This window comes from Impatiens glandulifera, chromosome 8 (genome assembly GCF_907164915.1).
Source record: "Impatiens glandulifera chromosome 8, dImpGla2.1, whole genome shotgun sequence".
Taxonomy (NCBI): domain Eukaryota; kingdom Viridiplantae; phylum Streptophyta; class Magnoliopsida; order Ericales; family Balsaminaceae; genus Impatiens; species Impatiens glandulifera.
Genome location: NC_061869.1, coordinates 8,016,074 through 8,137,969, shown reverse-complemented (window position 1 = coordinate 8,137,969; position 121,896 = coordinate 8,016,074). Strand labels below are relative to the sequence as shown.

The 121,896-nt window shown below is 28.5% G+C and overlaps 12 protein-coding genes and 1 pseudogene across 14 annotated transcripts; 11 read left to right on the top strand and 2 right to left on the bottom strand.

Moving 5' to 3' along the window:
- The first annotated feature begins 343 nt into the window (after window positions 1-343).
- On the top strand, window positions 344-17,982 carry LOC124911255 (stem-specific protein TSJT1). The gene is made up of 6 exons (XM_047451712.1): window positions 344-364; window positions 16,701-16,918; window positions 16,998-17,238; window positions 17,311-17,431; window positions 17,516-17,625; window positions 17,714-17,982. Exons 2-6 carry the CDS (start codon window positions 16,716-16,718, stop codon window positions 17,750-17,752), a joined length of 714 nt encoding a protein of 237 aa, XP_047307668.1. The 5' UTR covers window positions 344-364; window positions 16,701-16,715; the 3' UTR covers window positions 17,753-17,982.
- A 1,430-nt stretch (window positions 17,983-19,412) lies between these two features.
- LOC124911847 (3-dehydrosphinganine reductase TSC10A-like) lies at window positions 19,413-20,862 on the top strand. 2 transcript variants are annotated; one of them, XR_007096625.1, is made up of 5 exons: window positions 19,413-19,968; window positions 20,044-20,191; window positions 20,268-20,565; window positions 20,643-20,710; window positions 20,845-20,862. XR_007096625.1 is itself a non-coding variant. In XM_047452377.1 (4 exons), coding segments are annotated over exons 1-4 (984 nt in total). In that variant the 5' UTR covers window positions 19,413-19,431; the 3' UTR covers window positions 20,644-20,820. The 2 variants fall into 2 exon arrangements, 1 of the variants encoding a protein (XP_047308333.1); XM_047452377.1 differs by lacking the exon at window positions 20,845-20,862 and having other exon boundaries at window positions 20,643-20,820.
- Window positions 20,863-20,955: 93 nt separating this feature from the next.
- Window positions 20,956-22,606, bottom strand: LOC124911848 (mavicyanin-like). Its single transcript, XM_047452378.1, has 2 exons — window positions 22,338-22,606; window positions 20,956-21,410 (listed from the first exon to the last, which is right to left on the bottom strand). Exons 1-2 carry the CDS (start codon window positions 22,534-22,536, stop codon window positions 21,055-21,057), a joined length of 555 nt encoding a protein of 184 aa, XP_047308334.1. The 5' UTR covers window positions 22,537-22,606; the 3' UTR covers window positions 20,956-21,054.
- Window positions 22,607-27,620: 5,014 nt separating this feature from the next.
- On the top strand, window positions 27,621-31,098 carry LOC124912516 (SEC14 cytosolic factor-like). The gene is made up of 7 exons (XM_047453154.1): window positions 27,621-27,815; window positions 28,015-28,132; window positions 28,544-28,632; window positions 28,724-28,758; window positions 28,864-28,952; window positions 30,197-30,330; window positions 30,414-31,098. The coding sequence occupies exons 1-7, from the start codon at window positions 27,711-27,713 to the stop codon at window positions 30,993-30,995; spliced, it is 1,152 nt and encodes a 383-aa protein (XP_047309110.1). The 5' UTR covers window positions 27,621-27,710; the 3' UTR covers window positions 30,996-31,098.
- An 11,614-nt stretch (window positions 31,099-42,712) lies between these two features.
- Window positions 42,713-46,156, top strand: LOC124912194 (probable serine/threonine-protein kinase WNK9). The gene is made up of 6 exons (XM_047452758.1): window positions 42,713-42,903; window positions 42,979-43,016; window positions 43,093-43,320; window positions 43,397-43,617; window positions 44,930-45,087; window positions 45,176-46,156. Exons 1-6 carry the CDS (start codon window positions 42,853-42,855, stop codon window positions 46,043-46,045), a joined length of 1,566 nt encoding a protein of 521 aa, XP_047308714.1. The 5' UTR covers window positions 42,713-42,852; the 3' UTR covers window positions 46,046-46,156.
- A 1,904-nt stretch (window positions 46,157-48,060) lies between these two features.
- Window positions 48,061-50,741, top strand: LOC124911258 (imidazoleglycerol-phosphate dehydratase 1, chloroplastic). Its single transcript, XM_047451715.1, has 7 exons — window positions 48,061-48,214; window positions 48,310-48,414; window positions 48,478-48,570; window positions 48,743-48,817; window positions 50,133-50,195; window positions 50,333-50,442; window positions 50,519-50,741. Exons 1-7 carry the CDS (start codon window positions 48,206-48,208, stop codon window positions 50,544-50,546), a joined length of 483 nt encoding a protein of 160 aa, XP_047307671.1. The 5' UTR covers window positions 48,061-48,205; the 3' UTR covers window positions 50,547-50,741.
- A 4,219-nt stretch (window positions 50,742-54,960) lies between these two features.
- Window positions 54,961-57,998, top strand: LOC124911257 (cysteine synthase). The gene is made up of 11 exons (XM_047451714.1): window positions 54,961-55,054; window positions 55,124-55,183; window positions 55,250-55,359; window positions 55,444-55,501; window positions 55,586-55,849; window positions 55,948-56,085; window positions 56,161-56,212; window positions 57,021-57,100; window positions 57,398-57,457; window positions 57,544-57,624; window positions 57,712-57,998. The coding sequence occupies exons 2-11, from the start codon at window positions 55,142-55,144 to the stop codon at window positions 57,802-57,804; spliced, it is 978 nt and encodes a 325-aa protein (XP_047307670.1). The 5' UTR covers window positions 54,961-55,054; window positions 55,124-55,141; the 3' UTR covers window positions 57,805-57,998.
- A 10,116-nt stretch (window positions 57,999-68,114) lies between these two features.
- Window positions 68,115-69,664, top strand: LOC124911423 (heat stress transcription factor A-5). The gene is made up of 2 exons (XM_047451904.1): window positions 68,115-68,421; window positions 68,544-69,664. The coding sequence occupies exons 1-2, from the start codon at window positions 68,185-68,187 to the stop codon at window positions 69,480-69,482; spliced, it is 1,176 nt and encodes a 391-aa protein (XP_047307860.1). The 5' UTR covers window positions 68,115-68,184; the 3' UTR covers window positions 69,483-69,664.
- A 1,832-nt stretch (window positions 69,665-71,496) lies between these two features.
- On the top strand, window positions 71,497-73,861 carry LOC124911531 (pentatricopeptide repeat-containing protein At2g33680). Of its 2 annotated transcripts, XM_047452031.1 has the most exons (2): window positions 71,497-71,599; window positions 71,710-73,859. In XM_047452031.1, exon 2 carries the CDS (start codon window positions 71,940-71,942, stop codon window positions 73,785-73,787), a length of 1,848 nt encoding a protein of 615 aa, XP_047307987.1. In that variant the 5' UTR covers window positions 71,497-71,599; window positions 71,710-71,939; the 3' UTR covers window positions 73,788-73,859. The 2 variants fall into 2 exon arrangements, with proteins under 2 accessions (XP_047307987.1, XP_047307986.1); XM_047452030.1 differs by having other exon boundaries at window positions 71,506-73,861.
- Window positions 73,862-77,761: 3,900 nt separating this feature from the next.
- Window positions 77,762-86,473, top strand: LOC124911508 (glutathione reductase, chloroplastic-like). Its single transcript, XM_047452004.1, has 17 exons — window positions 77,762-77,881; window positions 78,247-78,397; window positions 78,919-78,983; window positions 79,490-79,559; window positions 80,962-81,033; window positions 82,177-82,380; window positions 82,489-82,562; window positions 82,651-82,734; window positions 83,332-83,419; window positions 83,528-83,609; window positions 84,304-84,377; window positions 84,614-84,721; window positions 84,856-84,920; window positions 85,048-85,161; window positions 85,306-85,405; window positions 85,723-85,776; window positions 86,197-86,473. The coding sequence occupies exons 2-17, from the start codon at window positions 78,257-78,259 to the stop codon at window positions 86,272-86,274; spliced, it is 1,473 nt and encodes a 490-aa protein (XP_047307960.1). The 5' UTR covers window positions 77,762-77,881; window positions 78,247-78,256; the 3' UTR covers window positions 86,275-86,473.
- A 180-nt stretch (window positions 86,474-86,653) lies between these two features.
- Window positions 86,654-86,772, top strand: LOC124913454 (annotated as a pseudogene).
- An 11,148-nt stretch (window positions 86,773-97,920) lies between these two features.
- Window positions 97,921-99,201, top strand: LOC124912868. The gene has a single exon (XM_047453507.1). It carries the CDS (start codon window positions 97,921-97,923, stop codon window positions 99,199-99,201), a length of 1,281 nt encoding a protein of 426 aa, XP_047309463.1.
- Window positions 99,202-100,052: 851 nt separating this feature from the next.
- On the bottom strand, window positions 100,053-100,658 carry LOC124912867 (glutathione S-transferase T3-like). The gene is made up of 2 exons (XM_047453506.1): window positions 100,221-100,658; window positions 100,053-100,124 (listed from the first exon to the last, which is right to left on the bottom strand). Exons 1-2 carry the CDS (start codon window positions 100,656-100,658, stop codon window positions 100,053-100,055), a joined length of 510 nt encoding a protein of 169 aa, XP_047309462.1.
- Window positions 100,659-121,896: the final 21,238 nt, after the last annotated feature.

Below are 121,896 nucleotides of genomic sequence, written 5' to 3'. Positions count from 1 at the left end.
ATTATATTAATCTCCCTATAACGAATGCAACATACCAGCACTAACAGAGTCGATTCTAGGGTAAGACAACCTATTCATCCACTTATAATCCCTCAATCTTAGGGACCCAAATTTTTTATATAAAATAAATATCTTAGCAATGTTTAAAACTCGTTAATTTTGAAAACTCGTTAATAGTAATTTATGTATTTTTTTATGTATCAAATTATTATATTAACCACTTTATAACGAATGAAACCATACGAGCACTAACACGGTCGACTCTATAGCCGCCCTTCAAATCTTAAGCCTAAAAAATTTATGATAAAAAATAATTTAATAAGGTTTAAATCTAAGACCTCGTATAAAATATTATATTAATTAACCAACTAAAACTAACTACTTGAGATAAATATAATACAAGATTATTAATCTTTACATCTAACCATAAAAAAATAAAAAAAATAAAAATCTTCTCATAGGGCCAAACTTCAGTGTTTTTCAGGTTCAGATCACTAATACAATGAATTTCATCAAAATTCTACAGTTAAACATGTTTGGTGTAAGTAATTATATGATGAATGATCTTTTGTTATGTATTCTTTATTTTTCTAAATAATCTTTTAATTTGAACCAAACAAATTAAATAAGAAAGCAAGTAAGGGAAAATAGATTAGAAATTCACATTATTAATTAATTGAAGGATTATGCACCTTGATTTACTTCTTTTTTACCATCTAATATATTAGTTAGCTTATTGATTTTTAAATTTATTGAAAATTAGGTTAATTATATATAAAGCTCGTCAAGAAACCATTTTTATTTTTAGACAAAAACAATATTATTTAATTAATGGAAGAGATATATTTGATTAGCTTGTTTAATTTTTTTGTTATACAATTTATTTTTTTTGTTGGGTAAGTTATTTGAATTTTTAATTAGTTAAATTATTATAATATTTTTATAATTTAAAATATAAATTTTATAAAATTAAAAAATATATATAATTTAATTAATAAATTTAATGATTTAATAGTTGAAAAGATGATAGTTAAATTAAAAACAAGTATTTAAAAAAAAAACTCACATCACATCTAAGACAGGTTGAATTTGAGTTATTTAAATAACTCAATTCATAAAACACAATATCTCTCGTTATATTACTCAATTCATTATTAACTATAATATCTAATATTTTAAATTACTATTTTTATTTAATAATTATATATTAATAATTTTTAAACATTTTACCTAAAATAAATCTCCAAATTTCTCAGAATCATTATCATTCCTTCTTAAATAACAAGATATTATTGGAAAATCTCAATCTGAACAAGACTATAAAGGTACATAAGATAAGATTGTTTGTACACGATCTTATTTCCAAACCCTATTTGTCAATAGGTAATTTAAACTTTATCTATCGATAGGTCAAGACATCATTTGTATATGATTCCATTAGAAACTTTATACGTCGATAGGTACGAGAAATCGTTCGTACATGATTCCGTTGTAAGTCTTGTTTGTTGACAAGCATAAATATCATTTGTAGATGATTCGTTAACAATCTTGTTTGTCTACAAGGACCTGAGATCATACGTACATGATCCAGTTAAAACCCTATCTATAGATAAGTCGAGACATCGTTTATATACGATTCCGTTTAAAACTCTATTTGTTGATAGACGCGTCAATCGTTCGTACATGATTCCGTTTAAAACCCTAATTATCGATAGGTCAAAACATTGTTTGTATATGATTCCACCAAAAACCCTACTTGTCAATAGATATATGAGATCGTTCACGATCCCGTTTCCAATCCCTAGTTATTAATAGGTATCAAAAGCCTATTTGTTCATAGGTGCGTCAATCGTTCGTACACGATTTCGTCTGAAACCTTATATATTGATAGGTCGAGACATCGTTTATATACGATTCCGTTTAAAACCCTATTTTTGTTGATAAGTGGGTCAATCGTTCGTACATGATTCTGTCTAAAAATCCTATTTGTCGCTAGGTCGAGACATAGTTTATATACGATACATATATAACTCTATTTGTTGATAGTTTCGTCAATCGTTCGTACACGATTCTATCTAAAAACCCTATTTTTCGATAGGTCGATACATCATTTATATACGATTCTATCTAAAACACTATATATTGATAGGTAGGTCAATCGTTCGTACATGATTCCATCTAAAAACCCTATTTATCGCTAGGTCGAGACATCGTTTATATACGATTCCGTTTAAAACCCTATTTATTGATAGGTGCGTCAATCGTTCGTACACGATTTTGTTTGCAAACCTTATCTATCGAGAAGTCGAGACATCATTTGTATATGATTCCATCAGAAACCCTACTTGTCGATAGGTACGAGAAATCGTTCGTACACGATTCTGTTGTAACCCTTGTTTGTTGACAAACATATAGATCATTTGTAGATGATCCGTTAAAAATCGTGTATGTCGACAAGGACCTAAGATCATACGTACATGATCTAGTCAAAACCCTATTTATTGATAGGTCGAGACATTGTTTATATACAATTATGTTTTAAAACCCTATCTGTTGATAGGTCAAGACATTGTTTGTATGCAATTCTACAAAAAAAACATATATGTCGATAGGTCGAGAAATTGTTTGTATACAATTATGCTAGAAACCCTATTTATCGATATATCGAGACAGCGAGACATCGTTTGTACACGATTCTTCCAAAATTCTATCTATTTATAGGTAAAAAAACGTTCATATGCAATTTTGTTCACAAACCCTATCCCCGGTAGATATTCTTCAATCAAAACACTATAAAATACAAAACCCTGTCTCTCGATTATTTATAGATGATCTATTAACAATCTTGTCTATCGACATGATCCCGAGATCGTTCATACATGATCCAATCCACCAAACCCTATCACTCGAATATGTATTCAAACCCATATCTCTTTATAGGTGCTCAAAACAAAACTCTAACTCTCGATAGGTATCTAGCCTTGTTTGTTAACAAGCATATGTATCATTTGTACATCACTCGTTAACAATCTTGTATGTCGACAAGAACAAGAGATCATATGTATATGATCCATACGAAAACCCTATCACTCGAATAGGTATCTCAAAAACCCTATCGCTTGATAGGTATCTCAAGACATTATCTCTCGATAAGTATTCCAATAAAAATTCTATTTTTCAATAGGTATTCTTCTCCTTCTAATTCACAAACACGAAAATTTATATGTTGATAGTACCACGATCTTTTATACATGATCGTCTTCAACTTCACTATGAGTGACCATTGTGGCAAGTTTGTTAGCTCCCGCGATAAATCTATATGTTGATAGTACCCTGATCATTTGTATATGATCTCTCAACGCATTACTTGTTAGTAAGCACCATAAGTAAGCTTATTAACTCTCACCAAGACTTATTTGTTGATAGTCTTACGATCATACACATATGATCACTTTAAGACGATACTTGTTAGTAACTCACGTGAAAGTTGGCAAAACTTTCATGTTCCCTTGCATGTCTCATTACATTAAACCATTATCTATTTGTTAATGACTATTTTGAATAATTTGTTAATATTTATGCTAGATATAAATTGATATTTCAATACCTATGATTATCTCTATCCTCTGGTTGTACGAGTACTATGGTAAGATCTGTAAAACAGGATTCTAAGAATTATTCTTGTTGGGATAATACCAAGGAAAGATCCCTAAAACAACGCTTGGAAGCACCTCGACGAAATGAGATACACAACATCACTAGGTCACTCCAACATCAACACGCTACCATAAATAGAAATTGGACAAGATAACTTAGTGTTAGATGTCATACTTGAATCAGTATTTTTAAAACTAGTTTGTTGTATTCAAACTCTATTCGAGAGGGCACTCTATAAGCACTAAAAATCTACATACCCGATTTATAAAATTAAAATAATTATTTTGATTATTTTTAAATAAATAAAATTAAAATAATTAACCCAGGGCCAAAGCCTAATCAAAACAATTAATTAGATTATTTAATGTGATAATTAAAATCGAATTAATTAAGAATAATGGCCAAATAAAACAAATAAAATTATTTGGGATTGGGAGTTGCTTAGTGGGACAATTTTTCTCACTCTCAGCTGAAGAGACAGATGATCCAATGTTGTATTCATTTTATCTTAAAATAATTTTAGAAAATTAAAGAATTAAAAATAATAATTTAGGATGAAATGAGACTCTGAAAATTATTTATTTAACCCAAAAAAACAAATTGGTAAAATATTTGTTATATTTATTTTAATATTTTGTGTATTTAAAAAAAAAAATTATTAGTAAATCCAAAAGGGTGAAAGAAAAATCAATTTCAAACAAACCCTTAAGGTTTTAAAAATAAAAATTAATCTGCAATCGGATGTAGCCAAAATTCTGTGAAATGACTACAACCGAACCACGACCATTAGATGAGCATTGAATTTTCATCCAACTTCCATCAGCAGCCTACATAGTCTTGCTGTAACGAAGGGAGCGCGTGCCCACGCCGCACATGATCAACTAATGATCCGTTAGTTAAAATGTAGGGAATACCGAAATGTGACGGAACCGTGACAAAATTCCAAGTCGCCAATAAACCGCTCAACATCCGCATTCTTGCCCGTAACAACGTTGTTTCAACCCCTATTGTCTTCTTCCTCGCGGTCGTCAAAGGATAAAAACAAGTTCCATATTTGATTTCTCAATAATGGAACTTTGCATACGGTCTACCTTTTCGGCTTATTCAAAAGGTGAAATGATCACCCTACTTTGGTGATTATTTCCCCTACATCTATAGGCATGAATCATGTCTATTCCGACAAGCTGGATGAAGAACAGTCAAAATACCATAAATGAATTTTGGCTGATTCAGTTCACTTGAAGCCCTCAACCGATTCTTAACAATTCCAAAGCTAAGAGGTTCACTCTCAAGCTTCAAATCAAGACTTGAATAAAATTGGCCATTAAAGCTTCAAATTTCGGATTTTTCGAAATCTTTGCATAAGGCCTTAAAACTTGGATCTGAGCATCCAAATCAAGACTTAAATAAAATTAGCTATTAAAGCTTCAAATTTCGGATTTTTCGAAATCTTTGCATAAGGCCTTAAAACTTGGATCTGAGCATCCCCAAATCTTCCCTAAGGTCGAAAGAGTATTCTTCAATCTTTGGTATGTTTCCAATCACTCTTTAATTCATACTTCTAGTTGAATTTGAAATTTTTATATATCAGTTTTCATAAGCTTGTATGATGTCATGTTGTTGGATTTTTTGATTGGAAATCGATCTTATGATCATTTATGAGCTTTCTATCAGAGAAAAGATCGATCAATTATCTCAAACAAAAAATCCAAATTTGAATTTTAAGAAATTAAAAAACGGGTCATCTGTTCTTGGGTTAATTCTCAAGAATAACAGCTTAAAATGTATCCCACCATGTTTCTAATAATGTTGGACAACTATTTAGATCATGTTTGATCAAAATCAAAATTTTCAGAAAATTTTGAGTTGTTGAATTGGTCCAAATGAACATTTAGTGTTCATGTTTTAGTATCAATCAAGTATATAAAGTATAAGTAAGTTATTGATAAACTCCTTACACTTCAAAACAGCTTTAAAACCAAAAACCTCATTTTTGGTCATAAACTGTTTTGAATGAATTGATCATCGCCCAGGTCGATTCATACATTAGTATTTTGTGAAGTAACCCAGGCCCTTGGATCAAATAATCCAAGCCTCCATCAAAATTGCAAAACTTGCAATTTTGATGTTTTTGAGGACCGAGAGGTCCCATCGATGTTCTTCATCGAGGACCGAGAGGTACAACCGATGTTCTTCATCTAGGACCGATAGGTCTGATCGAGGAATTTTACATCCGATCGAGAAGTCAGACCTAGGACCGAGAACTCCCGAACCCGGGACCAATGACTTCCACCAAGGACCGAGGCATCCGATCGAGATTTCTAACAAAGGATAGAGAGGCCTTAACACCCCAACCAAGGGATTCTTACACCCCGACCGAGGATCCCGAACCCAAACCAAGGGGTCTCTAATAATTTCAAGTTTATGTGTGGGTTAACCCACGATCCGACTCAAATATTCATTTATTATCACATATATATTCAAATTAACCACAACTCTCGACCCGATAAACCAAACGAATTCAAATTAAGAAATTATTATTATTATTATATATAGATTAATTTGTTAAAAAGTTGAGTTTATATTGTTAAGAATGTCTCACGTTCATCAAATTTTGTGTTGAATTTTAAAATATAAAGTCTTATTAGCTTAATTGGTTAAAGAGTTATACTTATTTTGTTAGGAGGTTGCAAGTTCAAAATATACATACAATAATTTTAATTTTATTTTTAACTGTTTCAAGTTTATAGGCGAGTCAATTCACGGTCCGACCCAAGTATCTATTTACTCTCACAAATATATCCAAATTAACCACAATTCTCGACCAAATAAACCAAGCAAATTCAAATTAAGCATTATATATATATATAAAGATTTTTTTGGAAAAAATAGTGACAATAAATAATATATTAAACTTAATATATTGAAAGATTCACTCATACATCACTAAATATATGAAAAAAAAACATATCAATCATTAAAAAGGTGAGAACATATATTAGAATAAGAAAATTACAATATTACAATTTTTAATGTTACATCGATGTTTTTTTGTTTAACGAGCTCGAACACAACATCTCTAGGAGGCTTGAGATATCCACTTATTATACGGATAAGCTTGAATGGTCGATTACATTTATGGTAACAGTTGTACTTGTTTCTGAATTATGTCTGTTAATTCTGCATTCACAATAAATAAATGGTCAAATTATTTAACATAAAATAATTTATTTAATTTTAAAAAATGACTACTATGCATACTTCATTCATCAAACCAACTTGGTTGTTGGTTTATTATTGATTCAATATCAACATTCAAATAATTAGAATAACTTAATTTTATTTATTTACCTTGTTTTTTTATTTTAAAACTACCTCATGTTTCTCCCCCCTTCGGAGTGTTTTCAATGAAAATCAAACTTGAGACCTGGTTATAGACAAAATTATAGACAAAATGATAAATAATAATTTCACTCAGAATTATGTCCAATTTGACCCATAATTCATAGTTCAGAATCAAAGACCTAAAAATTTGATGATAGCGCATTGTGAGGAATGTGAAAATGTATGGAGTTAAGAGGTTCTCTTTGTCAAAATCGAACGTTTTTTACGCCATCGGATGAAAAAGAACTTTCTTATCGAGGAGCAATCAACAAAAAAAATTAATATGTATAAAAAACTCAAGATTTATTGGCGATACTAAATCGATATAAGAAGGAAGCACTTAGAAACGATATTATTGAATTAAGAAATGAAATGGAGGCGCAATGACTCTTTTGTTAGGGTTTCTTAATTTGGGCAAAGAAGTTCTTTATTTATAGATGAATATATGAAATGGAGGCCCAATGGCTTAGGGTTTCTTAATTTGGGAAAATATATTTATTTACATTTAGAGATATATGTAATAAATTATTTAGATTACATAATAATGGGAATATTATTCAAATATATTTTTTACTATTTAATGTTTAATATTAAAATATTATAAAATGAAAACAATATATGCAATACACAGACTCACATTATTACAAAACCTTTGAAACATTAATTTAATCATTCAGATTTATAATTTTTTTTTAAATTCTGAACTGTAAAATTAATTTTTTAAAGATTTAAATAAAAAAAATAATGTTTATGAGTTTATTGCATAAAATTGACAGTTAATTTATGACTAATTTTATATCAATTCATTATCGAATTAATTATTTAAAATATGAGACAACTAAATAAAATTAATTTAAATCTTAAAAATATAATTTTATCAAAATAAATACAATAAATTATAAAAATTAGAATGAAGATTGTGATAAGATAATCTCTGAAAATAAACAGATAAATGAAATAAAAACAAATGTGAAAAAAAAGGTTAAAGTAAGGAAGTGATAAGAAAATATTTAAAAATAAACAAATATTTAATATAAAAGCAAGATTGATGATTATCATATAGTAAAGTAAAGAAAATCTTATAATTTTTAATTTATTGGTAGATTTGAAAAATCTTATAATTTTTAATTTATTGGTAGATTATCTTGTTCTTTTGGGTAGGATTTATTTAAATAAATTCTCAAAAATTCATTATTATCAATTACATAATTTAATTTATTAATTAAAATAATAATTTTTTTAATTATATAATAACATCCTTTAAATCTTTTTTATAAAAAAAATCACATTTAAAAAATCTCTAACAATCAAATTTAAATATAGGTTTGGGTAGGATTTTATCATTTATAAGTTTTATAAGTTTTTTTAAGGGGTTGTTATTTGCCTACTAAAATAACAATTGATATTCAATTATTTCAAAATAGATAATATATAATATCAAATTTAAATTTAAATTATAATAATTAATAATTAAAATTTTATTAAAAATATATATAATAAATTAAAATTTTAGAATAATTATAATAAGATAAGCGATTTTATCTACAATATAGTGTTTATTTGTATAAATAGCTCCCAAGTGTGATTAAGAGATATATTAATCCATTTTTCTAGCCTAGCGCCAATAAGATATGGATATCCGCAACCTACGTGAAATGTTCTAGGTTCGAACCCGTCAGACGATAAATTATGTGTCTGATTAAATGATTAAATGTGTTTGCGAGCTATGTGTTTAATCCCCTTGTGGCCACATTTTTATCCATTGTTCTAGCCTAGCGGCAACATGATATGGATATCCCCAGTCTCCTTGCGAGGTCCTGGGTTTGAGTCCGTCAAACGATAAGTACTACGCCTAATTAAGTGTGTTTGGGGCTATGTACTTAAATCCCTTGTAGCCACATTTTTAATATCCCCTTTTCTAGCATAGCGGCAAAAAGAAGTTGATATCACCAGCCTCTTTGAGAGATCTTAGGTTTGAGCACGTCAGACAACAAATTATGCGCCTAGTTAAATGTTTAAGTGTGTCTTTGTTGGTTATGTGCTTTTAACCACTTGTGGCCACATTTTATAGAGGTTTGTTAAAGAATAATTATTTAAAAGGAAAAAGTTCACTTAGACGTATGTACTTGTACAACTAGCTCACTTAGACGTATGTACTTGTACAACTAGCTCATTTAGACGTATATACTAATAAAAGGTCATTTAAACGTATGTACTATAAAAAAAATTGGCTCATTTAGCCTTTTTGACTAACTATATTTAATTTTTATTTTTAAATTTATATATTTATTTATTAAATATTAATATATTTTCTCTCCTTCTTTTTCATTAATTAAAATAGATAATTTATTTTATTCTTAATTTTTTTATTATTTTCTCTTTTTTTTTTATCAATTTTTATTTTTCATAATTTTAAATTTTTATTTTTGAAAAAAAATTAGCAACTTATTAATGAATTTTATATTTTACTGTAATATTTTTTTTGAAAGATTTATTTCTTATTATTTTAATATAAACAAAAATGAAATTAATAATTTTTTATTTAATTTTTATTTGTAAGAAAAATATTTTGTCTATTTGATTATTACTCTTTTGGTGTTGGTTGGATGACTTGCTATTATTATCCAATTCTTGATTATTAATTTATTTATTTTTGTGCTGTGTTGAAGGATTTTTATTTTTGAAATGATAAGTAGTTGTTATATCAATTTATTAAGACCAAACAATTATTAAAATAATTAATAATCAATATTATTCAAAGAAAAAAAATATAAAAAAATATAAAATTAAAATAATTAATGATGAACGCTCATTTATTTATATATATATATATATATAAATAATTAATAATAAATACTCATATAAAAATAATAATAAATTTATGAAAAAAATAAAAATGAAAAATTCATTAATTAATGAAAAAGAAGGAGAGAGAAAATATATTAATATTTAATTAATAAATATATAAATTAAAAAATAAAAATTAACTACGGTTTACTAAAAGAGACTAAATGAGTCACTTTTTGATAGTACGTATGTTTAAATGACATTTTATTAATATATACGTCTAAGTGAGTTAGTTGTACGAGTAAATATGTTTAAGTGAGCTTTTTTTTCTATTTAAAATCTAATCCACTTCCTTCGTCTTATTACTATTTTTATTTATTAAAATATAAAAGTACCATTTATTTTAAAATTATTCAAACACCTGTACTTAAAATGAATATTCTTCCAAGAATTAAAGTGTTTTAAATAATTTTAAAATTTAAAATTTTATTTTCTTATAATAAAAAAATAAATTAGAAATATATAATATTTTAATATTAAAAAAAATTAATTTAATTTAATTAGTTAAAGATTCAAAAATGTTTTCCAAGAGCATCGGAAGTGAGCAATAACATATATATCGCCTATTTGGGGTTGTCTTCTCCCCAAATTTTCTGCTCCTCGTGTTCTCTCTCACAGAGAGGGATAAAAGTGTAATTATTATTAATTATATTTTAAATGACTGTTACAAAGAGGGTAGAGGATACGTGGGAACAAATGATCCAATTCCCTATATCGCCTTACTAGTGGTTGCTACGAAGCTTGTGAGTCATTTAAATTAAATCAAAAAGCCTAAGATAGCTCTAACTTTGTATGATTCTAACTTTGTTTGATTGATGTTATATTATTTCTATAAAGTTATCATCACATAATCATTAAAATCACAACATCAAGGTAGCCCAGTGGTAAGAGTTAGCTTAAGAGACCAAAATATAACGAGTTCGATTACATTTGTAAACGTTTTAAGTTTAAGTGGGGACCATGATTAGGATAGTGTTATACTAATTTTCCTTTAATTAAAAAAAATATAATCATTTAAATCAGAATACTTAAGATAATTTTTTTTATAACTTTAAAACTAATTATATATTTATAAGCTCTTTCAAACCATCTAATATTATGTCTAGTATTTTTTTTTCCTCAACCAATTTGTTTATTTATACCTTCATCATATAAAATTATTTTAAAATAACTTTTTATTTAGGAGGGATCCATAAATTTTAGTTAGTAGGCTGGAATAATATTTGGGAAGAATTTAAAAAAAAATAATTAATAAAATAAGTGGATAAAATGACCGAACTCATACATCGATCCACCCCTGTTTGATTTATTATTACATAACTCCGTATCAAACAGGCCCATGTAATTAAATTTATTTATTTTTGTAAAATAAAAATAGGCAAGGTTAAAAATTAGTTGAAAAGAAATTGAATTAAATAGGTCCATTTATCTTTTTTTTAAGTCAATTTATCTTTTTTTTTCCCACTAAATATTATGTGTAAATCGGTATGATACATTATAATTTTTTATACTTATCGTATAATCCACCTAACGTTTCAGTATAGAAAAAATATATTGTTACCATACTATTATTTCAGTATATCAAAATTTTGGTATAATATAAATAATATACCAATCATACATAATATCCGAACTCGGTACAGGATAAATATTATATTGTTTATAAAAAAGAATATTAAAGTTTAATTATATTTTAATTTAATTTTTAAAAAATAGATTTTTATAAATAAATTAACATCAAATAATTTAAAAAATTATATAAATTTATTAAGGTTAAAGAGAAAAATATATACTTTTATATTTGAGTTTCAAATATGTTTTAAAAAAAGTAGATAAAATTATTGAAATTGGTTGATTCATTACTAACACTTAAAATAACTTTGTAATTCTAAATTTTAAAATAAAAATAAAAATTTAATTATTTGTAAGTATTATATATTCTTTTAATTTATAAATATTATTTTGGTATATATCGAATTCGAAAATCACGTACATTTATCGTACTGATATAACATTTATTCCAAGATTAGCTAAAATCCCTAATACTATAATTTATTATTTTTTTGGTACAATATTTTCGATATACTAAAAATGTAGATAATTTTCTTACTCTACTAAATACAAACAAAAATAACGAATAACTTAAAATTTATCGACATAATTAAATAATTAGTGAATAAATCAAAACTAATACTAAAATAACAAAGGTAAATTTGATTTAGTTAATACCGTTCAACTTATTCTTAAATATGTCTGTTAATATTCATGTTATATTTAACTTATTCTTCGACTTATTCTATTTGAGAATAGAAATAAAAAGAAATTTGCAATTAAATATAAAATGTGTATAATTATAATTTATTTTTTTCAAATTAATCGCTTATATTTCAATTTATAAACTTAGCATTACACCGACCAAAAAAAACACAGATTTTGAATATATCATGAAATGAAATCATTATAATATAGCTAACAAGTATGAATTAATGGGGGCCTATCCAGAAAAAAATAAATAGAAAAGGACTACACGGTAGGTAGCATGAGGGCGACCTTATAAGAGACGTCCTCCACTAAAATAAGTTAAATTTGAAATAATAAAAAATTGAATTTGAATATACCATGGGCCAATAGTCATACTATGGGCGTCATATTCATCCACTTGCCAACTTTATCTTTATCTTAATTTTTATTTAATATTTTTAAGTCATCCCATCATCCTTAGTCATAGGCATGGGTCACTTAAAATAATATCCATTTTCAATTATTGTCTGTATGTATGTATGTATCTGGACAATTATTTTATTTGTTCAAAATAAATATATATGTATCTCAAATAGTCCAACCTCAATTTTATAAATTAAACTTAACTTAAAAGAAAGATTAGTACTAAAATTGATATTACAAGTTTTAATTTCCTTTTTCAAAAGTATTATCATACATGCTTGCAAAATAACCCAACATTGAAAATAAATCAAAACAAACATATCTTTAATAATAATAAAAAAAAGAGAAACACTATTTTACATCTAACTTAAATTAATTAAAATCCTATTTATAAAAAATTGAAAGAATTGATTTCTTCGGATTTGTCTACCAATCAAATGTAAAATTTCTTTATTTTATTATTTTCTGAATATTATTATATTTTTATTGAAAGTTTGCTATCCCTCTTAATTTAAAATATTTTAGTAAATTTTGTGTATAGAGAGAAAATTATACTTGTATGAAGAGGTGAAATGGTTACAATGATCAAATTTGTATATCTTGTTTGTCCATTTTTTTTTTTTTTTTTGTAGAACAAGTAAGATTGTCGAAAAAAAAACTCAATAACTATTCAAATAAATGACGGTAAAAAATCACACAATTTTAAAAATAAACATTAAAAATCACTATAAAATAAACATTAAAAATCACTATAAAATATAACATCCTAATTTCACTAGAAACTATCTTTTTAGTGAAAAGTAATCGTTGTCAATTTCTAATAATTATAGTAATAACTTTCGAATACATCTCAATTTTTTTTGTTAGATTATCTAGTTAGAAATAAATCGTCGAACATTTAAATAATTGTAATTGTATGATGTATATAATTCATAATACTATTATTTTGACGTTTTCTGAGATTCATTCTAGTAAATCGGTGAAATCGGTCGGGGAGGTAAACATTTTTTTGGAGACCTACGAGCTCGATAACCTATTAGATATATAACGTGTGTATTATTCTTATTCATGTATTGTTGTTATAAGTTATTCTCATTTTTAATATATACATATCATTTTAAAAAATAACAACTTAAAAAAAAATAAAAAAAATAATAATTCGCTATTTTTCCGAGAGAAGATAATATTTATAGAATAAGACATTCATTATACATTGTGATCGTCACTAAAATTAGTATATTAAATTTGGCCACACATTTCATTTCATATAAAGTATAACCCTTATAATTAATAATCCATTTAGACATTATGATCCCTTGGAATGAGGATGATATAAATTTCAATGATCAATAATAATGCTTATAAGAACTTAATTATAAAAGCAACCCATTAACTATTTAATAAATTATTGAGAGATGACATGTTTAATTTATAATAGAAGAAAAGATGGAGTTGATCATGTGACAAAGATCCTTTTTCGAGATGGCCAAATACTTGATCCAATCTTATTTTATTATTATTATTATATTTTAAATAAATAATACATAGTTTGCTTGGTATATTTTTATATGTATGAGACATCATTTATATAATATGATTTAGATCATTTTCTTAATACAAAGTAATTTTATATCAATGTTTCAAAAATCAAGACATGTTTATGTAACATTTTGTTGTATCTATTTGATTGTTTTAGCTCATTATAATTTTTTTTTTCTCTATACATGTATTTGATCGACACGTCACAACCTTTGACATGTCATGATAACGTAGATTGTTAGAATTATTTAAGTAAACAAATATAATGTTTAGGTAATTTTTTTTTTAGAAAATGACTATGTAATTAAATGGTATAAGGTCCCTTTCATGGCCTATTTTTCTTTCTATTGGCTGAGCTAATTATTAAGGCTTAATGATCAAGTTGATTTCTTATAAATTTAATTAATGGAATCTTAGCAACATTATGATGTTTCATTATAATAACATCTCAACCTTAATATGTTACATCAAAGTCCACATCTTCCATTATTAAATGAAGTATTGGTTAGTGTGAAATACAATATTATCTTGAAACTTATTTATTTTCTTTATAATAAATGTTCACATCATCTATTATTGGTATTTCAGTTATACCAATCTAAATATCTAACTAATAAATTTAATGCTTTATTCACATTTTTTTTATAGAGTTTAATATTTTAAGTAATTTAATTTAATTTAAATAAGTCAAAAACATATCATCTAATAAACAAATGAAATTTTCACCCTAATCTCATAAACAAAAAATATTTAATATATACATCCATGTTTTCTATCTAAATTTCAGTGAAAGGCTGAGCAGATTCTTCCCAATCAAAATAACATCAATAAATCATTAACAATGATATCGTCCCAAGTCACATATGATACAAGAGATTAATTTTTTTAATATTATTAATTTATTATAAATAATGATAATGGTTTAAACACAACAAAATTAAAAAATATTATACAAAATTAAAATTCATAAAAATTAGAAGATTAACAAAGCCTTCTATAAATCTTTAAGTCTCTAAAATATCTCAAATTGTTGTTAATTATTTTCCATAATCAATTCATAATTCAAATATTGACATATTATAAAGATCGATAATAAGTATTGTTTGGAAAAAATTTAGGAGTCAAAGATCTCTTTCTTTTGAGGGAGTGTTATTCATGGTGAAATTTTTATGCATGATATGTGCATACAAAAATATTGTATTATGGTTAATCGTATGTGTCACGGAAATGTTGAATCGACAACTCAATTACTTTTGGATTGTCAGGGGTGACTAATATTTGGAGTGCGGATTATTATTGAGATTCATATTGGGTGACTATGATTTTGGAGTATTTTATGAAGTATTATTGAATTTATTGGATGATATTATTTGATAGACTATCTTGTTGAAGAGAAATAGTTAAACTTTCATTTATCGTAGTTGTCTGATGTGTATCGATCATTTATAATGCTATTATTACGACGTTTTCTCAGATTCGTTCCGGTAAGTTATTAAAATCTGTCGAATAATTAATCGTTATTCTCGAGTATTTACAATGCCGTTAACTCAATGAATACCTTTTTTATATTTTATATGCACGAAACTTAAAAAAAAAAAAACAAATAATATTCTTAGTTATCTAAAAACAATTATCATGATTATCATTATCACTATACAACATTTTTTTAATAATAAAAAAATCAAGCAAAATTAACAATGGGAAGAATACCAATTTTACACACCAAGTTGTAAGAAGGTGTCAAATTTACTTATTAAGTATCAAAATTCCATTTATATGTATGAACTTGTCAAAAAGTGTCAAATATATTTAAAATAACAGAAATGTTAAACGGTGTTAAAATTTTTGTCACATGTAATATTCACCTATTTTTTATTTTTTTAAATTGACATTATTTTAATTATTTTTCCATTTAAACAAAACTTATTTTTACTTTCTCTCTCATCCCTCCACAACTCTCCATTTTTTTCTAATTTTTCTCTCTTTGATTAACTCAAGTTCTTTTGGATTTGTACCTTCTTCTAACCTCCAAATGCTCCATAACTGAACTTTAAATAGTCATCATCGTTGGTGTAAGTTTTTGTTGGCCGATTCTTAAATCATAGACGTTGTGGCCAAAATCTTCATTAGTCGAACCCTAAATCATTGTCGCCATTAGCGGACAATGTCGAATCAAGGTAATACAATTAATAATAAAATTACTCATAGATGAAGAAATGAAGAGAGAAATATTTAAAGAAAATGGTAAGTTGTGAGGGTAAAGAAAGATAAAATAAATAAGAAAAGATTTTAATGTTTTGTTTGAATAAAAAATAATTAAAATAATGTCAATTTAAAAAAATAAAAAATATGTGGATATTACATGTGGCAAAAATTTTAACACCGTTTAATATTTCTGTTATTTTAAATATATTTGACACTTTTTGACAAGTTCATACATATAAATGAAATTTTGATACTTAATAAGTAAATTTGACACCTTCTTACAACTTGGTGTGTAAAATTGGCCCAATTAACAATATGACATCATCATTCTGCTATAAATGGCAAACCAGGCCACCATCAAAGGAATCCCATGTCCCTTCTATCCATATTCTATATCTAGAGAGGCGATCAATCGAATCATGTTGGGTGTATTCAGCAGCTCCGTCGTATCTCCGCCGGAAGAACTGGTCGTCGCCGGCAGCCGAACACCGTCGCCAAAGATCAGAGCAGAAGCACTCGTCAAACGTTTCCTCAACGGTAACCCATCTGCAGTTTCAATCAATGTCGGCGATGATGTTCAATTAGCCTATACCCATCACAAAGAATCCCCTTTACGACCAAGGTAAGTAATTACATAATTACATAATCACAAATCAAATTAATCAATCATATAATCAATCAATCAATCAAACAAATTACAGGACATTCAGTGTAAAAGAAGAGATCTTTTGCTTATTTGAAGGAGGATTAGATAATCTAGGAAGTTTAAAACAAGAATATGGACTTGGAAAATCAGCAAACGAAGCTATTTTAGTAATTGAAGCTTATAAAGCTCTTCGAGATAGAGCACCATATCCACCTAGTCACGTCGTCGGTCACTTTTCCGGCGACTTTGCGTTCATCGTCTTTGATAAATCAACCTCCACTCTGTTTGTCGCCACCGTAAGTTCATTCATTCATTCATTAATAATTCAATTGAAAGACAAAAACACCATATTGATATAAACTCAACAGGATCAATTTGGAAAAGTTCCACTTTATTGGGGAATAACTGCCGACGGATGTGTTGCTTTTGCCGATGATGCTGAATTGCTTAAAGGGGGTTGTGGGAAATCTCTTGCTTCTTTCCCTCAAGGTGATTTGATCTGATTTGATCTTGAATAAGTTGATTTGATTAGATTTGATTTGAATGATCTGATATCTGTTGATGAAATTGAAGGGTGTTTTTACTCGACGGCTCATGGAGAGTTGAAGTGTTATGAGAATCCTAAGAACAAGATTACGGCTGTTTATGGATCGGAGGAGGAAGTATGGGGGGCGAAATTTATGGTAATTGGATCATCATCATCATCATCACAGATTATATAGTAATGAAATTAAAGAATAATATTGATCTGGGTTGGATTTGATTTCTCAGGTGGAGGGAGCAACTGTTATTGCAGGAACAGAGTTCTAGGGTAGTTCTAGAGAGAGAGAATAAAGTGTTGTGTAAATAAGCTTGCTTGCTTTCTTTCTTTATTTCTCATGTAATCAAATCCATAACCTTTTCATCTTGTCTTTTAGTTTTGTGTTTGAGTTTTTCAAATAATCCACTTGAAGATTATCCAGATTCGGGATTGTATATTAAGAAAGTATAGTTCTTGTGCTTGCTATACCACTTAAAAGTATCTGATTTTTGCTGTCCTAGACCTAAATAATTTTATTTGAAACAATAAAAAGAATAGTGATGGGTTAAGATTCCAAAGAAAAGATATTTAGTGTGAAATGTGAGAAATATTCTTAAATTAATTAAAGATAAAGAAGAAGAATATCATATTTGAGAATTGACAACATTGAAAGAGAGAACATTTAACATTTAAAAATCATTTAGTAGATAATCAATAACTCTTAAAGATCTTAGAGCATAGCAGACGAACCAAAATAGGTTTGAATCTAGAAAAAAAATTGGAAAATAATCCTGAAGAGAGATTATTATATTTGAGAGTTTTTATGGCAAAAAGAGATTATCAAAATAATCACTGAAAAAGAGAAAGAAGTTTTAATAGAATATAAAAAGTTTTTGTATAAATGTTAAAGAAAAACGTTCTTCTTTAGTTAAGATTTGTGAGTTAACTCACAAATAATTTGACCCGATAACCAATTTATTTACTCCCACGTATCTAAATTCGCAATAACGCTCAACCTATCAAATTAAAATTAAATGTTATTATTTATTAGAGATTTAATTATGTTAGGAAAGATTATACTATGGTCTACTCTAGGCCCTAAGGTGGGTTGCTTAATAGGCATACCTTAAGGTCTTGTTTAAGGAAAGAGTTTATTTTTTTAACTGAATTTTATCTTAATAATCATTTTTTTTCTAAAAAATTAAGAAAAAATTGGTTTTTAAAATTTGAAGACTAATTTACCATTTGACTTTAGAGGATATAGTGTAGATGAGAGAATGATAGTTTAGAGAAAAGATAAAATTAGAAGGTAGTTTTGATATTTAAATGATAAAATTATTTGATTTGATGGTTGATAAAATATTTGAGTTTTAGGATAAAAACTGAGTTTTATTTCAAAAACTCTTTCATCACTGATAAAATAAATTAGGTGTCTAAGAGAATAAAGATCACCATATTTATTTGTTCTTAAAATGATTTAAGTTATAAAATGATTCGAGCTCTCTATTTATATATATAACATTATTTTGTTTTTTTGATGTATAACTTTTATTTGTGATCTTATAAACATTGAGTAAAAAATGGACCACAAAATATATTTTGTTAATTCAATTGTAATAATAGTTTAAGTTATAAAAGTCTTTTAGAAATATTTAATTATTAAGTAGAGTGTGAGATTAATGAATCAAGATGGTGGAATATTAAACAAATTAAAGATCCTTGTAACATGCTTTTGAATAAAAAAAAAATCTAATTAATTATATAAAATCGATGACAAACTTTTACTTATATATAATATTTTAAAGATTGATGTATTGCTTAAACATTTTGTAATTCATTGAAGAATCCTTTCATCAATTTAAAAATTATAGAAGATATCCGAGAACTAATACGACGTCGTTATAACAGTCTTCCCTACAAATTCAATAAATTCAAGAACTCGTCTTCAAAAAAGACAACACTTTTATCAATGGTGGACTCAAATCTGGCCTTCATCTCCTTAATCCTTCTATTTCCCATATCAATCTTCATCTTTCTCTTCATAATCATCCGTCCTCGTGGAATCAAGATTCCGATCAAGGGTCGTCACGTATTCATCACCGGTGGATCCAGCGGCATCGGCCTGTCTCTAGCTCACCGTGCAGCGGCAGAAGGCGCCGCTCGTGTATCGATCCTAGCTCGAAGTAAATCGAAGCTGGAAGATGCAAGAAATGAAATCCAACTTGCCACAGGAATCGACGTTACTGTTTACAGTGTCGACGTTCGCGATTTCGATGCTGTGAAGAAGGCGATTGAAGATGCGGGTCCGATCGATGTGCTGGTTTGCAATCAAGGGTTTGCAAAGCCGGAAGAGTTTGAGAATCAGGAAATGCAGGATATTAAGTTCATGATTGATGTTAATCTTATGGGAACAATTCATTTGATTAAAGCTGCATTACCTGGAATGAAGAATAGAAAAGATGGAATTCCAGCTTCAATTTCAATTACATCATCACAAGTTGGGCAGGTATCTCAAAATCTTTCAATTCGGTATTTGACAATTGATTTTGTTTATCTATTGAATTCATGTATGATCAATTAGGTTGGAATATATGGTTATGCTGGTTATGCAGCTAGTAAATTCGGGTTAAGGGGTTTTGCAGAATCATTACAGCAAGAGATTATAATGGATAATATTCATGTTTCACTTATATTTCCTCCTGATACTGAAACACCAGGCTTCATTGAAGGTTTGTCATGAATCTATAAATGTATGGAAATAAGTTTGTTCTTGAACATCCTTGGTTGATATTATGATTATTACAGAGAATAAAACGAAGCCAGAGCTGACTAGTATTCTATCATCTTCTTCGGGTGGGATGAATGCTGATGAAGTTGCAAAGAAAGCTTTAGATGGGATCAAATCCGGAAGTTTTGTTGTATCTTGTAACTTTGAAGGATTTCTATTAGCTTTGGCTACTGCTGGTTTATCCCCTCAAAGATCGAGTTTAATTGCATTTGTTGAGGTTTTTTCAGCAAGCATATTGAGGATAGTAGCATTGTGTTTTCAATGGAATTGGTATAGTTCTATTGAGAAATGGCAGAAAACTCAGAAGAAGCAATAGTAAGCAGAAAAATTTGTTTATTTGATCTTATGTTTTGCCCGAACTGAAATCTTATGATGTTTTTTATTTCTTCCAGAAATCGAAGTTGAAACCATGTTTCGCGTGTAGCAATGGACACGACTAACCTCTGATGTTATAATAATGGTTCTTTGAATGTGCTTAGTTTGAATTACAGCTGATCCTAAACTTTGTTGTCTATTCCTTTGAAGAAAATAATGACAATAGTTTTTCAATGGTTTCCTCTTTTGTCTGGATTGTGATTTTTTGTTTTGTTTTAGGAAATTTCTGTTTTGGCCTTAATCTTGATGGCAATCAATTGGAGGTACCCTTACAACTAACTTAATTGAATCTCAAAAGAATGTTAGTTTGAATGACATGATATAATATGATGACCAACAAATATAACAAGGACTAATAAGAGTGAAATGGTTATGTTCTTTACAAATATGAAAATAGCATACATTAGAGCCTAACAAAACAATCTAATATCAATAGAAATAGAGAAAAGCAAAGGAAAGGAGACCAATTCTAAGAACCATTTCTTCAAAACCGCTAAGCATATGGTTCGCGCCACTGGGAGTTGGTGTGGTGGTTAAGGGAGGAGGGGCAAGAGAGGGTGTTTTGGGAAGAGGAGAATTGTTATGAAGCACATTGATATCGACTTTCTGGCCGGACTGGCAGTGGCCGGGAACTCCACAGAGGAAGAAGTGGTGGCTGTGAGAGGCGATGGAGATGGAGTCGTTGCCCGAGGTATGAGTGGCGATGGGATGGGTTGTGTTGCAAGAACGGTAATGGCGATGGGTTACTTGCATCACTTTGTGAAATTGAGGATTGTATTCGAAACCTGTTTTTTTTATAAAATACCAATATTTGATGCATTAAGAATATTGAATGATACATAAATAATAATAGAAGAAACATGATCATTTATACCAAATCTATCTAAGACACATTTTCTAGTATATTTTTATGCTTCCAAGTAGTTTGAGACCTTGAGTTATTTTTATTATTTGTTAGGATCAATTTTCTATTGCATCAATTAATTATTATTATTACTTTTATTTTTGCATCAATGTGTTTGAACTAATAATGAAAATGATTAATGCTACTTATTAAGAATTAAGGGTGAATTAAGAATTGATTTGAATCAAAGCATTCATGTTAGTTAATTAGTTATGTAAAAATCTACTAGCTTTAACGTTAAAACAAAACAAAGAGACAAAAAAGAAAAAAAGGTGTATGTCTTTTTGTCCATAGTGGAAGTGGGTGTGAGTGGTCTGCATCCCCAACAAAAAGCAACACCCATAAAAATTTCAAAAAACCCAACATCACACAAGCTTTGAAAAACCTTCAACGGTTAGATCTTAATTTTATTTTTTTGAGAACTTTGGTTCCGGAACTCATTCGGAGTGCGACTAATACCTAAACACCTAGCCCACAAATCTACTCAACTAATTTAAATGATATGGTCGAACCCGGGACAATCAGAGAGGCCAGGGAAACGAGGATATTCACCTCTTTTTACCTCTTACTAATTACATTTGTTTTTTTATTTATTGAGAATCGAATTTGTTTGTGACCATTAATCTTTAAAACACTATTTTGAAATTAGTAATTACCAACCCATAATGCCTTATACACTATTATAAATCTAAACTTTTTGAATGACATGATTTTGTTTATAAGATATTAAAAACAAAGAACCTAATATACCCTAGATCAAGATCTTCATGTTTCAAACAAAACTATGTTTAAAGAAGAGAATGCTTACGGATGATGTCACCGACTTGAAAGGTTTTGGTGGCAGCCCAAAGCTTGTAATCAACATTGCCGATGGTCGTCCAGCCGGCGGAATCCCCTACTCTATACACGACGGCGGCGCCGGTTATTATCGCCGGTGCCGGAAAAGCAAAAAGTAAGACCAAGCATAACCTAAGAGCCGAGGTTCTGTATTCAACACTAAATGCCATGCTGAAAACGATATTATTATCCCACTCCCTCTCTCTCTATGCGAATCTTTGTCTTTTTTTTATATAGAATTTGGGGAAAAGAGAATGATGGGTTTGCTCCACATATGTCTCTTTAAATAGCAATAGAATCATCAAGAAAGTATGATTTTACAAAAATTATCATAATCACATTTAAAAGTGTTACAAATGCATTTTGTTTGGTCTTTTTGTCACTCTAATGGGAACAACAATATTACTAGAGTTTTTGTGAAGGATTGATAGTTGTAGAAAAGTTTTTACCTGCATATTTGAGTTACCATTATGAATATTGTATGGTGTAGTAGAAAAAACTGTCTAACATTTCATGATCATAGTTGTTCGGTATATATTATTAATAATATTATTATTATTACGATGGTGTCTGAGATTTGTTCGAAAAGTCCGTGGAGGTTGGTCGGTGAATTAATTATTTTTTTCTTGTATTATATTTTTTTTATTATGTTATATTGTGTTGTTACGTGCTTAAATTATTTTTATATTTTTTTATCCTATATTATTTAAAAGACTACCTACTTTCTAAAATTTTGTTGGAAGAAGTTAAGAAAAATATTTATAATTAAATTATGTTTCTAAATTTTAAATAAATTTATGAATACATTTTATTAATTTATAAAAAAAAACATTGAAAAAGATGGCTCATGTTTAAAAAAGAGCCTTTGTACCAAAAAAGGGTAGAAAAGAAATGATTTAACATCATTTTGGTTGTAGTAAAGTTGATGAGAACTTGATTGAAAGATTAGGAGATTATTTGATCTATGTGAATAAGTTGGAGGGTGTATTTAGTATTTGTTGAGGAGAGGAAAGCGTTTGTTTAAATAGTAGTTAAAGAATGCTTTTAAGGTGAGCATTGTTTAATCTAATTAATTAAGTTGTCTTTTAACATTTGGATTAAATAATAACAATTATTTATTCATGGTTAAATTAATTATCTTGGTTATAATTAATTGTTTCTATTAAAAAACAGTTATGTGATTTCCACCATCAAGATTATAATATTTTTTGTAAAAATGTCAGTTAAAATATAGAACGATAAATGAATCCAGTGGTGTTTTCATATATTAAAAGAGTAAAATCTATATTATTTGGATCCATTTACTAGTGGTGTTTTCATATTATGAGAAGCCCATCAACGAAATACCCATTAAGTGAGAGAGCCTGAAGCCCATAAGTATAACCATTAAGAGAAAAGGCACAAATCATCCCCAAAGATCCAGTCGAATTTATTATTATTATTTGTTTACTTTTAAAATGATGGGTTCGCTTATTATTTGGAATAGTCACAAATAACGCAGAACTTACCATCTGATAAACTCAAAACAAAGACTCCAGAACTTGTTATCATCATTAGTTTAGAAGAGATTAAATCGAATATAGTGGAGACATTTGTTTCTTCAATTAAAATGAATGTATTGAGATTTGAGTGTGAAAAGAAAAATAAATTTTAAAATTTTATATTAGAAAAAAGACAAATTTATATTTATAAACTAAAAATTATTATTTGAAATATAACTTTTTATATTCTCATTTACTTGTTATTATTTTTAAATTAATTTTATATTTAAAAATAAATATTTTATAAAATTGTTAAAATATAAAAAAAAAACTTTTAAGATATCAACCAACTCTCTATTCTAATAATTTACAAAGAACCAAAGAATTTAAGTTTTTTTTGACTAATTTTTTTTTTTTTTTTTTGATAAAACTTAAAATTAAGATAATGAAATTTAAGTACTTAATGATCTAATATTTAAGTCATTAAGAGATAAAAAATTAAATTAATAAATAGGAACATCTGAAATTTAAGTATTCAATATTTGAGTTGGTTTATAATATCTAAAACTAATATTTGAACAAATATCTCTAGACTATTATACCCTTATATTATTATATATTATTCATATTAGTTAATAAACTTAATATAATATATTGAAGTATATAATTTAATATATTAAATAAAAAAGAATTAAAATAAATATTATATTTTATTAACTAGTATATATTAAATTATAATTTGTTAATATATATATATAATAATAATAATAATAATAAAAAAGAGGACTAACAAATATATGTATATAAGAGATAATAAAAAATATATATTTATCCAGAATAAGAAGGAAGTTTTTTAAATTGGAAAATTTATACAACTTTATTTATATATATATATATATATATATATATATATATATATATATATATATATATATATATATATATTTCTCTTATTTTTTATTTTATAATTAGTTTAGATATAATCATATTTTTATTTAATAATGTTTGAAAATATAATTTCATACAAAATAATTAAATGAATTATGATAAAGAAAATAAAAAAATTAAAAAAAAATGGAAAAATAATACAAATTTATAATATATAACAGTAATTTTATTAAATTTAAATTTAAAAGGATATATTGATATTTAATGATTTGATTTTTGAGTAGTATGTTAAACTTTTTTTCTCTTTTAAAATAAGTTTCATATTTGAATTTATTTGTTTTCAGTTTATAGTAATAATTGATTATAAATATATGTTATCAAATGATATTAAATAAATATTTAATATATTTAATTAAGTGATAAGTCATTAACCTTAGTGTAAATTTTTTTTTTTTTTTTTTTTTAAGCAATAACAACCACTATAAAGCATTAGCCATAAATAAGCAATTTGATTCCATTTATACTCTATTTTATACGACAATCCACTAAAATGTTACAATTTAATTCAAAATAAATATTTTTTTAATTAAGGAAATTTAGTATTACACATTTACACCACACATAACTCCGCTTTAACTCAAAACGTTTATAGTTAAAATTAAAATCGTGATATTTTTTAGTCTTTTAAATCGATTTTTATCACTTGTTGGGTTAATTTAAAATAAATATAATTTAAAAATAAAAAGTATTTTTGATTGGATCTTTCAAAATAACAATGAAAATATTTTTGTAGTAAACACTTTATGAGTAAAAAAATAAATATTATTTTTTCTTCTTTTAGAAAAGGTAAGGATGTGATTTATTTCATATAGTTGATGGGACAATAAACATATATAAAAGATTGTTTTTCTTGAAATTTTGTAAGTTGGACCATATCTCTTTTTTGAGTTATATAAAATAAGTTGGACCATGTCTAAGTTATCACAATTGTATTATTTTCAAAAAAATAAGTTTTGAACATAAATGTTACACTATTGATGTATAGTTAAGTTTTTATCTTGTATAGTGTTGTATTATTGTTTTGCCTTAACTATGGGTAAAACTTATTTGGGCATAGATTATTAATGTGTTTTGGGATACAAAAGAAAAGAAAAGAAAATAAAGAAAACATGAAACAAGGTCACTAGTACTATGCATTATCATTTGATGTGTCGAATAATGTATAGTTGATAGTACTACATCATTACCGTATTCACCTTTCAGAAACAAGACAATATCCTCGTCAATCCAATTGCATACTGTTTCTCTAACTTCTTTTTTAGTTTTTTTAATCATGTCAAGAAAAACAATAATAAATACCAAGAAAAATGCTAAAAAAAAAAAAAAAATTAAATGTTAAAATAATAATAATGATGACGATGGAGAAGACAATCTATATAGCAATGAGTGGATTTACATTTTTGAAAAAAAAATATCATCAAATTATTATTTTTATTTTGTATATGAAATACAAACATAAAACTAAATAAATACTGTCTAAAGAAATTCAGTCGCTTTCAAAATAAAATAAATATTTAAACATTGCAATAAGCTTTACAATAATTTTTAGAAAATAAATTTATTAATTTGAAATTATTTAAAAAGTTATAGAATTGAGTAATAAAAAATAAATATTTAAAATACATTTGATACAATATATATTTATTTTTTATTAATGTTCAGGATAAAAAAAACACAAATATAATTCATACTTAATCTCTTATTAAATAAAGGAGAAACTTAGGTATCCTTAAACGATTCAAACTAAACTATTCGGATCTAAACTTATTATCCTTACATTATCATTACAAGTCTCTTTTTTATATATAATAAATAACACCTAATTAAAATACATCATGAATCTATCATATCTAAAGAGACTAATTGTTTATATTTTATTTTATACTAAAATGTGTTAAGTTAAAGTGGGGTACGACTACAAATGAGTCACGAGACTTCGCATGTCGATTATTTAAAATTCGACTTCAATTTGACTTTTATCAAGTTCGAGTCGAGCTTAAGCTGACTCGTTTAATATTTGAATCGAACTCATATAATACTTTCTTGATGACTTGTCGAGTTTTTTCGAGTTTAATAATAAATATTTTTTATTTTTTTTATATTAAAATTTAAAATAAATATTTTTCTTTTAAAATATTTAAAAATTTAATTTTAGTTTAAGTTTTTCGAGTCGAACCGAACTTGTAATTAATAGTTGAGTCGAGCTCGAGCTCGAATCTATAAACTTGTTTGAGTTCGAGTTCGAGTCGAACTTGTAGGTAAATAGTCAAGTAAAGTTCAAACTCAAATTTGTAAACTCATTCGAGTAGAACTTGTAGGTAAATAGTCGAGTCGAGTAAGCGACTTGACACATTTGTATTATATTTATATAATTCTTTTAAGTTAGTGGATGATTACAAAATGAAAATGTATTTATCCAAATATATGAATTGATTAAAGTAAATATTATAATTTAAAAAACAAACATTTTAAAAAACAAAAAAATTATTTATATTCAAACGGAATAATCATTATGAATAAAAAGTAATATATATATATATATATATATATATATATATATATATATATATATATATATATTTAAAAAAATATACCATAGATGTAATATTTGACCACAACGTCTCTTTCAAATCTAATTGTCCATATTATTTGGATTTTCTTATACACACTTTATTGAATTCTAATTAAATCATCATTGACTTCAACATTTCATTTTCAATTTAAAATTAATGTCAAATTTGACTCTAAGAAAACTAATTAATTAATAAATTATGCAAACAAACAAAACCTAACGATAGCTTCCGTGAAGCCTAATAAATTGTAGTTGTAACTGTTTTTACCGTCCTGGATCACTTTTTCATCTCTCTTTCCCCTAAGCGGTTTCTCCATTTTCACTGTTCTTGTTCTTCATAGCTATGGCGAAGAAGAAGGAAGAGATCATCTCCAAATCGGAATTGAAAGACAGAGCTAAAGCAGTTCTTCAGCTTCTATGGAAGCAAACTCCTCTTTCCATCAAACAGGTAGAATTTCGAATTCCGATGATCTGTTCGTTTTCAAATTACGATTATCTGTAGAGCTAGCTAGCTTCGAGATCTCATAGTTTCTTCTCTTACAGATTGAGATTGTTTAGTAGTACAGAATCTACAGATTACAATTCGTTATCGATCTGTAAGACTGTAATCTCGTAACGTATAATGTTTTTGTATTAAATTGTTTCAGGAGAAGTTCTGTGACTATCCGTGTTTGGAGAGATTTCTGAAATCGAAAGGATATAATGTGAAGAAAGCGGCTAAGCAACTCAGAGCTTGTCTTTCATGGCGAGAGAATTTCGGCATTGGTCAGTACTACTACACTTCTTCTTCTTCTCCTCTTCTTATCGAATTAAGTGCATTGTTCGAATTTCTTCAACTTTTTAACGTGAATTTCTCGATCGATCGATCGATTGATCGATGATTACTCTTTTTAGGTTTTTCATTATTTGGAGTTAAAGTGTAAAAGAGAGATTCGTCTGTCAATTTCCAATGATTAACAACTCACTCAACCTTCTTCTTTACAACAACATTCATCATTTGGAAAAAAAAAACTTTTAACTGTTCTTATTTATTTATTCAATATTACAAACTATTTTGCAATAAGAACACTGTTAGTATCATTTTTGTAGTATTATAACATTAGATCATATGTAACTGTATAAATAAAGTACTCTTGTACAATAATAATTTGAAGGAATAAGCTTATACTATTGCAGATCATTTAATGGCGGACGAGTTTTCGTCGGAGCTCGTGGATGGTGTCGCATATGTTGCTGGTAATGATCAAGATTCTAGACCGGTCATGGTAATAATTATAACATTTTTCACGAAGAATTAACAAGAAAAATCATCTATAATTTTCGAGTTAACATTCGTTTTCTATTTTACCCGCGCAGGTATTCCGGTTCAAACAATTCCATTCACAAAAAATGTGAGTAAATTTGTATCATAAATTTGTTATATACCACATTGTTTTGTTTAAATGATTGCTGATTTGAATGGGTTTTTTCTTTTTTTGACTATTCATTATTTTTAGGTTTATTAGGCTGCTGGTATTCACTTTAGAAGTTGCCATCCAAAGCATGTCCAAAGGTGTTGAGCAATTTGTTCTACTTTTTGATGCAAGTAAGTTCACTTTTTCTTTTTTTTATTATCACAATTGGTGTTCAAAGTGGAAAATTATAATATAGTTTTTTTTTTACCTTTTAAAGGGTAAAGAAAAAACATAACATTACAAAATGTTAAAACCTTTACATAAGTTAACTAGCTTAACAAATAATTGATATATGATTTCTAAAGTTACTCATTGATCTTGATAAATGGTAATTAATTATTAGATAGGCTAGAAAGAAACAACTCAAATAATCTTAACTTTAAATATTATAATAATTTAAATATAAACTAGCTAGTAGCTTGTAGTGTGTTACAACATTGAAAAAAGATAACATAATAACTAACTATATTATTGTGACTTAAAACAGCTTGTTTGTTTGTTTTAAATAATTCTTTTTATGTTTAAATAAATTGATTTGTTCTTTGTTGAAAACATATATCACTACAAAAAGTATATTATTTTTTAGATTTTCTAGTCGGCAAAATAAAATAATTTAATTTAATCAAATATTATTTTATTTTTTATTTTGTCAATTAGATGTTTAACTCATTAATAATTTTTTTTTTTAAATACCCTCTATTTTTTTAAAAAAATATTATTTTATCATTTATTTACAATTGATATGAGACAAGATAATTCTAATAATGAGCCCAAAATGAAACATATGGGTATAGGTAATAATTGAGTAGCTACTAGCTAGCTAGGTGTAGAAGCTAGATCCTATCTAAGGCTAACAATAATATTATAATATAATAGAAGCTAACAAAATAGGCAAAGTTGTAATAAATGCACCACATTCTCTTGAATATGAATATGCTGGCCCATCTCTCCTTTCCTCTTTTTAGGATCTAAAAGATAACCTGTCTCTATCTATCTATCTCTTGCGTCCAAAATATGAATCACAAACTAAAAAAAAAAAGAAGGAAAATTTGAATTGTAAAAGTGATTTGGGTGGGGGGTTTAATCTCCATGAGATGAGATGAGATGCATATGGATTGGGAAATAAGGTGTCAGATAGTGCTCGGTGTGCCATGGAGAAGTCGTGGTCATGGCGGCGCTAAGTGGTGGGTGGGTGGGTGGGGGGACTTGCAGTTGTAAAAGTGGTCATAGATTACAGATATAGACTCTCCTTGTATGGCATGCTATATATGGTTTGGTTTTGCTATACCATTCAAAATAAAGCTCTTCTTTTGATAGATTTGTTTTTTTACTTTTGAATTGTAATTAAATAACATTGGTTGGTTGGTGTTGGCAGGCTTTTACAAATCAGGGTCCGGTTTTATGAATGTATTGGTTACAGGGTTAAAGACAATAGGGGACTATTATCCTGGTCGTCTACATAAGACCTTTCTCATTGACCCACCCTCTTTCTTCTCTTTTCTTTGGAAGGTATTTATATATACATTTTATATTAATTTAATTTGTTATCTTGAATTATTACTAAAACTGTTCATTTATTTACTTACTTACAGGGTGTAAGACCCTTTGTCGATTCAACCTCAACTACTACATTGGTATCCTCACTTGATTACGAAGAAGAAGAAGAATATGATCATCATAATAACCGATTAGAACCAACGTCGGCCAAGATTGGTTCATCCTCTCGTTTCTCTTTCACCGTATCTCATCACTTCGATTCCCTTCTCAAACCATGGTACCTAACTTTAACCGACTCCAACGACAACACTACTCCCAAACTCATCTCCCCTCTAAACGCCCGATCACTTTCCTTTTCCTCACCCGCCGCCTCCGCCACAACAAGGTCTCGTCAAATCGGAAAGAATAATCAATCAATTAGGGTTTATCCGAGGACACCAAACCCTAGAACAACTTCGTCGTTTTTTCAATCTCCGGCGGTGTTTTTCCGAGGAGGAGGAGGAGGGGAGTGTGTGGATAAGTGTAGGGAATCATTCGTTCCTTATACGAACTTGTACCGGAGACCGTACGATGAGATGATTTATAGATCCATGATGAAACCGCCTTTGGGTGGGCTTATCTCTATCATCCCTCCACATCTTAGGCGTCGCCACGTGTCATTGTCGCAACGGTTTTGATGTCGAATCTAGCTAGCTTGTTTGTACTAGCTACTAGACTAGTAGTTTGCTAGTCGTTTTCGTTTAAAGTTTTATTAGGCTAATATTGTTATTAAACGAAACCCCTATCTTGATATTAGTTTTGGACCCCCTTTGTTGTTGGGCTATTGATATGCGTGCCAAATTCTATTGGATATTTCTTTATTGGTTTTTGGTTCAAGACCCCTTCGGCCTTTGAATCAAACATTATATTTTTCTCTTTACAAAAAGAAATAATTTTTTATTTTATTTCTGAGAAATAGTTAAATCATATCTTCATCAAATAAATCTTCAATTCTCTTTTAAATTTAAACCAAAATAAATGGGACAAAATATTATATGAGCTGTTTAGTTTTTTTATACATTTTTTTCATTAATATAGAATATGATCTATAAATTAAAAAATAATAAATAAAAGTTTTATAACACTGAAGTAAAAAAGTACATATTATAATCATTATTAAATATATATATATATATATTATATAAAATCTTATACAAAATAAATTAATATAGAGTTCTCAATAAATATATATATATAAATAAAAAAATCTAATGTTAACGAGTTCGGAGATTCTTAATAATATCAAACCGTCTCCACCGGTTTTACAAAAGATACTTCCCCGTAAACACATCGGTTAACCGTAATTACTGAGCGTCTTATAGTTTTACTAAAAGATAATCGTGATAGACTTATCGATTCAATACAACCGAATTCGCGGTTTGTATCCAAACATCCCAATAACCAACAATTAACTCATATATCACTTATTCAATGTCAATCATGTTCTATAGTAGGCTCCAAATCACATCCACTTTTTTACAATACAAAAACAAATGAAGTACAAAAACAAATGAGGTATTGTCTCGAGTCTCCACTTATTTGCAACACATTCTGAATGGACTAACCATAATACTCGAATATCCTTTATCTCTATATATGAACTAGGTTTATGAACGATAGTCTCCAAGTAACATATATATCAAACAAAATAATATACATATCTTTCACCAAACAAATTAATGTCCAGAATTAGTTTGAATAATCTCAAATAATAAAAACAACAGTAGTATTTATATATATACAATTTTAATCAGGAGTTAATTAGCCTTGGAATTAAACCTGATCATAATATAATATAATCTAATATATATATATATATATATATATATATATATATATATATATATATATATATAAGAACATCAATTATTTAAAAAATTAAAAATGTGTTAGAAATCATGCAACCATGCATTTAGGATGAAAATCTATGATTAGTGCCTTTGACCCAAGTAAGGTTGGTTATATATTTTTCTGTTGTAGGCTTTCCAATTGGCCTTGGAACTTTTGAAATTTAAATAAAAATAAAATTTTGAATTAATCCTTTAAGTTAAAAAATGTTGATAAAGTCACCCACTCCTAAAATGTATATAAGAAATTGATTTTGTATAATGTTCCTTATCTTGAAAGTCTACTTTATTATATGACACCATAACAAGAAGATTGAGAGTGCAATGATTGTAGAGTACTGTAAATCGATCACATGAATATTATCATGTACATAAAAAAAAATAGAAGTAAAATATAATATTTGTGATCTATCTAACCAATGATAGTGATCTCAAATGACACGTACACATACATTCACACGTTTGGGGTTGGGGGTTTTTACAGATGGACCAATAGGACGAAGAAGCTTATGAAATTATTACTTTTTTAGAGCTTTTCCTTTTCTTAAATCACAAGAGCTGCCTTATATTTTAAAAAATCACTATCTCCACAAACTATATAATATTTATATTTATTGTCTCGGTTGAAAGCTTTAGAAACACTCCCTCACACGTAATCTATAGTCTTTACACATATATACATTCACTGTTGATTTTATTTTCATTTTTATAAGTTTAAGGTTTTTATTAATAATGCAAATAATTGTCCATAAAACTTTTGTTAACTTACTAAGAAAACAATAATGTTCCAAATGTTATCTAAGGGCTCGTTGATCTTGAGTTTTTTAAGATTTTATTGAATTTTTAAAAAAAAATGTTTAATAAAAAAAATTATTTAAAATTCTAAGATGAATTATATATTAAAAAATATTTTTATATTTAAAAATTAAATTTAACAAAAATAAAATGAAGTTATTTAAATTAATAAATTAAATAATCTAATGATGAGAATGATAATGAAACTAAAAATAGATTTTTTTAAATCTTAATAAACAAAAAACCAAGATCAATCAACCTCTAATTAAATAAAAATGATATAAGACCCTCCTGAGTCATGACATAAATATGCCAGGATTCCATTGGGCTTAAGTTATTATTAATAATAATAATAATAATAATAATAATAATAATAATAATAAGATCATTTGAGGTGGGTAGTATGCTAATTCTACTTAATTATATAAATATATATATATATGGACGAATCTATGTAGGGGTTTGGGGGTTCAAGCCTATCCCGAAATATGTTTATTTTTTTACGGTTGAAATATGACATTACCCTTAATCTCTTAAAAAAACTTAAAAAAACATAATATAATTCGTTGTTTTTTTTATCTAATTATTAAAAAAATGGTAAAATTTTACTTTTATATACTTATTTTTTTCAAATTTTCTCGTTATTATTTTAAGTCCACTATAAATTTTTTTCAAGTCCACCCTAGTTCAAAATCCTGGTCCGTCCCTATATATATATATATATATATATTATAATACACAAGTAGTTTATAAGATGTATATTTTATACAAGTTTCAATTCTACCAAAATGCATGTAAGAAAAGTAAAAATTTCTTACATTAAGTTTAAGGTCAAGTCATATATATATAATAATAAGTGTAAAATAGTAACAAATTCAAATATAATATAAAAAGTGAATACAAATATAGTAAAAAATCTGAAGTCATAAAAATAATTGCTTTAGCTTTTTATTTTGGCAAATTTTCAACACAGATAGTATCAAAATAGCAACATTTGACATCAATATGTAATTATCCAATTAAATTAATGAATAAAATAGAATCAAAAGTGGATTTTCATAGACATACATTCAAAACTTTTTGTCCTATCTTATTAACTAAAGAAGAAGAATAAAATATTTTTATACATAACCCACCACAAATTTAGGGTATTATGCTAGATTCTAAATAACACAGTCTGACATAAATGTTGGGTTTGATGGTCACAAAACAATTATTAAATCCCTTAATTTCTATAATCCTTTATCATATTATATGTGTATTGAAATAAATCTTTACTAATTTAAAATTTGAAAAAATATTTTGACCTGACAAAGCAAGACTGTGGTCTTGTACAACTCTATGATGTTGACATTTCAACAACGAGTAAAATGTGGTCTTCTACAATGGGGGATTGTAAAGGGGAGGACCTATGGTCTAGAAACTTGTTCACCCCTCTTTAAGCAAACAAGTAAACTTTCCTTCTATCTAACCTAGCTAAGCTAGCTAAATACTATTTCCATTCATTCATTCCTTCATCCCACCCTATACCATGAACCAACCACATCTTTCTCTACTACTACTATTACTCTCCAAATGAGGTGGCTACAAACCCTAATCTCTTCATTGAAGAAGCTAAGAAAACGCCTCAACTCATCATCTCCAAACAAGAGTAAGTCATGTCCCTGTCCATACCCATTTATTATAATGCTTAATTACTTCCTTTTTCACAAGAAATTTCACATTCTTTCAGGAAGAGGGATATACATATTGTATGAAGATGTGAAGTCTTGCCCATGTGAAGATGTTCATGTTCTATGGTCTATATTAGTTGAGTCATATGGGGATGTACAGAAGAAATGAGGGAGATGAGATCAAACATGGGTGTTCTAGTTCTACATTTCCTAATAGGAGTAAACAATTTATTTCTAAGTTATACATTTATGAGAAATGGAGGAGAGAACTATCTATATCTCTGTTCTATTATTCTTCATTGATTTCCAAGTGCCATTGATACAAGTTAGATTATCTTTCTTGATCACTAGTAGTAGTAGTAGAATGAACATTACAAAAATCTAATTGGCAGGACTCAGGAGGAAGATGATTCATACCTCTTTAAGATGAACTTTGTTGTTGAATTGTCAATTTCCACCAGTTGAGACTTGAGAGTGACATATTAGATATACTGATGTTGACCTGACTCAAAGAACATAATAGACATACTTAGATGTATAATAAGACTATCGAATCCAAATCGTCACAGATTTTGAAGAACTGGCTAAATGTGAGAATCACGATATGCAACAAGGAAGAATATAACCTAAATGTGATGAACACAGTAGTCATTACTCTTTAACTGCGAGGTGCTTTTAATATTAACTAAGAAATTAACAGAGATGAACAAGCAAACTTCATGGATTGGAACTGACATGGTTCAACGACGATGTCGTATAAAGTATAATAGATCCGTGATCCGTCATGGAAGAGCAGTATGAATTGAAGACAGAGCAAATAAGCTTGAATTGAGTTTCTTACGTCAATATAACCGTGGAATTTAGTCAGATTCAGAAGATCGTTTAACATTTAGCTAATAATATGATAGATTCGTGGTGCTGAAATGACGATGATGATGATGATGATGCACCTGTGAACATATGAAGAGACATTGAGAGAGAGAGAGAAACGAACTAACAGTTTACGAGTTGAGATTTGAGACGGAGGCATCGAATCTTGTAGACGATTGCACTGTAGAATATCTCGCCGGAGCGCCGATTGATGACGGCGAATTGGAACCGCCATCCCTGTGATAAGTCGGAATATCCGGCGACGCCGACGCCGACGATGAAGGTAATATGGCAAGAGCAGTTTGTAAATAGTAATTGGTTATTTTGGGCCGTCCTTAAGTGGGCGGGCTTTAATCATAAGCCCATATTAATACAATAGGAAATCAAACTATTAGCCTATTAGGTTTAAACTTGGAGTTGTTTGATATGTAATCTTAATAATATTATTTTTCAATCTTACCATTCAAATTATAAATTAAAATTATTTTATTTTATTTTATCTAAGTAATTCAAACAAAACATTTTTACATCAAATACTATTCATTTTGCTCAATAATTTTAACTTTTTTAATATGTATTTGGGTAGGGATAAGTTTTGTCGTTTAAGTTATTTAATCAAACATTATTTCACTCATCATTTTATACATTACATTATTCAATTAATTAACTAAAATAGTTTTATTTTAAATTATTAGTTTTTTATTATTACATATTAATATATTTACGTTTTTTATCAACAAAAAAAAAAATCCCCCACCTCAAAATTATTATTTTTTAAAAGGTTCATGTATATTAAAAATTAAAAAATCGTTTAGGCACAACGACAAATAATTACATTAAACGAAAAATATAAGAAAAAATAAACTGTACTTAATAAATTATTGAACTCGTAAATTCTCGAAAAGAACGATTAACTCATCGACAGACTCTACTGACTTTCCCGAACTAATCTTAAAAAAGCGTCATAATAATAGTATTATGAATGATACGATTAGACGACTACGATCATTAAAAGTTCAACGATTTTTCTACAAGTATCTAATCTATTAAAAAATAATTAGGATGGTAACCCAAATATGTAGGTCTGTCATATCAGCCGCAGCAATCCAAACTTCCCAACAATTACCCAAAGACTCGGGCATCACCCAATGAGTCACAGTAATACTGTATTAAAGACTCCAAATATTAGTCACCGTCGACAATTCAAAAATAAGTGAGCTGTTATAATTAATCATTATCATTTTTCTCTTTACAAATAAAAAAAAAATCCAAATAAGGCTAACCATGAATAAAAATGCTAACAAAATGCTCAAAATTGGATATGAAAGGCAAAGAAATATGACACATTTAAAGAGATGATGTAATCTCTATTAAATAAAAATGACAAGAAATTTGACTTATTTATGAAGTAGGTTTAGGGACGTAAATGAGATGAATTAGTAATGGTGGGGTTAGGCTTGTCTGTTTAATTATGTTTTCTTTCCTTATAAAAATAAAATAAAATAAAATAAAATAAAATAAAATAAAACCGTGCACCAATTAGTACGGTTTCGTCCATGCAATCAAATATTCATTAGTGGGATAATTAGGCATTTTTCATGCCTCAAGATCTTCCACTTGTCATATCTTCATTTGCCCCCATCTCACTTCTAATAGACATAGTTAATTTATTTTTTCTTTATTAGTTTTTTTTTCTTATCATTTTTGACAAATAATTACTATTTTGGGATTTGAATTTGATCGCATCTATTAAAAGAGACTCAAACTTTAAGTTGAGACAAATTGGGCTCGAGCTATTAAAATATTAGGCATTTAAAGTTCTTCTTAAATAAACAAAATGTTCATCATCTTATTTTAATGTAATATTTTTGTTTTTTAAATTAATTTGTTACGATTTTAAATTAAATTATATTTAGAGACGTTTTAAACGTATCTTTTTTAAATTAAGTATTATTTTTTAGATTTACACATTTTAATTTTTCAAAATTGATTGGAGTGACTTTAAATAATGTGTAATATGAGAAACTATTTGAAATATTTTTATAATGACATAACTTTGTGTATTAATTATAATTCTGACGTATTTGTGTTTTAAATTAAATATTTTTCGAAATATATGTGTTTAAACTTATAATACCTTAAAAAATAAATAATTTGAAAATTTGAAAGAAAGAAGAATTGTTATTTTGTCTTTACAATATGTTAAAGTAAGAAGGCGGACGTTTATTTAAACAAATAAACGTTTATGAGAAAATTTTTATGGCTAAAACTTTAATAATTAAAATATTATATGACACAATTTAATGTTCGAGTCTCATTTTGATAAAAAAAAAAATGAACATAGTGTTAAAATATAAAACTAGTATGATTTGTGATATCTTGTGAATCATTTTATTGTTTGTTATCTTAGTTTATTATATACCTGAGCTATTCTTTTATATATGTTTCTTTTTTCTTTTCTTTTTTTGTTAACATGACATATGATAATTCTAGAATAATCTCATCCACTTGAATATCTTAACACAAACACAACAATATATATATATATATATATATATATATATATATATATATATATATATATATATATATATATATATATATATATATATATATATATATATATATACTAATTTGATCCAACTTATGTCCATCATAATTTAGTTATAATATAATCTACTAGTTAGTTTAAGATAATTATTTTATTCAAAAGACAATAAAATTTATATTCAATTCTTAATAAAAAAAAGTTTGAAGTTAAGATTTTTTATTGGATTTGTATTAGTTTCTTAATATTAATAATAATAATAATTTAATATTGATTGGAAAGTTGTGGTTGTGATATTTACATCACATAAATAAACATATTTAAAAAAAAACATATTAACATGAGAAATTGAAAAAGAAAATATTATTATTTAAATAGTTAATTAAATATTACATGGTTTGATAGAGAGGGGTTCAAAAAGGGGGAAATTTTTAATGTTAAGCAACAAAACAAATAGACTACTCATAGTATTTGGCAACATATAAATGTTAGGTGGGATGTGATCATTCACTTACATCAACTTTGGCTACCCTCCACACAACTTTATGTGGAATCAATCTTGTGGCTTAAAATTTTCTAATCCCATTGATATTGAAACATTTGTATGTCTACCATTTGATCCCACATTTTCAATTCATTTCTTATCATTAATCACATAATTTTCATCATTAAAAAAAAAAAGATAATGGGCATTTCTTCATATTATTCAAGAATCATATTCTCTGTTGATAAAAAGGGACCATAATCTTGTAATTGGACAAATTCTTCTTGGTTTGATTTGCTTTGTTACTTTTGTATTTAGGGTTAGTTTGAAATTGTAATATGTTTTGATAGTTTGACTCAATGAATTGTATTAGGGCTTTGACATAAACAAATTTGCAGTCCTAAAAATCAATTTAATCCAATGATTTTAATTCATCTTACACATTTTTTTTTTTCCATTTCTTAATGAAATTTGTATTTTTTTTCATTTTTTAAAATGTTAAAGTGCATTTTATTGATTAATTTGATCTTAAATATCGCTGTCAAATATCAAAACTAAATACTCCAAAAAATCAATTATGTACAAATTATAATACGATGTATCATTCGTTATCGAAGAAAAAACTCAAATAACTTAAAAAGAAATGATGAGCATAAACAAACTTAGAGCTCACAATCTATAATATGATTACAACTTATAATATGATGAATAGTAGACCGTTGAATTGAGATAGTCAATAGATTATAATGACTCCATGTTTATTCACTTGTCTTGGTCTTTTTCGATTTGTACAATATTTTCTCACCTATTTTTTTCATTATCTTCTCGATGCGTTTGACAAGTCAAATGACATAATTTTTTAAAAACATTCTAGTTAAATATCATCACAAATTTTGAATTAAGAAATATTAATAATAGAACTCAAAACTCATAACTACAAAGTTAACATTTAAGGCAGAACAAGAATATTGTTTTATAATTTAAATGGACAACCAAATAAAACATTAAGTAGGGTATATTTGATATTGTGTTAATGTAAGGTGAAATTCACCTAAATAATAGTTCGACTTACAAATTATCTATACATTTGAAATGTTAAGATTGGATTGAAAACATGATGTGGGTAAGTTGTTTAATTAATATTGAGGTTTTGAAGCAATTTGAGTTTATTAACCAATTAATACATGAAAACAATGGCTTGTTTGATTAGGGTTATTTAAAAAATCTAATATAATCAAGTATCATTTCCCTCGTTCTTTTTATTCATCAATCACTCAATTAATTAACTAAAATACTAAAATATTTCATATTTTAAATTATTATTTATTTCTATATCATCATATATAATACATTTAAGCATTTTTTTAAAAAAAAAATCGCACACTCAAAATAATCATAAATCATTACTTTTTAAATAACTCAAATTATTTAAAAAGTTCGAATACAAACAAGTCCTCAAAATTAGGACAAAATTTTTCAACGAGACCTTAGTTAAAAATGTGGTTGGTGGTTTAATATTCAATTATAATATATTCATTATTCATAGATTAGATTGTTTGTCAATATACAATACGATTAACTAACTTATTTAGAATTGGGGTTTCACTTCCTTTCAATATCCTTAAGGGTATAATGACTAATCTTTAAAATAAATTAAATATGATGAGATAGTTTCCCTTTACGGTCAAGAGAAAATAATTCCTTGTTAGCTTCTAATGTCAAACAATATCTTAATTTAATAATTAATCTTATCTAAAACATGATATTTAATTTAATGTTTATATTTAGACTTTGTTGTTAAGATAAGTCAATCAAGATATCATTATGGATAAATATTACTATATCCCCCTCGAGGTATATATATACATTTATAGATAGTTTATACATTAATTATTAAGCTCAATTAAAAATAATTTGCATTTTGTATAAAAACATTTATAAATTTCTTTAAAAGATAGAATAGTGTTTAAAACGGAAAGAAATCAATCAAAATAAAATACAAAATCTAACACTAGGGTTTAAAAGAAAACAATGTATTCCAATTGTATTTTTTTCAATGTCTTTATGACCGTGTATTTTTTTTTAATTATATTAGATAATATTTTATGTTATAATAAAACTCTAATAATCTTATGGATAAGGACGTGACATTGGTGACAAATATAAATAATAATTAATAACAACTTCAATAGTTTGATCATTGATATGAATACACATAGTTATTGTCAAATATTAAGCTTATCTTTATTTGATTTACATATGACAATTTGGAATTGTCACATTCATATATATGGTTGTGAATATTATTTGTTTCTAACATAGAAACTTTCCCATATATATATATATATATATATATATATATATATATGGTGGAAAATTGTCAACAGCCACCTATAATGAATGACATGTAACATAACAATTATTTACAACTTTCCTTCAAACATTATACTATTAATGGTATTACTTAGAAAAAAATATAAATAAATTTATATATGTGAAGTTTAACGATAAATAGCTTACGAATACTTAATATAAAAGTATGACAATAAAGAATTTTAATTATCGTTATTTCAAACAATGAGTGACATTATTATGATAAATAGTTTATTCCTATGATTTGTGTAAATGTATTTTCCTATAATCTTAGATCTAATCAACTTTTTTGGACTACATGTTTGGACCTAATGCACTTCCTAATAGTAGTTTTATATGTCAACATCACATATATATAATTAAATAAATATATAGTAATAATTCTTTTAATCTCAACAATAACAAAAACTCAAATACAGTTTTAATTTAAAAAAAATCTCCAAAAAATCAACCACCTCACAAAAAGAAACTTAAAATATAATTTTGCTTCCACCAAGCTAAATAATCATGCCAAACATGTCCTACCAAATTATACTTATATTAGATTATGTATATGGCTGAATTTTCTTATAAAAAAAATCATGAGAGTTCTTTATTTATAACACTAAAAAAATACTAATTCAAAAACTCCAAACTTCTTCAATTGAAGTTATTTAAAAAATCATTACATAAGTTTGTTGAGAATTGGTATATAAAAAAGTTAGGTTATTTAGTAAAAAATAATATATAATGAAAAATATATTTTTTAAAGAAAGTTAATGATTGATTAGATTGGGGAGAGAGAGAGAGTTTGAAAGATTATTTAAAGTTAGTTAATTTTGTAGGCCTCTTTCGAATTGTTTTTTTTTTTAAATCTAGAAGTAAAAAGAATAATAATAGGTAATGATTTTAATGAGGTAATAATTATTTTTTAATAAAAAAATTTAAAAGATATAGAATATATATAAATAAAATAAAAAATAATAATTTAAAATAAATAATATTTTAGTTAATTAAATGAGTTATGTAATTATTGAGAAATGATTAATTAAAATTTTAATTTTTGTTGAATTTTTTTAAAAACCAAATAAAACCAAATCCTTACAAAATTCAACATTTCATTCTTCATTCTTTTTTCAACAATCAATCATTATTTAAAATATACAAAATACTAAAATGTCTAATATTTATTGTATTATTTAAGGTAATCAAGTAACAACCTAAAATTGTGATATGTCAAAACTTGGTTATTTAAAAAATAATAATTGGGTGATAATATTGATGGATCAAGATTTTTATTGGTAAAAAATTTAAAGATATTAATATATAATAATAAAATAAAATAAATAATAATTTAACATTTTAAATAATAAATTAAATATTCGAGAAGAATGTACATAATTTTTTTTAAATGAGTTAGATAAAGACACAGTTTTTTAATATTTATTTACTGATTTGCCTTGAAAAAAAAGGAGAACATGTGAAATCGGTACCAGAAGATCCAATTCTTAAGTTATATATATTACTTTAGCAAAGTAAATGTTGAGGGAGTTAATTGAATTTAATTTTAAATATTTTGAATTGAAAAATATTATTTAATTTATTTTTGTGTATTTATGGGTGCAGGTATTATAGGAACAAAAACTAAAGAAAAAAAAAGGAAAAAAATATTAATCACGAGCAAATGAAACAGATCCACTTGCCCTGTTAAGTCAAGCGTGGAAATAAATGCTTTCTTTACTTTTTTGGCCTAAATTTGTCTTAGCATCTTCTTCTTCTTCCCGTTGGCTGGCCTGCCTAGAAAAGGCTCCCCAATGAGATAGAAAGTCACAAAAACAGTTCATCAAAGCACCTTTCATAAATTTTGATCCATTTTTGATGAAGTTTATTCATCCCCCATCTTGATCTTCATCCCAACAAACTACTATGGATGATTTCGAATTCATTGAAATTGATCCCACAGGAAGATATGGAAGAGTATGCTATCTGGGTTTCATTTAATTTTTTGTTAAAATCCATTTCTAACTTTATTTGATCATTTTTTACTTACAGTACAATGAAATTCTGGGTAAAGGATCATCCAAAACTGTGTAAGAACATTTTATAATATCCTTCATAGTTAATGATTTTCACTTTTTGATTATGGGTTTGTTTGTGTTTTTTCAGATATAGGGCTTTTGATGAATATGAAGGAATTGAAGTAGCTTGGAATCAAGTGAAGCTATATGATTTCCTTCAAAGACCAGATGATTTAGAAAGACTTTATTGTGAGATTCATCTGTTGAAAACATTGAAACATGATAACATCATGAAGTTCTTCACTTCTTGGGTTGATACTTCAAACAGGAACATTAATTTTGTAACGGAAATGTTTACTTCTGGGACATTAAGACAGTAAGTAACTGGGTTTTGGATGAAGATTAAGGATTTGATTTGTTAATGTTTGATTGATTGGTTTTTTTGATGATAGGTATAGGATGAAACATAAGAGAGTGAATCTTAGAGCAATAAAGAATTGGTGTAGACAGATATTGAAAGGGCTTTACTATCTTCATAGTCAAGATCCTCCTATAATTCATAGAGATCTTAAATGTGATAACATTTTCATTAATGGAAATCAAGGGGAAGTTAAGATTGGCGATCTGGGTTTAGCTGCGATTCTTCGTAACTCTCATGCCGATCGCTGCGTTGGTGAGTTTTATTCATGTCTATGTTTTGTTTTTGTTTTTTAAATATTGGTTAAAGAAAGCTAGCACTTAGTCTTATCCATAGGTTTGAATGGGGAAATTTGAGGAGATACCCACAAAAAGGCCTTACAGCGGATAGTTGGATAGTTTGAGAGCATAAATTAAATAAATTAAATAGCGCTAGTGACCCTCTATTCTTTTCTGACAAAAATGTCCTTATCGCGTCACACAATATGAGGTTGCGTGATGCAATTTTTTATTTTTTTATTTTTCAAAAAATTTTAATTATGATTTTTTTTGGAAGAAAATGGCCCAGTTGCGTCATGCAATCGCGAGACGAAAAAAAAAAAATCATCTCGCGATTCCGGTTGTGTCACGCAACCTCCGACATGGGCAAAATCATCTAAAAACAGTAAAAAGTGTCACAAACGTTTTTTTTTTAAAGTCTGCACTTTCCGCATTTAAGATATTTTTGAGAGTCATCTCCTCAAATTTCCCTTTGAATGAAGCTTAGACATTTGGACTAAGAAAAAATAATTGAAAAAAAAAATTAAACCCTTGTTTTACATTGTTTTCATAATTTTGAATGAATACAGATACTATAAAGAGTTTAATTTTATAATATTTTATATGATTACACAAATCTAAAAAATATTTTACTTTATCTGTTTCTTTATTGAGCAAATTAGACTTTGGGTGTGCTTGAAATAAAAAATAGGATAAGCTTGAATTTTTATTGGAAATTTTTAAATGAAATTGATAAATTAACATAAATTTTTACATATATTTTTTTTTTTTGTAGATTAATATAATTTTGAATGAATACAGATATTATAAAGAGGTTAATTTTATAATATTTTATATAATTACATAAATCTAGAAAGTGTTTTACTTTAATTATTTTTTTATTGAGCAAATTAGACCAGGATGAAGTTTGGGTTTGGACGTGGCTTAAAAAAATTTAGGTTGAGTTTTATTTTTTTTGGAAAATTTATTAATGAAATTTTTGCGAATTAAATTTAAAATAAATAAATAAAATTAAGAGTTAGGTCACATTTCTAACATAAAAATTATTATTTTTTGTTTTTTCGGAGTGAACTTGAACGCATCTCATCCTAACATAAATCTAGCTCGGATGCATACAAAAAATTAACTATAATGAAATAAAAAGACAAACATCTTTTCGATTTAGCAATTCAATGCTACTTACCAATAAAATAAGTGAGTTTCGGTTCAATTTTACCTGGTAGTTAATAATTTTTTTTTAAATGGTACGGGATAAAGATTCGAACTCTCGATTTTTAATGAAACTACAGGAACTCCGGAATTCATGGCACCGGAGGTTTACGCGGAGCAGTATAATGAATTGGTTGATATTTACTCATTTGGTATGTGCATACTTGAAATGGTAACTTTTGAATACCCATATAGTGAATGCACTCACCCGGCTCAAATCTACAAGAAAGTTATCTCTGTAAGAAAACAAATCATATATTTGTTACAAATTTTAACCACGGTAATTAATATTAATATGTTTAAATTTTTCATATCAATATAAACAGGGGAGAAAACCAGATTCTTTGTATAAAGTGAAGAACATGGAAATCCGACAATTCGTGGAGAAATGTTTAACAAATGTATCCTCGAGACTATCCGCTAAAGAACTTCTAGAAGACCCTTTTCTCCAACATGAAGATTACTGGCCTTCCAACGATATTTCTCTCTTAACCGATATCGAGGACGTGGCGATTTCGATAAACGGAAGGAAGGCAGACGGGGATGTCTTTCTACGTTTGAAGATAACAGACAACGAAGGTCGCGTTCGAAATATTTACTTCCATTTCGACATCGAGACCGACACTGCATTGAGTGTTGCCACCGAAATGGTGGCAGAGCTCGACTTAACTGATCAAGACGCGGCTAAAATAGCCGACATGATTGACGGTGCTGTCGCTTCTTTAGTACCTGAATGGGAAAAAGGGTTATTATCGTTGAATGAGAATAGTATTAATGGATATTGTTCGAATAAGAATGTTCAAGTACTTGAATGTTCCCAAGACGGATGTGCTACCGTGCATGGCCGGTTCGAAGAGATTACTTACCAATTTGAAGGATCCGACGCGCCAGGAATGTCGAGCCAATCGGATCAGAATGATTGTGAGGAGGAAAGAAAGCAAATGATGGACGATAGTGATGAGATTGGGCAAGAATTGAGGTGGTTAAAGGCGAAGTATCAAATGCAATTGAAAGAAGGTAAAGATGATGATTTTACGAAGAAATGTTCGCAGCAAAAGGTGTTTCCTATTTTCGAATCGGGTTCTTGTAGCCCCGAGATTGTGGGGGGCACGGCTAAGAGCTTTTATGCGGGTGGATTGCTTCCTCATTCGTTACATAAGGCGACTTCTCTACCGGTTGATGTTGTTGAATTCTAATTGTAAGTTACTTTAATTCAATGTACAAATTTTCTACTAATATTAATATACTAGTAGAAGTGGAAGGCTGGACTTGAGGTTAATTAAATAAAATTTGCTAACATTATTGCACTTAAGTGTTTTTTTGTGTGTGTATGTGTTCAAGTTGCTTATAAGTTATCTAGCAATAATTGTTTAAATGTGAATAGTAGAACATAAATTAAAGTGGAGAGACTTCAACATAAAGCAAAATATATATAAAAAAAAGCACTTAGAGAAGAATCAAACTCAATGCAGAATAACCAAAGTTTATTCTAAAATTAATAGTCAATTCTAAATTTTGACTAATTCTAAATTTCAAAGGATTTGAATATATAAAGGTTTAATAGATTAAATATATATATATATATATATATATTTATATATATTGAGCTTCAATGTTCAAAATTATAATGTGAAACCGATAGTCAAATCATTGCATTTCGGTGGAACTCTAACAAGAAAACAAATATATACATTGGTCCTCTTTGGACAATCTTACTATTAGAAAATAATAATCATGAAAACTAATTTTAAATTTACAAAGTTTTTGAGTAGGTTAGTGAAAGACGTGTACTTCCCTTTGTGGCTCCATATTAAGAAAAAAGATTGTAGCTCTTGGTTTTGGTCTAGTATCCTCTTAGAAAGAGACTTACTAAAAGTCAATGGACATTGACAAATCATTGATGGATCATCATATTTTTTTTTAACGATGATTGAATACTCATTAAGGACTCTAGTGATGTGTTTCAATTTAAAAGTCTTAGGAACCTTATCGAGTACAACATATAATCATTTATTTGTTAGTCAGGTTATTAATCACTCAAAACAATTGAATACGATTATTTTACATTAACTATTAGGTAAGAAACACACATATTGTACTATTAAGCTCTCAATTAGTGTCTTGGGATCATGTGACGGGTTTATATGAAATGACAATTTCAATGGAGTGTATTCGCCGAGTTGTGGATACAGTTATGTACTCAAAAGTCATAAATTTGTTAGATCAAAGTCCCATCATCATCTCAAGTGCACCAAAGACTTTAAAAAACTATTTGGAGTTTTAAATGTCCATCAAAATTAGGAATTTCTTTAGAGAGGTTGTCATAATGCTCTCTCAACCTTTGAGAATTGTTTCGATGACAAATCTCGTCATCCCCTATCTGTCCTAAGTGTTTTTCAAATATGAAAACTATTAAACTCTTATTGTTACTATGTCAAAAATATTTTGTTACGTAGTCATTATCGGGTTTCTATTAATAAATTTGATATATTGTTATTTGAGACTTTTAATAAAAATTGAGTATTTTAATTGTTGTGCATTGAACAACACCAACACTATCTGGATAAAGATCAACTATGATGCCTCTATTCTTGAAGACGAATCCAAAAAGTTTACCAAAATTATTATTTAGGATCATATCGGCAATCTTGTCAGAGATTTTGGCCATAATTTCAGATGTCTTAACTCTGTTGTAACCGATGCCATAATAATTCGTTAAGCAAATGTGGTGTATTGTGATTCAATGACATAATGTCATTTTCGAGTCAGACGTCAAAATATAGTCTATGTAATTTTTGATGTACCAAAATGAAGTAATTGATATTTCGAACCTCTTATACAAGATATTAAATAAATTATGTTTTATAACAACCCGCAAATTAGATAGCAAAACATTGTCTCGAAAATTTTATTTTTCATTATCTTTTTCTTTTATGTTTCCACCACTAAAAAAAATCTTTGTAATGACATTATATTTTCATAACTAAATATGAAAGATAATTTATAAAAAAAAAACCCTAATTTATTCGCAATTAAAATTTTGGGTTCAATATTTCGGCTTAAACTACTCATCTTCCATGGAGTCTCTGAGAATCGTCACTGGATCTTCATCAACTGAAGGAAACGGATCTCCATCTACATCCTCCACTGAATGCGGTAAACCCCTTCATTCATTCATCTGTGTATTTCATCGTTTGATGTGATCTCCTGTTGCCGATAATATACTCTTTTATTCCATAGGACCTCGAACAGGAGAGGTGAAGAGAGTGACAAAAGAAACGAATGTCTCTGTTAGAATAAACTTAGATGGATCTGGAATAGCTGATAGCCAAACCAGTATTCCGTTCCTTGACCATATGCTAGATGTTAGTTAGTTTCTCACTTTCTCCAACATTTTGAATGTTTTTGTTAGAGAATTGCATTGAAATTTGTACTGTTGTTTGTGAATTGTGATTTCTAGCAACTGGCTTCTCATGGATTATTTGATGTTCATGTAAGAGCTACTGGAGATATTCACATTGATGATCATCATACAAATGAAGATGTCGCGCTTGCCATTGGATCGGTATACTTTATGTTATAAACAGTGTGATGTTTACAATCAATTTCATGACTTTGGAAATTTTAGGCTTTGCTTCAGGCACTGGGTGATAGAAAAGGGATAAACAGGTTTGGTGATTTCTCAGCTCCACTTGATGAAGCATTGATACATGTTGCCTTGGTAGGTTGCCATCTATCTTTGAATGTTTCTTTACTGCAATCATGATTTGTTTCAGAGTTTACTTTTAGTTCTTCATGATTGATTGATTGATTGATTAATCTGTGAGTAATTTTGGTGGTTCATATGTTTCCTTTGTCCTAATTCAAGATTTTGGATGAATATATTTGAACAGGATTTATCTGGAAGACCACACTTAAGTTATGATTTGCAAATTCCTACTCAAAGGGTGGGAACATATGACACACAGGTACTTGAATTTTTTGTTACATATCCTTGTTGTTTGATGTGGGTTATTTGAAATTGTTTTCAAATAACTCACTATTCAATCCGCACCCTATTCGTCATTCAAATCATCAATCACAATCTCAAAACAAAAGGGTAGGAACATATGACACACAGGTGCTTGAAAGTTTTGTTACATATCCTTGTTTTTTATGTGGGTTATTCGAAATTATTTTCAAATAACTCCACTATTCAATCCGCACTCTATTCGTCATTCAAATCATCAATCACAGTCTCAAAACAAAAGGGTTGGAACATATGACACACAGGTGCTTGAAAGTTTTGTTACATATCCTTGTTGTTTGATGTGGGTTATTCGAAATTGTTTTCAAATAACTCACTATTCAATCCGCAATCTATTCATCATTCAAATCATCAATCACATCTCAAAACAAAAGGGTGGGAACATATGAAACATAGGTCCTTGGAAATTTTGTTAACATATCCTTGTTGTTTGATGTGGGTTATTCGAGATTATTTTCAGAAAACTCCCTATTCAATCCGCACTATATTAGTCATTCAAATCATAAAGTTATCTCTAATGTCTTTTTACCCAAAAAATAACTGATTTTAATCACCAACATCAAACAAGATTGATTATTTATAACCCACGTCAAATCCACTTGGTTATTCAAAATAACTCATGATCAAATCCACAATCTATTTATTGATAACATTAAAGAAAATATATTTCTTCATTATATGTTTATACTCTTTAATGTCTCTTTACCCAAATAACCTATAACTTGTTTGATTTCTTTTTGAAAAATGGTTTATTTGGATAATATGACTAAATATCCTTAGTGTTTGATATTTTAAAACAACATAAAAATAAAGAAATAGTATTTTGGTTGATTTGAATGATGTGATAAAAGAAGTGATTGATCCAAATAACCCACATCAAATAAGTTCATAATTTTCAATAAACCTAGATCAAACAACGCTCTGAAGTTGAAAAAAGTGTAACAATGCTGGGTTTATGTTTTAACTGTTGTTCATCCTTTTCTGTGCTGATTTATGAACATTGTTAATAATGAATTCATGTTCAAAGTATACTCAATCAGAATTGATTTGTTCCAAATACTTGTTCTGTCCTTTCCAATAAGGCTCTATTTGTTCATCAGTTTAGTTCAAGTCTATAATGAATTCATAAAATGCAATTTCTCCATCAACCCCACTTTATCATTCCTTTTTGCTTATATTTTTTACATAAACTTGAATAGTGAAAGACATATAAGACAATGAACTCATTGAAACTTTGAAGAACTCTGTTATTGCAGCTTGTGGAGCACTTTTTCCAATCTTTGGTTAATACTTCTGGTATGACGCTTCACATCAGACAGGTAATTACGATAACTGTCAATTGCTTGAAATGTTGATCTAATCTCCGAAATATAGTATCATTTACTGTTGTCTGATTGTGGTTGGATTAAAGTGATTATATGCAATAATAAGATTCATTTCTGTTACTCGATAATAGCTTGGTGGAAAAAATTCTCATCACATAATTGAGGCAACATTCAAGGCTTTTGCTAGGGCTCTCCGGCAGGCAACAGAATTCGACCCACGTCGCGGTGGGACTGTGCCAAGGTATATATATATGTGTGTACAAAATTGTTTTTCCAAATTAAACTGCTGAAAATTCTCCCGATTTTTCAACACGCAGCTCAAAAGGGGTTCTCTCGCGATCTTGATTCTACATCCTCAGTTTCAACCAAATGTAATTTGTTTGAACTGCTGAATCTCTTGAGTGTGTAACCATAGGATAAATTATAGATTCCATTATTTTCTCTTCAAGCTATTTAGAGAAATGTAACAATGCTTGACATGATGCAGAACAAGGCTAAAAGCAAATAAATAAACTTTTAGTGCTCCTTTAAACATACTTTTATCTGTATCTTTTCAATTTTATACACACTTTTGCTTTTCACATCTTTTTCTAAATAAATAAATGGTGTTTTAGTATCTAGATATTTTAGTAGATAATTTAATGAATTTAATTGAGGATTATTTGAGTTTAATTTCTAATTATTATTTTTTATCTAATATTTAAATTTTATTTAAAATAAAGTAGAAATAATTTGATATTTTTATTATTGAATTAAACCTAAAAGCTTGTTTTGTGTTGGGTTATTTGAGATTTTTATTGGGTATTTTTGAAAAAAAAAACTATTTGATAAAAGAATAGATTATTTAGTTAGATGAATTAATATAAGGTTTTTTTATAATATAAATTAGATATTTATATTGAATAATTAGATAATTGAAAATAAATAAGATATGATATACTTTAAAAACAAAGGATACATGTGACTGATAACTCATTGTCAAAACAGTTATATAAAATTAATAAATATAAAGATAATATATAGATAATATATCTTACATATTGATTATATTTGATAAAAAAATTATTTTATTTTATTTTTCAAGACGAAATGCTAAATGATGTTGAAAAAGGATTTTTTTTTTTCTTGCTTTCCTTATACGGCGTATAATAATAATAATAATAATAAAAAATATCTTTAGTTGAATACATCTTATTAGATCTAATAAAAAAAAATCTTTTTAGTTGAATAAATCTGATTAGATCTAATATAATAAAAAAAAAAACAATTATTTGGGCCATAGTCAAGGCTGTTGTTATCAAGATGGTTGTTAATTTCAAGAAATTCTCATTCATAATATATATATATTATTCTTATCCAGCTTAGCTTTGTTGAGATTAATATTATTTAAATAATTTCATAAATTATTTAAATAATTTTATTTGATTGAATTTTTTAAAATAAACCAACAAACTCAAGGCTTTTGGATGGCACATTTTTGCTCGGCTTTCTAGAGGACCATTTTCTCTTTTGTCGAGGCATGGCCACTAGTTGTCGTTTGTAAATTAATATTTATATTCACAATACAACATTAAATTATTTATATTTGTATATTTATATACTTTTACTCAAAAGATTTAAAGAAAGATAATGGTGTTGCATGTTATATATCCAAATCAAATAAAAAGTTTATTTATTTTTAATTCTATTTTGGATTATTTAAATAATTCAATAAATTAAACATTATTTTACTCTCTTTCATCCATCCCTCCATTCATTAATTAAAATATTTAAAATAATTTTTATTTATTTATATATTCTAATACCTTTAATGTTTTTTACTTAAAAAAAAACTTGTAATATCCTCAAAATCTTACCAATTACAATTATTGTCCAAATCAAACAAAATAAAGTATTGTCCATTTATAAACAAGTGAAATGAAAAATTTCTTTTAAAAAGAGTATTAGTAATATATAATTAATCTAAGAAATACAAATAAATAAATAATACTAAATAAAAGTTATATTCATAAAATCAACTATATAAATTTATTTATTTATATAAGTAATATTTATAAATTTATAAATAAATAAAAAATCACACTATTTCATTATAATAGTATAAAATTATAAATCAAAATTATTTATAAAAAATTTTAAGATCATAAATTTAAAATAATAAAATTTTAACTAATTTATGGAATACTTAAACTATCTTATTCAAATTATTAATTTACATGTTTAATACATTTATTTTGCATGTGTTATGCCTATTTGATCAGCTTATTCCCAGATCAACTATTATAGACAATTCATCTTATTTATTTCAAATAAAATTTTAATAATGATAAGGTGTTATATTTTTTTTTTTAAATGATAAATGTATAATAAAAAATTACGAGAGTTGGTTTACAAGAAATATATAAATAATAACATGAGAGAATTATTTTTTTTTACTAAACATAAAATATAAACAAAAACACGTCAAGTTAATAAAATATTTTAAATAAACTTAATAAAAAATCCTCAATTATTATAGTAAATAAATTTCAAAATATATATTAATTAACCGTATCAAACACAATCAATAATAATAATACAGATAAAATCAGTATTATAAAAATGTTGAAGGGTCAAATATGAATGATTTTGGACTAATGTTCGGCTCATTAATATTAAATTAAATTAAAATAGGATTTATTGAAATAGTTTGAAAAAGTAATTAATTTATTATTTATGTGATATTTATAAATAAATAAAATATTAATATTATTTTTTTAATTATCGAATATTAGCGAATTAAAAGAAATTTAAAAAAAAAACTCGGTAGTTAAATTGAGGCATAAACATTTTATTTATAAATGTTACGTAAATAATAGATTGATTAGGATTAAGACAAAAATCTCGATTTTATATATAACTTTAATAATAAGAAATTTAAATGATAAAATTTGAAAGAAAAAATCTCAAATACTCTATGTAAAGAGTCTTACTTGACAATTTGGTTATTATAAAACTATATAAATTAATAATATATATATAAAAAAAAATCAATCAAACTAATCATTGACTAATTTGTCAATTTTATTCCTTTTGAATTTTACAAAAGGAAATCCCCACGCAACCAAATTCATTTGAATTGAGGTTTTCATTCATTCAAGTAACAAAGACTTTTGAAAAAAATATCTTACCTTTAAAATAAATAATTTTTAATTATAATTCCAAAGGCTATTTTATTTTATTTACATAAAAAATAAAACTTATCAAACAATACCTTGTTATTTAAATTACCCTATCTGTAATTATCATTTAATAATTTATCATCATAATTAGAAATATTATCTCAAATTCACTATCCACCTCATAATCTTTCAAAGAAAAAGGAAAATAAAAGAAGGATGGTAATAATTTATATTAATGTAGTCATTATTATAATTCTAAATTATTATAAATATTATCAACATACTTTAGGTAAATAAAGAAAAACAAAATCAATTCATGAATAACAAGTGGACTAAATAATCCAACTTGTTAAGTCATTTTAATATTTGGACTATTTGAAAACGGCAATATATTTATTCCAAAACAATACGTCAATTTTTATTATTTGTTTTTAGTATGCATACAAATTTATATCAGTTTTTCTTATGAACAAGTGGATCTGAATTGTTTATATAAAAATATAATATAATTATTTATTTATTTATATAAAGTTTGAACTAAATAATTTATTACCTTTGAGCAAAAAAAAAAATAAATCGGGCATATCAGAATATTGTAGTAAATTATATTGGATTTATATTTAGTAATCATAGAATTTAAGTGTTTCTTTAAGATTTTAAACGCTTTGTTTATTGTCCTATATTTATAAATAAAGTATCATAAATAAAGGACGGTTTAATTGTTCAAAATATCATTTTTTAATATTTTTTTTATTTGAAGGTAGTATATTAAAAATAAAATTCGTTTAAGCATAAAACAAAAAATAACATAAAATTTTTTTTACCAAATAATTAATCGAGCTCTTTTCAAAAAGAGCCGATAAATCCTCGTAAATTAGGCTCTTACTTTCAATTAAGATTTAAGACATATTATTTTTATGTCGTTGTTTTTTATTCTTTTTAACAATAATAATTGACATATTTAGTAAAAAAAAATACTAAATAATTTATCGAGCTCGTAAATCATTGTAAATTAGGCTTTTATTTTCAATTTGAGATACATTATTGTTAAAATTATAAAAAATTATTATTTTTTTTTAAAAAAAATCCATGTATATTAAAAATGATAAAAATCGTTTAAATATAACGATAAAGCGCATGACATGAAAAAAATGAAAAACATTACTCGATAGATTATCGAATTTAAAAGTTCTCAAGAAAAATAATAAACTTTCCGACGGACACTACCGGTTTTTCAAAAGAAAAAACAAAGTTTTAACTTAACTATTTTAAACACAACTAATTTATTATACAGCGAAATATATAAATAAATAAGTTAAATTAGTAATATGTAACGACCGATTATATTACCGTATCGCAAATTGTGATATTTAAATGAAGGTGTCTAAAATCCTAATTAATCCCAATAATAATTGGGAAAATTCGAATATAAATAAAATACCATATATATGTTTTTAAAAAATGATTAGAAATAAAAATGAATTATTTAAATAAATCATTATTTAAATTTATCCTTTTGACCTTTCCTAAATTTTTAATAGTATAAGTCCAGAAAAAGGCCCACATTCATTCGGCGTCATCTTCTCCGGCCAGACGAGCAAACCAGTATTAAAGCTAATCACTTTTCCAAATCTAAATTCGGTACTTGTTCTTCTGTAGCTGATTACGACCAATTTCATCGTCCAAATCTAGGTTCGTTCTTGCAAATTTTCTGTACTGGATTCCGATCAGGAAGAAACTGACAATTTTGTTTCATTTCAGTGATCTTTTGTTTCAGATATGGCGGCAGATAGAATCGGAATTGCTAAAGATATTACTGAAGTAAGTTTGATTCGTGCTATTTATTGTCTTTTAACTTCATATTGATTATCGTCTCGATTGGAACAGTTGATCGGGAATACTCCATTGGTGTATCTGAACAACGTAACTGAAGGATGTGTCGCTAGGGTTGCAGCCAAATTAGAAATGATGGAACCTTGTTCAAGTGTGAAAGATAGGTAAGAAATTAGATTGAGATTGAATAATCTCAGAATTTTTCAGTTCTAGTTTAAACTTTAAATATGATGTTTCTTGATGTTTAGGATTGGTTATAGTATGATTACTGATGCTGAGGAGAAAGGCCTTATCAAACCAGGAGAGGTGATTACTGATTACTGATCTATTGATTGATTTTTAATTGATTTTCTGTTATGTTTGATGCTTTATTTACTGGGGGTTCTTCAGAGTGTATTGATTGAACCTACAAGTGGAAATACTGGGATTGGATTAGCATTCATTGCAGCTGCTAAGGGTTACAAGCTAATTATCACAATGCCGGCTTCAATGAGTCTCGAGAGAAGGATTATCCTTCGTGCCTTTGGAGTGGAATTGTTTATTACAGATCCTGCTAAAGGAATGAAAGGTGCTATTCAAAAGGCTGAAGAGATATTGGCTAAGACACCGAATGCTTACATACTGCAGCAGTTTGAAAACCCTGCTAACCCGAGGGTAGGGTAGCCTTGTTATGTTCTTATGTTAAATGTGTTGGTAGAATGCTGAAAATGATATGGTTAAACTAAAAACTATGGAGTTTATTGACTATATAGATACATTATGAAACAACTGGACCGGAAATCTGGAAGGGAACGAGTGGGAAAGTAGATGCTTTCGTTTCGGGAATTGGTACTGGAGGAACAATTACTGGTGCTGGAAATTTTCTTAAAGAGCAAAATCCTGATGTAAAGGTAAGTTTATTGATAAGACAGTTGTTTCATTAGGATTTATCAATCTTGAAAGATTCTTTGTTTTCTATTTGTTAGATTTATGGTGTAGAACCTGTTGAGAGTCCTATTCTCTCTGGAGGAAAGCCTGGTGAGTTGAAGTTAAAGTTTTACTCTCCTTGATTTTGTAATTTTATCTCGTGAAATGAAAATGGAAGATGAAAAGAAAGCTGCTTCCATCTTATAGATGCATGCATTTCACCTGTACTATCATCTATGCCTACCAATTGCTATTTTGTCATTTAAATATTAAGGTGTTGGTTATCATCTCAAATGATTAAGGCCTTCTTAGATCTTGGGTTATTTGGACAACAAATAGGTTATTTCAACATTGTTTGGTGTAGGCTATTGAAAATTGGATTATTTGGGTAAGAAGAGATATATGATTAAAAAATTAAGGATATTTTGGTTAATGATTTGAATGATGTGATTGATAAAGGGGATTAACGATAGAATAGTGAGTTATTTGAGATTTAATTCAAATAACTGAGATCAATCGAACAAGGTGTAAGCTTAAGTCTCCTATTTATGCCTCTGAAAACTTTTTTATTATTGTTAGTTTTTATAATCAGAATTCAATTAAAAACCATTAGTAAACACGAAAGTCGCATTGACAAACAAGGAATTGAAAATTACAAAGCAAAAGTTGAGCTCGTCGCTGGTTTATCAAGAACACCTTTCGTCAAACACTCATTTGTTCATTTCCATCAAGATGGTGCAAATGACAGTGAAAAGTAGAGAAGTCCTCACTGAAAACTTATTTGATACTAAGAGATTTGTTATCATCAATTTTTAGTTTGGAGTAGTTTTATCCCTTGTGTTGTATTTTCACACGAACAATTTTCTTTATATCCGTCTGATCCTAACTTCTTGTTGCCTTGTTTATTACACACGTCAAGGCCCACACAAGATTCAAGGAATTGGCGCTGGTTTTATTCCTGGTGTGTTGGAAGTCAGTCTCATTGATGAAGTTATTCAAGTAAGGTTTTTGGAAGTAGTTTGTTTTTGTCATGTTTTCGATATTTTACGTTTCTTCTGTCATACAACTGACTATCAAATGCTATGTTCATTTAAGGGCCTTTTAATTTCTCCCTCCATCTAAAGTACATATTCAATCTTGCATATTTAACAGTGAATACTATTTGGCTTTACTCTTCAAGAAATTCGTTCATTTGCTTCTCTATCGATCATTAAGGCATCAAATATTTCTTGCATATTTACTGTTGTTTGCTGATTTTAAACTTGTTTAAAACTTGATTGCTTGTTTCATATTCAGGTATCAAGTGATGAAGCCATTGAAACTGCAAAGCTTGTTGCTCTGAAAGAAGGATTACTGGTAAGTCAATTTAGGAGGGTTGTGTCATCTTAAGTATGTTTCTTTGTCGGCTTGAATTTGTGAGATTTACGTATCAATTATGATAGGTGGGTATATCTTCTGGTGCTGCTGCTGCAGCGGCAATTAAGCTTGCAAAAAGACCAGAAAATGCTGGGAAACTGATTGTGGTATGTTTTATCCACTTTTCTTTTGTTTCTGGCCTTGAATTGCTCGTTTTTTAATGAATTTATTCTCCCTTTTATCCTTCATAATAGGTGGTCTTCCCTAGCTTTGGCGAGAGATATCTGTCGTCAGTGTTGTTTGAATCTGTTAGAAAGGAAGCGGAAAGCATGACTTTTGAGCCATGAGAGGTTCGGTTTCAGTTTGGTGGTGGTTCGTTCATTATGTTTTCGTAGAATGGACTTTACTAAATAAATTGAGGGACAGGATCAAGGAGGTTGTTGTACTGTTCTAGTTGTTTTTTTTATATCATGTGATGATTAATACAATCCAACTATGTTTCCTGGTTTATAGTCTTGAGAAAAAAATGTTTCATTTACAATATTTCTTTGTCAAAAAGAAAAATGTTTTTTTTTGTGATAGACTAAGTTACTTCCAAATGTGATATAAATCTTATGTTTCTAATTGAAGCAAATATTTTGTCAAACAAAATCAAAAGTGAATATATGTTTTTATATTTATTAATTTGCTGAGGAAGTTAGACCTATACAACACTCATTATCCAAATGGTTTGGCAAACCATTTGATAGTGATGTTACATCACGTCAGTGGATTTCAAAAAATAAATCTTTCTCTATTAGATTTTAAGTTCTATCAAATGTTGTCACATCATTTTCGACTATTTATGATATCAAATTTTTGCACTCTATCATTATTTTCGTTTAGTGAACTAACTTTCCTTAATTAAGGATTGACATTTTACTCTTTAAAATTATTTTTCTATCATGTGATACTAATAAATGGTTTTCCATAGAGATTAAATTTGGACCACAAATCTATAGATAGGTGATATTTGTATAGGTTTGATAAATAACACATCCATGAACAAAACAGTTATAAACAAAAAAGGTAACATATTATTAGAGTGCAAAATTCAAACATCATAAACCCAACAATAAACAAAAAGGTAACATATGATTAAAGTGCAATAATTCAAACATCATAAACCCAACAATATGATTACAATCATATACCAACAGTGTTATGTATGTAATTTATTTGAAAAGATTTTTATTTTTTTATTTGAATCCAAATATATATATATATATATAATAATAATGCTTTAATTTTAAAAAGTTCGAATTGCCGAGTCGATAGTTATGGTTAATTTGGAAATATATATGTGAGAGTTGGGTCAGCTCATTTGGCAGCTGGGCCTAACAAATTAATAAAGCCCATTAGGGCATATTTAATTAAGGGATAAAAAACACAACACTTTTTTGAGTTGTTTTTCTCTCTCTCTTCCAGCAGTTTTTCCTCAATTGAAGCAGCAATTCCTCCATTGAAGCAGCAAGTTCTTCTTCTGATTTCCTTTATCTCTTCTCCATTTGGTTAGCCATCTTTAGTGATGATGATAATGTATGTGAATAACAAGTTAAGATGAAGTCAATTGATAACTTTTGTTAGATTACATATAGGCTTGTATTGAACTACATTGTATACCCATTTGATATAGTGGATGATTTAAGTGGCCGAAGTGTCCCGTGGTTTTACCTAATTTGGGTTTTCCACGTAAAAACTTGGTGTTCTGCTCTCTGTTTCTTTGATTGTTTGATGCTCAATTGTTTTGGCTGCCTATTTGATTACACAAAAGGGAAAAATAATTGTTAGGCCTTGTTGTAGCTTGTTATTTCTGAATTGCTAAACAAGTGTTATTATTCGATTTCTCCAACAAGTGGTATCAGAGCTGAGGTCGTTTGGTGGTGATTCTTGTATAACTCAAATGGAAGAATCGTTGAGTAGTAATGGAACGATGATCAAACTCACAGCTACCAATTACACAATTTGGAAGTCACAGATGGAGGACTTATTGTGTAATTATGATTATGAAGACACTATTTTGGGTGATAAAGGAAAAACCAGAGGCTATAACAGATGCAGATTGGAAGAAGCTGAACAGAAAGGAAGTTGGTAAAATTAGGCAATGGGTTGACAACAGTGTGTATCAGCATGTGGCTACTGAAGTTAATGCTTATAAGGTGTGGACTATTTTGAGTGAACTGTATAAGAAGAACAACACTCAAAACAGAGCATTTCTATTTAGGAAGCTTTGCTCGTTGAAATATCAAGATGGGTCTTCTATGTTTGAGCATCTAAATGCTTTTCAGGGGATTCTAAATGAGTTGACTGTGATAGGAATGAAATTTGATGATGAGCTTCATGCTATGTGTTTGATTAATTCTCTGTCTGATAGTTGGGAAACACTTGTGGTTTCAATTACCAATTTTGTTCCACAAGGTAAGCTCACTTTGAAAATGATGAAAGAGAGCGTGCTGAATGAAGAGTTTAGAAAAAAAGAACAGGGCTTCTCGACTCCAAGTCAGGTGTTCGTGACTGAGAAAAGGGGTAGAAGTAAAAGTAAAACTCTAAAGAATCGCAGTGGCAGTTCAGACAGGTCACGGGGAACATCCAGCTCGAGAAAAGAGATTACATGTTATCATTGTGGCAAGCCAGGACACAAGAAGTATCAATGCAGATCTTTGAAGCTGGAACAAAAGGAGAATAAGCAAGATGGAAGTAGTAAGGTTGCAGATGTGGGTGGTAACGACATCGATATTATTTACGACAATGATAGTATCAACCTTGTTTCTCAAGATACACAATGGGTGGTAGACTCAGGTGCTTCTTATTATGTCACCAATCGTTGTGATATATTTGCTTCTTACACTAATGGACAGTTTGGTTTAGTGACGTTGGGAAACCATGTTATGTGTAAGATTGTTGGAAAATGAGATGTCTGTTTGGATACTAACACTTTGTGCAAGCTACTTTTGAAGAATGTTCGACATGTTCCTGATATTCAGATGAATTTGATCTCTACTGGTATTCTTGATGATGAGGGCTATCATAGTTACTTTGGTGAAGGAAAATGGAAACTCACTAAGGGGTCTTTGGTGATAGCTAAAAGAAAGAAGGTCGGTTCTCTTTATGTGACAGAGACTAAGTCTTACGGGGGAGAAACAAATGCAGTTAATGATTGTTCAGCACAGCTTTGGCATAAGAGACTTGGTCACTTAAGTCAGAATGGCATGCAAGTTCTCTCCAAGACAATCGATCTCCAGGGCTTAAAGTCCACAGATTTGAAGACATGCACAAATTGCTTAGTTGGTAAGCAACATAGAGTTTCCTTCAAAAGTTTCTCTCCATCTAGGAAGCCCAATATCCTAGATATGGTTCACACAGACATATGTTTTATGGATTCCTTGACTTTAGGTGGTGCTCATTATTACATCAATTTTATCGATGATTACTCAAGAAAGGTGTGGACATATTGCTTGAAGACTAAGGATCAAGCATTGAATTACTTCAAGTTATTTCATGCTGAAGTGGAGAGAGAAACTGGGAAGAAGTTGAAATGTGTTCGTTCGGACAATGGTGGCGAATACAGAGGACCATTTGTGAAATACTGTAAAAGTCATGGGATCAAGCTTTTGAAGACTGTGCCAAAAACACCTCAACAGAATGGAGTTGCAGAGAGGATGAACATGTCTATCAATGAGAGAATTTTGTGTATGTTGTCTCATGTTAAGTTGCCAAAATCCTTTTGGGGAGAGGCAATGAAGACATCAGTTGATCTGATAAACCTTTCACCCTCAACTCCTTTAGATGGCGACATTCCAGAAAGAGTTTGGAGAGGTAAAGACGTCTCTTATGATCACTTGAGAGTTTTTGGTTGTAAAGTGTTTGTTCATGTTCCTCGAGATGAGAGAGCTAAGCTTGATAGCAAGACGAGACAGTGTATCTTTATTGGGTATGGCCACGGAGAATTTGGGTACCGATGTTGGGATCCGGTTAACAAGAAACTCATTAGAAGCAGAGATGTGGTATTTTTTGAAGATCAGACCATTGAAGACTTTGAGAAAATGAAAAGCCGAAGTCTACGAAGAATGAATTGCCTGACAATGGTAGGATTCGTACACCACAATCACAGCCCAATGATGTGGAAAATGCCCAAGTTGAGGTTGATGAGACTCCTCTAGTTGATGCTGAGCTAACAGAGGAAGCTGAACAAGATGATGATAGTTCTTTAGAGCCACCTGATGATCAGCATATTAGAAGATCTAGTAGGCAGAGACAACCTTCTAGTAGGTATCCTCCCAATGAGTATGTGATGTTGACTGACGGGGGAGAACCAGAAACCTATCAAGAAGTATTGTCTCATGAAAACAAGAACAAGTGGTCGGTGGCAATGCAAGAAGAGATAAATTACTTGCAAGAGAACGAGACTTATGACTTGGTGAAACTTCCGAAAGGAAAGAAGACTTTGAAGAACAAGTGGGTATTCAAGTTAAAGCATCAAGAGAATAGCTCACAACCTCGATACAAAGCAAGACTGGTTGTGAAGGGCTTTGGACAGAAAAAGAGGATTGATTTTGAAGAGATCTTCTCACCAGTTGTGAAGAGGTCATCCATCAGAGTTGTGTTAGCATTGGCTGCTAGTCAAGATTTGGAAATTAAACAACTAGATGTGAAGACTGCATTTCTCCATGGTGACTTAGAGGAAGAGATCTATATGGAACAACCAGAGGGTTTCAAAGTTAAAGGTAAAGAAGATCTTGTCTGCAGGTTGAGGAAAAACTTGTATGGGCTCAAGCAAGCGCCTAGACAATGGTACAGGAAATTTGACTCTTTCATGGAAGCAAATGAGTTCAGTAAGACTACTTCTGATCATTGTGTTTTCATCAAGAGATACGGTGTTGATGATTATGTTATTCTTCTGCTCTATGTTGATGATATGCTAATTGTTGGGCAAGATATTGCAAAAATTGAGAAGCTCAAAAAGGATTTGAATAAGTCTTTTGCGATAAAGGATTTGGGTTTAGTGAAGAAGATCTTAGGCATGGAAATCACAAGAGACAGAAAGAACAGAACACTTTGGCTATCACAAGAGAAGTACATTGAGAAGGTACTTGAGAGGTTTGCAATGAAAAATGCAAAACCGGTTTCAGTTCCACTTACAGGTCATTTCAAGTTGAATTCTAAACAATGTCCTACAAGTGAGAAAGAGAAAGATGAAATGAAGAATGTACCTTATGCCTCTACAGTTGGTAGTCTTATGTATACCATGGTATGTACAAGACCGGACATAGCACACGCAGTTGGTGTTGTTAGTCGGTATCTCTCCAACCCGGGAGAAGAACATTGGTTGGCTGTTAAGTGGATTCTTAGATATCTTCGAGGCTCTTCGAAAGCACATTTATGCTTCGGAAGTGATACTCCTATTTTGGAAGTCTTTATAGATTCTAATATGGCGGGTGATGTTGATTCAAGAAAATATGTATCAGGTTTTTTGGTTACCTTTGCAGGCGGTGCTGTTTCGTGGCAGTCAAGGTTACAAAAGTGTGTTGCTTTGTCTACTACAGAAGCTGAGTATATTGCAGCTACTGAGGCATGTAAAGAGGTGTTATGGATGAAGAAGTTCTACAAGAGTTGGGCCAAAAGCAAGAGAAGTTTACTTTGTTTTGCGACAGTCAAAGTGTCATTCATCTCTCAAAGAATTCAGCTTTTCATTCGAGATCCAAACACATCGACGTGAGATATCATTGGATACGTGATGTGCTTGAGGCAAAAGAGCTGAACTTGGAGAAGATTCATACAAGTGAGAATGGTGCCGATATGTTTACGAAATCTTTGCCTAAGGACAAGTTTGAAGATTGTCGGGAGAGAGCGGGTTTATTGGAGCCCGCGAAGTTGCGCTGACGGGGGAGATTTGTTGGGTCAGCTCATTTGGCAGCTGGGCTTAACAAATTAATAAAGCCCATTAGGGCATATTTAATTAAGTGAAAAAAAAACACAGCAGTTTTTGAGTTGTTTTTCTCTCTCTCTCTTCCAGCAGTTCTTCATCCATTGAAGCAACAATTCCTCCATTGAAGCAGCAAGTTCTTCTTCTGATTTCCTTTATCTCTTCTCCATTTGGTTAGCCATCTTTAGTGATGATGATAATGTATGTGAATGAAAAGTTAAGATGAGGTCAATTGATAACTTTTATTAGGTTACCTCTAGGCTTGTATTGAACTACATTGTATACCCATTTGATATAGTGGATGATTTAAGTGGCCGAAGTGTCCCGTGGTTTTTACCTAATTTGGGTTTTCCACGTAAAATCTTGATGTCCCGCTCTCTGTTTCTTTGATTGTTTGATGCTCAATTGTTTTGGCTGCCTATTTGATTACACAAAAGAGAAAAATAATTGTTAGGCCTTGTTGTAGCTTGTTTATTTCTGAATTGCTAAACAGGTGCTATTATTTGATTTCTCCAACAGTGAGAACAAATGGATACTTGGGTCGGATTGTGGGTTGACCCGTTCATAAACTTAATACGGTTAATAATAAAATTAAAAATGTTATTTGTATATTTCGAACTTACAACCTAACAAAATAAGTATAACCTTTTAACCAACTATGCTAATAAGACTTTATATTTTAAATTCAACAGTAAATTTGATGAGTGCGAGACATTTTAAGAATATAAGTACAATTTTTTAACTAACTAATCTATATATATATATATATATATATATATATATATATATATATATATATATATATATATATATATATATGTGTGTGTGTGTGTGTGAGAGAGTAAATGGATATAATGATGCTTAATTTTTAAAAGATCTGAATTGTGTCGGGTCGAGAGCTGTGGTTAATTTGGATATATATGTGAGAGTAAATGGATATTTGAGTCGGATTGTGGGTTGACTCGTCCATAAACTTAAAACGGTTAAAAATAAAATTAAAAATGATATTTGTATGTTTCAAACTTGCAACCTAACCAAACAAGTACAATCCTTAACCGACTAGGCTAATAAGACTTTATATTTCAAATTCAACACCAAATTTGATGAGCGCGGGACATTTTAACAATATAAGTTCATTTTTTCACTAACTAATCTATATATATATATAGAGAGATTTTTAAAGTGTCCGGATTGTCGGGTAGAGAGTTGTGGTTAATTTGGATATATATGTGAGAATAAATATATACTTGGGTCGGATTATGGGTTGACCCGCCCATAAACTTAAAACAATTAAAAATAAAATTAAAAATGTTATATGTATTTTTCGAACTTGCAATTTAACAAAAACAAGTACAATCTTTTAACCAACTAGGCTAATAATGTTAGGATTTGTATCTCCCAAATCCGACATGCTTGAAACGGTCAGTAAAAACATAAGAAAGAAGAACACAAAAGATACAGATTATAGTGGTTCACTCAAATTGAGTTACGTCCACTTCAGCCGCCACCAAATTTCACTATAAAAAAGAAAAAATGCAGAATTTTTGTCTCACACTTTATCTCTCTAAAATTATGTCTAGTTCATTAAACTCTTAATAATCACATATTTATAGGGTAATAAAACATAAATAACTCTTGTTGAGGCCCAAACTCAAAATCAAATAAAAACACAATAAATTCTAATTAATAATTGCAGAGTTTATTATAAGTGTATGATTCATAACTCAACAAATAAGACTTTATATTTTTAATTTAACAAAAATTTGATAAACGCGAGACATTTTTAACAATATGTATAATTTAAAATTAAAGAAAGGGAAAATAATACGCGTCCTATTTTTATTGTGACATGTATATTGTCACATCAATCGCTAACTCATTCGCTACAATTTTTCGCTCTCTCTATCATTACTTTGAAATGCGATTGTCGGTTACTTCTTGCAACTGAGGTTGCATCTTGAGATTGTGGACCTTTCACATGGCATTCTGTTGCGTCTCGTAACCGGCGGTTGCGTCTCGCGACAGGGACAATTTCATCAAAAAAAATATAAAGTGTTCACCAGCGCATTTAAAATTTTACGCTGGTCACCAGCTCATTTACCCCTATTATGAGGCCAAAATTATATCATATTCATGTTCTCTCTATAACCCAAATAATTCAGTAAAAAATTATCATATCATTTTAATATTTTATTTCTTCTGATTCATCCTTTCACCTCTTTTTCGTTCTTTCAATCCAATATTTATTAGTTTTTTCAACTCAATCTTTATAATATAAATATAATTTTAATAATAGATGTGTTTATATAATATTATTAGAGTTGTAATATTTTTTTTAAAATTACATTATAATTTATTTTTTATTTTATTAAATTGAAAAAATATGAATTTAAATTAATCAATATATTTATTTAGAATCATAGTTTATAGTTAGTTTATATTAAAAAAATTAGAGTAATTTTTTTATATAAATATTTAATTTATATTAGGTATATTTATAAATTAATTAATATTTGTTAGTTAAATATATAAATTTTATTTTTTAGTATAATTATTTATTTATTTTATTTTAAATTTAAATGTTATGATAAATAATATGATAGGTTATAATTAGATTTATATTGAGTTTTAATTTTTATTTTTAATTTTTATTTAAAGTAATTAATAAAAATAATATTAAATTTAGTTAGTGAATAGTTTGGATATTTAAATAATAAAATTAATTAATTTGATGATTGATATGATATTTGAATTTTAAGATTAAAACTGAGTTTTATTCCGAAAATCCTTTCATGAAACTAAGTCTCAGTCTCTCAAAGTCTATTTAGGAGACCTTAAACCTATTTCTCTCACTCTTTCTTCAACAAATCTCTCTCTGGTTTATTTGTGTACTAATCTAGTTTAGTTTATTTTATTTGTTCAGATTTCTAAACTAATATACAGTATTCATTTTATTCCAATATGACTTCATATAAATAATATGATACTTTTAATTATTATTTGTTCTTATTATAACTTTGGTGATGTACCAAATATCAATACCATTTTCTTTTTATTAAACAGATGATATGAAATTTAAAATTAAGGTAATTTTTATTTTTCATATAATTAAAAAAATAAAAACACACTACAATCCTAGGTTCGATTGAGCAATGCTTTTTTATTTGTGATTTTATTTGGGCAGGTAATTACACTTTTTATTCTTCTTTCTTAATCTTGTTAAAAACTTGTTAGAGCCAAAAACTTCATCCGGGGCAAGAGTGGCAGCATGTTTGATTCTATCCGGGTATTCGTTGGAGACGCTATCCAAACGCAAGGTTCAATCGACAGTTCAACCTTCCGTTCAATCGACACAGGTGGAGATGTTGGACACGGAGGTTCGACCAGCGGTGGCGATGGCGGTGGAGGTGCCGGGGGCGCTGGTGGTTATGGTTATTATGACGCTGGTGGTTATGGTTATTATTAATGTTTTTGTTCTTGTTGTTTTAATGATATGCTGTTTTAATTATGTAACTCGGACTATGGATATGAATGATGTGTTTTATTACTCAATACAAATGATATGAAATTCAAAAACAAGTAAATAAACTTTTAGTGATCCTTTAAACTAGTTTCTTCTTGCTCTAGGTCATTGCTAATTTTATCTTAATCTTTTCAATTTTATCCTTGTTTGATTTTGCTAATCACATCTTTTTCTAAATAAATAGTGTTTTAGCATTTAGATATTTTAGTAGAATTTAAAATATTGTTTTGGCTTTAGTTGAGTTTAATTTCTAATTATTATTTTTATCTAATAAAATATGAATTAATATAATGTTTTTTATAAAAATAAATTACATATTTAAATTGAGTAATTTGATAATTGAAAATAAATAAGATAGAGATATACTTTAAAAACACAACCTATACCTAATAGTGACACAACTATAGATATAACTATTTATTTATTTATTTTTATTTTTTGGAATGACACAAATTGATTTGTAAAATACATTTTTTTTATAGTTAAAAGTCATAGTGAGATTTTTTCTTCAAACGCCGTGAATTTATTATCTATGTTATATTTATAAATAAATAAAATATAAATGTTACTAATTTAACTAACAATTTTCAACTAATTAAATATTTTGACTAAGAAATTTGGCAGTCAAACCTCATGCAAAGAGCTCCAAATTGTAATATTTGAACAAAGATGTCCGAATCCCCGTTGAACAAAAAAAGACGACCTTTTAAAATAGGGATTTGATTGACATTTTCAGATTTTTTTTTTTTTATGATAATGATTTTTTACTACAAATATGTTGTGCGTAATTCATTGAATTTTGTATCCGAATTCGAAATACTAAAATTTAAACTAGAATAAAAGTTTTCATTTCCGTAATTGACAAAGTTCATTGGAAGAAAAAAGAAACAATGTTGTGTTATTAAGTTTTAGGTTTGGTTTGTTTTTTTCACATGAAAACTAAACTTAAACTCAATGTCGGAATTAATATTTTTTCATGTTTGTAACATTTTATTTAATCAAAGTTACTTTCCCATTCTTGGCAAAAGAATTCAACAAATAATAAAAAAAATAATAGTTTATTCATTAGATTTGAACACTCTTTTGGAAGCCAAGGGTCTTTTGAGATTGACCCCCTTCCTTTGTAAAGATCTGTTTTTGGTTTAGAAAAAGAAAAACTTGATCGGCTCCATTTGACGGGTTCTAGTCTTCTTTGTCACTAAACCCTTGCCCTTGACTTGAATTGAATTGGGATTTTCAACCATGGACGGAGGAGGAGGAGGAGCTTCTGCTTCTGGAGGCGGCGGCGGCGGACCGGCGCCTTTCCTCCAGAAAACGTACGAAATGGTGGATGATTCATCAACCGATCAAATTGTCTCCTGGAGTTCTACCAAGAACAGCTTTGTCGTCTGGAACCCTCCTGAATTCGCTCGCCTTCTTCTTCCTATGTATTTTAAGCACAACAATTTCTCAAGCTTCATCAGACAGCTAAACACATATGTAAATCATTCTTCTTTGTGGGTTACTTTCAAATTTTCATCTTGTTTCCCTCTGTGAATCGATCAGATTCGAAATCAGAAACTACCCTTTAGCTGCTTTGATTTGATCTTATTCTTTTACAGGGCTTTAGAAAGATCGATCCAGAAAAATGGGAATTTGCAAATGAAGAATTCATGAAAGATCAAAAGCATTTGTTAAAGAATATCCATCGCAGGAAACCCATTCATAGCCACAGCAATCCACAAGGGAATTCACCTGATCAAGAACGAGCTGCATACGAGGGTGAAATAAGCAAGCTCTTACAAGAGAAGTTGGAAATTCAAGCTAAGGTTCTCAAATACAAAGATGAACAATCTACAGCCAAGATTCAGCTGGATGATCTAAGTCAAAGAGTTGATCATATAAAGCAGAGACAGGATCGTTTGCTAGAGTTCATAGATAAGGCATCACAGAATCCTGATTTGGTTGCAATTCTTGCTCGAAAACTCCAATCTGTTGATTTTTCTGCTTACAATAAGAAAAGACGAGTTCCTCGAGTTATATCTTCTGAGCAAGATCCTGAAAGTAGCTCTGTTGGAACTCACAGCAGCTCGAGGCCTGAATTTGGTGCTATATCTAATGTTGTTTCGGATGTTAATTTGGTTTCAAACAGCATGCAGTGTTCAAATGAGGAAGATGATAACCAGGCTAGAAGCAATGGTGGGGTTTTATTCTTTCCTGAAACTTTGGATCTTTCGGATACAGGAACATCTCTTAATTTTCAACGACAACAGTTGGGACAAGAAGAAGCTGACAACAGTGTTTCGTGTCATTTGAATCTTTCTTTGGCATACCCGAAACCAAGTTTTGTTCAGAATCAAGATTCATTGGATGATGATGGTTTGAGTAAGAATCGAATTCAGGCAAATGGTGATGGTACTAAAGTGAGAGTGAATGATGTGTTTTGGGAACAATTTCTTACCGAAAAACCTGGTTCGTCGGAAACAGAGGAGGGGAGCTCTAATAATAATGGACATGGAAGTGGAAAGGCGACTGGATTGGGTAATTTCATGACTCTTTAAAGATCAAGAAATCAGTATTTATGTTTATTAGTGTTGTTTATATAGCTTTTGTAATAATATAACTGGGAATAATTTACTGTTTTCTTGTGCCTATTTGACAGAAGGTTTACATAAGACGATTATACATGTGTTTTCGTGTTGAATTTGGAACTTATGTGATGACCTTGTTTGATCTTGGATTATTTGAAAATTTTGGTATATGAGCTCAAAATCTTTTAAAAAAACAGATTATTCATTATTCATTTTGTAGTACATGTTGAATTGATTTCAATCTAATTAATATCCTTGTTGAATTGTGAGTTTTTAACTTTGCATCAAATCAATGCCTCATCTTTGGATATTGCTTACAAGGTATGATTGGTAGAGATCATTATTATACATCTTTCTCTTTTTTTAGTTTGGGTATTATTATTAGTATTTTAGAATGGGTCTAGCCATGATAATTTCAAAAGATTTGGAAAAAAAAATCATAAATTTTAAAAACAAACTTTATCTAATTAACATTTAATATTTTAAAAATTTATATATTCATATAACAAACTAAAGGCATTTTTTATAAACTAATTACAAAAATTAGAATTTATGGTATCTTATATTTGTATTTTTCTTGAACTCTTCACAATTCAGAAGATTTGAGATAGCGCAAATGTTGTTTATTTGTAACAATTTCTTTACACAATAAACATGGAATTCATGTCCACAATCAAGACTTTCAATCTTCTCTTCTTCCTATATTTCTCCGGTAAATTCGTTGTTACTATAATAAAAATAAATAGCTATTGTTGAAACATAATTTACTTAACACGTGACACAAAAATCATTAATTAATCTTCTAATATGTATGTTTGAGCATGACTACCAATATGTTTACCCAATTAAAGAAGCTCATTCACTGTGATAATCAATAACAAAAGACCCATCGTCCATTTCAAGAATGTCGACCTCCACAACTTTCTATTAAATTCAAACAACATATTTTCAATCAATTATCTACTACTAAATAAATAATCAACCAATTTAATATAATCTAATATGAACAAAGAGAAATATCACATCAATTATGTAATATGGAAGGTAGTTGCTCGAAAGTAGTTGCATGGAGGCCAACTGACCAAGGGTTCGTCGCTTCTAAATTAGTTTGGTATAAGGCTGGAGATGTGTCTCATTGAAAAATGATGACGATGATGAACATTTTGGTATTATTTGTAATATGAATGTTCTTAATATCCTATAGGCTATAACATGAGAGGAAGATAAACAAGAGTCAAGAAAAAATGATGTTAATGGTGAATGAATGTTTCTTCAAATTTACACAACATCAATACAGATACCCGATTCTAGGAGGAGGGTTGCCCGATGTCATTAGTTGGAATATAAGATAACCGTAGTAATCAAGTTCACTAAAATGCCACATTGCATTTGAAAAACCGGTTACGAAATATTGAAGATGAAGATCATGATCGACTATTTATCATACTTTATACCCGTATATCAATTATCAATCATGGATGATGAAGATGATAATGATATATTTATGTTCAAATATAAAAATGAGAGAAAAATAAATTGAGAGAAAAATAAATGAATGAGGTAATTAATTATAATTTATTTTAGTTTATTTATATATCACACTTACAATTTAATAACATATACTATTATATTTTCGAGGAGCGATAGAGGTAGAGAATTTGGAAAAAGGGAATGAGGAGAGAATAATGTGGCATCGCCTCATTGATTGGGAAGCGCCACGTCATTCCCTCGCCAAAATTCCATCCCAATCATTTCTCTATATTTTCTAAGTTTGTTTTTTATTTTCCTATTTTGCTTAAATTTGTTTTTTATTTGAAGGTTTTCTAATAAAATAAATTCATATATCTATATATTATTATTTTAAAAAATAGTATATATTTATCTTTTTGTTATGTGTTATCATTAAAATAATAAATAAATATAGATTATAACTTCTTCAATTTTCAATTGTATCATTCTTCACTTAATATTTGATAAATATGAATTTAGGGTTTAGCGTTCACAAACAAAACGATGATCCGCCGCCAAGTTTCTCGTTCCCAGAAGTAAGCAAACCAGGAGAAGAACCAGAGGACCGACCTTGAATTGTAAGTTATTGAATAATTTCCTTTGTATTGGAAACGAAGGTGGAAAAGCCATGTAATGACACTTCCATTAAAGTTCCGTCCTCTCTTTAACGCACTTCTCCATTACACAGAGCATAAAAACCTAAGAAAGGGACGAGCTTTACACGCTCGAATAATAGAATACGGTTCATCTTCCTGCATTTACATATCCAACAGCCTCGTTAGTTTCTATGCAAAATGTGGACAATTGGCTGATGCCCTTCTTGTCTTCCAAAGAATACAAGGAAAAGACGTAGTTTCATGGAACTGTATTATCAATGGATTCTCACAACAGGGTGGATCTCGAGCTTCTTCTTCAGTCATGGAACTTTTCTGTTGGATGAGGGCGGAAAACGTCTTCCCAAATGGTCATACTTTTGCTGGCGTTTTCACTGCTGCTTCCGGTTTGGGGTACCCTTTAGTTGGACAGCAAGCTCATACTGTTGCTTTGAAAATTGGGTATTGCTCTGATGTGTTTGTTGGAAGTTCTATGTTAAACATGTACTGTAAAATGGGTCTTTTATATGATGGACGTAAGGTGTTTGATGAAATGCCTGAGAGAAATTCTGTATCTTGGGCTGCTATGATTTCTGGATATTCTGCTCAACGTCTTGCTAGAGAAACATTAGAGCTTTTTAATTTAATGATGATGAAGGAAGAACAGGGTGTTAATGAATTTGTTCTTACTAGTGTTCTTAGTGCTTTTACTCTCCCTGATTTCGTCGTAAATGGTAAGCAAATTCATTGCCTTGCTATCAAGAATGGTTTGATCTCTATAATATCGGTTGGAAACTCGATAGTTACAATGTATGCGAAATGCGGTAGCTTAGATGATTCCTTACAAACATTTCAGCTTCTGAATGTTAAGAATTCTATTACCTGGTCTGCTATGATAACAGGCTATGCACAATCTGGAAATTTCGAGAAAGCTCTCGAACTTTTCGCGAAAATGCATCAATTTGGGAACACTCCGAGCGAGTTCACGCTCGTCGGAGTTCTTAACGCTTGTAGCGATAAGGGTTCATCCAAAGAAGGAAAGCAAATGCATTCTTACGCGATGAAATTGGGATTTGAGTCTCAGATATACATCATGACCGCTTTAGTGGACATGTACGCTAAATGTTCTTGCCTAGACGACGCTCGAAAAGGCTTTGATTACTTACACGAACGCGACATTGTTTTATGGACGTCCATGATTGGCGGTTACGTTCAAAACGGAGAGAACGAAGAGGGTTTGACTTTATATTGTCGGATGCAAACCGAAGGTATAATACCGAACGAACTAACAATGACTAGCGTCTTGAAAGCTTGCTCGAGCTTAGCCGCGCTCGAGCAAGGAAAGCAAGTTCACGGGCGTATTATAAAATACGGTTTCGACCTTCGTGTTCCGATGGGGAGTGCTCTTTCGACAATGTACGCTAAATGCGGGAATCTCGAAGATGGGAATCTCGTGTTCACGAGAATGCCCTCTCGGGACGTGGTGTCGTGGAATGCGATGATTTCCGGGTTATCTCAAAACGGGTTTGGTAAAGATGCATTGAAAATGTTTGATGAAATGCGTTTAGACAAGAATGGAGTGAAACCGGATCATGTTACATTTGTGAATGTTCTTTCGGCTTGTAGTCATATGGGTCTGGTGGAGACGGGTTTGGATTATTTCCATATGATGTTTGATGAGTTTGGAATAGAACCGGAGATTGAACATTATGCTTGTATGGTGGATATATTGAGTCGGGCGGGTCGACTTGAGGAAGCTAAGGAGTTTATTGAAACGGGCGGGTCGAGGATTGAGAATGGGATGTGTTTGTGGCGGATATTGTTGAGTGCTTGTAGGAATTATCGGAATTATGAAATGGGCACTTATGCGGGTGAGAAATTGATGGAGATGGGGTCGAGGGAATCGTCGGCATATGTTTTGTTGTCGAGCGTTTATTCGGAGTTGGGGAAAAAAGAAGAGGTTGAACGGGTTAGAAGGATGATGAATGTTCGAATGGTTAGTAAGGAACCGGGTTGTAGTTGGATTGAGCTTAAGGGTCGTGTTCATGTGTTTGTTGTTGGCGATTTGATGCATCCCGAGATTGATGAAACGCGGTTAGTGTTGATTAATGTATCGCAAATGATGATGAAAAAGGAAGATCAAGATGACCAATGTATGATTTTTGCATGCTAGTTAATTTTAATGTACATTATTTTTGTGGAGAATTTATATTCAACCAAAGATAATAACACAATATCATTTTTTTTATATTATGAAAAAAAAATTTTAGAAGATTCTATCTTTTTAAAATTTATTGAAAGTTACTTTAAAGTCTCTAAATACTTTTTTTGAAATTTGTCATTACTCGTGAAATTGTAGATAATGTCACAAAGATTCAAATATATGATAACTATTTAAGTATATGATTAAAATAATGAGAAACTCGTACATGAGTTTGATACTCGTACAAACCAATTAGAATAATGTAGGAGGACTTCCAAATAAATGATCAACTTTAATAACTTTTTAATAAAAAAAAGAGAAATAGTAATGTAAGAGGATTTTCAAATAAATGATCAACTTTAATAACTTTTTAATAAACAAAAGAGAAATATTTTTAGATCTGACAATTACATCAACTTACACATACTCGAGAAAACATCACTAAGACAATTGACGAGTTTGAACAACAAAAGTCCCACAAAAAAACGAAGAGAATTATTCTTATTATTAACATTCGGGACGAAAATTCGATTCAACTAAACTATATATCGGACTAAACAAAATACAACAATAACTCAAATCTAAGTAGTAAAAAAAATCAACATTTTCGATGCTAAAAAACATCGGAATGACCAATAATAAAATGATTTTTGACCTTCTATAAAATTTTAAAGATAAAAATGATAAATATTTGCCAACTAATTTTTTTAGTTGAGATCTCTTTTTAGTTCAATCAATGGATCTTGGACTATATTAGATATAAAAAATTGAATTTCATTTGGAATTATAATTTTATAACTGAATGAAAATGAAACTATATTTGTTTTAAAAATTATAAATTTGGTATTGTATTTTATTAGTTGTTCGGAATAATATAATATATCAACATAAAATTAATATACAAAATTGATGGATATTTAATTAATTAACTTTTTCTATTATTTTTTTAATCTTTTATTGACCATAAAAAATCTAGTAATCCACACACCAGCAGTGGAATAAAGTTTTAATGTGACGTACCAACATAAAAATAAAATAATTTAAAATGTGAAATTGAATATTGACTCTTCTTTCATGATTAGTCTATAATTTCATTTTAGTAGATAATTTAAGCTGATTTTGATAAGTTGTACAAACGGTTGAATTATGTTTGAGAAAATTTCAATAGTCAGTTTTAAAATTGATTGGTCGATTCAAAAATCAGTTACAACATCGGTTGATTTGTTTAACTAATTCAATAGGTTTTATTCTCTTTTTTAATAATACGATTTATACATCAAAATTATTTTTAAAAACTTATATATATATATTTTGTAGTTTAATAACTAAACTATATATATTTTTTAATACTTAACTGATAAGTCGGTTTGGCGGTTTAATCGCCATTAAACCAAACAATCGAACCATTAGGTCAATTTAGTCATTCATAAACATTCAGTTATCGATTTGGTCAGTTCCTATGATTTTCTATTACTGATTCAGTTCAATTTATCAATTTGGTCAATTTTACTTAATTTGAACTATTCTAGAACAATTATATTATATACTTTAATTTATAACGTTTTTACATTTATATTCTAAATTTGTGTCTTTTAAGCTAAATTATTTTAACTGATTAGTCTAAAAATGACATATAAACAACTGAGTTTGAAATTAGGCCTTCAAAATCTATTTTCAATTCCAATTGACTTCAACCATAACCTAATGTTTTTTTTTTTTAAGTTTTTTAACATAATTTTTATTGGTTGTTTACGAACGAATAATTTATATTGATAACCAATAAAATGTATTTTATTTTAGAGAAAAAGTAATAGATGGTGTACTTGTCGGTCAAATAGAAGGTAATATTAATGCAGTTTGTTTGATAGTTAATTTTTTTTTATTAAAAATAAACTACTCCATTTTATTTATTTTTATCAATTAATTATTCTATTTATAAAATTAAATATAATCAAATTACAATAATTCAATAAATTAAAAACTAAAATAATATATTCCTTGTTTTTTTAACTTAAAAAAATTCAATAAAAACTACAAAAATAAAAATAAAATAAAGACAAATGAGGAAAGCACTTACGTCACCACCAATTGTTAGTAACCTTCTTTTCCAATATACGCCTTGTTTGGTTGAGTTTTATTTTAAAATATAACAAAAATTAAATATCATTTCATTTACTCTAATCAATCATAACATTCAATTCATTCATAAAATGTTAAAATATTTTATATTTAATTTAATATTTTTATAAAAACAATTCATCTCTCAAAGCACCCTCTTCCCTACCAAAGAAACTCTAAGCTTAACATTAATTAACTTTGTGTTATAATCAATAATATATATTTTGGTCATAAACTTTGTTGGAGACTAAGTCATTGAATTGATTTTTCTTTATTTTATTTGATAATTTGAAGGAATTTTTTTTTTTTTTTAAGATTTTGGTTGGTTGATAATAGGGCGGCAAATGAGACAGTTGAACCGCTAACGAGCCGTTCAGTCAAAACTTGACTTGAGTTTGACTAAGTTCAAATGGAACTCGAGTCGACTCGTTTAATATTCGAGTCGAGCGATTTGTCGAACTTTTTCGAGCATAATAATAAATAATATATATTTTAATATTAAAATTTAAAAAAAAAATCTTCATAAATATTTGAAAATTTAATTTTAGTTCAAGTTTTCGAATCGAATCGAACTTATTGGTAAATAAATAACCGAGTCGATATCGAACTCGAATTTATAACTTCGTTCGAGTTTGAGTTAAACTAATAAATACTTACTAGAGTTGAGCTCAAACTGACTTACTCATTTTTTCCCATAGTTCATAAGTAGATTATATTATATTAAGATTTTAAATCATTATTTCACTTGTCAATTACTGTAAATTTAACATATTAAATATTGAGTTGTTTAATAATTTTATAGATATATGATCATTACATCAAAAAAATTAGTTTTCCACAAGTTTTAAATTAATTTTACAATAATTAAGTATAAAATACTTAAATACAAATTTTTATTAAACAAAATGATGAAAATTAAATTGTTATATTTATTTATATTTTAAATTATTAACCACTAACCTTAAATATCATATTATCTAGTAAAACATCTATAAATTAATAATATTATGATTGAAATATTTTATTAATTTAAAGATATTTTATGTATGATCTTTAAATTTTTAAGTGGTAGTTAGAGATGAAAAATAAGTTACACATTTACAAATTAATTGAATTTATCAAGTTTATTAATTTTAAATAAATAAAAAATTATTTTATGGTAAAAAAAATTGGTACATAATACCAACGTAATATATTAAATATTGTTAGAAATTAATCACTATAAAAAATAGTGGTGAGCATTATCGACCCAAAATGGATATATTCATTTGCTAGATTATCCTGGTGAAAATAATGAATGTTACGATATTCAAAACATTAAAGAAATTATGGCGAATATCATTCAAAATCCGATCGATGACAAAGTTGAGGATGATTCAATAGTTTTGAAACCGGTCACTCGAAAAGAAACATTGCAAATGATAACAACTCTTTACTTAATATATGACGACAATGCCCAATATCTTCAGTGTAATAAAAAAAAATTAAAAATGAACTCAATATAGATTTGAATTTCATAAAAATAAAAATAAAAAATGATTATAATTTTTTTTTACTAGACAATCTTAAAATTTAGAATCTTTTAATAATTATTAATGTGTAATTTCTTTGAGTCGAAAATATATAAAAATAAGTTTATTGAGATTTTACTAGATGAAATTGGTTAGTTATTTGAATATAATTTGAATAAAATAATGTTTTGGGATCCAGTTGATTTTATAAAAATTGAGTGGTTCTATTCGATTTAGGTTTGAACGTTGACCTATGGTTCACATATCTTATATATTTCAATTTTGTTTTTATTTATTCTATGCATATAAATGTGAACAAAAATAAAATTATAAATAGCGTAATCTATTTGCAAAATTCAATCATAGCTTCTATTGGCCCGATTGCGACTTCATTTCTCCGACCACCATTTCTGAAGATTCAGACAACTCAAAAAGGTATGAACTTACTGAACCCAAATCGTGAACTTACACAGATCATACGTATACTCTTTCTCAAACCATTTGTTCTAGATCTCTCTTGTTGATGCTAATTATTCCTTCAAAACTTAACATATTGTTTATCTTAGGGTTATTTCAGATTTTGACATACCCAATGATGGATTCTTGGTGTTGGTTATTTGTTTTAATATATTTATGATTTCTGATTATGTCATGATTGTGATTATTTGGGGTTTAAGATTATTAAGATCTTAGGGTTGGGATTTCCATTTTCCTAAGCTAGATTTCACTTGTTAAATGGTACATTAGAGATGGGTTTGCATTGTATTGGGCTGATTGTATTTGTTTTTCTTTGGGTTTAGTTTGTTTACCATGGCGAGAAAGATGCTAATTGATGGTGAGCTAAGCACACCCAGTGAAGATGTGATTCAGTATGACTTTGATTTGTTTGTGATTGGAGCTGGAAGTGGTGGTGTACGTGCATCTAGAATGTCAGCTAAACATGGTGCTAAGGTATATTACTTGTTCAAATATTCATCAACAATCTATTTGTTTGTAACATGATATGATATTAGACTAAGATTGCTGCAAATGTTTACGGGCAGAGGAGATTTAGAGAATTTAGATTGATTATGTTTGATCTTGTTTACCCATGATTCTGATTTCTACAATGGAGGGTCAGTGATCCATATGTATATCTTTGATTTTATTATGCATTGGATGAAATTTCAAAGAGAAGCTGCTATAATGTTATACACTGTGTTTCAGTATAAGCTGCTGAAAAGTTTCCTTCTGATTTCTATTTCTGTTCTTTTCCCCCTCTTAGGTTGATTGGGCTTTAGTGTCTGTTCTGCTTTAGAATGCTTTTTTTTTTCTTTTTCACCTTTTCTTGCTTCAAAATGGGATTATGTCAAACTATGACCTATTGTCTCTCTATCTTTTGTTTAGAAGCTATCTCCGTGATTTAATATTGTTTCTTTGTTAGAAAGAGTTGAAGATATTATGTTTACACTAAAAATTGGCTTTGTTGATAGGTTGCTGTTTGTGAGCTTCCATTTGATCCGATCAGTTCTGAAGTTGTTGGAGGAGTTGGTGGGACGTAAGTTTGTCTAGACTAGAGTAGCTCACTAGCTCTGATTTCTTCTCCAATTTATGTTCAAATTATTTTTAATTTTCTTTTGACCTTTCTTGCTCAAAAAATTCCCCTTATCCTCATTAGCCAACTAAAGGAGTAGGGATCAAAACACTACTCAGATAAATTGGTTCAGTGATCACTTTTTACTATCAAGTATCAAACAGTCTGGCTGGAAATTTTCCCATTTTTTAATGCAGATTAGTAGATCGAATAAATAAGTGATATAATTTTTTTCCTTCGAAAGTATGAAGGGAATGCTCATAAATATATTGCAATGATTTGTTTGAAAAACATTTTTCTAAGACAAGCAATATCCTTGCACTCATAAAGGGATGGTTTTTCATGTTATCTAACAAATGCCAAGGATTGATAAATGCAAATAATTAAGGTTTTTTTGTGTGTATTTGTGGTTAGGATTGGACTATGGTGTCAGATTCATACATTGTATTGATGGTTCTCATATGTTGCAGGTGTGTGATTCGTGGCTGTGTTCCTAAAAAGATTTTAGTTTATGGAGCATCATATGGTGGTGAGCTTGAGGTACTACTTTAATGAAGTTTGACTTTCTTTGATGTGCTTTGATAAATGGTCATAAATTTTATGTGCCTTTCTATGGAGAAATTAAGCTATCTTACAATGGTTCGCCAAAAGCTCTGTTTTTAGGATTCCTTCTTTGAGAAGGAAATCAGATATCTTTCTCAGGTGAAAGATCAAGATCTTTGACCCAAAAAAAGAAAGAAAGATCAAGATCTATGTCTAAGTACCTTTCACTAGCTAGAGCCTTGTATGGGATGTTGACCATTTTGGGATTAATAGTAAATACATTGAACCAAGAACATAATAAAATAAACGTATATAATAAAATCTTGTATATTTGTATTATCAGTATATATACAAATACAGAACTTTTGTATATATATATATATATATATGAAAGCCATGTATACTATTTTCAGTGAATCCTAACAGTTTTTCCCTAAGTGGTTGACACACAAATACACAATTGACCGTTCATAGTTTATTCTGATGGAAATATAAGGTTATGCATTTTTGCATAGGGAACTTTTGGGATATCTTTCCTCTTTGATGGAACATTATACTCATATTTCTTGGGAATCATACACAGATGTTTGTTTAACATCATAGTTCTTATATGACAGAGGGACCAGATATATTGAATGCAGAATATGCTATATGAAAGATAGTTTAGTGCTGATCTTAAACAGATGACAAAAAATAACTCAATGCCATTTCTTCTGGAACTTTTTATTGAAGGACTTAAAATGCATATTAAACAAACTGTGACCAAGTCCCTTGTAGTTTGATGAGGAATAAAAGAGTTTGGTAATATAAGTGTATATAAGTTCAAGGCAATGATAGGCTAAAGAATAAAATTGTATGATTAAAAGAGGTATAAACTACTTTAAGTTTGCTATATAGTATTTGATAAAGTATAAAGATATGGTATAAGTATAAAATGACATATCTATATTTAGATGTCTATCATATTTATTATTATTACTGTTGGCATTTTATATTAAGTCAATTGTAACTGTACATATTATTATATTATTGTTACTATTAATGTTATAAATATTGTAGTTAGTTTGCTTATCATTATTATTACTACCATTGTTGTGTTCTTATTATATAAGGTCATTAGAAATAATACTATTATTGGTACCTTGAATAATAATAATGAAGTATAATAACAATAGACATAATACTAATGACAATGATAACAACAATGAAAATAATAACACTTATTATGACTATATATATATATATATATATTAATTATAGGAATACTAATGATGGATATAATAGTAGTAGGACTGTAGAACTATTAATTATAAATAATAATAATATCACCAGTTCAAAGTAAAAATATATTATTTTCACTTATTTTTATTAATATTTTCACCTATCTGGTTACATGTAGGATGCCAGAAATTATGGATGGGAACTGAATGAAAGAATTGATTTCAACTGGAAGAAGCTTTTGAATAAGAAGGTTGGTATTCATTTTATTCAACTTGTTTCCTATTCAGCATGTAACAATTATATATTAATGTTCTTCAAGTCTATAAGATTCTATACTTGAACACCTTATTTCAGTGATATCTAGAGGAAGCTAAATGTTATATTAAATATACTCTACTGAAGTTTTCATGTAGAATTGTTTTTAACTCTATTCTAATTTAAAGTTTGTCTTGCATTATAACATATTTCAGTAGTGTCATTGCAGCAGAATTATTTTTTTAATATAAAATTGATACTTGTATAAAATGAATTGTCGCACAGAATGCGATTTCAAAGATACAAGCGCAAAACCAAATAATTAAGTAAGTTTTTCAAAAAATCAAACTCAGTACTTATTCTTAGTTTATGCTTAACATTACACTACACAAGCTTGTTGCTTGGATGCTATGTGGTCAATCCCATGTATCCCAATTCAATTCTATTCTTGTTTTGGTTACTCTAGCTTGTACATTTGAAATCGCATTTTGCGATATTTTAATGTATGTAATTTAAAAAAGAATAGAGAAAATCAAATAAAAGCTTCAAACCCCCATTCATGAAAATGTGTAGGAAGCTTCACCATCTCCTTTTCTTTTCTCCAAATTGAATTAGTATCCCGTCACTTAATTGAATATTTTCTTATTTCTTTAACCAAATAATCCACAACGTGCATATAAAGATAGCTCCCCATTGCATCAGAAAGTTGCCATCTAAAATGTTATATTTGTAGCAATTATGACATATTACTGCTTCCTGATAGGTTCTGGCAGATCTTTCACCAAGATGTCCACAATTTACATTTTCTTATCAATTAAATGCACGTTGTATCGCTGGAATTATCTCATTTTCTTGTTCAGATGTTTCTGTATGATTCTTCAGCTAATTTCACGAAGTTCCTATATATATGCTTTTATTGTTATCTCTATACTGGCAATAACTTTCCACTTTTTTATTATGATAAACCTATAAATGAGATGCTTAATGTGACAAAAAAATTATATTTACAATTACTGGCAATAAACCAGCCGTCAGAAGTCTTACTACATGTTGACATCTTACCTAGGGCAAGTGAATGTCTTTCCATCTAGTTTTACCGTTGTGGTACTTCAGTTAAAAAGTTTCTTTCATCTGGCAGACTGAAGAGATAATCAGACTTAATGGAATTTATAAGAGGATGCTTTCGAATAGTGGAGTGAAATTGTTTGAAGGAGAGGGAAAGATTATTGGCCCTAATGAGGTTGAGGTGACACAACTTGATGGAACCAAACTGAGCTATTTAGCTAAACACATACTTATTGCAACAGGAAGTAGAGCTCAACGACCATCTATTCCGGGGAAGGTAGATCCTTTAGTTCTTCCAATCTTTTGTTATTGTTTAAAAAAATGAACATCTCTCAACTGTTAGATGACATATTTGTAATGTATTCATTCTTCCTTTGGTTTCTAGGAATTGTCCATTACTTCGGATGAAGCTCTGAGCTTGGATGAGTTTCCAAGGCGTGTTGTTATTCTTGGGGGAGGGTTTGTTTTCTATCTCATCCGATTCCAATGACTTCTTGAATGTCATTCATATGAATTCCAAAGTAACTCACTTTAATTTATTATTTAGATACATTGCTGTTGAATTTGCTTCTATTTGGCGTGGTATGGGTGCCACAGTTGACCTCTGTTACAGAAAAGAACTTCCACTAAGGTAATAATTAAGTTATACTATTTTTCCTAGTAAGTTCAAAGTGATCTATAAAGATATTGCTCAATCAATTGTACTTGTGGAAATAGTCAAACTAGGTTTATATTACTTTTATTTGTCTAAATATGTTAAAACTAATTAGTTGAGATATTTTAGCATTTTGATTTACCATAATTGAGGAAAATCAGCTCTAAAGTTGTATAAATAGGTATATCCTATTATAAAAACAATATATCAAAAATTATCTCTTTCTCTCCATTTAAAAATCCCACAGTACTCAATATGTTTTGATCAAGTGTTCAGAAACTAGAGAACATCTCTGCTCCCTTCTTCCACTAACAACATTTGGTGTTAGAAAATGCTTAATGTTAAGTCTAGAAAACATCCATAGCTCCATGATCCATGAATGTGGAACACTACCAACTATGAGGAAAGGCAGCTGGACTTGAATTATCTTCCATCTTCTTATTCTTGTTATGAGGAGGGGAAAGAATATTCTTTTCGATTATAGGCATGCTAACTTTAAATGGGTCATACATTTTTATCTTCTGAACTTCGGATTTACTAAGAATTCTTTGTCCGGATGACTATAATATACAGTGGTTTCGATGATGAAATGAGAACAGTTGTGGCTGGAAACCTGGAAGGAAGGGGAATTATTTTACACCCTGGGACAAATTTGACAGAGGTAAAAACAAATATTAGGATTCTTACACCTTATGAAATTCCAATATATTATTTGTTCTGTCAACACCCACTGTACCTTTTTCTGACAAACTTGGCTTTTACCTTTCAGTTAGTTAAAACAGATGATGGGATAAAGGCTATCACAGACACCGGTAAAGAATTGACAGCTGATGTTGTACTCTTTGCCACAGGTAATTCTTCAACTTGCTTGAATTGCAACAAACTCGAATTAAATTAGTTTTGATGAGTTTGAGAAGAACATTTTTTATTATCTAATTTCAGAACATTTTATATTTTGATATTTATGTGATACCCTAATAATCTTGTGTTATTTATGTAGCTGTTTGAATACAGTCTCATTTTAATGGAATTCTTGAATTTTTACATTTTAATAAACTAATGTGATTGATGATATTTTGTTTTCATCAAAGGTAGATCATATCCCATTTTAGGCTTATATTTTTTCTAGCTAATATTGTCAAAAAGTTGATTTTATTTGAGAGGTCATCATGGCAGGCTGTCTGTGCACTAGAAAATATATATTTATTTTCCTGCTTATTTAAAGTCCATTCTGTATCATATTAATTTACCATGTTTTCTTCACTTTATATGTTGCATACAACCCACTCTCTTTACAGGCATTGATTATCTTACTGGCATTATGCTTTCTTCATAACTTGTGCATTCTGAATTTTCCATTTACAAACAAAGATAATTCTTTTTCCTCGTTCTAACTAATATTCATCATATTCAGCTTCCTATATATACTTTTTTGCATTATCATTACGTAATAACTATCCATAAACATTCCCTTCTATTGTTTTTTATCTTCATTACTTTATGTTTTGGATGCTTATTCTGTCTCTTTGTTTTGGTTTATTGCAGGAAGAAAACCCAACACAGGAAGGCTAAACTTGGACTCTGTAGGTGTTAAGCTCGACAACATAGGAGCTATCAAGGTCACTGGATTTCCCATCACCTTTCTCGGGCAACTTTTATTTAATAATCTTATAATCCACATGATATCGGTTATACATATTGAAGACTTTTGTTAGGACCACTTAGCAAACTTCAAAGACAAAATAAAATAAACTTGGATGTTTAAATCTTTCATGTAATTTGAATTTGAAGGTGAATTGAAGGGTTCCTTAAGGTGGCCAAGATTTAACAATTTTTGAAGAATTTTCTTATTTAGGTAGATGAATACTCCCGCACAAATATACCAAGTATATGGGCTATTGGTGATGTAACAAACAGAATGAACCTTACCCCTGTGGCCTTGATGGAGGGAACATTTTTCGCAGTAAGTATCTCATCTGATAAAAGTTGGACTTTTATATTTCCATTTTGTGTTCTCTCAGCTCATTATTTTTCTAGTTACACATGCTATAAATTTATCATTCCCGAAAACATTGAGCTTCTCTTTTGCCTCTGCAGAACACTGTTTTTGGCGGGAATCCTACCAAACCTGACTACACAAATATAGCTTGTGCTGTCTTCTGGTATGTTTTCGGCTCTGTTTTTTTTTTGGGTTTGATCATGAAAAAAGTTTGGTTGCCATTTGTCCTTGTTTGTTTGTTTTCTAGGCAAGATATATTGACATCCTTTCTTTTGTTGGTTGGTTCACAGTATACCACCTCTTTCTGTGGTGGGGCTTAGTGAAGAACAAGCTATAGAGCAAGCAAAAGGTGATGTCAAGGTTTTTACCTCGACGTTTAATCCTATGAAGAACACCATTTCAGGGTATGCAGTTATAGGAATGAGTAAATGATATTTGGAAACTTGTATTTAAAATTGAATGTGATCTTTTTTTCTGTTTGGTATAATAAATATATTTTTTGGCATAAAATTGGTAATAGTTCTTGATAACTAATGTTGCATATGCAGGCGACAAGAGAAGACCATAATGAAGCTGATAGTAGATGCTGAAACAGATAAGGTTCTTGGAGCGTCAATGTGTGGACCAGATGCCGCCGAGATCATGCAGGTACATATATATATAAACCGAACATATAAGATCTCATTAACTTTTATTTTTATTGGATAAAAAGAGAGACACGTGATGTAATACAAGAAGAGAGGAGATTGAAAATAACAATATTGCCAGAAAACTTATTTTGTTGTGCCCAAATACAAAGTTCATGACAATACAAATACCAAAAGATTAACATTTGAAGAAAAGAGATGGAATGAGGAGTTTGAGTGGTTGCAAAATTTCCTTCGCTTTCCCAATAGATTTTATTGTCAAGTCCATATTTAATAAAAAGAAATAAAATGAAGTGCATTATCAATATTGTTTTGCAGGGTATCGCTATTGCCTTCAAATGTGGAGCAACCAAGGCACAATTTGATAGCACGGTAAGTACAACTTACAATCTCACAAACTCGATAGATTTAATGTTGGAAAAAGGGGGTGAGAATGAGAAGAAAGAATCAACATATTTGAAAACTAGTATTTTATCATAATAATCTCGATCCCACCGGAAAATCACCATTGTTTAAATTGAAAATGATTATTATTTTTCTTACTTTATACGATTTTTATGGATCATGAACCAGATGTTACTTCATTTGATATACAAATCATGATTCAACTTATAGTATAATTTTTTTTGGTTACATATGTATGGTATAGAGATTTGATTTTTCATTTGGTTATCTTTGGATAATGATGAAAGAGTAGAGAATGTTGGAAGCACTTATATGAGATAACTAGTGATGAAATATTTACATTGAGATAACAAAGTAACAAAATAAGCTGTGTGATTGTGTAAACAGGTGGGAATTCATCCTTCTGCTGCAGAAGAATTTGTTACCATGCGAGAAGTGTCGAGGACTATAAGTAAATCTAAATAGTAAAACAGTTGGAGATGGAATTGGCAATGTTTCAAGAAGAAGAAGGATAGAACATTTAAAACAATCATATATTCTACTACTATTACTAAATAAATAATGTATTCATTCATAGACCAGGTTTCTTAATAATTTTGCTTCATGGATCTTGGATTGGATTCTTATCTTTTTTTTATGCTGTAGTTGCACTTATGTTGCTCTTTTTCTTGTTTTTTTCTCTCATTTGAAAATTTCAATAATCACTGTTATGATAGTTTTTATTATTTATGTTTCCAGTTTGATTAAATTTGTATTCCCTATTGTTCAAATATGTTTTTAATGGAAAGAGTTTTGGTTAGAAACTTTGTTCTTTCCACCTAAGAACCTTATAACTTATTATGTTGGGTGCGATCATACAAGCACTAATACATTGGATCGCATCAGAATTTTGCAGTTAAGCGTGCTTGGACGAGAGTAGTACTAGGATGAGTGATCCTTTGGAAAGTCTTCATGTCGCACTTCTTTTAAAACTCTAGGTTCTCAGCCTCTCTGAGGTCAACCTGGGTTTGAGCCTGTTAAACAACAAGTTCTGCCCGTCTAGTTAAATTAGTTGCGTAGATTTACGGATTATGTGCTTAACCCGCAGGGATTAGTCGTACTCCGAATAATAAGCGGAATCCAGCGTTCAAAATTTAACCTTTAATTATATTTTTTTAATAAAAATATTTAAATCTTTTACTTTAATAGTTTTTTTAATCAATAATTTCTACATGAGATAGATTCTATGTATCCAAAATAAATTTTAATACTAAAATATTCTCCTATATATGTTATTAAAACAATTATAATTCAACAAATAGTCCTTAATAAAGTGGTGGAATAAATTATCACATATAAACATACACCCTTTTATTTTATTATTATATTATATCCTTATTAAATTTTAATTTTATTATTATTTTTAATTATTTGCATCAGTTGATCATACTGATGTTGTTCATTTAGATATCCAAATTCAAGCTCATCTCTCTAAATGAAACTATCTTTCATTATTAATGGGTTGTTAAAAGTATTTTCACATAAAACACTATTTTATTTTTCATTATTAATGTAGAATTATTATGTTCTCATTTTCTGTTGTAAATTGTATATAAAATCAATATGTTATTGGAGTATACCTAAGATTTGTGTTGCTTTTGATAACATGGATAGCAGATGTGCAAATTGAAGTTAGATTTGATCAACTATTATACTTTAAAACTACTCTTTATTAGAACATGAATTTCATGATGCATTTTTTAATTGAAAAAGACAATATTGGAAGAGAAAAATCTTCAACATTAACCAACTTCATTTCATTTTTTATCTAAAACTAGCTAATCAAACAAGTCTAATAAATAATGTTTGCAATGAAACCATATGCTTCAATTGGACTATAAACTAAAAATATATATAATAAATGTGTCTAGAAAGAGAGCTCACATTACAAAAAATTACAAAATGAAGTCCACTACAAAAACAAAATTAAACTAGCTAAAAGGAGCTTCATCGTCATTTTTAGTATTTATAACGGATCATCTTTTTTTTGGGAATTAAAGGAGGACTTACATGACACCCCACAACCATGATCCCCGCTTAAACTCAAAGCGCTTCCAGATGGAACACCTGATCATCTTTATCTTTCTCATAAACTCAAATACACATGTCTCATACTTGGTGCGGTATTTGACTTGTGAAAACTCATATTCCAAAGTCGTATAAGGAAGTATATGAAGATCATTTAATCGATTCTACAATTACAATTGCTTAATAAGACGATTAAAATAATGATAATAATAGTGAAAAAACACAAATTTAAAATTAAACTAAAACCTTATTGAGTTTGAGGGCACTTTGGACTACAAAGTTTCCAAATTCTTGTTGCGCAACTATCATGAGCTTCTTAGGATCTTATAAAAGATCTTCCACGAGCTAGAAAGCGTAACTTTTGAGGATTTGAATTTAATGCATTTCTCTACGAGATGACTACCATACTTTGTCATTGTTAGAGTAATATAACATTTCAGTAGATGAGCACATAGATATTTGAAGACTAACGTGTCTTCAAATTGTATAATATTCTGGAAGATAATGTACCTACGATAAATAATGAAAAAGTAAAGAGGAATCATCTATTTGTTTATTTTAAAATAATAATTTTAAATTTTAACACATAAAAAAAAGGCAGGAAAGGTGAATCTTCAATGATTCGATTAAGAAGAATATTTTTAAAGGGTTTCTGATAATCCCAAGACAATCATTTATTGATTTGCATCCGTATGAGTATTTGCAATTCAAGAAAAATGATTTATTGTAGCTTTGAACAAAACCTATATATAATAACACGCATAAAATTGTGGATTATAAGAAACATTAATATTCAACACATACGTTGCAAAAGAGCCGGACAAAGAAGTTACCTCGTTTGATTGATCATCAAAATGGGGAAACACACGTGAATAACATTTTTCCATCCGAATGAGTCATCAAGTCAACTAACCTTTTGGATAGAGCATGAGTCGATGAACTTAGAAAAATCATTTAACCAATTTAATAAGTCTCGAAAGTGATAACGACGTTTCAACCAATTTAACAAATATTTAATTTTATTAGCCATAACCATTTGATATAATTAATTATTACAGTATTTTTTGTAGCGCAACTTGATGGATATAGAGCGTCCCAAATTGATAAGAATATGTTTGAGCTGATTTGGGTTTTTTATTAACTTGAAGAAAAGTGAGTGACCACGTTTATATACCCATCACAATCTTATTAGTAGAGTAAGAAATTCGATACAAAATTGTTTTATATATTTTTTTATTTTTTTATAATAATAGGATTATTATCAAGAAGGCTCTTTATGTATTCAGACGAGATTGGATCCTAAACTTCAATTCAATAATTATAGTTATATTTTGCGGAAGACATATTTCTGGAGCAAATGGCATTGGAGCAGCCATGGTTAGAATAATATAAAGAATTTGAATAATATTTTGAATTATATAAATTATGTCTATTATATAGAGATTCCATTAAAATTATAAGGAAACTAATATAATAATATATAGTAATATAGAGATTACATTAAAGTTATAAGGAGACTAATATAATAATATATAGTAATGATATTATCACAATTTATAATATTGTGATAATATCTTACATATATATTATATTATATTTTAACACTAATACTACCCCTCAAGTGGGAGCAGAGAGATCACGAATGCTCAAATTGTGAAGAAGAAAAGTAAAAGACGAACATCCCAAGGATTTAGTCAAAACGTCAGCTAACTGATGACCAATAGACATATATTGGGTGACAATGTTTTCAGAAACCAGCTCATCCCAAATAAAGTGATAGTCAATCTGAATATTCTTCGTATGCTCATGAAAAATAGGGTTACTAGCGATGTGGAAAGACGACTAACTGTCACAGAAGAGGTACATAAGGAACATATGCAATATTTGAGCCATTTTAGTTCGTAAGTAGTAACCGCCATAGCATGATATTCAGCTTTAGTAGAGAAACGGGCAACAATAAGTTGCTTTTTGGTACGCCAAGAAATATGAGAATGTCCAAAAAAATCACATAGCTAGTAAGAGAGCGTCGTGTGAAATGAGAGGACAAACAACCCAATCACTGTCTAAGTACGCTCGTAGAGTCAAATATGATGTAGGTCGCAAACAAATACCTTGACCCGGATTACCCTTAAGATACCGAAGAACTTATAAAGCAGCATCCCAATGGTGTTGCATTGAATTACTTAGAAACTGTGCTAGAGTGTGAACAACATAACTCAAATCTGGGCGAGTAACCGAAAGATAGACCAAGCGACCAACCAAACGCTGATATTTTAGGTTGACCAAAGATATCAGTTGTAGACGAAGCAAGACAGTGATTTTGCTCCATAGGTGTGTCAATAAGGCGACGCCCAAGCATACTAGCTTCTGTTAATAAATCTAGCACACATACTTGCGTTAGGATAAAAAAATCCTATCAGGACCTCGAGCCACCTCAATACCAAGAAAATACTTCAAACGCACCAAGTCCTTCATATGAAAACACGAATACAAGTAATCCTTATACCGAGAAAATCAACGTGGAAGAACTACCAAAAATAATTAAATCATCCACGTAAACCAACACATGGATAAAATAAGCATCTCGAATAAGGCTAAATATGGAATAATCAGCATATGATGGAGTAAACCCATATGATCGCAATGCAACAGACAAATCAGCGAACCACTAGAGAGGAGCTTGACGTAACCCATATAAAGATTTGCGTAAGCGACAAATAATGTCGGAAGGAGTAAAATAGCCTGGGGGAGGACGTATATACACTTCTTCATACAAGTCACCGTGCAAAAAAACATTATGCACATCCATCTGATGAAGTTCCCATTTAAAATAGCAACAACAACAACAAGAAAAATGTGTACCGTACTTATTTTCGCAACTGGAATAAAATTTTATGTATAATCAATGCCAGCACATTCTCGGTTACCATGAACCACTAGAAGTGTTTAATAACGACTACCGTGCCAAAAGATGTACGTTTAATTTATAAACCCACCCGCTGTTAATTGCTTGCTTACCAATATTCAACCGGGTTAAAATCCAAGTACGATTACATTTCAAAGTAGAGATTTCCTCAATTATTGTTGTTTTCCATTGAGGTGATTTAACAACCTTATTAAAAGAGGAAGACTCTTTGTTATCTGAAAGAGCTGAGGTCCTTGAAGGTTATGGTGGTGCAGCAATAGGAGATCTATATTTGGTTGAACCACTGTATTAGTCATATTTGGTTGAAGACGAGTCGAAACAATTTTAGTACGCAAGCCACAACCCAATTCCTCTAAGGCCAAGGTAGTAGTTATGGACTGAGAGGGGTCGGTCGAACTCCCCCCTGGAGTCAATACCTATGTCATCATCCGAATCAACCCATAATGATGGTTGATGGAAATATTTCCCATTTAGTTTTAGCCGTATCCGAAAGAGAATCCAAGTAAGGGAACTAATCTTCAAAAAATTGAATGTCACAACTTACAAATTTTTTTGGGGATTTAAGATCATATAACCGCTAGCCCTTTTTACCAAACAAATATCCCATAAATATACAACGACGTGAGTGTGTCAAATTTATCTTTAATATATGGGGAATTATAGGCATTGCATAAACAACCAAAAATCTTAAGGGAAGAATGAGGTGGTGGTTTACCAAAAAGACATTCATACGGAGTCTTAAGATCCAACAAAGGTGTTAGCGTAAAATTGATTAGGTGCGCATTAGTAAGTACACATTCTTCCTAAAAATATTGCGGAAGCTTAGCTTGAAAACGTAATGCACGGGCCAAGTTAAGAATATGACGGTGCTTACGTTCAACTCTACCATTTTGTTGAGCCGTATCAACACAAGAAGTTTGTAAAAGAATGTCTTTTTCGAAAAATAATTCAAATGAGGTAAATTCACGGCCATTATCCAAACGAAACACACGAATACGTTTATCAAATTGTGTTTTTACCATCTTATGAAATTGCTTAATCAAAGCACCAACTTCACTTTTGCAAATCATCAAAAATATCCATGTAGTGCGTGAAAATCATCAACAATAGTAACAAAATAACGAGTTCCACAACTCGATAAAACCTTGTTTGGTCCCCAAATATCACAATGGATTAAATCAAAAACAACAGTATCATGAGTAAAACTAACAAAAAAAGGAGCACGTGTTTGTTTTCTCATATAACAAATATGGCAGTTTGTAGAACAACTTTTATTAAAAGTCTGTGAAAACAAAAGATAAAACGAAAATAACTTTCATAGAGGGATGACCTAAGCGCTGGTGTCATAACACATCAGATCCTTTATTACAAACCGGATGAAAAATATAGACCCCTCTAAATAGCACCCCCACTCCAATCAGGTTTCTCAAAGTGCGGTCCTGAATAACACAAACCATATCAGTAAAAATAATAATATAACGACGAAAAATATTGAGTTGAGATATCGATAATAAATTACAAGTCATCGACGAGACATCTAATACATTATCAAGAGACAATCAATCAAGAAAAACACTACCAATTTTTATCATAGAGATCACAACACCATTAGGTAAACCAACACTAGTATTAATTGAGCTAGTGTTTGAAAAATAATTAAGTTACCCGTCATATGATTCGAAGCCCCGATATCAATAATCCAATTATTGGAAAAAGACAAACCCGATAATTTGTCAGAAAAAAATATTGATGATATTCACAATGTGCAACAATTGTGACCAATGCTCATCGGAAATAAACAGAAAATATACACAATCAATCGAACCGGTAAACACCTCAATAGAGGAGGCGACGTGAGAGGCAAGCCTACGCCCCGTACCTTCACTAGGATGAAGGTAATATGGAGAGAAAGGCTCATAACGAGCATCAGAGGAGGTTGCTGCAGTAGTCGGTTCAGATGCCATGGTTGGAATTTAGAGCCGATTGGGGTTAATTAGAGGGAGAAGACGATGAAAGAAAAAATCAAACATTGAAAATTTTAAAGAAAAACAAAATTTCTCACCGAGAGAGTTCTAATACCATGTTAAAATAATATAAGGGATGGTATTGAATGACATTTTAAGTTACATAAGTTATGTCTATTATATAGACATTATATTAAATTTATAAAAAAATTAATATAATAATAATATTATATTATCACAAATTTATAATATTATAATAATATCTTACCTATATATTATCTTATATTTTAACACTAATAATTATTCATGTTTTAAAACTAAGGTTATTATAATTGTATGGGAGTTATTCCTGAACCATGATTATTCAAGTTTGATTAATAAATGCCCATGAAATACGAGGAGAGATCCTCTGCTACCAAAATGCATTCCCTCTATTCCCTCTCACATAGAGGGACATTATGGTAATTAAACTTCATTAATTAAAGTTAATTAATGAAGTTTAATTACCATAATGTCCCTCTATGTGAGAGGGAATAGAGGGAACAGAGACATTTTGGTAGCAGAGATCTCCAGTGATGGAATACAGTCTATAGAGTTAAAAGGAGAACAACATAAATTTAAATTTACAAACCAGCCTGTAGAGAGAGTATTGCCGTAAGTTGAATCTATAGTATATTCGACTTTTTATACGGGGTTCTAACTAAAAAAATACTATGAATTGAATGAAAATGTGACATGTATGTTGCATGACTAAATTTTGTAGATCAGGATCCCCATAAAGAAATAAATATGAACATTTTATAAGTCTTTTATAAGGGTGGGCTAATAAACTATAAATATATTTATTAATACTTATTGTTGTAATCTATATTCTTTCTAAGTAACATTACCTAGTTACACTATTGTTATATAAGTTTTTTAAGTTTCATTATTATATTAAATTTATTGTTTAAATATTTGTTATTCAAATTTAATAATTAAATAAACACGTCTCACTAATTTCTTTCAATAAAATGAGATATTTAATATTTAATTTTGATGTCTCTAGAAGATAAAACATTATGAATATCTATCTGAATATAGTTTGTAACTTTTATATATAACAAATTTGACATAGATTGTTATAAGATAGGGTCATCCTCATTTACCTCTATGAGGTGTATATGTCACCTTATATTTATAAATAAGACTTATATCATTTTTACTCTCTTTATATTTTTAAAAGTTACATGTTTAATGATTTATCTCTCTTTAATTTTTTATTATTAAAAAAAATATTTAACAGTTTCTATTTCTTTAGTTTTATAAATATATATTTTTTTAAATTATTAATATATTAATATGTTTTTAAAATTATATAAATATATATTTATTTAATACATATATAAATTAATTATATATATATATTGGGTTTTGTTATATATATATATATATATATATATATATATATATATATATATATATATATAATGTGTTTTTTTATAATAAAAATAAAAATAATTTAATAAATATAAAGAAAGTGAAAAATATATATTATTTTAATTATTTATTTTTGTTGGGCTCAATAATTTATTCTCCTTTATTAATTAAAAAATAAAATTAATTTTAAATAATAAAAATGATTCAAATTAAAACAAATAATGATTAATTGTACAATACTTAATTAAAAACATTTCCTCAAAATGAGAGTTTAAGTTCCAAAATATTAATATTAAGTTTATCTAAAAAATGATTTTAGTCTCAATTGTTATATTTGAACAACTACAAAAGTAGAGAGAAGATTAAAAGATAAGATATATAACTATGTTAGAGTTTCATCCAAAAATACATAAGTCCAATTGTTACATAAGTTTTAAAAGTATCAAATTCAAGAGAAACAAAAGTTCTTTTTATACATTGAAATAAAAATACAAACTGTTTTTAAAACTAAAACTCTTAACATTCAATTAAACTTAATCAAAATTGAGCCACATTCAAATAACTAAAAAACATATTTCAATTAAACAAAAACTCATTTTATTTCATTTCATGGGTTACACATTCTGATCAATTATTTAAAAACAACTAAATTACAAGGAAAGATACATAAAGAAATTAGTTCCTAAATATTCTATTTGTTGCTTCAGGCTTTGACAAGTATTACTTTGAAGATTCTGAAGTGTAATTCTGCGTCAAGAACAAGAAGAAATTAGCATAACTATTTTATTTTTATTTTGTGAAAAACATAAATAAATAAATAAATAAAAAGAGAAAGATTCAAATTTACCACCCGAAAACCACTCACTTTAGAATATGTCTGGGCATTTTTGTAGATGCATACATCTTCTCGCTCACACTTCTTGCTCCTACAGTTTTAAATTACAGGATGAGAAAGTTCTAAACATACGTGTGTGATAGTAACAATAAAATAATAATAATATAACTGACCTTGCTGGTAGGGTATTGAAAATACAATACTATGGAAAACACCGAATACGACCTGGTTGTAAACCAGAATCGGGTTTTAGTTATCCTATATAAACAATCATAGACATCAACTATTGTATTAGTTGTGTACATGATTTCAACTATGGATGGAAAAGTTGTATTTTGAGAGACGACAGCATTGGAAGGGATTTGAGATATGGTTTATTGGGACACTCCCATTTTAATAAGAAACCCTAGGTTTTGAGTGACGGCTAGGGATTTGAGATATGGTTTATTGGGATACTCCCATTTTATTCAGAAACCCTAGGTATAAAAAAGGCCGTCTAATAGGGCCGTACGTAGCCGTTTCAGAGTTTGGAGGCCCAATACAAATTCAAATTTTAATTCAAATTGTATGGCCCCACAAAACTAAAATAAATATAATAATTATATATTTTTATCAAAAACATATTAAATATTCAAATTAAATACATAACAATATTAATTAATATAAATAATATTTCAAAATATACATTAAAAATATTAATATAATAAGTTATAAACCAAACAAATATAACATAATAATTTATCAATTAATTAATACTATTCAATTCAACAAAAAAAAATACTCTTCCTTGCATTTTTTTTTAAAACAACCTACCTTCCATAATGACATTGTAAATTAAGTATTTCAATCCATTTTTTTACTTCTCTCCGTAGGACCGTAGCCTTATCTTTAAATTACTAAAATTTTTAAATAATTCATCACCATCAATGTCCATTTGTTGGTTGCGTTTCAAGGAATTTTATAATTTAGTACAATCTTTCAACAATTACTCTTCACTAATACTTTTGAATTTTCCTTTAAATAAAAGTTCAAAGAGTTTTTGATATCGTTCAAATTGCTCAAACCGATCATGTAATGTAAATAAGTTTAAGGCATTAAAATGTAACTTCAAAAATGATTTTCACAATCTTTGTATACTTGAAGATGAATTTTAATTTCTATAATAAAGTTGGATTTATAATAAAAATAAAATAAAATATTAGAGATAAAAATAACAGGTACAATATAAACAATATAATTAGGGTTATTAATTTTGAAAGTTACAATTGGATAGATAGAAAATGAGCTTATACTGAAGGAAAAATGGTATAAAAAATAATAAAATACTCTTAAATTACAATATAATACGAGGAGTGATAGAGAGAGGGAATAACTTGACATCACCTTCATTGGTTGGAAAATGTAAAAGTAAAAGGAAAAAGAGAAAAAAGAGAAATTATTTGATTTTTTCAGGAATAATAAGATTATGTCAAGTCATTTTCTTACCAAATTCCCTCGTCTAATCATTTCTCATATAATACAAGGAGAGAAGAAATTTATATATTATTATATTATATATAATAGGAGGGAAATTTAATGAAATGGCCCTTATAATAGGCATAATTCTAAAATAGGCCTACGCTTTGATAAATCTTGCAAAAAAACCTTTTTGCCTTGTGAAATGTCGGCCATGCCTCCGATAAAACTTTTATCGTTGATGTGCGATCATTTATTATTAAGCGTTGGCCTTTTTTGGAATTAGGCCTATTACGACGGAGGGCATGACTGACATTTCACATAGTGAAAAGGCTCTTTTGCAAGGTTTATCAAAAGTGGATTTTTTTTGGAATTATGCCTATTATGAGGGCATTTCATCACATTTCCATAATATGAAGGGAAAATAAGTAAACTATTATTATATAATAAGGAGATAGAAAAAATTAACATATTTTACGAAAAATAAATGGAAAATTATTATGATATTATACAGTAAAATATAGATATTTTATAATATATATATAATATATAATTAATGATATTATATAATAAAATTTGGAAAATCCATAAATAACGTTAGACATTACAAATAGATTAATTATTATTCATTAGTCCCAAACTTATAATAAAATACATTAGGACTCATATATCTAAAATAAAATGGTGATGTTCATATCTGATTTATTTTTTTTTATATATTTATATCTTTAAAATTATTATTTGAACATTTATTTTTGAGAGCAACATTACCAGCATCCTTATTTTCTATCCCTAAAATACTATAAAATATTAATATCCCTATTTTATAATAAAAAAATAAAAATTATCCTACATCAGACTTCCCCATCCTTATCCCTATATCAATTCATTATTAATTTATTCATTCATTTACTTTTCAAAACTCCACTTAATTTCTCAACTACCTCAAACAACCACCTCAAAATTAAATGAAAGGTAATTAATAAGTCTCTTCATATTTGACCATGTCAAGGTGTAACATTATTCGTTTTTCTGATTGAATCTTCACAAATTTCTGGATCAAGTTCCATTTGAATCTTCAAAGGTATGTTGGATGATATGTTGTTTGTTTATTCATGTATCTTTTGAAAATAAACTAGAATTTTATGTATACAAGTATTTTTTTTTTATTTTTTCAAACTATGCATAGTGGGTGTGATAGATCATAATATAAATAATGTATTATTTCCCTATTTCGTTTGAGACCTTGCGAATGATATTTTTTATTAAGATCTGATTGTTTCATTTTTGGTTTGTACACAAATTTATATGGGGATAAATATCTCTATTTTTTAGTCAATATAAGTGTATGGTATGATTCATGTGATCCTCAATGTATGTAATACACATTTTTATGCTTTCCAGATAAATTAACACGTGAAGGCGTGAGTTCTATACATAACACAATGAATAGTGACGAGATTTTTCTAAATGAATTTTTGAATGGAAGCGATGATGACGATACAATTGAAATTTTAGCCTTGAGACGTGCAAGAAAAAAGCAAAACGAACAAAGTGCAAGCTCAAGGAAATCACGGAGCTATATTGACCGGGCTACTCTAGAAGGGCATAACCGCTTATTCAAAGATTATTTTGCAACGATACCAGTTTATTCATCTCAAATGTTTCGTAGGAGATTTCGAATGAGTCGTGATCTATTTATGAGGATTCACTCGAGAGTGGAAGCACATGAGCCTTACTTTCAACAAAAAAGAAATTCTGTTGGCAAATTAGGTTTATCATCACTTCAGAAAATCACTGTAGCACTACGAATTTTGTGTTATGGGGTAGCAGCTGATTTCATGGATGAATATATACGAATTGGAGAAACCACAACTATAAAAAGTCTAAGGTATTTTGTTCAATCAATCATTGATATTTTTGGTCCTGTGTATCTACGAAAACCAAACTCAGAGGATATTGCAAGATTACTTCAAATTGGCAAAGTTCGTGGTTTTCCAATAATGTTGGGCAGCATCGATTGTATGCATTGGAGGTGGAAAAATTGTCCAACCGCATGGAAATGTATGTTCACTGGTCATTGTCACGAACCTACAATTATATTGGAAGCAGTGGCATCGTATGATTTGTGGATTTGGCATGCATTCTTTGGGCTACCAGGGTCACATAATGATATTAATGTCCTAGAACGATCTCATGTATTTTCTGAAATAACAAGTGGTGAGGGTTATCCCGTTGACTACTCTATCAATGGTCACAACTACAATATGGGGTATTATCTAGCTGATGGTATATATCCCCCATGGGCAACATTTGTCAAATCAATTCTTTTACCTATGAATCGAAAGACAAAACATTTTACTGCTGCTCAAGAATCTGCAAGAAAAGACGTTGAACGCGCATTTAGTGTGCTCCAGGCTAGATTTGCAATTGTCCGTGGTCCAGCACGATATTTTGATCGTGACACACTTAATAAGATAACGATGACATGTATTATTATGCACAATATGATCGTGGAGGACGAACATGAACTTCATCCACAACCAGATATCTCTGAATATGAACAAATCTCTATAAGTCCTCTTGTTGCAGTCGTATCACGCACTCAAACTCCAGAACTTATGAATTTTAATCAATCGCTTCACAAAATCAGAGATAGAGCAGTGCATAACCAACTTCAAGAAGATCTAGTGGAACATCTATGGAATACATACAGCGAGTCATAAAAACTTCAAGAAGATCTAGTGGAGCATTTCAATTCTATTTCAAATTCTATTTCAGGCTTTCTTTCTATTGCTGTCATTTTCTCTCTTTTTTACTTCTTGAATTGATAGTCTTGGATTCACAACAAAGCTTACAACTAAGAGATGATAGAATTGAATAGACATAAGAGGATAGAATTGAATAGACATAACCATACTGCAAGAATTCCATAAACTTAAGTGGATGCAAACCTATAAATTTGATACTCTAAATAAGTCTTTTAAAATTCTACTACAACTAGAAGAGACAATAATTACTTTTATCACTACCCAAACCAGCCATATTACTTCATCCTTGCTAGTTTACAAAATGCATCCAAAAGTTGGGGTAGCTTAGATTTCATCAAAAGGCTACAAAATACACATCAATATAAGATAACAAAAAGTACTAGTTTAATTTTCTGGCTAGAATATCAGCTTGTAGTCTTGTAAAATATTCTCGTTGAACAACATTCTCCATCTTGCTTACATCAATCATCATAGTAGCAATATCTGATTTTTCTTGATCAGCGTCCATTTTAGCCTTTTGTATCTTTAAGTGTTGTTTGGCAATTTCCACTTTGATTTCTTCATTCTTCATTTTTTCCTCTGTCCATTTGATAATAGCATTATCAAATTCAGATATATCAGCAGATTTACCTTTACCTCTTTTAGCTTCTTTCTTTGCTTTCTTTTGTCCCATTAGTCTCTCCAAATCAATAAAATCATTACTAGTATTCTCTTCATCATCGCAATTAATTGTGTCACCTGAAGATACTTTTCTTTTTGTTGGTCCTTGTCGCATGTATTCGATCCACTTAGCATTAAATCTCAACTTATTCCAGCAATTTTCTAATCGAAATTGAGTTTTTTTGGATCTCATGGTAGATCTTTTTAGGCTCTTGAAGCTGAAAGATAAAAGAACACGATTCAAATAGATAAATAGAAATAATTTATACATTTAAAGAGCTAAGAATATTTTATGAACTGCCAAAATTATATACCACGTCTATGCCGGTATCACCAGATTTACGGAGACTTCCTTCTCGTTGTGTGTAATAGCCGCAAAACTTGTTTACAGCTTGTTGGATTGTACTCCATCGATTTGTAAGAGATTTGTCTGTCCGTGGCCCATACTTTGTATTTTCTATGGCTGCCTTATAATATGACCCTACTTTTCTCCAATATTGAATATTTGTTTGATCTGTCCCAATAATTGGATCAATACTTGTGTTAAGCCAAGCTGAAACCAACACAAGGTCCTCCTCCGGAGAAACGTTTTTAGTTCGAATGGATTTTTTGCAAGGATCATCCGTCTCTAACTCTTTCAACTCAATAGGGATAATTTGACTATATGATGGCATAAGTTGAGAGTAATGATCATCACTAATCTGGGATTGATAGGGTTCACCATACACTTCACCATCTAGTCCTTTTGCCATATTTATAATTGGGGAAATACCATAAATATTGTTATTCATACCTAAATGTCAAAAGTAAATGATTTCAAAAAGGAAATCAAACATTTTATAAACATTTAGAATCCAATTTTAAGTCAAACACAATAATATTAACAAAACTCATGAATTAACAAAACTCATGAATCTTCTTGTTTGTAAACCATTCTAGTACACTATGACACAAACAGGTGGTCAAACACAACAATCTAAAAAATACTCAATAATCTTTTTGTTCTTAATCGTTCTAGCACTATGAGAGATGAATCAAATTAAACAGATAAAATAAAAGTGAATGAAACAGAGAACAACGCAAACAATAACAACAATAAATGAAGAGTATAAGAAAAATTGTTAGAGAAAGGAAGATGAAATATTACGATGATGGGAGATGAATCAACAGGGAGATAAAATATTATCTGTGAGAGAACGGGAGATGAATTAATTCTTTGAGAGATAATGTTAAACATTAGTTATTGAGAGTTAATGTTGATGGCATTTTAGCGGGAGAAGGAACTCATTTGGCGGGATAGGAAGAGATGAAAGAGAAATAATAATATTTTATGTCTTGCCGATGCTACAGTATAAATTAAATATGGAGAAAGACTGTTCATCATCTCCAAAATGATTTGAGGATACAGAACCGGATAAAGTCTAAATTCATTCATTTGTTGGTATTCTATCTTTATTTTAAAGATAGTGAATGATATACAGAATCTGGTTATCCTATATAAACAATCATAGACATCAACTATTGTATTAGTTGTGTACATGATTTCAACTAAGTTGTATTTTGAGAGACGACATTGGAAGGGATTTGAAATATGGTTTATTGGGACACTCCCATTTTATTAAGAAACCCTAGGTTTTGAGTGACGGCTAGAGATTTGAGATATGGTTTATTGGGATACTCCCATTTTATTCAGAAACCCTAGGTATAAACAAGGCCGTCTAGGGCCGTCTACATAGGTACAACATAGTTGGGAGGCCTAATACAAATTCAAATTTTAATTCAAATTTTATGACCCCACAAAACTAAAATAAATATAATAATTATATATTTTTATCAAAAACATATTAAATATTCAAATTAAATACATAACAATATTAACTAATATAAATAATATTTCAAAATATACATTAAAAATATTAATATAATAAGTTATAAACCAAACAAATATAACATAATAATTTATCAATTAATTAATACTATTCAATTCAAAAAAAAATACTCTTCCATAATGACATTGTAAATTAAGTATTTCAATCCATTTTTTTACTTCTCTCCGTAGCCTTGTCTTTAAATTACTAAACTCTTTAAATAATTCATCACCATCAATGTCCATTTGTTAGTTGCGTTTCAAGGAATTTTATAATTTAGTACAATCTTTCAACAATTACTCTTCACTAATACTTTTGAATTTTCCTTTAAATAAAAGTTCAAAGAGTTTTTGATATCGTTCAAATTGCTCAAACCGATCATATAATGTAAATAAGTTTAAGGCAATAAAATGTAACTTCAAAAATGATTTTCACAATCTTTGTATACTTGAAGATGAATTTTAATTTCTATAATAAAGTTGGATTTATAATAAAAATAAAATAAAATATTAGAGATAAAAATAACATGTACAATATAAACAATATAATTAGGGTTATTAATTTTGAAAGTTACAATTGAATAGATAGAAAATGAACTTATACTGAGGGAAAAATGGTATAAAAAATAATAAAATACTCTTAAATTACAATATAATATGAGGAGTGATATAGAGAAAATTTGGTGAGGGAATGATTAGAAAATGTAAAAGTGAGATGAAAGAGAGAGAAGAGAGAAATTATTTAATTATTTCAGCGAATAAGATTATGATAAGTCATTTCCTCACCAAATTCCTTTACCAAATTTCCCTCACCTAATCATTTCTCGTATAATATAAGGAGAGAAGAAATTTATATATTATTATATTATATATAATAGGAGGGAAATTTAATGAATTGGCCCTTATAATAGGCATAATTCTAAAAAAGGCCTACGCTTTGATAAATCTTGCAAAAAAATCTTTTTGCCTTTTTGCTTTGATAAATTTAATGAAATGTCAGCCATGCCTCTGATAAAACTTTTATCGTTGATGTGTGATCATTTATTATTAAGCGTTGACCTTTTTTGAAATTAGGCCTATTACGACGGAGGGCATGACTGACATTTCACATAGTGAAAAGACTCTTTTGCAAGGTCTATCGAACGTGAGTTTTTTTTTGGAATTATGCCTATTACGAGGGCATTTCATCATATTTCCATAATATGAAGGGGAAATAAGTAAACTATTATTATATAATAAGGAGATGGAAAAATTAACATATTATACGGAAAAATAAATGGAAAATGATTATGATATTATTTTATAATATATATATAATATATAATTAATGATATTATATAATAAAATTTAGAAAATTCATAAATAACGTTAGACATTACAAATAGATTAATTATTATTAATTAGTCCCAAACTTATAATAAAATACATTAGGACCCATATATCTAAAATAAAATGTTGATGTTCATCTGATTTATTTTTTTTATATATTTATATCTTTAAAATTATTCTTTGTACATTTATTTTTGTTTGAATTTTCATAATATATATCTAAATCATCTAATTAAACATTATAAAATCTTTAATTTGTGTTCAAAATATACAAAATCTGAGAATAATTTGTCTGATTGTGCTGTAAATCAAAATCTGGACTACATTAGATCATTGTTACTCAAAAATAATTGTATGCCAGATAGTTTTTATAGCGTGAAGAAATTGGTTGAAGATTTGGGTTTGCCCGTGATAAGAATCGATGTATGTAGAGATAATTGCATGCTTTATTGGGGTGAAGATATTGATAAACAATCATGCAGGTTTTGTAATCTTTCCCGATATAAAGAAGACGTTAAACCGAAGCCCCATAAACAACTTTTTTACTTATCTCCTGCTCCCAGATTGCAGAGGTTATACGCATCAAATGTTACAGCCACTCACATGACATGGCATGGTCGTCATGTTAAGAAACCTGGGATGATGTGTCATCCTTCTGATGGAGAGGCTTGGAAGTGGTTTGATCATCATTATTCAATATTTGCACTTGAGCATCAAAATGTTCGACTCGGCCTTTGTTCTGATGGATTCGCTCCTTTTGGCCAATTTGGAAAAGTATATTCATGCTGGCCAGTAACTAACACCTTATAATTTTCCACCAGGCATGTGTATGAAGTCACCGTATATGTTCATTTCACTAATTGTTCCCGGGCCAAAAAGTCCACAAAGAAATATTGACATTTTTCTTCAACCGTTGATAGAGGAGTTACAAATGTTGTGGAATGTCGGTGTTCCTACCTATGATGTCTCCCGAGGTGAAACATTTAACATGAAATCAATATTGTTGTGGACTATTAGTGATTTTCCTGCTTACGGAATGTTGTCAGGCTGGAGTACTCATGGAATTGATGGTTGTCCAATATGTATGAAAAAATCAAAATCTTTTCGATTAAAATATGGACGAAAGGTTTGTTATTTTGATTGTCATAGACAATTTTTGTCGCCGAAGCATCCTTATAAAAATGACACACAACATTTTACAAAAGACCGCGTGGAAACAACTCTTCACCCCCCTATAAAAGATGGCAATGAAATATGGTCGGAAATTTCACATTACAAGCTTGCAAGTGAAACTCCCCATGATTATCCTCATGGATTTGGTGATTATCACAAGTGGACTAAGAGAAGTATATTCTGGGAGCTTCCGTATTGGAAAAAACTTCTCATTCGACATAACTTGAATTTTATGTATATTGAAAAGAATGTGTTTGAAAATATTATAAACACAGTTATGAATGTGAAGGGTAAGACGAAGGAAAATATTAACGCAAGGAAGGATATGTTTGTTATGTGTAATCGTCCAGAGCTATATCTTGATCCTGATACAATGTCTCATAAGCCTAAGAAGGCTTCTTATACCTTGACGAAGGCATAAAATATCATAATTTGCAAATGACTCAAGACTTTGAAATTCCCAGATGGTTATGCGTCCAATTTGTCAAGATGTGTTGATACAACCGAATCTAGGTTGATTGGATTCAAAAGTCATGATTGTCATGTTTTTTTTGGAAATGTTATTTCCATTTGCATTCAAACGATTATTACCTCAATTTGTTTGAGGAGTCTTGACTGATTTAATTAATTTCATGCATGACTTTAATTGTTCAAGTCTGAGCTTAGACAAAGTGGATAACTTACAATCTCAAATTCCTATAATTTTATGCAACTTGGAGAAGATTTCCCCACCTTCTTTTTTGATTCAATGGAACATCTACTAATACACTTATCATATGAAGCCAAAATAGGAGGTCTTGTACAATACAGATGGATGTATCCCTTCGAGAGGTATGTACGTAATTATTTTGTATTACATTTCTTCAAAATAATTATATTTTGTATTATTTGTACCCTTTTGTATTAAGATTTTTGAAGAGTGTGAAGAATAAGGTGAAAAATAAAGCTAGGATTGAAGCATCCATATGCAATGCCTATATTCTTGAAGAAATATCAACGTTTGCTTCATATTATTTTGAATCGAATGTAAATTGTAAACAAAGATAACCTCCGAGGAACACCGAAGGGTCAGTGAACATAAATGAACAACCAATTTCAATTTTCAATTACTTAGGACGTGGAAGTGGTGGTTCAAAGAGATTTCTAACTAGCAAAAAAACATTAGTGGCTCACACGTATGTCCTACTAAATTGTCCGGAGGTGGATTCATATTATAGGTAATCAACCAACATGAATATGGTAACTTATTTAACAATTGTTAACTTCGATTTTATTATTGAACATTTTGCACCATGAATGTCGGAGTCGATCTTGAAGAAATAGATTGTCAATTCTCATCATGGTTTCGGTCAAAGGTGATAATCTAAATTTTTTAATTAATAAATTTACATGTATCTAAAGATTATTATAATTCCATTTGAAGGTTTTACAAGATCAAAGGGGGGGTTATTGATAAAGAACTATCTTATTTCATATCATTGGTCCCAAGACTCCAACAACTATATATTCAACGTACTTTATTAATGGCTATGTGTAGAGGGCTGGTGATTACGGATCTAATAAATCAACCATGAATAGTGGTATTTGCGTTCATGCAAATGATTCTGATTATTATGGGCTTTTGGAGGAGATTATTAAATTAGAATATCTTGGTCCATGCTTACATGTGGTTCTATTCAAATGTTTATGGTTTGATCCTATTAGAGGTACTAGAGTTAATGACACATATAGACTGATTGAGGTGAACATGAATCGTACATATACTAAATACGATCCATTTGTTCTTGCTCAACAAGTTATACAAGTGTACTATTCGAACTATCCAACCCCAACGAATGATCGTAATTCATCATGGATGGTCGTTTGTATAACAAAAGTAAGAGCAAAGATAGAGGACATATGGACAAATGAAGTGGTGTATCAAAATGAGTATCCTACCATAGAATTGTATATTTTCAATTAATAAATTGCATAAATAGTTGCATATCCTTCAGTCCAAAATTATATTGCACTGTTAATATTTATTGCATAAGTAGTTGCAGTTTAATTAACTTGTAAAAATTTCATATGCCCGCGTGAAATTCATTTTGCGCAAAAAACCAAAGAAAAGAACCGGGGAACCGAAAGTCATTCATTTCCCCCAAATATTTTCTCTCTCCCCTTTCTTCCTAATCCCTACGAATCTTCCTTCTGCCGTCCACCATTTTTAGCTCTATTTTCAGTTCGATTTTTCTTCATCGTCTACAAAATCACGGAAGGAAACATTTAAAATCGCAGACGGTGAATGTTTCTACCATTGAAGTTACGAAGCCCTATTCAAACGCCGCAAAGCTTGACTGATACTTCACAGCGACGGTGAAGCACGACTCAGTTCGGTTCCGATTGAAGTTCCTCCCCGCCGTTCTAGGTATAAACATTCAAATAATCTTCTTTAGAACAGATTGCCTGAATCATTTGCCATTCTAAGTATAAACACGACTCAATTCAATAGATTTTCTTTAGAACATATTTTTATTTGCCTGAATCATCTTCTTTAGAACAGATTGCATGAATCGTCTTCTTTAGAACAGATTGCCTGAATTATTTGTCGTTCTAGGTATATACACGACTCAGTTCAGTATATTTTCTTTAGAACCTATTTTCATTTGACTGAATCATCTTCTTAATCACGTTTAAAGTTTTTATTTGTTCACATTTAATCATTGAGTATTAGTTTAGTTTAGCATTTGACTTATTCAAGTTTTGTTCACATCTGACCATTAAACTTTTTTAGCAAAATCAATTGACGTCATGATGCAGCTCTCATCCAAGTCTATTAACTTTTAGCAATATCTGGTCGAGACTGGATAAATGAGCATTTATTTGTTTTATGGTGAAAAAGTCTATTAACAGTCATCACAATAGTCATCTATATGTCTGTATATATGCCTGTCTATTATTACAACAATCATCATCATCTATATGCATGTCTGTCTGTGCTTAATTCAATTGAGTGGTTTATATAATTGATCATCAACTATCAATTGTAGGTACTATCAGGTGTACGTATGTGTAATGCTTACAGGCTTAGTTCATTGCATTCTCACTAAAATCTTGTCCAATATAGATAAATAAATAGAATACTTTCATATAAAAAGATGTTTTCAAATATTATCTCAAGATATTAAATTGAGTAACTATTTATTACCATGGGTTTAAGTATATTTTTCCTTAATTACTTGCTTTTTTCTTAATTACTTGCCTTTTCCCTTAATTAGTTGCCCTTTTCCTTAATTACTTGACTTCCTTAATTGTATGTTTTCATTACTATGTTCTGTTTATAGTTTTAAAGTTTTGATGCTTTAGGCTATACTTGGTGTTGATTTTATAATTCATATTTATTGAACAGATTATCAACCAAAATGGGTAGACAGGCTAAAAGACGACAAGAATTAAGCGATAATGAAAATACTAAATCAGACCCGGTATAATTTTGTTATTTGTTACTTGGTTAGTATAGTTATTTGTGTTGGTTTTATTCTACAATTTGTTATTGGTTTAAGGCTAAAAATATGTATGAAATTGCGGATAGAAAGGTAAAAGTGGCTACAAAGAAGAAAGCCCCAATAGCAAAACGTTCCAAAATGGTAATACCTCCAAAACAACATACACAACCATCTAGACAACCCCAAGCCACAAAACCATCACCGGCCAAAAACCACCACCGGCCACAAAATAACCACCGGCCACAAAACCACCACCGACCACAAAACCCTCAACAACTCAAAGCAAAAGAAATCTACCAAAGAAAAGGCCTAGTCCATCCAAAGAAGCTTCAACTTCATTTCAACATGGTTTGGAATTTGTCTCTTCTAAAGTTGTCCAGGTTGAAGCTAACGCAACAGAATTGGTCAATACACGTTTCTTTATCTTGGAAAATACCGAATCAACTCAACACCAATCTAATATAGAAAGGGAAGAAGAAGATGATGGCGATTCAATGGAAGAAGGAGACTTACAACATCTTAGCCAGTCAACAAAGACATACCTTGAAATAGTTGGAGAGAAGTAAGTTGATAAATTCAAGTTATATATATAGGACTTTAATTCTAAATGTTTGCGTGGTTGCAGATTTTACCCGGATATCCTATAAAACATACATCGAATCATCACAGGCTATTGGAAGGGGCCATACGTGAACTGAAATCAAGTTCTAGAAGACATTAAGATCATGTGGTGGGAACAATTCATAGTAAGTTTAATTGTATTTACTATAATTAATTTTCAGTCATTTGAGTGGGATCCTACTAGAGAGGGGGATGTCTATGTCTATACCTTGTACAACTTTTTTAAATTTCTATGTCTGTTTGTAGGAGTTATTTGAGTGGGATCCTACTAAAGAGGAGGATGTGAATAAACTATTCAAAAAGAAGGCTAGTGCAAAGATCATAAATTTTATGACTAGGGCCAAAAAATCTTTGAAGAAGCCCTCACACATTACTTTAGAAGATTGGACTGAGTTGAGGAAAAAATTTGTTGAACCTAAGTATTCACAAAAGTGCACGAAGATACAAGAAAATCGCAGGAAATACACAGAGGATGGTGGTGCAACATATTGTGGAGGTTCTATCCCGGCTATTGAGCACCAAAGAAGATTGGTAAGTCATTTATTTATTTTAGTTGTGTTTAGTTTGTTGAAACTAATATTACTAACACCAGAATTTATATTTTACAATAGACTGAGGAACTTAGAAGGCCCACAACCATTTATGAGACATTTGAAAAGACATTTAAAAAGAAAAATGGAACATGGAGTGGGAAAAGGGCAATAAATGTTGTGGTATGTCTTATAAACTTCAACTACCTAATTTGTATGTCAATTTTAAATGTTGAGATTAATTTATATACACATCTCACCATATTTTTTTTATGTAGAATTCTTTCACTCAACTCAATCAAACTCAGGAATCTATGGATATGAATGAGAAACAATCAGATATGGAGCTGTGGATGTAGGAAGTGGGGAAATCCAAGAGTGGCTGTGTATTTGGAATATGATACATGGGTAGGAAACAAGTATTTCAGAATGGCCAGTACACAACTAAGTTTGGAGGTAAATACCGTCAAAGAAATAGTAAGTACTTTGCAAATGTAAAATTCAGAGAAAGATAAAGAGAATGCAATTCATAAAGAAGAATATACACAACAACAAGAGAGAATTAAACTGTTAGAATCCAGTCAAGTTGAATTGGTTCAGGACAAAGTTCATCTTCAAAATGAAGTAAAGTCTTTAAATGAAAAAATGGATGAAATCATTAAATTATGGAAAGCATCGGGTCAACAAACGAGCCAAAACATTACAACTCCGGAGGGATTAAAGAAGGTTAGTGATTTCATTCTTGTATTAAGTTTATATGCTTCATTTATAAATGCAAGGTAAATGCTATTGAGTGGAGTTATAATCTGAATGTATGAAGTATGTTGTATTATTAGTTTGATCATTTATGCTAATAGGTAGTTATAATTAGATAAATAAATAGATAGTTGAGAAAAATAATATAGACATTTAGTCAAATCATGTTAATCTTGAATATTTTGAACATGTTTGTTTATAAAATATTTAGGCTTTGAAGTTGTTAGTTTGTATAATATAAAAAATTGGATTCTTGTATAATACTATTGGAGAATGCACCATGGGTGGGATTGGTCTTTGGCTTCAAATGTTGTAAGAAAATCATTATATTTGATATATTCAATAAATGAATTAGATACAAAATCTAATTAGTTAATTATTTTGTTAAATGTACACATGTTTGTGGAAGTATATTTGACAATGGATGGTGTGACCAATAGATGGGTCCAACATAATGGAAGTATATTTGGCATGGTTTTTTTGTTGTTTTTGAACTTAATTAGTACTTTTTCAATTTCTGGACATGGTTTATGATGCCTTGCTTGCCTAAAATGAAAATAAAGTCCCTTACTTCGGCTAGACTTTCTTACTGGAGCATACATAACGGACAAGGACTGAAAAGACTATTCTTAGCCTCTTATTCAAGAATCTTTCAATTGCCATGTATTTAGCTATTGAGCCTCAAAGTTTATGTTTTTATGTGATCGCAGCATCAAAAAGAAAGTCTGAATTTTCCACAAAGGTCATGCCCTTTACGGCTTTGTTACGGGTGAGACATCGTCACCGCCTTCAACTATCCAGTCCATCAATGAGTCTGGATCGTTAGCTGTGAGGGGGCGAAATGCCTTTGGAGGGCATCAGACGCGCTTTAGAATCTGACTACAGTAGTCTTCCCATTGGGAATCTCTACCCTAGTCGGATATGCTTTGTCACAGCCAAAGGAAGCTGTAAATCACTGCACTGGAATGTGAGTCTGAGACTACTACCTCAGCGAAATCTGTTCTATCAGTTCTCTCTTTTTCAGGTCTTGGTCCGGTCTTTTTTGGAGGCCAATCTTCTTCTTCTCGTTCATCTGCTCTCGCGGCGGGACGCCTAGAAGTATAAGGTCCCTTGATTCTCAAAAGGAAGCTATTCGAATTGATAATAGTGATTCATAATCGAATTGGAATTAGGATCAGACACGAATCGAGTGAGCTCATTCGCTTTGGTCTTCTCTGGAAGATCTATGATTTGGTAGCAGAGAAGGGTGTAGCTTGGAGCCCGCCATGCCTTCAAGAGCACCTCCCTGGATTTCGGGGATGGTTACTAGGAGGAGTCTCTGGCATGCATGGTTTTCTTAGTCGAGTCTGATGGTTTAACCCAACCTAGGACTTGGAAAGGGATCATCGAACATTTGAACTTAGAATTCCTTGGATTTTTATTTGTAAATGTATTTTGCAAACTTGTAATAAATGATGCTTATTTTGGTTTCATTTGAATGGTTTCAATTATATTAGTATTATTGGGTATTGAAATAATGCACAAATGGTTGCAAAGAATTTGCAAATTTAATGTAAATTTTAAATTTTTTATTATTTTCAAATATGGAAATCAAATATTTCAAATAATGCAAATAAAGTTATATAAGTAATTGGTAATAATATTGCAAAGTTATGAATAAAAATATTACAGTCATGGTTACTTAATTGTGTAATTGCGAGAAGTATTGAAGATTAATTAATTAGTATATTGCAAAAGAAAAGGCTATAATATATAGCTATATTGGGTATAGGTATTGTAAATATTATTGGACTAAAATTAAATAATTGTCAATACTATTGCATTAAGTAATTTAGTTTATTGTTTTATTTTCATTATATATTATTTATACAAGGTATTGCGAAAGCTATTGCAGTTACAAATTTAGTTTAATATTGCAAAGTTTATTGCTCTATTTTCATTATAAATTCTTTATACAAAGTATTGCAAAACCTATTGCATTAGGTAATTTAGTTATGTATTGCAATATTTATTGCTCATTTTTCATTATATTTCTTTATAATAGTTGCGAAAGCTATTACATTCTAGAATTTAAAAAGTAATTGCAGTTTATGTTGATTGTATTTTTATTATTTAAAAATTATTCATATTGTAATTTGTATTGCAAAATAGTTTATTTATTAGGAAGAAATATATTGCAAAACATAATGCATGTTATATTAACCATGGTTAGTTTTAGTTTCAAACTTAAGAGATATTTTGCATTAAATCGTTATTTAGTGCAAGTATTGTTGTACAAATTATTGTAAAAATTATTGCAAGTTTGCAACAGTGTGATTTGCAATGTTTATATGTAATTGTAGATTTAGTTACGAAATATCCGGTTAATGCAAAACAAAATGATAACCTTGTTTTCAATGCAAAAGTAGTTGCCGAGGCTCTATTACAAATCAACTATTTTTTAGTGAGATTGTTATAAGATAGGGTCATCCTCATTTACCTCTATGAGGTGTATATGTCACCTTATATTTATAAATATGATTTATATCATTTTTACTCTCTTTATATTTTTAAAAGTTACATGTTTAATGATTTATCTCTCTTTAATTTATTATTTAAAAAAAATATTTAATAGTTTTTATTTTTTAGTTTATAAATATATTTTTTTATAAATTATTAATATATTAATATGTTTTTAAAATGATATAAATTTTATTTATTTAATACATATATAAATTTATTATATATATTGGGTTATATATATATATATATATATATATATATAACTATATATAACGTGTTTTTTTATAATAAAAATAAAAATAATTTAATAAATATAAAGAAAGTGAATAATATATATTATTTTAATTATTTATTTTTGTTGGGCTCAATAATTTATTCTCCTTTATTTATTAAAAAATAAAATTGATTTTAAATAATAAAAATGATTTAAATTAAAACAAAAAATGATTAATTGTACAATACTTAATTAAAAACATTTCCTCGTTAATTTACTATCTTATCACAAATCTAAGTAAAGAGTATAATGAAATATACTTAAAAAATATATATTCAAATGTTGTTTAAAAATATATCATTTTAATCTCAAAATGTACATAAACACCACTCAATATTAGTTTTTAAAATAAATAAAATATCATTTAAAGTAAAATAATATTTGATTCAAAATATATTTATAATATTTAACAAATTATTTCAATTATATTTTATTTAACTTATTTATTTTTATATGTTATAACTTTAAAATAATATATACAAATAAATAAACGAGTTAACAAAAAAATATATATAAGTAAATAAATAATATATGTGGAGAGAAAAAAATATAAATTATTAATGTAAAAAATAAGAAAAAATAAATATTTTAAATTATTCTTACTCAATTACAAATATTTTATTCCCTATTATTACACTTATTTTATACACTTTATATATTTAATTAATTTTAAATAATACATAATTTTGTTTAAAATGGTTTTATTACAATTATTTTGTTTAAATAGTTAGAATTTGTTAATCTTAAAAAAATTAAGATGTTAGTCTTGTTTTATTTGTATTTATATTTAATTGTTTCACAAAGTCTAGTTGAAATGATTGAAAAGACAAATAAATTAACATAAAACACATGTTTGATGAACAATTGTAAAGATTATGTTCATATTTTAGTCTTGTTATATTTTAGTGATTTTTCACATACAAAATGAGAGGTTAAGTTCCAAAATATTAATATTAAGTTTATCTAAAAAATGATTTTAGTCTCAATTGTTATGTTTGAACAACTACAAAAGTAGAGAGAAGATTAAAAGAAAAGATATATAACTGTGTTAGAGTTTCATCCAAAAATACACAAGTCAAATTGTTACATAAGTTTCAAAAGTATCAAATTCAAAAGAAACAAAAGTTCTTTTAATACATTGAAATAAAAATACAAACTGTTTTTAAAACTAAAACTCATACTCAATTAAACTTGAACCAATTCACCAATAATTAATCAAAATTGAGCCACATTCAAATAACTAAAAAACATATTTCAAATGAACAAAAACTTATTTTATTTCATTTCATGGGTTACACATTCTCAATTATTTAAAACAACTAAATTACAATAATGGATACACACAGAAATTAGTTCCTAATATTCTATTCTATGCTTCATGTTTTGACAAGTATTACTTCGAAGATTCTGCGGTGAAATTCTGCATCAAGAACAAGAAGAAATTAGCATAACTATTTTAAAGAAAGAGGAAGATTCAGATTTACCACCCAAAAACCACTCACTTTAAAATATGTCTGAGCATTTTTGAGGATGCATACATCTTCTCACTCACACTCTTTGCTCCTACAGTTTCAGATTACAGGATGAAAAAGTTCTAAAAATACGTGTGTGATAGTAACAATAAAATAATGATAATATAACTAACCTTGTTGATAAGGTATTGACAATACAATACTATGGAAAACACCGAATACGACCGATTTTCCGACCTGAATCCGAGTTTTAGTTATGCTATATAAACAATCATAAACATCAACTATTATATTAGTTGTGCACATGATTTCAACTATTGATGGAAAAAACTGTATTTTTAGAGACGGCGGCATTGGAAGGGATTTGAGACAGGTTTCTCTTGGGACAATCCCATTTTATTAAGAAACCCTAGGTATAATTAAACTTTAGTCCCTAAACAATGTTTGACATTACAAATAGATTAATTATTATTAATTAGTCCCAAACTTATGATAAAATACATTATGACCCATTTATTAAAATTACATGGTGATGATCTTTTGAAAATAATCAAATTTATTTGTCAAAAAAAGGTGCTTAGTGAGTGTATTTATTTATTGCTAGGAATAAACATATCATAAAAATATGATTGCTTATTAATAATTTAAGTATTTTAATTCTAAGAATAATTAAAGGTAGAACGGTAAAATTGAAGTTTCATATTGGGTCAATTGAGATTTCGGACCTCTTATTTTAAACATTACAATTTATAATTTTATTGTTAAAGTTTTATACAAAATAATTTGGACTGTTTCAAACGTTGTCATTAATGTTGAAAATTATAGAAACCGTACTTGAAAATATTGATTAGTTGTTAAAATTTAAAAATAAAATCAATCAAACCCTTTATAGAATATTTTTTATGAAAATATTTTTAAATTGTTCTTTATTTTTAAAAAAATATAATTGCTTATGGCTTTATATGTAAAAAAAATACATTTAAAATCAAAATGCTGAACATAAACAGCCTGACCACCTGTTCAGACAAAATGTATGAGTGTTTTTGTTGCATATAACAAAAATTGAGACAACATAAAATTATGATGGAATGATTAAAAATTTCACCATGGTAAAGGACGTCCTAAAAAAATTAAGACATGAATAAAGGATACAAATTTAACTTAGAACCCTAAACTCTAAAATTTTCAGATTACATTCAAATCATATAAATCTCCCATTGAGTTTAATAACAATAATAATATAACATTTTTATGATATATAACAACGAATATGATAAATCTTTCATCTTTGTTCATATTGGTGTAGATAAAGCGTGCAAATAACGGAAAAATATTAGCACGGTAAAAATGGAGCTGTGAAATAGGGTAACTTAAAGGGTGAAGAATAAAAAATATTATATTATAGTTAGTCGTATGTATCACGAAAATGTCGAATCGACAACTCACTTACTTTTGCATTTTCGATGAGTGACTACTATTTGAAATATTGTGGAGTATTACTGTGATTCATTGAGTAATGCCCGAGTCTTTGGATATAGTTGCTGAGAAATTTAGATTGATGTGACTGAAATGACTGAGTTACATATTAGGTTTACCATCCAAATTATTTTTTGGTGGATTATTTGTTTGAGAAAATCGTCGAACTCTCGATGATCGTAGTCGTCCGATGCGTATTGTTCATAATGATTTTATTATGACGCTTTCTGAGATTCATTACAAAAAATCAATCAAGTCTGTCATTGAAGTTAAACGTTCTTCTCGAAGATTTACGAGTTCGATAACTTATCGAGTACCATTTTTTTTATGTTATGCTTTAATGTTGTATTTTTAGTTCTTTTAATATATTTTTAATATTTTAACTTAGATTATATTGATTGTTATTATGTATATATATTTATTTATAATTAATGAAAATTACTCTTTTAAAAAATATAAAATATAAATTATAAATTTTAGAGTACTTTGTGATATTATGTTATTTGCTATAAGAAAATATATTAAGGGCATGCTTGGTACGTGGTTTTTGTACTCAGGAATGGGAAAGGGAATTAAATGAGATGTTTGGTTGGTGGTTTTGATTCCAGGATATTGATTTGATTCCCGGATACTCAGGAATCATCCAATCCTCTCTATATTGGGAGGAATGAATCCCATTCCGTAGCGATACACTTTCTCTCCCATTATCTCCACTCTCCTATTTTCTCTCTCATAATTATAATTATAATTTTAATATCATATATATTTTATAATTATATTATACGTTATTTTATAATTAACATAATAATAAATTTTTATTTATTTATGAATCAATAATTTCAATTACTTAAATAATATTAAGGAATTATTTAAAATAAAATTTTAGTGATAATTAAAATAACTAATAATAATATAATTAATTTTATATAATTAATTTTAAATATTATATATTAATAATAAAATTAAAATAAATTAATTAAAATATTAAATTAAAAATAAAATAACAATTTTATATAAAAAATATTTAAAATTAAATATGAAATATTTTAATAAAAATTATTATTAAAAAAATTATACCATGTTATAATATATTATTAAATAAAATATTATATTTAATTTAAAATATATAATATTTGAAAGACTTTTTCTTATATTATTTATATTTAATAGATAATTATTTATTTATAATTAGTAAAAAAATTGAAACATTCAATATTATTTTTGTTATAAGTATTTTTATTTTTATTTTGAAAAAATATAATTAATATGAAAAAATATTAGATGTTTATATTTTATTAAATTATGTCACTTAAATATTTTATATATTTTAAACAATTATGTTACAAAAAAAAAAAATAATATTTTATATTTTTAATTTAATAAAATAAAATTAAAATTAATCATAATTTTAATTTTAATAACAAAATTATATTTATAACTTTTCTCATCTAAATCCAAACGTTATCAATGGGAATGAGAATGATTAAAACTCTTAACCAAACACTACACTTCTATCAATCATACCCATTCCCATTCCACACATCTATCAATCCCAATCCTATTCCCATTCCTTTATTTGAACCAAGCACCCCCTAAGTATTCTTTATAATGTAATTTTAAAATTTATTTTTCATTATATATATATTATTTAAAAATATATTAAAATAATTAAATTAAAAATTTTTATAAGGTTAAATAATAAATTAGTATTTTTTGATATTTTATAAAAGGATCAAAATTATAAGTGAATAATAATGATATAATTTAAAAATCAATAATAACAACATGAATTTATTTGATAATAGAAAATATGAGTTATATATATATATATATATATATATATATATATATATATATATATATATATATATTAAAAAATAAATGATAAATACATGACATATTCTTTTTATAATTAAAATATTATTTTTATTATCTAAAATTTTATTTAAGACATATATTTCATTAAAGAAAATTATATAATTTTAAATTATACGGCCTAATTACATATTATTGATTGAAAAATAAAAACAAATCATTATTAGCATAAAAACTTAATATTTAGATTCTAAAATTATTATTTTTTGGTTAAAAATAATAATACTACAGTATATATATATATATATATATATATATATATATATTCACATAATTTTTTGTTATGATTTATATATTCACGTAATTTGAACTTAAATTATGTTAATTTTTCTTTTTAATATAAACAACAATTAACACAATCTTAATTGAAATTTAGTGAATATTTATCAATATTTATTTTTAATATATATCTTTAATTTATATTGTAAAAAGTTACTAATAAAATAATAAATATATATTCACATAATTTTTTTTATGATTTATATATTCACTTAATTTGAACTTAAATTATGTTAATTTTTCTTTTTAATATAAACAACAATTAACACAATCTTAATTGAAATTGCGTCAATATTTATCAATATTTATTTTTAACATATATCCTTACTTTATTGTAAAAACTTACTAATAAAATAATAAATACTATTAAACTTTTTTCTTGTATGAATAATAATATATTTTTTAATAAGTAAAATATTAATTTTAGAATATTTTTGTAATAATATGTTATTTATTATAAAAAAGATATTAAGTATTATTTTAAATGTAATTTTAATGATTAAATTACAAATATTTAAATTAATAGATTTTAAAAAGTCATTTTTAATATATATGTACTATTTTTAAATTTATTTATTTAAAAAAATAAGATTAATTAGAAAACTAGGCATTTTATAAAAAAGTTTACAATTAATAATTAATAATATATAAGTTGGAAAATAATAAGTGACATATTTATGTATATTTAATAAATTTATTTTTGATTACAATGTTTATTTAGTATTTTATTTGCTTGTGATGATTGTTGAACATATAAGTATATTTTCATATAATTTTATTTTGTGTCACATAAGATTTATAAGGTTATATAATGTATTGTTTGATAAAATTATATACTCTATCATTATTTATGGTTGTAAAAATTATTAGATTAAAAGAATTATGTTAATTTTAATCTATTTTTTGTGAATTTAAGTATTTACTATTAAATAAAGATAAATTAAGTATTTTTATATTTAATTAAAATCATTATATTAATTTGAAATAATAAATTGAAATTAATGATAAATTAATAAGGAATTCATATTTTTGTAAAATATATAAAAATAAAATTATAATAATGATATGAATAATTTTTTCAACGAAGAAATAATGAATAATTTTTGTTTATGATGGTTGAATTTTAATAATTTTGATTGATTTAATTAATACCAATATGTAATATATTTTTGTGTTTAGTATTAAAATTAAGATAATTTGTATATTTATTGTGAGAAATGATTGGGAAAAAGAATTTAAGGTTGAGAGGATTGTAGGAGAGAATGACGTGGCTAACATTATTTCAGAAGTCTTTACATCCAATTTAACTTAATTCAATATGTTTGACATAAGAATTGAACCGTAATAGTAATATTTATTGAGTGTATGAACTATAATTATTATTATTTTTTTAAGTTTTAGTTATAAGATATTTTTTACTTCCACATGAATAATAATAAAGTATTTATATATATATATATATATATATATATATTTATATATATATATATTTTTTGACTCACAACAAGTCTACATTCAAATGTAATAACTTGTTTGACATGCATAATATGTCTTACAAAATTGTTTTTAATAATTATTTATTTTTCATCAAATTTAGGGTTCAGTTTAATATGAGATATATTTAGGGTGATAATGAGACGATTCGGGACATGGAATATACTTACCATTTCAGTCCCGTTTTTATTCGGAGACCCATTCGATTACGGGGATTCATCGTGGGGCACCGCTTATATCATATTCTTAAAAATATTTATTTTTATATAATCAAATTATATAAACAAAAATTTTAATATAATATATATTATAATATATTAAAAAGTTATAATAATTAAACTTAAAAAAATATATTGATAATTTTATATATTTAATTATGATTGTAGTATTCGGGGCATAATGAGAGCATAATCGAGATTAAATCTAGACGGTTCGGAATGAGGAACACAAATACCATCCCGCCTATTACCGGTCAAATCGAGAAAAAACCGCCCCAAACAGAGCAATTCGATTCGTTGCCGCAATCAATTTCAAATTGACATTATTAGATATTTAGATGTAATTGATAAAAAAAAATGATTCACAGGAGATGTGAACGGAAATGTGACACTTGAATGATAACTTTGACTATAAAAATAGACCTGGGCTTAAACTTAAAAAAAAATTGTTTGATAATTGAAATGATAAATTTATGTATTTAATTTTAATATAGAAAAATAAATTTCAGCTTCATCTTTTACATTCAAAACACACAACTCTTTTATTAAAAGTTTGAGACTAAATTTAACTAAATAACAAATAATTGATATAATTCTAAATTTTAAAAGTTATTTAGGGACTGTAGTGTATTTTATACCTTACAGTTTCTCAATAAATTGAGACAAGAGTACAAGAGTCCTAAGAGAAACCTATCTCAAATTTCTTTTCTCTGTCAGCCGTCATTTTCTCCTAATCTCGTTTCCTTGTCCGCCGTCTTCTGCCCTAATCCTGTTTTCTATTAGCCGTTTTCCCCCTAATCCCGTTACCCTGTCCTCCGTCTTCTTCTGTCTGTTTTCCTCTCCTCATTTCCCCCCTAATCTTTATCCCGTTACCCTGTCTGCATCCACGGTCTTTTACCCTAAACCCAAATCCAGTTTCCCTGTCAACCGTCTTTTGCCCTAATCTCGTTTCGGTGTCCACCGTTTTTGTCCCTAATTTTGTTCCCTATTTATCGTCTTTTGCTCTAATCTCGTCGGCCGTTTTTTCCCCTAATTTTGTTCCCTGTCTGTCGTCTTTTGCACTAATCCCATCTCTCAAAATCTACCCAGAACCATTCTTCGATCAATATGTAAGACAACCGCGTCAAATAAAGTTGATCGAAGATGAAAGTCGATATTCAATACATTCAAATATTGTTTCAATACAAAATGAAAATCTTAGAAGTCTTAAGAGAAATTAAAATCAAAATCATTGTAAGCATGAGTGCTACATTGATGTCTATGATGGCTTATATAAACAATCTGTATTGCTAACAATGTAAGTCCTAATTTTTATTTAGATTGATTTTCTTTACACTATTTTACTTTAGATTGATAAATGTTTTTTTTTCATTTCTCACCAGGTTATCCTTAATGACATTGATAGTTGGACAGGTTCACAATGTGCTGTTGTTAGACTAGGCATTGACAAATGAAACACAGGAAAGTGATTTCAGCAGGTTGGGAATTGATACTTCGGATACTATAGTCGAAGATGTAGCTGAATTATGTTACATGTAGATAAAATTTGTGTGATTTATTTATGATAAATTTAGTTATGGGTAGTATACAGTTATGAAAGTTAGTAACTGTTTGTGTAGTGGGTAGTTATGAAAGATAGTTATGTAAATGTAATGTTTGGGTATAAAATTCCCAAATCTCTTTATCAATGATATGGAAAAATCAAAAAGATTGTTATGTACTTTTCCTTCTTTTTGACTGTTAATCAGTTGACAGATTTCTAATTCTTTTTCAGATCTCTTATTCTTCTTCAAAACTTTGCTTCCGTGCCCTAAATCATAAAATCCCATAATTCAGTATTTGGTCAAACCCTAACCTGTAACATCTTGGTATAGAGTCATACAATCCTACCATGGTGGAAACCCGAAAATAGTTAGAGATAGATGCCCTTCGTGCTTCCATCGAAATGTTAACTGCCTCCTTTCTCGATGTTGTTAGAAAAAAGTAAAAACAAAGTAAAAAAAAGAGTTAATTAAGTAAGAAGTAATTAACTTAGAAGTCAAAAGCTATGAAACATTAAATAACATAATTTCGATGATGTTTAGAACATAATCTTGATGATGTTTACAACAAAATTTTGATGATGTTACAACATAATTTTGATGATGTTTTGAATAAACCTAGATGTTTAAATAAAACAAAGCTAAGTTGTATATTTGGTTTGTGTAGGTGCATTAGACTATTCTAACTTAGACGTGATCTAAGTAGGCTAATTAGACGAAGTTAGACGTTGACGTCTAACTCCATTAGACGTGTTAGTCTAATGGGATGCGAAGTTAGACGTTGTTGTCTAACTCTATTAGACGTGATAGTCTAATGGGATGCGAAATTAAACATTGTAGTCTAACTCTATTATACGTGATAGTCTAATGGGATGCGTAGTTAGACGGTGTAGTCTAACTCAATTAGACGTGGTAGTCTAATGGGATGTGTAGTTAGACGTTGACGTCTAACTCCATTAGACGTGACAGTCTAATGGGAAACGTAGTTAGACGTGAACGTCTAACTCCATTAGACTTGATAGTCAAATGTGATACGTAGTTAGACGTTGTAGTCTAATGAGATGCGTAGTTAGACATTGAAGTCTAACTCCATTAGAC

Excerpts from the sequence above, each read along its gene's own strand:
- LOC124911847 (XM_047452377.1), top strand. The coding sequence starts at position 19,432 with ATGGTGGACTCAAATCTGGCCTTCATCTCCTTAATCCTTCTATTTCCC. Across the intron at positions 19,969-20,043 it reads CATCATCACAAGTTGGGCAG|GTTGGAATATATGGTTATGC; the intron begins GTATCTCAAAAT and ends ATGATCAATTAG. Across the intron at positions 20,192-20,267 it reads AACACCAGGCTTCATTGAAG|AGAATAAAACGAAGCCAGAG; the intron begins GTTTGTCATGAA and ends TGATTATTACAG.
- LOC124911531 (XM_047452030.1), top strand. The coding sequence starts at position 71,655 with ATGACACTTCCATTAAAGTTCCGTCCTCTCTTTAACGCACTTCTCCAT.
- LOC124911258 (XM_047451715.1), top strand. Across the intron at positions 48,571-48,742 it reads CATTGATACATGTTGCCTTG|GATTTATCTGGAAGACCACA; the intron begins GTAGGTTGCCAT and ends ATATTTGAACAG. Across the intron at positions 50,196-50,332 it reads TGACGCTTCACATCAGACAG|CTTGGTGGAAAAAATTCTCA; the intron begins GTAATTACGATA and ends ACTCGATAATAG.
- LOC124912194 (XM_047452758.1), top strand. The coding sequence starts at position 42,853 with ATGGATGATTTCGAATTCATTGAAATTGATCCCACAGGAAGATATGGA. Across the intron at positions 43,321-43,396 it reads ACTTCTGGGACATTAAGACA|GTATAGGATGAAACATAAGA; the intron begins GTAAGTAACTGG and ends TTTTGATGATAG. Across the intron at positions 43,618-44,929 it reads TCATGCCGATCGCTGCGTTG|GAACTCCGGAATTCATGGCA; the intron begins GTGAGTTTTATT and ends ATGAAACTACAG.
- LOC124911508 (XM_047452004.1), top strand. The coding sequence starts at position 78,257 with ATGGCGAGAAAGATGCTAATTGATGGTGAGCTAAGCACACCCAGTGAA. Across the intron at positions 82,381-82,488 it reads GACCATCTATTCCGGGGAAG|GAATTGTCCATTACTTCGGA; the intron begins GTAGATCCTTTA and ends TTTGGTTTCTAG. Across the intron at positions 85,777-86,196 it reads AGGCACAATTTGATAGCACG|GTGGGAATTCATCCTTCTGC; the intron begins GTAAGTACAACT and ends TTGTGTAAACAG.
- LOC124912516 (XM_047453154.1), top strand. The coding sequence starts at position 27,711 with ATGGCGAAGAAGAAGGAAGAGATCATCTCCAAATCGGAATTGAAAGAC. Across the intron at positions 28,759-28,863 it reads CAATTCCATTCACAAAAAAT|GTTTATTAGGCTGCTGGTAT; the intron begins GTGAGTAAATTT and ends CATTATTTTTAG. Across the intron at positions 28,953-30,196 it reads TGTTCTACTTTTTGATGCAA|GCTTTTACAAATCAGGGTCC; the intron begins GTAAGTTCACTT and ends TGGTGTTGGCAG.
- LOC124911423 (XM_047451904.1), top strand. The coding sequence starts at position 68,185 with ATGGACGGAGGAGGAGGAGGAGCTTCTGCTTCTGGAGGCGGCGGCGGC. Across the intron at positions 68,422-68,543 it reads TCAGACAGCTAAACACATAT|GGCTTTAGAAAGATCGATCC; the intron begins GTAAATCATTCT and ends ATTCTTTTACAG.
- LOC124911848 (XM_047452378.1), bottom strand. The coding sequence starts at position 22,536 with ATGGCATTTAGTGTTGAATACAGAACCTCGGCTCTTAGGTTATGCTTG. Across the intron at positions 21,411-22,337 it reads TCAAGTCGGTGACATCATCC|GTTTCGAATACAATCCTCAA; the intron begins GTAAGCATTCTC and ends TAAAAAAAACAG.
- LOC124912867 (XM_047453506.1), bottom strand. The coding sequence starts at position 100,658 with ATGGCAAAAGGACTAGATGGTGAAGTGTATGGTGAACCCTATCAATCC. Across the intron at positions 100,125-100,220 it reads GTGATACCGGCATAGACGTG|CTTCAAGAGCCTAAAAAGAT; the intron begins GTATATAATTTT and ends TTTATCTTTCAG.
- LOC124912868 (XM_047453507.1), top strand. The coding sequence starts at position 97,921 with ATGAATAGTGACGAGATTTTTCTAAATGAATTTTTGAATGGAAGCGAT.
- LOC124911257 (XM_047451714.1), top strand. The coding sequence starts at position 55,142 with ATGGCGGCAGATAGAATCGGAATTGCTAAAGATATTACTGAA. Across the intron at positions 55,850-55,947 it reads AAAACCCTGCTAACCCGAGG|ATACATTATGAAACAACTGG; the intron begins GTAGGGTAGCCT and ends TTGACTATATAG. Across the intron at positions 57,101-57,397 it reads TCATTGATGAAGTTATTCAA|GTATCAAGTGATGAAGCCAT; the intron begins GTAAGGTTTTTG and ends TTTCATATTCAG.
- LOC124911255 (XM_047451712.1), top strand. The coding sequence starts at position 16,716 with ATGTTGGGTGTATTCAGCAGCTCCGTCGTATCTCCGCCGGAAGAACTG. Across the intron at positions 16,919-16,997 it reads GAATCCCCTTTACGACCAAG|GACATTCAGTGTAAAAGAAG; the intron begins GTAAGTAATTAC and ends AACAAATTACAG. Across the intron at positions 17,239-17,310 it reads CCACTCTGTTTGTCGCCACC|GATCAATTTGGAAAAGTTCC; the intron begins GTAAGTTCATTC and ends TAAACTCAACAG.